At 48.6% G+C, this 142,147-nt stretch overlaps 7 protein-coding genes and 1 long non-coding RNA gene across 13 annotated transcripts in view; 3 read left to right on the forward strand and 5 right to left on the reverse strand.

Annotated features, from left to right (window-relative positions):
* Positions 1–2,849: 2,849 nt before the first annotated feature.
* On the reverse strand, positions 2,850–4,945 carry LOC120679586 (thioredoxin-like protein CITRX, chloroplastic). The gene is made up of 4 exons (XM_039961196.1): positions 4,633–4,945; positions 4,425–4,547; positions 3,327–3,407; positions 2,850–3,222 (listed from the first exon to the last, which is right to left on the reverse strand). The coding sequence occupies exons 1-4, from the start codon at positions 4,876–4,878 to the stop codon at positions 3,106–3,108; spliced, it is 567 nt and encodes a 188-aa protein (XP_039817130.1). The 5' UTR covers positions 4,879–4,945; the 3' UTR covers positions 2,850–3,105.
* Positions 4,946–5,933: 988 nt separating this feature from the next.
* Positions 5,934–8,967, reverse strand: LOC120679718 (universal stress protein A-like protein). 2 transcript variants are annotated; one of them, XM_039961376.1, is made up of 5 exons: positions 8,605–8,967; positions 8,388–8,479; positions 7,896–8,014; positions 6,230–6,391; positions 5,934–6,186 (listed from the first exon to the last, which is right to left on the reverse strand). In XM_039961376.1, exons 1-4 carry the CDS (start codon positions 8,792–8,794, stop codon positions 6,313–6,315), a joined length of 480 nt encoding a protein of 159 aa, XP_039817310.1. In that variant the 5' UTR covers positions 8,795–8,967; the 3' UTR covers positions 5,934–6,186; positions 6,230–6,312. The 2 variants fall into 2 exon arrangements, with proteins under 2 accessions (XP_039817310.1, XP_039817309.1); XM_039961375.1 differs by having other exon boundaries at positions 8,388–8,500; positions 8,605–8,964.
* A 4,232-nt stretch (positions 8,968–13,199) lies between these two features.
* LOC120679665 (pre-mRNA-processing factor 39-like) lies at positions 13,200–67,354 on the reverse strand. Of its 5 annotated transcripts, XM_039961316.1 has the most exons (14): positions 67,164–67,346; positions 66,155–66,252; positions 65,734–65,963; positions 64,465–64,632; positions 63,472–63,832; positions 63,226–63,369; positions 41,770–41,922; positions 41,560–41,676; positions 41,210–41,287; positions 40,969–41,118; positions 32,767–34,230; positions 32,410–32,721; positions 14,385–14,435; positions 13,200–14,211 (listed from the first exon to the last, which is right to left on the reverse strand). In XM_039961316.1, exons 1-14 carry the CDS (start codon positions 67,234–67,236, stop codon positions 14,128–14,130), a joined length of 3,483 nt encoding a protein of 1,160 aa, XP_039817250.1. In that variant the 5' UTR covers positions 67,237–67,346; the 3' UTR covers positions 13,200–14,127. The 5 variants fall into 5 exon arrangements, with proteins under 5 accessions (XP_039817250.1, XP_039817249.1, XP_039817252.1 ...); XM_039961315.1 differs by having other exon boundaries at positions 32,410–34,230; positions 67,164–67,354; XM_039961318.1 differs by lacking the exon at positions 67,164–67,346 and adding an exon at positions 65,528–65,618 and having other exon boundaries at positions 32,410–34,230; positions 65,734–65,974.
* LOC120679667 lies at positions 59,398–61,535 on the forward strand. Its single transcript, XR_005677282.1, has 2 exons — positions 59,398–60,523; positions 61,284–61,535. It is a non-coding gene; the product is annotated as an uncharacterized LOC120679667 (long non-coding RNA).
* Positions 67,355–81,243: 13,889 nt separating the features above from the next.
* LOC120679643 lies at positions 81,244–85,242 on the reverse strand. The gene is made up of 4 exons (XM_039961282.1): positions 84,569–85,242; positions 82,338–84,256; positions 82,088–82,206; positions 81,244–81,991 (listed from the first exon to the last, which is right to left on the reverse strand). Exons 2-4 carry the CDS (start codon positions 84,250–84,252, stop codon positions 81,494–81,496), a joined length of 2,532 nt encoding a protein of 843 aa, XP_039817216.1. The 5' UTR covers positions 84,253–84,256; positions 84,569–85,242; the 3' UTR covers positions 81,244–81,493.
* A 43,425-nt stretch (positions 85,243–128,667) lies between these two features.
* LOC120678080 lies at positions 128,668–130,919 on the reverse strand. The gene is made up of 2 exons (XM_039959238.1): positions 130,474–130,919; positions 128,668–130,024 (listed from the first exon to the last, which is right to left on the reverse strand). Exons 1-2 carry the CDS (start codon positions 130,917–130,919, stop codon positions 128,668–128,670), a joined length of 1,803 nt encoding a protein of 600 aa, XP_039815172.1.
* A 1,033-nt stretch (positions 130,920–131,952) lies between these two features.
* On the forward strand, positions 131,953–133,402 carry LOC120679886. The gene has a single exon (XM_039961547.1). It carries the CDS (start codon positions 132,077–132,079, stop codon positions 133,301–133,303), a length of 1,227 nt encoding a protein of 408 aa, XP_039817481.1. The 5' UTR covers positions 131,953–132,076; the 3' UTR covers positions 133,304–133,402.
* Positions 133,403–135,661: 2,259 nt separating this feature from the next.
* The window catches only part of LOC120677682 (probable phospholipid-transporting ATPase 8), a 7,440-nt gene continuing 954 nt past the window's right edge, over positions 135,662–142,147 (forward strand). The window contains exons 1-11 of the mRNA XM_039958854.1: positions 135,662–136,285; positions 137,258–138,585; positions 138,671–138,781; positions 138,989–139,268; positions 139,572–139,660; positions 139,748–139,853; positions 140,118–140,324; positions 140,448–140,573; positions 141,067–141,165; positions 141,747–141,938; positions 142,049–142,147. The exon at positions 142,049–142,147 is cut by the window's right edge and continues 954 nt beyond it. Coding sequence (XP_039814788.1) covers positions 135,857–136,285; positions 137,258–138,585; positions 138,671–138,781; positions 138,989–139,268; positions 139,572–139,660; positions 139,748–139,853; positions 140,118–140,324; positions 140,448–140,573; positions 141,067–141,165; positions 141,747–141,938; positions 142,049–142,147 — 3,066 coding nt within the window. The 5' untranslated portion in view covers positions 135,662–135,856. The remainder of the gene's footprint in view (positions 136,286–137,257; positions 138,586–138,670; positions 138,782–138,988; positions 139,269–139,571; positions 139,661–139,747; positions 139,854–140,117; positions 140,325–140,447; positions 140,574–141,066; positions 141,166–141,746; positions 141,939–142,048) is intronic.

The raw sequence follows: 142,147 nt of genomic DNA on the forward strand, positions 1-142,147 counted from the left end.
AATCCAAACTCATGAAAAATATTTGAACCCATTAAAAATCTCGTACCCGTCACGGTTTTAGAATTTTGCCCAAATCCAAACCCATCGGATTAGCGGGTACCCACGAGTCACCGTGCGTCTACACTTTACTATACAATTTTTTCTCATATTAATAAATTTAATATAGTAAATATCATTGTAGCGTATTATAAGTAAAAAATTATAAGTAAGAAATCTATGTTCACTAAAAATACAAAAGGAAATATAAATATAAATAACAAGCTCTATATTTAAATGATTATAACACCATACAAAGTCACAAATCTACCATATGCGTATACAAACACGGCAAGTGCAAAGCGACAACACTCATACCCACCACTTAAGGGTTCACTAAAATAAGAATTGAAGGGAAGAGATGTTAAATCTGTTATAAACTCACAAAATAAAATGACAATTTTGCTATGTTCGATCGGGTTTAAAAAACTCATGGGTTCACGGGTTCGGATACTGTACGAACAACCCGTGCCCATAAACCTAACGGGTAGGATTTTGTGTCTATTAATAAAACCACGGGTATAAAAATCGACACAAACCCGTACTTTAATAGAGCAAAAATCCATTGGGTTTCTAGTACCCATCGTCATTCGTACACACAAGGCCGATGCGGCGGCCATCGCGAGCAAGGTCGGCCGGTGGACGGTGGTGGAGCTCGTTGGGTGTTGCCAAAAGATACATAGAGCTAAAATGGTCGGGATGTCAAATAGAGGGAGAAATATTGAAAAAAGAAAATATAATTATTGATAAGATAATCAAATGTAGCATGTTTGGAGACCCATTTTTATTAAGTCGAACGGCAAAACTGTGAAAAGCGGCGTTTGAAGTTCCAGTTATATAATTTTCTCCCACTAAAAAAAAGCTAAGAGACCGGCGAAAGATCATGTAGCCTGGTGGTTACAAGAACATTCCCGTCGACAGTGATGCGTCTATGGTGACTTCGTCAATTTCGAAGATCTGCCGGCTCAATCTTCAAAGATGTTCATAGAGATAGGATTTGCGTACGTGTGTTTATAGGGGTGAGTGTGTGTATGTTGTGAGTGTCTGAGTTGTATTGTGTAATCGAAAAAAGGACTAAGAGACCGAACGGGAAAGATGGATGAGGATAGTAATCGCCCAAACCGTCGCACTGTGATTTTTTGATAGGTTATGAAGTCATTCTCAGTTCTTCATGCTTCCACTTTTTTAATACTCCTAAGCCTGGATAATCAAGTTTATTGATTCACTTTATAATTTTAAATATTTTAACAAGAAGGCCGTGGGGTATTTTGTGAAGCTTGAGCATTTGACAAGTTTAAGAACCTAAATTTCCATTATCAAAACTTAAGAATCTATGACAATAACATATCCCCATAGCGTCTAAAAAATTTAATGAGGATATTTGAAAAAAAATATAATACTTCTCCTTTGACTTTTTAGCTCCCATAGAATGAGATGGCAACCGACCAGTATATAAGAATTTTTTTTTGGGAAAAGGGAAGTTTTATTGATCTTAGACAATTACATCAAGATGATACAATTATACTAAGATCCAACCCGACCTCTGCATAACTAGGACGCACACAGCCTATATAAAAACTAACTTCTTTCTTTCTAATGAGAAAGATTCACATCAACTAGTTCAATCACTCGACCAAGGGGCTCTTTGGCGGCTCCTTTAGGAGCTTCACCACCAGCTCGTTTAGGGGCTAGGTACTTTTCCAAATGGCTTCAGCATTGAAACTTTTATGGAGCTGCAAAATGTGGCCCCTCCTGCTACAATGCGGAGCGCCAAACGGGCGAGAACCTATATGGTGAATCCAGCGCAATTTATTCTCCATGCCACATTCACTATATGTTGCACGACTACACCCACCTAAGTGACTGTTTGGATGGGCTAAAACATAGAACTAAAAATTAGCCCAATTTGTGATAAGAGGCTAAATGTGGACTAATTTTAGACTAATTAATTCTAACTACTAATTAGCCATTATCTATCCAATTAGTCCATGTTTAGTCCTGATTAGTCCATGCTAAATAAGATGCCCTATATCAACTTGGGACATCTTTATTCCCTTTTTAACTTTACAAATTAAGATAGGTATTTGTTCTTTCTCAATTTTTCATGCGGGATTAATACACCTAATATCTAGCATTAAGGATGGTCTTAGAATTTATAGATTTAACTGAAATAAAATAGTTGCAGTCATTTCATTTCTCTCATTAACAATACATTCAATCAAAAGGAAGGGCAAGAATTGCAATCCACCCTTGAAGCCCTCTATCGTGGAGTTGGGAGCACCTAACTAGCCAAACACCATATCCAAACAGCTCCAACTCCATATAGAGCTTGCTCCAACTCCACAGGTTGATCTAAATCCAAAACAAGCTTTGCTCTCTTGTAATTCGAGCTGAGCTGGAAGTGAACCAAAGACGAGTAGTAGTTCTTAAAATGAATATTACAGAAATAGTCCGTCATTTCAAATGATGAAGCAAAAGCCGCACATTCACGGGGTAACTCCAGATATTAGATAAGATTGTCCTATAGCAGGGCGAGAAATTTTGTGGTGAAGTTAAATTTAACCTTCTTTGTTCTTGTAATCACAGAAGTTATTGATCCTTGTTTGGATTGCGGAATTGAATTTGCTGGTCTGGCACATCTCATTTCTTCCAAGCACAAAATTCATTCTTCCTGAGAAAATCAAGAACTTTTCCGTCCCAAGTCCCCAACAATATTTCAGCCCAAAAATACCAGTTCCAGGACCAAATTGGTACTCTTGAAATTTGGAGGACCTATGTGAGCCAAACCCAACTAATCAGTTTGTGGATCAAAATGAACACTGGGCAAACCAAAGGATTTCGATGAACAAGATAAACATAATGGAGAAACAACAGAGTAACTTAGTCGTGAGTCTCAAGTTCCAATCCTATGCTACACCTGCATTCCCACCTGCAGAAACTCTGGCAGTGAAGCAATACAAGAACCGAATACAGCACAGCAAACTAGTACCTAAACACTCAAGTCTCAGACAAAATCTCATCCGCTACAAACAAAAAACACTGCCTACGTGTCTATTTGCCTATCAGCTGTCATAGCTCATTGTCAATGATGTTTCTGATCATATCCATTGGAATTAGCCCCTCCGTGCGTATGGCGTCTTTGCTTTGGTCTGGACTGAAGAAATACAGTGTTGGAAGTCCTCTTACCTGAATGTTTTATCAATTGTAACTCTTCAGTCATTAAAGGAAACAAAAAGTAGAACTCCCAATAAAAATGTAACGAACGCTAATGTGGACCAGGATTGGTGCACCTGCATGTCTTTTGCAAATTCATACTCGTCATCGGTGTCCACCTTCACAAATAGGGCGTTGTCCTCATACTCGACTGCAAGCTGAAAAAATATATTGCAATAAATGCTAAGGATACAGTAAGATTATTATGAAAGGCAGAACAATTTGTCCATCTTTCAAATATTCCTCCATAACAATATATGGCCCTTCTGATCACTGAGGAAAAACTGCTAAACTGATGCACTCCTCAGACACTTTTTATCCCAACGCGAAGCTCAGAGCAGAATAGAAGTGCAACTACCTCCAAGATTCAGGATATCAGCAATAATTGAACAAAGTCTCTAAGATAACTCACCATGCTTTAACTGTTTAACATAAGCCAGGCATCCTAAATTAGTTTTTGTCAAGATATTTTTTCCAGGCATGAAGACACCACTATTTCACAATATTCTTCAAAAGCACTGAAAGAGTAATAACTAATTGCCAAGTACAATAATGTTTTTTGGGAAACAATTCTTTATAATTTGTTTACTATTCATTTCTTTTTTTCCCCAAGAACTGCCTTCAGTTCATTTCAGATGGGATTTCGAACTGTCAAGAATTCTTCTTAACAAAGTTCACTACCAGACTGCAGAAGCTAAATGATGTCCAGTATGCTATTATTCTAGACTAAATCACACAATAGATGTTTCCAAATGTCATCAGAAGCTTTACACATTGCTTAAAGGAAAAACTTGCCACAGGACACTGCTGATCCATGAAATTAGCTGTAGGGCACTAACATACATTTTTTTGCTATAGGACACTAGTTTATTTGCCGCAAGACAGCCACTACTGTCTTGTAGCCAATTATTTTTCTTGGTCCTACAGCATATACAAAGAATGAAGAGTGTCCTGCTGTAAAATTTCCCCTTAAAAATTAGCAGAAAATGAAAAGGTACATTCCAATGCATTTCATCTCATTAGCATCCATGAGCAAACTCGTTTATACCACTAGCTAGTCCCATTGTTTCCAACCTTACAGTCGGGTGTTGTATTGGCCAAGGTAATCAGAAATCACAGGAAAACCAACAAAACCAAAGAATGCGAAACTGGCAAGGCAAAGGGGCGTGGCGTACCATCTCGATGTCCTGCGCCATCTGAACGCAGGGCCCGCACCATGTCGCGTAGAAGTCGACGATGAGCGGCACGTTCCTCTCCCCCCTCACCAGTTCCTCCACCTCCTTGGCCGACACCTTCTTCTGCAACCACGAACAAAGAAAAGCATCGCTCAGTCTGATGAAGCGCGGCAAGATTCCTGGCCCAGTGAACCGCGCTGCTCCGTACCACGAGGTAGTCCGGCGCGATGTACTTGCCGGATCCCGGCACGTATGGAACCACTGTCTCGGCGGCGGCGTTCCGTCGAACGGTTGGCGCGCGGCTGCCGCTGGAGCCGGCGAGGCTGCAGCCGCGGGAGCCGTCCCTGCGCGCGGGGGAGGGCTGTATAGAGAGGAGGCGCCGCGGGAGCGGGGCGGGTGCTTGGGAGAGGGGACCGGCGGCGCAGGCCGGCAGGACGGCTGCGGCCGTGGTCATGGCGGACACGACGGAGAGCGCGCGGAGGGAGGGGGATAAATCCTATCCGGTAGAGTTTCGTGCAAATGGCAGGATCCAAATGGCACGGGGTTTAAGCAGAACTGCCCGTGTGTGGCAATTTGCCAGTGACACCCTGTGTTTCTTGGTATTCTATCAAACTTGGACTCTTTCTTTTCTTTTCTTTTTTAAAAAAATATTGGATTGTTTTATTTTATATCACTCCCTCCATTCATTTTTTATTGATATATTTAAAAACTCAAATATAGATAGATATATTTGCTATTAGCATGGACTATAGCAAATAACACTAGTAACGAGAAGTTTCTAGTTAAAATATTAAAGAACCAATAAAAAGAACATGTGTCGACGTTTATTATATAATAAAGTTATTTTTTAATTATTGTGTCAAGATAAAATATATCTATCAAAAATAAATGGAGGGAATATGTGTTACCTACTTAGGATTAGACGCAACAAGTGACAATCTAGCGATGGCACTACGAAATTCTCAAATTGCACCCCTCAATTTTCTAAATTTGTCATTTTTGGAAGAAAACAAAACTACTACCCTCTATTTCTTAATATTTGTCATTGTTTTTACCTATACACGCAGACTCCGGTACTCCACTTTTGTAATGCAAATCTGCCGACACACTTTTATATATACCTATTTTTAAAATGAGTAAAATTTCCATCTAATTTTTTGGTTTGATCCACATAAATTTTTAGATTTATGTTATTGATAGGTAGACCTTAGCTTATCTATATGCGAGTTGGACAACCCTTCCGTTCATAACTCGATCATGTAGATTTCTACCAATTAATAAATGGGAAAATATACATATCCGATAATTATACTAACTCTGTCCGCAACAACTCACAAGCATAATTGCTTAATGAAATTATATAAGTATCTCTAGAACATTTATTTAATGCAAAACTGCCATAATAACGCCCTTATGAAATTATATAAATATCTCTAGAACATTTATTTGTCGAGAGGGAAAAAGAGATCTTATAGTAGGCAAAATGAAAAATGCATTTTAGGAGACGTGAAGTGCCAAGTATTTGGAGACATTTATTCGCACAAAGTTCATAGTAAGTTCCTTTTTACAGTTCTGCGGAACCGGAATATGCATATGCCAGTGTGGAAGCAAGACACTATTGATCAACGAAAACCCCCCTCTTTTGTCAGCCTCCACACTCCGATGTCCAGAAGCAAGATGCTTTATTTGCCAAATGTGTTTGACCAAAGTAATACTTGCACTATCTTGCCCGTTATTGTGTACAATATGTTGATAGCATTCATATATATATATATATATATATATATATATATATATATATATATATATATATATATATATATATATATGTTGATAAATACCCAAACAGAATTACGACAACATTGGAAGTTGATTTATGCAGGAATCCTCAGCCTTGATTCTTCACAACAAGAACTGGACACTTGCAATGATGAACGCAGTAGTTACTAACGCTCCCAAGAAACAACCTGTAGTGATGATACAAGCAATTGTTAGATCACTGATGGCTACGCAATCAGCATCAAGCTTGATGAGTTCCACATAACATTTAATTGGAAGCCGATCTATGGAACACAGAAACACAATTTATTTTTTAGGTTATAACTGTATTTAAGGACCTCTTTATTTGGGACATCGTTATTCAGGAGAACTTGCGAGAAATAAACCATGAGACAGGAAATGGTTCGCTAAATTTAACAGTCAAGATTACTGTCCAAGAACAATTGCAGAATGTGGAGAAAAGTTTGGCTACTATATCAGTGTGTAGTCAAATCAATGAGTGCTCATTAAGTAAGATACTTATCTCATGCAATGTTTAAAGAACTGTTTGCAAGAAGTAAAATGGGACACAATTAGAAGCTAAAGCTGGAATATGGCTCTTGCCTTTTTCCAGATGACAACTCAAAGTATTTGACTAATGGTTTGCTCTTTTCTAATGAGAAGCAGGTGAGCAACACATCAGATTGTCTGCACCAGTTTAACTATTTTTGGTGGTTTATTGAACCAAAAGTACCATGTAAATATCAGTTTCAGAACCTAGGTGTGAGGAGGAGGGAAGTGGGGTGGGATGGATTGCAGACTTATGTGTTATACTTGCAGCAAGCCTGACACTAAAATTCTGAAAATCGATGGCAGATAACTAAAAAGACCTGTCAGAAACAATGCAAATTCTACAGAAATTAGGTGTTCAAGGGAGAAAAGCACGTCATGTGATGTACTTGCAGGAAGCTGACTCTAAATTCTGAAAAATGACGGCAGATAACAAAATAAAACCATCTGAGACAATACCATTATTTCTGATCTGTTAAAAAAAATATAGCAACTTGCATGTAAGCTGTGTCGGTTAGAAACTGTAATATGTGGATTTACATGTCCTTACTTTAATTTAATGGAAGGACAGGAGTTCTACCAGTCAACTAGTCAAGATAGCGATTTTCGAACTCAATTGGCCAACCAAGTCAGCGCCATAGATTATGTGCCACCAGAATCGGTTTAGTTGCTGTCTAAAAAGGATGTTTTTAGTTATTAGGTTTCACATGCAACTTTTCTTATTCAACCAGAACTGAGTACAGAAAATGATGATTGCGTATAAACAGAAACTGCTCCGAACACGAAGCAATAAGATTAATCTTAGGTTAACCAATTAAAAGATTTATTCATTGTGCTCTCTTCACTGGCACTAAAGGCATTTTGCTGTTCGCACGGTTGACAAGTTGAGTGAATAATGGAACAACATCGGCAAAAAGTCATAATGCGTTAGCTGAAGAATGACTTATGAAGACTGAACTTAACATGCATGATTGACTACAACTTCTGAATTCTTATCTGAAAGTCAAATAAGAACCCATTTGTAACTATATCAATGCAACTATATAACATTTGGTTATATCATTCATATAAGGAGACATAAGCTCACACATAAATACAAGTATTGATTACTTTCTGTTAATTAATCAGAAATATCTCCCATACCTTTGTATAGGCCCACGACTGTGGCTTCCAAGGACTAGCAGATCGACATTTTTTTTCTCAGCTGCTTCACATATCATCTCCTTCGGATCTCCTACTTCAACAATTGTCTCTACTGGAACCTGCAATTGAAACAGGAGTAAAATTTGTAATGGTAACGCTAACTGCAGAATAGTAGCAATTAAGGCCTACTGCTTTGCTGATTCTTGCAGTGGATGACAACATTCGTTATGTCTAGAACACAACCTGTGCTGCTGTGGAATAAGGTAAATACAGTCCGCTAATTCCGTACTCTTTCAAGTTTATCCCCATTGTGCAGGTTAGGTATATTCTCCTAAGTACAACAGTTTGGACTGGGATGTGGTCGCGTGTACCTTTCCAGTGAGTAATTTTGGAAAAAAGTTGCAACCTGAATCCTAGGAACACCTGATTCTAGCTATCACCTGCTCTGAAGATTCTAAAACAGATAAACCATCCAGATCTAAAGCTACATACCCCATGCTCCGCACAGATGGCCTTGGCCTTGCTGAGGAGCGCCTGCGTGAGCTCCCTCTGCTGATCCTGCATCGACTTGATGAGCTCCGGGGCTACAGGAGGAACGGTGCCCACTAGCACACATCAACCGCATCATCCCAGCCACCCAAAATCGAGAGCAAGTGAGCACGGAAATGACAGGAATTGGGGCTGGTGCCGCTAAGCAATCAATACGTACGAGGGGTGCCGAAGGAGGCCGCGGAGACGTATCCAAGGGGGACGAGCGGCTGCACGGTGAGCAGCAGCAGCGGGGGCGCCAGCGTGGGCGCCAGGTTCCGCAGCGCCCACTCCAGCGCGCGGCGGCTGCACTCGCTCTCGTCCACCGCCACCATCACCGTCTGCCCCTGCTGCGGCGCCGGCGCGGCCATCGTCGTGTGTCACTCTGCTTGCGTCAACCAGAATGCTCGATCGATCTAGCTTCTCTCACTATCTCACCGGTCTCAGGCTGCCTTAAATCTTCTGCTGCAGGGCTCTCGGTAGTCGGTGCCTCGGTGGCGTGGCTTCTGGAACTTGGCGGATGCGCAGGCCAAGTTGGCGAGGTCAGCCACATGCCTGCTACGCGGCGAGCGGAGCAAACTTTCGTGGATCCACACGACAGGGACACGCCAGGAAATGGATAAACATTACACGTCATTCCTCCGTGCAAAGAATGCAAGTCCTGTTTGTGGAACAGTTAAATAGTTAAAGTTTAAATAAAAATATATAAAAAGTTACTGATATTCATATCTTCAAATAAAATTAGTATAAATTATAATATATGATTATATCTAATGATACTTATTCTGCATCGTAAATATTACTACTATTTGTATAAATTTGATCAAGTTTAAATTATTTGATTTATCGAGAAACAACGAGAGTAGAACGGAGGGAGCAGGAAGGGACAGAGCTACAAAGTCTCTCCAACCAAGGCTGTAAATATCGTATATATCTCTACTATTTATAAAGCAAATAATGATTTCTTGGTTCGTCCGTCAGAATTCTAATCAGAATCTAGAACCCACATAAATCAATTCGAATCTCAATTAGAATCCGAATGCCTCGCGAGCTCACGGCAACACCTGGGCACAGAGTGAATTAAGAGTATAAAGTTGGTCTCGAATAGTTCCACAACAACAACATAGCCTTTTTTCCCAAGCAAGTTAGGGTAGACTAGAGATGAAACCCGAAAGAAATAAGTTCAAGGTTCAAGCACATTGATAGCTAGTCTCCAAGCGCTCCTATCCAAAGCTATCTCTTTAGAGATGTTCCAATCCTTAAGGTCTCTCTTAACCGACTCATCCCACGTCAGTTTAGGTCTACCTCTACCCCTCTTTACATTATCGACTAGCTCGATGATCCCATTACGCACCGGCGCCTCAGGAGGCCTTCGTTGGACATGTCCAAACCATCTCAGCCGATGCTGAGTAAGTTTCTCCTCAATTGGTGCCACCCCGACCCTATCCCGAATAACTTCGTTCCGGACTCTATCCCTCCTTGTGTGCCCGCAAAACCACCGCAACATCCGCATCTCTGCTACACTCAGTTGCTGCACATGTCGTCTTTTTGTAGGCCAACATTCAGCATCGTATAATATCGCCGGACGAATTGCTGTCCTATAGAATTTGCCTTTTAGCTTTTGTGGCACCCTCTTGTCACAAAGGATGCCAGAAGCTTGCCGCCATTTCAACCAGCCAGCTGAAATTTTATGCCTAACATCTTCATCAATGTCGCCATCCTTTTGTAACACCGATCCTAAATACCGAAACGTATCCTTCTGGACCACCACTTGCCCATCTAGACTAACGTCTCCCCCCTCATGCCTAGTCGCGCTGAAATCGCACATCATGTACTCGGTCTTGGTCCTACTAAGTCTGAACCCTTTCGACTCTAACGTGCGTCTCCACAGCTCTAACTTCCTATTAACCCCTGCCCTACTCTCGTCAACTAGCACCACATCATCAGCAAAGAGCATACACCAAGGGATCTCACCTTGTATATCCCTTGTGATCTCATCCATCACTAAAGCAAATAAATAAGGGCTCAAAGCTGACCCCTGGTGTAGACCTATGTTAATAGGAAAGTCAGTGGTGTTGCCATCACATGTCCGGACAAACGTCGTCGCATCTTTGTACATATCCTTAATGAGGGTAATGTATTTGGTTTGGACTTTGTGCTTCTCCAAAGCCCACCACATGACATTTCTCGGTACTTTGTCATATGCCTTCTCAAGGTCAATGAAGACCATATGCAAGTCCTTCTTCTGCTCCCTATATCTCTCCATCAATTGTCGTATTAAGAAAATCGCCTCCATGGTTGACCTTCCAGGCATGAACCCAAATTGGTTTTGGTCACACTTGTCCCTCTTCTTAGGCGATGCTCGATGACCCTCTCCCAAAGCTTCATCGTATGGCTCATCAGCTTAATCCCACGGTAGTTAGTACAACTTTGAACATCGCCCTTGTTTTTGAAGATAGGTACTAATATACTTCTCCTCCATTCTTCCGGCATCTTGTTTGACCGAAAAATGAGATTAAAAAGCTTAGTTAACCAAACTATTGCTCTATCTCCTAGGCATCTCCACACCTCAATGGGAATACCATCAGGACCCAACGCTTTACCTCTCTTCATCCTCTTCAAAGCCTCCCCGATCTCTACCTCCTGAATTCTCCTCACAAAACGTCTGTTGGTATCGTCAAAAGAGTCATCTAACTCAAGGGTAGGGCTCTCACTCTCCCCATTAAACAACTTGTCGAAGTACTCTCTCCATCTATCCATGATCTCATCATCCTTCACTAGCAGTCGATCTGTCCCATCCTTAATACATTTGATTTGGTTGATGTCCCTTGTCTTCCGCTCGCGGATCCTAGCCATCCTATAAATGTCCTTTTCCCCTTCTTTCGTGCCTAGCCGCTGATACAGGTCATCATACGCCTTACCTTTTGCTACACTCACAGCTCGCTTTGCAACCCTCTTCGCTAATTTATAGCCCTCGATGTTGGCTGCACTCTTGTCAAGATGGAGACGCTTGAAACACTCCTTCTTCTCCTTAATAGCCCTTTGCACCTCGTCGTTCCACCACCAGGTGTCTTTCCCCTCCTGTTTGCCTCCCTTACTCACGCCAAACACCTCTGAGGCCACCGTCCGAACACATGTTGCCATCTTTAGCCACATGTCATCTGCGTCTTCTCCTTCTTCCCAAGGCCCCTCACCTAGCATCCTTTCCTTAAACGCTTGTGCCGCTTCCCCTCTAAGCTTCCACCACTTGTTCTCGCAATCTTGGTACATTTGTCCCGGTGGACACGTACCCGAAGACGAAAGTCCGCCACCACAAGCTTGTGTTGAGGGACAACACACTCCCCGGGTATCACCTTACAATCTAAGCAATCACGTCTATCCTCCCTCCTAGTAAGGATAAAGTCGATCTGGCTCGAGTGTTGTCCACTACGAAACGTCACAAGATGGGATTCCCTCTTCTTAAACACAGTATTCGCTATCAACAAGTCGTAGGCTAACGCGAAGTTCAACACATCCTCCCCCTCTTGACTCCTGCTACCATACCCAAAACCCCCGTGCACTCGCTCGAACCCTACATTAGTCGCACCCACATGACCGTTGAGGTCTCCTCCTATGAAGAGTTTCTCGCTGGTAGGCACGGTACTAACCATTCTATCTAGATCTTCCCAGAACTGCATCTTGGTGCTCTCACTAAGGCCTACCTGAGGGGCATATGCACTGATCACATTCAAAACCGAATCTCCAACTACCAACCGGATTAGGATAATCCGGTCGCCTTGCCTTCTAACCTCTACGACTCCATCCTTAAGGCTCCTATCAATCAATATGCCTACACCATTCCTACCCGGAGTTGCTCCCGTGTACCAAAGCTTGAAGCCAGTATCCTCAACCTCCTTCGCCTTCTGGCCCTTCCATTTAGTCTCTTGAACGCATAGAATATTTACACGCCTCCTAATTGCTACATCAATAGCTCTCGCAACTTACCCGTTAGGGACCCTACGTTCCAGCTACCTATACGAAACCTAGTTGGCTCGGCTAGCTTCCTTACCCTTCGCACCCGTCGAGGGAAGTGCGAAGACCCTTGCTCATTTTTCACTACACCCGGGCGTAGATGTAGCGCGCCATTCAGGTGACGACCCGACCCTTGCTCACTTATCATCGTACCCAGGTCATGATACGACGCGCCCTTGGGGGGATGGCGACCCGGCCCTTGCCCATTTATCACCACACCCGGGTTCCGATGTAGCGCGTCGCTAAGAGGGTTACGCCCCAACGAGTTTCTTGTAGGTTTCATATCCATTAGAGTGACATTTTTTATGCTGGTTTGTCAAAACCTAACGCAACCCTCCTCCTTTACCCGGGCTTGGGGCCGGCTATGTTGAGACGACTCAGGAGAGAGAGTCTTCCAGTCAGCATAGGCGGAGTTTGGTCTCGAATAGTTCCGAATGATAAAATTTATTACATGTAGCAAAGGATGGACACCGTGCTAGTAAAAGAATGCTAGAGCCCTACCAAACTCTAGAAATGGAGCAGCTCCATACTGTAGCAGATAAGAAGATGGAACAACGGCATCGGTTTTGCTTATGAGAAGATGGAGCCACAAAACCTAGCTCCACCTACTCCGGCTCCACCTTACCTTTTTTGCAGGGAGCCGAAAATGTCGATGGTATCACGTTGATTTTGCACGCCAAATGATGTCATCTATGTCAGCTACGCAAATGTAGCTCCCAAGGACATTGAGCATGATACGGATGACAAGCAGTCACTCTGAAGTGCTGACGCATTTTTCCCCTTCAATATTTCTATTGCAAGTTACAATAATCACAGATACATCATAAAACCTAAGAATTCTAATATTTACAGCTCCTTCAATCACTATGCTCAAGTAGCCAGACCAATTCTCTAGAAATGATTGAAATACCTAAGAATTAAATTCAATATCTCAGATCATTGGAAACATCATCACCTATAAGCTATGGTGTTCACATAATGCTAAATGCCTAGATACACTACGATTTGCTGCAGAGAATACAGGAGTATGACAGCAGTTTAACCCAGCCAAAAATGAATTGCAAATATGTAGCAGCAGGTTTATGGCATACTGCACAATTTCCAGCCTTTTTGCTTTCTTTTTGTCACTATTCAGCCGAAGGTCAATATGATAAAACATATAGGAGCTACGATAGGAAACCATCCGCTTTATCAATATATATTCTAGATATCCCTGCTTGAGTTAAGGTTTTCTAATTGAAATTTGAGTGATTCACCAAGGCATGACAAATCATCTCCGACATATCACAGTGCCCCTTTTGCAGACGTGCACATTGCCGAGTTCATACCCATGCTGTGGATCATGTTCATCATAGCTGACATTTCACATGACGCGGTTTAACAGAAGCTAGTTCTCAGTAGATAACGTCACCTGCAGTTGAGGAACCCAGTCTAGCACAAGATAAAGCCACCATAAGATTTGTTACATGGAGCAATCCAAGTGCACGAGTTCATGCTTCCTCACCACCAGGGGGAACGGGCAGCTCATCATCACCATTCTGACACAGTACAGAGTCAAGGTCATCTATTGGGAGCAAGATAGAAAATAGACATGTGGCCTTCATGTTTCTAAGTATGTCCATGTATCCATTTGCCAGATGGTACTTAAATCTTTCATTGTCTTTTGATTAGAAGACAGGTGATCCAAAACAATTCAGCGATTTGAGCGCTGTGATTGTGGAGTTGACGGGTAGGATAATTCAGATTGTTCACCACTCCGCAGTTTGGAACCATCACTCTGAAGAAGACAAGTAAATCAGGATTGAGAAAAACTTTTGAGGAAAATCAAGATTGGAAATTCTGGATGAAAAAAATAATCAACTTTACTGACAAAAAAGTCAGAGTATGCATAGAAAAAACACATGTTGAAACTGTTTTAATGCAAATGAACAAGTTGATAATTTATGTCACCTGTGATGCTTCAGAATGTTGCGCATGCTCCATTTGCATGTTCCTTCCATCCTGAAAAAGGGATAATTTCTCAGAGCAAACTCAAGACAAGATATGGATAGGTCTCTGCACGTGCAGACAGGGTTTCTCTTGAAGTCTTGAATTTAGCAGCAACAAACCAATGAACTGACACGAGTTCACTTCAGACGTAAAGTAAACAAGACAAACAACCATGATATGAGATCCTAGTATGGTGCAATGCAAATTATCCCCGAAATAAGAAACATAACAAGGACTTGCTCAACCCAAGAATCATCTTGTTTTGTCTGACCATTCTTGAGGAATATACATCTACTCTGGGGCAAAGCTCAGCGGGCAGCCCCAACCAACTCTATGGCAAGTGCCACATCAGCCAGCACCATATATGCTATTTGTCCTGGTCCTTCTCCCTGACGAATTCTTCTCTTATTCAATGCTCGGGGGTCCCCCCCACAGCCGAGTTTTTTTTTTCTCCCAGACCAATGCTGTTGCCATGTCCACCATTATTGCCTTCGCGTGGGTAAGTGTGGCATCAATCATGCAAGTGGTGGTGATCATGATTATCTTGTAGGTGGTAGTCTTCAGTGCATTTATCAATAGAGATCAGTTAGCTCGAATTCCAAATGACAGGATGAAGTTTGGAAAGCAACGAGAGAAAATGAGAGGTAGTTGACTGAGGTCCCAGACCCCTTGGATCGTGCTTGATGGCACTTCAGCCAAACAGAGTGCCCACAGCCGAGGCAGAAAGAATGAGAGAGGCACAGGGAAAGAGAAGGGAAATCAAAGATGGAGGGCATGGTGCCAGAGCCTGAACTCCCATTAGGTGATGTGCTGGACTGCTGGCCCTATGAGTGCTTTGGCTGATTGAGTCCGACAGCACAGGCCCCATATAGTATACCATACATAACACTCTTCTCAAGAATAGAGTTTAACTCATTTAACCACAATGTGGTCAAGATGAAAAGAGTAACACTACAAATAAGTTTTACAAAAACTCTGCATTCGTACTGACACGGACTATCACCACTGCCACATGAACCTTTCAATTGGTAAGTTCAAATCAGATGCATGATTGCTGTCCATGTTAGCATGCAAGAAGAGTATTTTTGTAAAAACATCTTCGCAGGTGTAGCATTACTCAGGTGAATATTCCATTCTGATTCCATTATGTTATCCGGTAGTCACAAATTACAAGGAGAAATATCTTAAACAAGAGGTTTGGTTCAGTAGTTCTCTTTGTAAAAGGTCCACGAATCTTGAAGTGGAATAGGCAACATAAGTGGAGAACATCCAAGATAATAAATGTCGTGGTGCTGCAAACCACAGCCGGGTGGCGGAAGGCACTCGCCCTAGCCCAGAGGGTGTGTAGGGGTTAGCTAGTCCTAGTTCGATCTCTCTCAAGAACACAATGAACACAGCGGGATTAGAGTGGTTCGGGCCGCCGGAGCGTAATACCCTACGTCCACTGCGTGTTGTATTGACTTCTCTCGAGAGTGAGTTCGCGAGAGCTTGTGTGTCTCTGGAGAGCCCCCAGTGCATAGCGAGCGCCTCCCTTTTATATCTCAAGAGAGGCGCGTACATGGCTGTTGGGTCCCCGACAGGTGGGCCCAACAATGTAGTATAAAATAGCGTACTGTTCATACATTATGGCGTCGCAGGCAAAGGGAATCTCTCGCTCCTCATGTCCAGTCGCTGTCTTGTCAGGGACGATGCCAGACATAGCCAGTGGCGTCGCCTGCCATGTAGCTACACGGGCTGTGTAGATTGCGGCGTAGGCGGCATGATGGAAAAGTGCCGTGCCGTCGTATCCTTTTAATGCTGCAGACGGGCTCTGCGCAGGTGCGGCACAGGCAGCTGCACTGTGCACCCTGGTAATACGCGGTGCACAATGAGGCCTGACAAAAGCTGTCCCGCGTGCCGCGGCGACAGAGCACGCCTCACCATCCACATTAAATGCGGTGGGTGGCGAGCTCCCAGCGGAAGGCTCGCGCATGAGCCCGCGCCTCCGGGGCACGTGGCGGCTCCGGACCCCCACGCGGTAAGGGGAGTCCGTTCGGACGCAGGAGGTCCCGGTCCCCTATGGGGGGTCCGAGGCCTCGGTTGTCAGCTCGGAGCTTCCCTTCCTTAGAGACACGTGGCGTCTCCGGACCCATCCCCAGGCGGGGAACGGGTCCGGGGCCGTTGGCCTGGTGAGGGAAGAGCCTGACCCGTGGGGCCTGGCTACTCCGTCCTTTCCGCGCAGTTACGGATAACTACGCGGGCCCTGCCTTGCTGCAGTAAGAGTGGGTATCCCTGCTACAGGGTACCGACAGGGGCCCCTGGGCCCACCTTGGGGGAGGTACGAACCCACAGGTGGGGCCACTACTGCGATTTGGCTTCGTATAGATTGAAGCTTCTTACTGCAGGGGTCTTGACCGGCTTTGACCATCCATCGGGTTGTTTGCTGCCTCATCACATCGCAACGGCTTACTGACTATGGGCCCCACGCACAGTGGTTCACCTAGTCACGCGCGTGACGCTCGGCATTGTTGCGGCCGGAGTAAACGGATCATTTACCACCGGCGCAGTTCCCGAAAAACTCGGCCACGCCAGCGCTTAATACGCGCACGTCAGCTCAGCTTCCGCCTCGCTCCGTGCGCGCGCGGGCGATGGTTCAGATCCCGTCTTTTCGCACCCTTGTTGGTTACCCGCTCACCCCGACAGGTGGGCCTGGGCCCCCATGTCATGGACTGGGCGGTTAACACCAGGCGCGGGCGTCGCTTGGGTTCCGGCGACGGTTCCGGGGTGCACCGGTTGAGTCAGGCTTTATAATGGGGCGAACCGCATTCCGCGGTTACTTTCCCGCATTCGTCTTCTTCCTTCCAACCTTTGCGCCCTTTTGCCTTCGAGCTTTCCTTGCCCCTTCCTCCCCTACGCAGGCTGCTCCTCACTCCACCGAGAGATGGCATCCCTTGTTCATCCCCGCTGCTTCCAGACCGAGGGAGAGTTGAACACAGTGCGCCGCCTGCTTGGGTGGAGTGCTCAGGAGACCGGCTGGGGGGTCCGAGCAGGCTCGGTTCCCCTTGGCAACCTCCGCGCCGGGGAGTTTGTGCTATTCACCTCACACATCTCCACCGGCGTGGGACTGCCGATTTCTTCGTTCCTGCTGCTGCTGCTGGAAGACTTCGGCCTCCAACTTCAGCACCTGACGCCCCACTCCCTCCTCCTGACGTCCATCTTCGTGCACTTGTGCGAGATGTTCGTGGGAGTGCGCCCCTGCGTCATCCTCTTCCGCTACTTCTTCATTCTGGTGAGGTCCGGAAGGAGCAAGGACGAAGTGGGGGGGGGGGTACTATTTCCAGATAAGGAGTGACCTGCCGACTCCTTACATTCCCGGCCTCACTGGCGGGAAGTGGGAGGAGTGGCGCAGGGATTGGTTGATCGCCACCACCGAAGCCAACGAGCGCCTTGCCCTGCCGACCGAGGGGCCCGCCTCCGACCGCGCAACCTGGAGGGCCAAGCCGTCCCTGCGGCCGAAATTCGACTCTGTGCTGTGCAAGATCAGGTCGTTGGCGGAGAGCGGCCTCACCTCGTGGCACGTGCTTAGAGATTTCCTGAAGCGCCAGATCGCTCCCCTGAAGCAGTGGCCGCGTCCTGCGTGGAACTTCACCGGCCTCAACGACTGCAGCAGGACCCACCGCGGGGAGGGGAGCGACCTGACCCAGGAAGCCCTGGAGGTCCTGGTGCGGAACGTGACGGGAGACGCCTTCATCCCAGAGAACCTGATCCTCCCCCAGGGAATTGTCCCCCTCTGCGAGGACTCCGCGAGGGTGGCGGTGCTGGCTACCCTGCCAACTATTGATGACGGGGGGTTGGCCCCACGCCAGAGCGGGGGCGGTCCGAACCGTGGGCTCTGGATCCCTGGCGCGTCAGGGGATCAAGCTACACTGAGCACCGCGGGGTCCGGTGCCATCACGAAGGGGAAGCAGGCCGCGGCCAGCAGCGCCGCCACGACCGGTTCCAGCCAGATACAGAGCAGCTCCGGTGCATCGTCGGGAGATGCAGACCGGCGCAGGCTACTCAGGGGCGACGGGACCCTGGTCTCGGAGCCCGCCGCGAAGCGCCAGAGGACCTCTGGGGGCGCGGGCCAGGGTAGCTCCCGGGCTGCCGGCCCTCGCGGGTCCTCTGGGGCGACTGCACCACCACCATCGCCGCCGAGGAATTCCTCCCGCCAGCAGCAACAGCAGCAGCAGCAGCCGCAGGAGCAGCTGCAACGGGCGCGAGAGCGGCAACAGCAGCAACAGGTGCAACCCCGGGTCGCGCCCATGCCGCAGCCACGGGGACAGCAGCAGCATCAGGAGCAAGCCTGGGTTGCGCCTGCATCGCAGCTGCAGGAGCAGCAACAGCAACAGCAGCAGCTGCAGGAGAAGAGGCCGGGCCTCCGAGGACGCTGGGTACCCAGCACTTCTGGGTTAGTGTTATCCTGCTCTTTTCCCTTGTGCCAGGTGCACCGCTTTTTGCTGAAGGCTTCTCCACTTTGTTGCCAGGGGTCGTCGCCCCAGCAATTCTTCCACCATCGCCGGCTCGTCGGCTGGTACCCAGGCGTCCGCGGCCTCGGCGTCGACAGCAACGGCGACAGCGGGTGCGGGACCCTCAGGTACAGCGACCTATGCCAGCACGGTGGTGCGCGACGTGATGCCGACAGGCGCGTCATTTCCAGACTCAGCAGCGCACAACGCTGCGGCTGCGGGGGCACCTGTGGCGGAGGCAGCAGACGCAGCGGCGGTGGGGGCGCCGGTGCTGGGTGCAGCCGCGCCCGACGCAGCGACGGCGGAGGCGCCGGCACTGGACGCAGCCGCACCCGTCGTGGCGGCGGCGGAAGCGCCGGTGCTGGGTGCTGCCGCACCCGACGCAGCGATGGCAGAAGCGCGGGCGCTGGGGGCATCCGCACCCGACGCTGCGGCGACTGAGATGCCGCCGGCGGCGGAGGCGCCGGTGCTGGGCGCAGCCGCACCCGACGCATCGGAGGCACCGGTGCTGGGCGCAGCAGCACCCGACGCATCGGCGGCGGAGGCGCCGGTGCTGGGCGCAGCCGCACCCGACGCATCGGCGGTGGAGGCGCCGGTGCTGGGCGCAGCCGCACCCGACGCATCGGCGGCGGAGGGGCCGGTGCTGGGCGCAGCCGCACCCGACGCGGCGGCAGCGGAGGTGCCGGAGACAAGTGCTGCAGCGGAAGCCCCCACCTCCAGCTCCGGTCCTGTTGCAGAGGAGGAGCTGGAGGTGGTCTTTGGCAGGCGGCTCCTGCAGCTCCAACTCCCGGAGGAGGATGCGTAAATTAACTTTGACACAAAGACAGAACTAGGAGAAAATCTTTCCTTTGCAATCTTGATGTATATGGCTTGCGCGATGGATGCCAGAGGCCGGGTTTACGAGGTCGGACCTCTACCGTTCTGAGCCGCGCGTTAGCCGACGGTGCGATGGATGCCAGAGGTCGGGTTTACGAGGGTGGCCCCCAACCGCTATGGGCCGCACTCTATCTTATTACAAAGGAAAACTTTATTTCCCTGCTCCGCCTAGGTGTAAAACTTACGCAGATGCTCTATGTTCCATGGGTTGGGCAGCGGCACTCCATCTTCTGTGGCGAGGCGAACGCATCCGGGCCGGCATACCTCTGTAACCCTGAAAGGCCCCTCCCTGCTGGGGGAACGTTTGTGGAGCCCTGCTCGGCTCAGGATCCGTCTGAGGACGAGGTCGCCAGCCCGGAGCTCCCTACTGTGCACGAACCGTTGATAGCGCCGGAGCGCCTGGTTGTAGCGTGCATTTCGGATTGCTGCTCGCCACCTTCGCTCGTCAACGAAGTCCACGTCGTCACACCGCAGCTGCTCCTGCATGGATTCGTCAAAGGCCTGGACCCGTGGTGAGCCTAGGTGAATTTCTGGGGGAAGGCATGCTTCAGCCCCATAGACCAGGAAGAACGGAGTCTCCCCGGTGGCTCGGCTGGGTGTGGTCCGGTTGCCCCATAGTACGCATGGAAGCTCGTCAACCCATTTGGCACCATGCTTCTTCAAGCAGTTGTAGGTGCGGGTCTTAAGTCCCCTGAGAATCTCTGCATTCGCTCTCTCAACCTGTCCATTGCTGCGGGGATGTGCTACGGACGCAAAGTATAGCTGGATGCCGATGTCCTCACAGTACTCTTGGAAGAGTCTGCTTTTGAATTGGGTCCCGTTGTCCGCGATGATGCGGTTTGGGACGCCAAATCTGCACACAATGGACTTGAGGAATGCGACTGCTGATTTCTTAGTGATATTCACCACAGGGGTAACCTCCGGCCACTTGGTGAACTTGTTGATGGCGACATAGAGGAACCGGTACCCGCCGACAGCCCGGGGGAATGGCCCCAGGATATCCACACCCCACACAGCGAATGGCCATGAGGGCGGAATCATCTGCATAGCTTGAGCCGGAGTGTGTATTTGCTTTGCATGGAATTGACATGCTTTGCAGGACCTTACCAGCTCAGCCGCATCCTGGAGTGCTGTTGGTCAATAGAAGCCATGCCGAAAGGCCTTGCCAACAAGCGTGCGAGAGGAGGAATGACTTCCGCACTCGCCTCCACGGATCTCCGCGAGCAACTCGCGGCCCTCTCCCTGGGAAATGCACCGCATGAGGACACCGTTGGCGCCACGGCGGTAGAGATCCCCTTCTACCACCGCGTAGCGTTTAGCCAATCGGACTATGCGCTCAGCAGACACATCGTCATCAGGGAGGATGTTATCTTTGAGGTAGTCCCGGATCTCGGAGATCCATGCATCGGGAGCTCCCTGAGTAGGTGGGGGTGGCTCTATGAGGTCACTAGGATCCTCAACAGAGCACACAGCCCAAGTCGGGCACCATAGGTGAAATGCTGCCGGGACCGCTGGTTTCGAGGTGCTAGCTTGATCCCCTTCACCCAGTTCGGCAGGCAGGGCGGTAGGTCTCAGCAGCCGTCTTTCGAAGACACCCTCGGGCACGAATGCCCAGGTAGATGCTCTCGCAGAGAGATCATCTGCTGCTGAGTTGTGCTCGCGGGGAACATGTTGCAGTTCCAAGGCGTCGAAGTCCTTCTCGAGCTTCCTCACGTGTATGAGGTATGCCGCGAGCTGGGGATTGTTGCAGTTGCAATCCCCTCGGACCTGCTTGATGATTAGCTGGGAGTCCCCCTTCACCAGAAGCTGCCGGACCCCCAATGAGAGGGCTTGCATCAGGCCAAAGATCAGAGCTTCGTACTCCGCCATGTTGTTGGTGGCCTTGAACTCAAGGTGCACCATGTACTTCAACTGATCTCCGTTTGGGTCGATGAGGACCACACCAGCTCCGGCCCACTTCTCGCGGCGGACCCGTCGAAGAAGAGTGTCCAGTGGGGCTCGGTGAAGACTGGTGTCCTGATTCCCGGCTCCGGGGGTACAGCGTTGACGACCGGACACCCAGAATTGCTTGGGGAAGGAGTCCACTCCGCTATGAAATCAGCTAGGATCTGGCTCTTGATTGCATGGCGTGGCTAGAAGTCCAGTTGGAACTCTGCCAGCTCTGCCGCCCACTTGGCGATATTGCCTGTGGCGTTGGAGTTGTGCAGGATCGCTCTTAACGGGTAAGAGGTCACTACGACAACTCGGTGTGCCTGAAAGTAGTGGCGCAGTTTCCTGGACGCAATAAGTATTGCATAGATAAGCTTATGCGTCTCAAGATACCTGGCCTTCGCCTCATGGAGGACTTCGCTGACGTAGTAAACTGGCTTTTGGACGGTCCGAACCCTAGTTACCGGGTCCGGCTCGCCCTTATCCACCACATCAGGTCCTTGGGCCCCCAGCGGTTCTGGGTTCCCACTGGGACGAGCCTCCTCCGGACCCGCTTGTGCGGGATCTGGACCTTCAAGCTGGGGTGAGGTTGACGGGCCCCCGTGTCCGGGGTCCGGCTCACCATCCTTGGCCGGGGAGACCCTGGTGTTCACCTGGCGTGCTTGCTCCGTCCTTTCGGCGACCAACACGATGCTGACTGCCTCCGCAGACGCAGCAAGATATAGAAACAACGGCTCACCGGGCTCTGGAGCCACCAATACTGGCAGCGAGGTGAGATGCTGCTTCAGTTCCTGGAAGGCCTATTCAGCCTCTTTGGTCCAAGAAAATGGACCGGACCTCCTCAATAGCTTGAAGAAGGGAAGGGCCCTCTCGGCCAGCCTCGATATGAAGCGGCTAAGAACAGCGAGAGATCCAGTAAGCTTCTGGACGTCCTTGATGCGGCCAGGAGGCCTCATCGCTTCGATCGCCTTGATCTTGGCTGGGTTTGCCTCAATGCCTCGATGTGAGACCAGAAAACCCAGCAGCTTCCCTGCTGAGACGCCGAAGATGCACTTCTCGGGGTTCAGCTTCGTGCGCGTGGCGCGGAGCCGGTCGAAGACGAGGGACAGGTCCTCCACTAGTGTTGACCCTACCTTAGTCTTGACCACAATGTCATCGACATAAACCTCAACAATATCTCTAATTAGATTACAGAAGGTTTTGTTCATAGCTCGTACAAATGTGGGTAAGGCATTCCTTAGACCATACGGCATGACAATGTAGCAATAAAGCCCATCTACTGTTACAAAGGCAGTATGCTTCCTATCCTCTCTATACATCTGAATCTGGTGGAAACCAGAGTATGCATCTAGGAAAGACAAAAGATCACACCCGGAGGTGGAGTCCACGATCTGATCGATACGTGGAAGAGGATAGGGGTCTCTAGGACATGCCTTGTTGAGGCTGGTGTAGTCAATGCACATCCGAAGCTTCCCGTTGGCCTTTGGGACGACGACCGGATTGGCCAACCACTCGGGGTGGTGGACCTCCTCGATGAAGCCGGCGTGTAGGAGCTTGCGGACTTCTTCGCGGATGAAGTTCTGCCGCACCACGGACTGCTTCCGAGGCTTTTGACGCACCGGCGTGGCGTCGGGGTAGATACTCAGATTGTGCTCGATCACTTCCCTGGGGATCCCGGGCATTTGTGACGGTTCCCAGACGAACACGTCGACATTTGCCCGGAGGAAAGCGATGAGCCCGTTTTCCTATTTCTCCTCCAGGTTCCCCGCGATGCGGGTGGTTCTGGTGGAGTCCGCTCCAATCTGCACCGTCTTCACGGGAACATGGTCCGGATCGGACGGTTGGACCTTGGGAGCCTTTGCAGGCGCCTTGGGTTGCGAGGTGGATGGATCCTCCTCGGAACGTGCAGCCTCTGCCGCCAGAGCATGCAGTCTCTCAACTGCAGCGACGGCAGCGGTGCGGTCACCCTGCACGGTGAGGACTCCGGTAGGGGAAGGCATCTTTAAGACCAAATACCCGTAATGAGCAATGGCCATGAAGCAGTAGAGTGCCGGTCGGCCAATGATGGCGTTGAACGGGAGGTTCACCTCCGCAACATCGAACAGAACGCTCTCTGTGCGGAAATTCTCCTCGGTCCCGAACGTGACCGGCAATGTGATGCTACCCAGAGGGAACACCAGGTGTGGGCCCACTCCGGAGAATGGGCGAGAGGGAGTCAGCTTGGACTCCGGGATCTGCAGCTGCTTGAACGCTGCATAGCTAATGACGTTGAGGCCAGCCCCACCGTCAATCAGCACGTGATAGAGCCTTACGTTGGATATGACAGGAGCGGTGACTAGAGGTAGTACACCAGCTCCGACCATATTCTCCGGGCAGTCGGATGGCCCGAAAGAGATGGTGGTGTTCATCCACCTCTGGTGCGGCGCCGCCTTCGGGACCCCCGACTTCACCGAAAGGACCTCCCGGCGAAGGGTCTTCACGTCCCGCCGGGAGACAAGCTCCCAGCTTCTGCCGTACATTACGTACTGCTTCTTGCGGCGGTCGCCGTTGTCGGAATCGGAGTCGTCGTCGTGGTAGACGCCCTTCAGCTCTCGAGCGGGGGATTGGTACCCCAGCTCCTTCTCCCCGGCCGCGGCCCCGCTGTCGGAGGCCTTCTCCTTGCCGGCCCGCTGGCGAGGAGGGGGTGAACCGTCTTTGGAGGACTGCTCACGCCGCCCCCTGACCCGCTTCGCGAGCTTCTGGATCTCGCGGCAGTCAGCTGCGCTGTGGCGAGCGGTGGGATGCACTGGGCATGAACCTCCGCTTCCACCTTGCGGGCGAGGGCGTTTGCCATGTGCATTCTGGCCGCCAGCCGCTGCCGCCGCAGCCGGCGCCGCCGCTGGCGCTGCTGCTGCAATGACTGGTCCGCCAGAATGCGGTTCCCCGCGACTCCGGTTCTTGTTCTTCTTCTTGCCACCGCCCTGAGCGGTAGCACCGGAGCCACCAGCCTTGGCGTCTCCGTCTTGGGGGGCTGAGTGGCATGCACGACCCTCAGCGGCCCTGGCACACTTGTCTGCCAGGGAGAAAAGCGTAGTGATGCTTTCCACCTCGTGCGTCGCCAGCTTCTCGAGCATCTTCTCGTCACGTACCCCCTGGCGGAAAGCAGTGATAATAGATGCATCTGAGATACGAGGAATGGTACCCCGTACCTTGGTGAAGCACGAGATGAAGGCCCGGAGCGTTTCTCCGGGTTTTTGCCTCACGGCGTGAAGGTGTGCCTCCACACCATGCTGCTGGTATGCACTGGCGAAGTTCGCTGGGAACCTCGCACAGAGCTCTTCTCAGGACTGGATCGTCCCAGGTGTGAGGTTCATGAGCCAGGTCCGGGCTGGCCCAGACAAGGCTACATGAAAGCAGGGTTTACAATTTCGGTGGAATTTCGCCGAAATTTCGATTTTTTTTCGTTTTCGCTAGTTACCGGGAAGTGGAATTTCGGTATATTTCGGTAAATTTCGTTTCAAAATTAAAAAATTCAAAAAAAAATTTGTAAAAAAATATGTAAAAAATATGATAAAAAACTAGTTGATTTTCTGAGCAATTAGCACTTGAAATAATTTGAAAATAAGTTGATTTGGTTGGTTGAAATCACTAAATGGGTTCGGACCCGTTAACCACTGAGAAACCCGTTAAGCGTTTTAACCTACACAACTCACCTGGGTCCGCCCCGACGCAGCTCGTCACTTGTCCAGTCCCCTCCTCGCTCTCCTCTCTGTCCCCTTCCATCCCTCCGCCCTTCCGCCGCCGCCAGCAGCTGATTTCGCCGCCAGGAACCGAAATTTCGGCGGAATCTCACCGGATTCCGACCGGTATGTAGCGGATCCCGCTGCTGGGAAGGCGCGGCGGCTTACCGCTGCATCCCGACCGGATTTCGTTGTTTTACCGGCGAAAAACCGCTACTTGGGTCAAGATTTCGGCGCTGGCTCCGGGAAAGAAAGGTATGAGAGGTTATTTTGCGATGGTGATGCTTGTTGATGTTGATCTAAGAAAAGGGAAGAAAACACGCACTGAGGAGGAGTTAGGTAGTGACGAAACCACACCTGAGCCTAGTGGTGGTGAGGAGATTGGTGATGATGATGATGATGATGATAGATGATGGCAATGATGGCAGTGACGGTGATGCCAATGATGGCGATGATGGCAACCACATTGGTGGTAGTGATGGCGACGAGGGTGGAGGAGCTAATACTTCAGGTTATCGTATAGCTCCTACTATAAGGTTCACTGGGGAGGAGGACTCTACCCATGCAACACAAGATACAGATCATGGAGCACCTACTTCACAACGACAAACAACATCGACACGTCGTCAGGCCCCACTTGCATATGATGAAGATAGCTCGAACTCTGCCTCCAGTGGTAAGTACTACAACCCGTACAGTACTTCTCCCCCTGTAGGGGGCTTTCTGTGGCCACCACCAGGGGTGGTGAACCCGCCACTTCCGCAGGCAGTTGCAGCATTGCCTTATTTGGATTATCACGGCTACCTACCATATGGAGCTCCACATTTGCAATATCACCCATCTACGGACGTGTATTTGCCACCAACAGACGAGCCGTATGAGGGACCACCGGGAGAGAGATATGAGGACTGAAGAATGCAGGTACTTATCCTATCAACAAAATTTATCTATACGTTTTGTTTCTTCTACTTATTCAATTCATTTCACATAAATATTTAAATGCAGAGAATATGCTACATGGATTATTATGGACTATGCCTTTGCCTCTGTTGTATCTTTGGATTGTAATAATTCTAATGGACTTTGGATGTATTTCATTGTATGTGTGGACTTTGGACATGAGTTATGTGTTAAATGGTGTATTTGTCATTGTTTTGTGGAGTTATATATATGTTACGTATTATAAACTGTCAATATACACATAATCAGTGGAAATTTTGCCAAAATTTTCAATTTTTCCATATATACATCATTTTCTGTTAATTTGCATCATTTTCCGGTCGACAAAAACCAAATTTCGGTCCAAATCACCGAAATTTCGGTCAATATAACCGAAATTTCGTTCGGAATGAAACGGAATTTCGGTTTTTGAATTCAAAATCCCTTTTCGCTCGGAATTAGCGAAATTTACCGGAATTTCGGCCGAAATTCCGTTTCCGGCGGATGGCGGGATTCGGTTAACAAACGAAAAGGAGAACCCTGCATGAAAGTAGCTTGCCATGACGGCGCCGTTACCACCAGCCGCTGTGATGGCGGTAACTTACACCTGCAGGAACTCCGACGGGTTAGTGGTACCGTCGTACTTTTCCGGCAGGTGGGGGCGGAACTTGGATGGCCATGCCACGGCGCGGAGGTGCTCCACCAGCGCAGCGCAGCCCACCCCAGCAACCGGTGCGCCTGGCTGTATCCGGGCGTTCACCCGGGGCTTGGGTGCCACCACGTCCAAGTCGGCGTTGAGGTTGCGGCCCTCAATGTTAAGACGGCGCTCTCGCGCCCTCTCGACGGAGATGCGGGCATCCTCTCCCGCGCGCCGGCGGTTGAGCTCCGCCCGCAGGTCTTCTGTTCGTGCACCCCTCACGGTAGGGGAGCGCACGGATGCCGACGCACCGCCCTGACGTTGGCGGTAAGGTACCACCGCGTTGCCGGGCGGAGGTCGTTGCCCAGTCCTTGCAGAACTGGGGGAGGCTTGAGCCAGGTGGAGGAGACGGTCAACGTCGTCCCGCCACTGCTTCAGGGCGTCTGGCGAGGCTACTTCAGCCGGGGGGTTGCAAAGCAACTCCCTAGCCGCTGCCAGCGCTTCGCCGCTCGCAGCTTGTGAGGGGGCCCTTGATGGGCGCCCTGACTCTTGCCGGCGAGCAGCGCACGCCGCCGCCGACGGTGGCTGCTCCACAGGCACAGTTGCCCCTGGAGCAGGGACACGAGAGGCGTGTGGCGTGGAGGACGCCACACCCTCCGTCATCTCCACGTCGTCCACACGAACCATGGGGACGAAGAAGAGATGAACTGCGACCAGCTAAATTGTTCCCCTACCTGGCGCGCCAAATGTCGTGGTGCTGCAAACCACAGCCGGGTGGCGGAAGACACCCGCCCTAGCCTAGTGGGTGTGTACTCGGGGGTTAGCTAGTCCTAGTTCGATCTCTCTCAAGAACACGATGAACACAGCGGGATTAGAGTGGTTCGGGCCGCCGGAGCGTAATACCCTACGTCCACTGCGTGTTGTATTGCCTTCCCTCGAGAGTGAGTTCGCGAGAGCTTATGTCTCTGGAGAGCCCCAGTGCATAGCGAGCGCCTCCCTTTTATATCTCAAGAGAGGCGCGTACATGGCTGTTGGGTCCCCGACAGGTGGGCCCAACGATGTAGTATAAAATAACATACTGTTCATACATTATGGCGTAGCAGGCAAAGGGGATCTCTCGCTCCTCATGTCCAGGCGCTGTCTTGTCGGGGACGATGCCAGACGTAGCCAGTGGCGTCGCCTGCCATGTAGCTACACGGGCTGTGTAGCTTGCAGCGTAGGAGGCATGATGGAAAAGTGCCGTGCCGTCGTATCCTTTTAATGCTGCAGACGGGCTCTGCGCGGGTGCGGCATAGGCAGCTGCACTGTGCACCTTGGTAATACGCGGTGCACAGTGAGGCCTGACAAAGGCTGTCCCGCTTGCCGCAGCGACAGAGCACGCCTCACCATCCACATCAAATGCGGTGGGTGGCGAGCTCACAGCGAAAGGCTCGCGCATGAGCCCGCGCCTCTGAGGCACGTGGCGGCTCCGGACCCGCACGCGGTAAGGGGAGTCCGTTCGGACGCAAGAGGTCCCGGTCCCCTATGGGGGGTCCGAGGCCTCGGTTGTCAGCTCGGAGCTTCCCTTCCTTAGAGACACGTGGCGTCTCCGGACCCATCCCCAGGCGGGGAACGGGTCCGGGGCCGTTGGCCTGGTGAGGGAAGAGCCTGACCCGTGGGGCCTGGCTACTCCGTCCTTTCCGCGCAGTTACGGATAACTACGCGGGCCCTGCCTTGCTGCAGTAAGAGTGGGTATCCTTGCTACAGGGTACCGACAATAAAAAATAAAAAAACTTAACAAGACCGAGAGTTAACATCCATTAGCTTAACTAAACAAGATTTTTTGTCCTAATTTTGTCCCAATTTCCTCTTTTTTTTTTGAAAAAGACCATTTTCCACTTACCATCCCCTCCCTCTGGACATAAGAAATATACTCCCTCTGTCCCATGAAAAGTGCAATCTAGCATTTGAAAAAAATCCCACAGAGTGCAACCCTAGAACTTGGATCTCAACTACCTGCCTAGTTAAGTGGTCAGATTTAATTTGCATGCCAAAACTAACTGCATGTGGCCAACAAATGAGGGCATGAGAGTCTTTTCACGCCACCACTAATCTATTTGAAAAAAACTAGAATTGAGGATTCGTATAGGTAGCTGGAACGTAGGGTCCCTAACAGGTAAGTTGCGAGAGCTAGTTGATGTAGCAATTAGGAGGCGTGTAAATATTCTATGCGTTCAGGAGACTAAATGGAAGGGCCAGAAGGCGAAGGAGGTTGAGGATACTGGCTTCAAGCTTTGGTACACGGGAGCAACTCCGGGTAGGAATGGTGTAGCAATCTTGATTGATAGGAGCCTTAAGGATAGAGTCGTAGAGGTTAGAAGGCAAGGCGACAGGATTATCCTAATCCGGTTGGTAGTTGGAGATTCGGTTTTGAATGTGATCAGTGCCTATGCCCCTCAGGTAGGCCTTAGTGAGAGCACCAAGATGCAGTTCTGGGAAGATCTAGATAGCATGGTTAGTACCGTGCCTACCAGCGAGAAACTCTTCATAGGAGATCTCAACGGCCATGTGGGTGCGACTAATATAGGGTTCGAGCGAGTGCATGGGGGTTTTGGGTATGGTAGCAGGAGTCAAGAGGGGGAGGATGTGTTGAACTTCGCGTTAGCCTACGACTTGTTGATAGCGAATACCGTGTTTAAGAAGAGGGAATCCCATCTTGTGACGTTTCGTAGTGGACAACACTCGAGCCAGATCGACTTTATCCTTACTAGGAGGGAGGATAGACGTGATTGCTTAGATTGTAAGGTGATACCTGGGGAGTGTGTTGTCCCTCAACACAAGCTTGTGGTGGCGGATTTTCGTCTTCGGGTACGTGTCCACCGGGACAAATGTGCCAAGATTGCGAACAAAGTGGTGGAAGCTTAGAGGGGAAGCGGCACAAGCGTTTAAGGAAAGGATGCTAGGTGAGGGGCCTTGGGAAGAAGGAGAAGACGCAGATGACATGTGGCTAAAGATGGCAACATGTGTTCGTAAGGTGGCCTCAGAGGTGTTTGGCGTGAGTAGGGGAGGCAAACAGGAGGGGAAAGACACCTGGTGGTGGAACGACGAGGTGCAAATGGCTATTAAGGAGAAGAAGGAGTGTTTCAAGCGCCTCCATCTTGACAAGAGTGCAACCAACATCGAGGGCTATAAATTAGCGAAGAGAGTTGCAAAGCGAGCTGTGAGTGTAGCAAAGGGTAAGGCGTATGATGACCTGTATCAGCGGTTAGGCACGAAAGAAGGGGAGAAGGACATTTATAGGATGGCTAGGATCCGCGAGCGGAAGACAAGGGACATCAACCAAATCAAATGCATTAAGGATGGGACAGATCGACTGCTAGTGAAGGATGAGGAGATCATGGATAGATGGAGAGAGTACTTCGACAAGTTGTTTAATGGAGAGAGTGAGAGCCCTACCCTTGAGTTAGATGACTCTTTTGACGATACCAACAGACGTTTTGTGAGGAGAATTCAGGAGGCAGAGATCGGGGAGGCTTTGAAGAGGATGAAGAGAGGTAAAGCGATGGGCCCTGATGGTATTCCCATTGAGGTGTGGAGATGCCTAGGAGATAGAGCAATAGTATGGTTAACTAAGCTTTTTAATCTCATTTTTCGGTCAAACAAGATGCCTGAAGAATGGAGGAGAAGTATATTAGTACCTATCTTCAAAAACAAGGGCGATGTTCAAAGTTGTACTAACTACCGTGGAATTAAGCTGATGAGCCATACGATGAAGTTTTGGGAGAGGGTTATCGAGCATCGCCTAAGAAGAGTGACAAGTGTGACCCAAAATCAATTTGGGTTCATGCCTGGAAGGTCAACCATGGAGGCGATTTTCTTAATACGACAATTGATGGAGAGATATAGGGAGCAGAAGAAGGACTTGCACATGGTCTTCATTGACCTTGAGAAGGCATATGACAAGGTACCGAGAAATGTCATGTGGTGGGCTTTGGAGAAGCACAAAGTCCCAACTAAGTACATTACCCTCATTAAGGATATGTACAAGGATGCGACGACGTTTGTCCGAACATGTGATGGCAACACCACTGACTTTCCTATTAACATAGGCCTACACCAGGGGTCAGCATTGAGCCCTTATTTATTTGCTTTAGTGATGGATGAGGTCACAAGGGATATACAAGGTGAGATCCCTTGGTGCATGCTCTTTGCTGATGATGTGGTGCTAGTTGACGAGAGTAGGGCAGGGGTTAATAGGAAGTTAGAGCTGTGGAGACGCACGTTAGAGTCGAAAGGATTCAGACTTAGTAGGACCAAGACCGAGTACATGATGTGCGATTTCATCGCGACTAGGTATGAGGGGGGAGACGTTAGTCTAGATGGGCAAGTGGTGGTCCAGAAGGATACTTTTCGGTATTTAGGATCGGTGCTACAAAAGGATGACGACATTGATGAAGATGTTAGGCATAGAATTTCAGCTGGCTGGTTGAAATGGCGGCAAGCTTCTGGCATCCTTTGTGACAAGAGGGTGCCACAAAAGCTAAAAGGCAAATTCTATAGGACAGCAATTCGTCCGGCGATGTTATACGGTGCTGAATGTTGGCCTACAAAAAGGCGACATGTGCAGCAACTGAGTGTAGCAGAGATGCGGATGTTGCGGTGGTTTTGCGGGCACACAAGGAGAGATAGAGTCCGGAACGAAGTTATTCGGGATAGGGTCGGGGTGGCACCAATTGAGGAGAAACTTACTCAGCATCGGCTGAGATGGTTTGGACATGTCCAACGAAGGCCTCCTGAGGCGCCGGTGCGTAATGGGGTTCTTGAGCGGGTCGATAATGTAAAGAGGGGTAGAGGTAGACCTAAACTGACGTGGGAGGAGTTGGTTAAAAGAGATCTTAAGGATTGGAATATCTCTAAAGAGATAGCTTTGGATAGGAGCGCTTGGAGACTAGCTATCAATGTGCCTGAACCTTGAACTTATTTCTTTCGGGTTTCATCTCTAGCCTACCCCAACTTGCTTGGGAAAAAAAGGCTATGTTGTTGTTGTTGTTGCAGTCCTTATAGGATGGAGGGAGTATACCAGATTTGTTCATAAAAATTATAACCTAACCAACTAATGAATACATACTGAATGACACCTATCCCATGCGCATTAACTTTTTCCATATGGCGCAGAGCCAAAGTTTATATCTACAAATTACTGATTCGCTCATGTTAGGAACTTAACTAGTTTGGTTTGACAAACTTTTTAAGGCATCTTGAAGCACATCTTGGAGAAAGGCAAGTGAGCTTGAATTTTATGGCATGAGTATACAATAATGATGAGAATTGGGAACTTAAACTAAATTATGGACTATCACTAAGCTAATGTGCACATACCCGTCATGTTTCATCAGAATTTGGTACAATAAGGTACGTACCTGAGGGTTTGACTTGTACGTCTGATCCTTGGGCCCTTGTTGGTTTTGTTGCTGTTGCAGGTACTGTTGCATATGTTGTTGCATAAACTGTTGCTGAAGAAGCATCATCTGCTGCTGTTGTTGCTGAAACAGTTGCTGCTGCTGCTGAACTGAGTCTTGCTGCAGCTGTGGCGTCGGCAGTACAAACTGTTGCTGCTGCATTAACTGCTGCTGAAAGAGTTGCTGCTGCTGGGCTTGTTGTTGTTGGTACACCTGCTGCTGCTGCTGCATAAGATACATCTGTTGTTGCTGCTGCTGCTGGAAATAAAGAAGCTGTTGCTGCTGCAACTGTTGGCTTTGCTGATCCATTTGAGGTGCTTGTTGCTGCTGTTTATTCTTATCATGTTTGGTATCCCCTGAAGAAGGATACTGACCCTGTTTCTTGTCAGGGAGTTGCTGAACTGGCAGTGCCTGTTGTAGTACTATTTGCTGCTGCTGCACTTGTTGCTGCCAGAGTACCATTCGCTGGTTCAGCTGTTGTACTTGCTGCATGAAATTTTGCTGAAGATGCTCAGTTGGAAGCTGTTGCTGTTGCAGGATCTGCATCTGTTGATTGTGCTGAGCTTGCAGGTAATACAGTTGTTGCTGATAATACTGCCACATTTGTGATACATACCCTTGCGTCATTTGGAGATACTGTTGGTTTCCCTGATTAAACTGTGCAAAGAGTTGATCTTGAGTTTGTGCGGATGTCTGAACATTCTGAGGCATTGTACAAGAAAGCTCTTGCTGCTGTATGTTTTGTACAGACAGAGAAAGGTTATTAGATTGATGTGTTTGAGAATTCGGAGCCTGGTATTGAAGTTGAGCTTGAAAACCCAGAATATCCGCTTTTGTGTTCGCTAATTCTGAGCTCGAAGGTTTTGTACAGACTGAGAGTTGCTGTGGCAGTGAAGATTGGACATGGTCTAGACTCTCGTGACCGAGAGCAGAGTTTACCTTGTCACAGTCAGTTGTGTTTGGACTATCATTAGACCTCTCTAGGTTTGCATTACTGACAGACAAACCATGCTCTGTGACTATGTCAAGCTTTACCTGAACCCCCACAGGTTGCCTTTCCTCCAGCTCTGGAGATATTCGAGCTGGATCAGAAGAACTTCCATCTTTGGGCATGCTTGATTCAGATGGCAAATCAGATTTGGAGCATAACATTTCTTGATGGCTACTTGCAGATACCTCAGCGACCTTCTCCTGAGAATTGATGCTGTCAGAGCTAGCAATTGCTTTGGAAGGGGAATCATACTCACCTGACTCAGCTACAGGGGCTTTGCCGCTTCGAACCTCATGAGATATTTTCTCATCGTTTTGTTCATGCAAACTTAGATCTTGATTAGTCATCACTTCTTTAGCATATGAATTCGTTTGGTTCTGCATTCCAAATTTGTCCAAGCTATGTTGATGGTGAACCATGTCAGTGCATTCCTGAGATGTCCTGCTGGTCTCTTCATGTGAATTGAGATTTTCTAAAGCTTTCTGCTCTCCTGCATCCTTACATCCTTTTCCTGAATCCACAATGTCTTCCACTTGTGACTCAACCTCTTTATCAAATATAAGAGAAAAATTGTCAGTTTTGGATGGCTGTTTCAGTTTCCTTATATCTTCTAAAGACTGATCATGTGAAACAATTGAAGGTTCTTTTTTCCTCCTCTTGTTACTCTCTTGAAGTCTATTTCCCATAGTAGAATAATGCTGTGACATGTTTCCAGTGCTGTGAGGAAACAATTTACTATGCCGAGCCCACGCCTTTCTGAGTTCTTTAATATCCCCATAGAGGTCAACAAACTGTGAAGGAAAACAAATGAGGCATGTAAAATATCTCATACAGAAGACATTATATCTTGAGTTCCTGCTGTAATGCTGCATGTTCTCTCAGCATGACCAGCCACACAAAGCAAACGTGAACCAAATATTACAGTTATTTCAAGTTAACCAAATACTACATCTATTTCAAGTTACCCCAGCATGACACACTTAAGATTAAACATTGAATATATCAGTTTTAATTGAGATGAACAGACATAAATGACAGGAAAAAGGGAAAATCACTTCCATTCAGAAAACAGAAAAAGGGGAACATCCATTAGCTAGGATGGATTGGTGCCCTAACAAGCATCGTGTACAATCTGTAACTACTTAGCACATAATAAACAAAATATTTATTACTCTAGACCTCCAAAATATTTTTTCCAACTTTAGTGGTCAGCAATTTGCATGCCCAAACCATGACCTAAATCCCTTAGTGCCCTTTTAGGTTTACCCTTAGGCATGGCAGACATGAACCAAACAGACCCTACTATCATTACTACTAGGCAAAATTTGCCACAGAGTTTCGCAACAAAAAAAAAAAAAAGAGGGACAGGCACTGAACTTTGTTGGCGCTTTGCTATTTCACACCAAACTTTCAATAATTGCTAGGTACCATAACAAATCTGTGGCTCTTTGCGACAACACACCATGCCAGGGAGAAGGAGCTGACAGCTTCCATCGCGGTTTGATACCCTCCCGATATTCCACACACCCACAGGAAAACCTCCTGATATTGTACAACAGACACACAACTTTAATGTTGCAAATTAAATCTGCACACGTATGGTGAGTTTGATGTTAAGAAAGGTTTGGCTGTCTTTGTACAAAAAGCAACATAGTTTTTTATGACCAGATGGAGAATAGGTGAATTTGGTACTCTGAGAATACAAGTTAAGCCTAAGGCTCTGCCTTTCACTTAGCACAATCACTAAAAAAGGATAATGACTGTTATCTTAACTAAAATGAAGATGTAATGTGCTGGAAATTATCAAACGAACGTATACACACATTTCTCATTTTAGATAATATAATCACTGACCAGTGCCAAAACAACCCAGTACCACATGTAGGAGGATAATAATTGTTGTATTCCTCCAACCCTAGATGGGTGGGTATATATAGAACATATACATGGGCCTCTAGGTGGGCTTCTATACACATGGACTCAATATACTCCAACACCCCCCGCAGTCTGAACTACCGGCGCAGCGGTGTTCAAGACTGGACAACAAGAAAGCCAACACCCCCCGCAGTCTGAACAACCGTCGCAGCGGTGTTCAAGACTGGACAAGAAGAGAGTACAAGTAGAGTACAAAGGGCTAATACCCCCCCCCCCCCGCAGCCACAACTAGCCACCGGCTACGTTGAGGCTGGATCGAAACTTCGAGAAGGTCGACGAGGGCAGCCCCTTAGTGAAGATGTCAGCAAACTGGGAGATAGTCGGGACATGGAGTACCCGAACATCGCCGATTGCGACTCTGTCGCACACGAAGTGTAGGTCGATCTCCACATGCTTCGTCCGCTGATGCTGGACGGGGTTGGTGGAGAGATACACGGCGTTGACATTGTCGCAGTAGACGAGCGTGCTCTTAGCGAGCGGGCGCCTCCGCCACGCCGTTAGCGACAGCACGGTACTCCGCCTCGGCACTGGAGCGGGAGACAACTGGCTGCCGCTTGGACGACCAAAAGACTAGGTTGCCGCCCAGGAAGACGGCGTAGCCGGAAGTGGAGCGACGAGTGTCCGGGCAGCCAGCCCAGTCAGCGTCGGTGTAGACCACCAGCTCAGCTGAGGAGGAGCAGTGAAGTACGAGGCCGAGGTCCACAGTGCCACGGACGTACCGGAGGAGACACTCCAGCGCAGCAAGGTGTGACTCCCGGGGATCATGCATATGGAGACAGACCTGCTGAACAGCGTAGGTGAGATCCGGGCTGGTGAAGGTGAGGTACTGCAAAGCGCCGGCCAGACTCCGGTAAGCAGTAGGATCATCCACCGGAGCACTCAGATCAGCAGACAGCTTCGCCTGAGTGTCGACTGGAGTGGAGCAGGGCTTGCAATCAGTCATCCCAGCTCGCTCCAGAATATCAAGGGCGTACTGCCGCTGGTGAAGGAGAAGACCAGATGGGCGAGGCTCAACAGTGACGCCCAAGAAGTGGTGGAGCTGACCGAGATCCTTCATAGCGAACTCCGGCTGCAGAGAGGAGATGACACTCTGAAGCAACTGCTGACTAGAAGCTGTGAGCACAATGTCGTCGACATATAGCAGCAGATAGGCAGTCTCATCCCCACGGGGGTAGATGAAGAGAGACGTGTCAGACTTGGCCTCGGTGAATCCCAGTGTCATCAAGAACGTGGCGAACCGAGAGTACCAAGCCCGAGGAGCCTGCTTCAGTCCATAGAGAGAGACTTGTTGAGCCGGCAGACCATATCCGGACGACTCGAGTCCACAAATCCCGCTGGCTGAGAGCAGTAGACAGTCTCTGACAAGGTGCCGTGAAGAAACGCATTCTTCACGTCCAGCTGGTGCACAGGCCAAGTGCGCGAGAGCGCAAGCGAGAGGACCGTGCGCACCGTAGCGGGCTTCACGACCGGGCTGAAGGTCTCATCATAGTCCACACCAGGCCGCTAAGTGAACCCCCGGAGAACCCAGCGAGCCTTGTAGCGCTCCAGTGTGCCGTCAGCCTGACGCTTGTGCGTCCAGATCCACTTGCCAGTCACCACATTGCAACCAGACGGACGCGGCACAAGATCCCACGTCTGGTTGGCAAGAAGAGCCGCGTACTCCTCTTCCATCTCGCAATGCCAGTGAGGATCCGTCAAGGCATCGCGGACAGAGGAGGGTACCGGAGAGACCCGCGGCTCTCCCTCGGTGGCGGAGAGAGTCGCGGCCTGGGACGCCATCCGCCGAGTCACCATGGGATGGATATGCCGAGGATCCCGATGGATGACCGGCGGGTGGTACACATCCGGCTCGGCTCGAGAGGGAGCCGAAGGTGGCGGCGGCGGCGACGGCTCCGGTGTCGGCGTCGCAGGAGCCTCCGGAGCAGGAGGCGGCGCCGGTGTCGACGCCGAACGACGCCGGTACACCTGCACCGGCTCAGCGTACCGCTGCGGTGTCGGGGTCGGCGCTGAGCGGCGCCGGTACACCTGCACCGGCTGAGCGTACCGCGCAGGTGCAGGGGAAGGCACCCGGGCCGCGCGTGGCGCAGCGAGTGACACCGGGTCCGCGCGCGGCACGACCGGAGGTCCGGGGACCGAGCGTGGCGCGACCGCGGGCACCGGGGCCGCGCTCGGCGCAGCAGGGATCACCGGAAACGGTGCCGGCGTGCCGGGAAAACCTGCAGGAAAACAACAGACAGGTAACGGTGGCTGAACCACCGGTTCAGTCGGAAACAGACTCCAGCTCGGGGTCAGGAGAAGGTGTAGAGGAGGTGGAGTAGGGGAAATCCGACTCGTCGAAAACGTGTCGGGAGATCAGGACGCGACGAGTGGTGAGGTCAAAGCGTCGGTACCCCTTGTGGTCAGGGGAGTAACCGAGGAACACACAACGAGTCGAGCGGGGCGCCAGCTTGTGAGGAGCGGTGGCGGAGGTGTTTGGGTAACCCGCACACCCGAAGACCCGAAGGTGGTCGTAGCGAGGAGGGGTACCCAAAAGAGCGTGGTGTGGAGTGGGAGCAGGAGAAGCAGTGGACGGAAGACGGTTGAGCAAGTAGGTGGCAGTGTGGAGGCTCTCAGCCCAGAAGCGCGGTGGGAGAGAAGCCTGGATCAGAAGGGTGCGCACGATGTCGTTCGTCGTGCGAATCATCCGCTCAGCCTTGCCGTTCTGAGGAGAGGTATACGGACAAGACATACGCAGCTGAACACCCCGAGACAGGAAGAAAGACCGGGAGGTGGAGTTATCGAACTCCCGCCCGTTGTCGCACTGGACGGCCTTAACGGTGAGGCCGTACTGAGTGGACACCCAGGCAAAGAAGTGGAGGAGGGTGGGGAAGGTCTCATACTTGGCACGCAAAGGAAACGTCCAAGAGTAGTGCGAGAAGTCATCGACCACCACCAGATAGTACTTGTAGCCAGAGAGGCTGAGTACAGGGGAGGTCCACAGATCACATTGAACAAGGTCGAATGCATGCGTCGCATGTGAGGAAGAAGAGGAAAAAGGAAGTCGAACATGACGACCGAGCTGGCACGCATGGCAGAGGGGCTGAGCAGGAGCCATAGTACCAGGAACATCGGTACTACGACCGAGCTGAGCCAGAACGTCGCGGGCAGGGTGACCAAGACGACGGTGCCAAGTGGTGGAAGACGGCGTCGCGGCAAAAGCGGCAGACCAAGACAGCCAGGGCGAAGAAGAAGATGAGAGTGGTGCAGCGGAAGAAGGAAGGAGAAGGGTGTAAAGGGGCCTCGTGCTGTCACACCGGAGTAGCGGACGCCGGGAGGCCGAATCCTTTACAGTGAGGCCAGAAGATTCAAACTCGATGGAACAGGAATTGTCAGCTGTGAACTGACGAATGGAAAAAAGGTTATGAACCATCTGAGGAGCAACAAGGACATTGGGAAGACGAAAAGAGCCAGGAGCAGAACCCACGGCGGTGACAGGAAGGCAAGACCCGTCACCAACCATGATGGAAGAAGGACAAGAGGGGTGTGGGGGTCGGACAGAAGAGGATACCGGCATGTGGGGTGGTGTGGAAGGAGGCACCCGAGTCGGCGATCCACTCGGTGCTGACCGGCGGCATCCGCCCCATGGCGCTGAAGGACTGCGCCAGTGCGGCCTGGTCCCACCCCCAGGCCAGGTCGGCTGCTGGCTGGGTGGAGCGGGCGGTGTCCAGAACGGCGCGATCAGGGGAGCAGCAGCGGCGAGCATGGCCGCCGGCTGGGGCCGAGGACGAGGGCCCGCGACGGCCTGGACGGGCGCGGCGTGCGCGGCGGGCGCGACAGCTTGCGCAGCGGCGAGAGAGGCAGCGGCCCGCGCATGGTCCCTGGGCGCGTCGGCCTGGGCAGCGTGCGCAGCGGGCGCGACGGCCTGCGCGGCGTGCGCGGCGGCGAGGGAGGCGGCGGCCCGCGCGGCCTGGGCGGCGAGGGAGGCAGTGGTGCCGTCGGCAGTAGGGGCTGCAGCGGCAGCAGCAGGGGCGGCGCGCATGAGGGTGGGCGCGACGGCCGCGACGCGCTCGCGCTCCCAGGCGAGGGCGAGAGCGGCGTCGGCCTGCTGCCCACGGAAGGCGGCGGCGGAGAGCGGCGCATCCACTGGAGGCATCCCGAGCTCGGGCCACGTGGGATCGGCGGCGGCGGGCTGCTTCCCGGCGGTGCGGTGGGCGGCCTGCGCTGCGGCCGTAGGCCCTGCAGCCCCCGTACCCGCGCCAGCAGAGGCTGCGTCGGGCAGGGGGCCCTGCTGGGCGTCGGTGGCGGCCGCAGCAGAGGCCTCCGGGGGCGCCGGATCGGGCCCGGGCATAGGTGGGAGCACCGGAGCGGCCCCACCCCCCGTTTCCTCCACGCCTCCTGCGCCCGCAGCAGCCGAATCGGCGCTCGTGGGCGCCAGGACGACGAGCGCGGCGACGGGTGGCGCCTGGAGCAGAGGACCGGGCCCGCGCGGCGCCTGGAGCAGAGGACCGGGCCCGCGCGGCACCTGGAGCAGAGGATCGGGCCCGCGCGCGGCCCAGGCGGCGCCCAGAGCAGCGCCGGCCGGCGGCGGCCCCGCGGCGCGCGGATCCGGGTGCGCGGGCCAGCCACCGGCCCCCAGCGCGACGCGCGGAGTCCCGGCGCCCACGGCCCCGATGGCCCCCGCAGGGGAGATCCAGGCGCGTGGAGCCCAGGCGCCTGAAGCAGAGGAGCCGGCGGCGGCGCCTGATGCAGAGGAAGAGAGGGTAGGGAAAGGGGAGAGGGAAGGGAGGGGAGGAAGGGGTGGCTCCGGCGGCCGGCGGCCTGCCATCTCGCCTGCGGCGGCGGCAGCAGTAGAGGGTGGAGAGGGAGAGGTAAACCTAGGCTAATGATACCATGTAGGAGGATAATAATTGTTGTATTCCTCCAACCTTAGATGGGTGGGTATATATAGAACATATACATGGGTCTCTAGGTGGGCCTCTATACACATGGGCTCAATATACTCCAACACCACAGGCTACCATTTCACAAGCAGGTTCCAAGTCCGCAAATCAAAATGCAAGATACTACAGGCTACAAGGCTATTGTGATTCTGCGTGATAGTTAAATGCATCATGTAACCATATTTGGAAATCCCAACACCAACCGCAAAATAAACAAGGAAAAAGCATACATGATTCATCAATGACCATGTAATGGGCCACACCCACGGTTGTAAATTCCCTATCAGTGTCAACCTGCTAATAAATATTTGATGGGACATGTTCAATGCAAAATACACAGTTTGTAAATCTCAAGTAGAGAGCAAGCAAAACAACAGACAGCATTATTTTATTATTAACCAATCCATTTAGGAATAAAATATAAATATAGTAATGCCTCATGTGTAACAAGTACATTGTACTAGCACATATTGAACAGAAGCATATCATATGCACAACTCTATTTCAACCCAAGTCATCATCTGATTGGCGCTTAAAGTGAAGGAGTTGCACAAGTGTATAGATGCCAAGTGTGCAAACTGTAAATGGGACAGATACTCCTACTGTCGTATACAGTCTACCAAAGGAAACATATGGGAAGGAAAATAATGGCATAACTATTGGAAACTCTCTAACCTCCAAAAACAACAATGAGATATCTTCACGGTCCTCAGGGCTTAAAGCTGTAGATAGATCAGATCCAGGAGTTATGGCATTAGAAATAACAGAATCAAGAAGAGGTATTTCTGTAGGTCCTCCATGTGTACTCATGAACTGTATGAGTCCCTATAGAAAAAAAACAAAATAAAAATTACCAAGGTTTCTTTACGTAAGTAAACCTAAGTAATGTAGGAACTGTGCCCAACAGATTATGCACCTTAATCAGTGGTTTACAGGGTACACGATTTATTCCCATGACAAAGACTTCTTTAGCCTCCACAATGCTATGACTTGCCTGTAGAGCATAACATGTCAGCCTAAAATAAAAAACGAAAAGGAAAATGAAATATAGTGGATACAGCAGACATTGCTACACACATTTATCACGCATATACGAGTCTAATTTTGGTCCACTGCAGATCATGTTTGCCAGATAATAAATAACCTACAATCTGCACACTTCATTTCACGTGGAACCCTGAAAGATGTCCTTGTAGAAAGCACGCATAGTGGAACTGAAATGGGCATAGAATACTTGATGTCCATGGCAAAGTACTTTGTTCTTACCGCATATATGAATTGAGCAAAATTTCTGTACAGGTTCGTAAGTAACTCTATGTTCTGTTTCTGCATTGCATCGTCAATGGCTGTCTCGTATATCTCAGAAGCTGCTTTAGTGTTTCCCTATGAAACGTTAAAGTGGGGGAGGATGATATTCAGACAAAGATAAGAAGTGCATGAATGACACAAGACTCACAAAAATGTATTGGTGCATACCATTCGTTTTTCCATGTTGGCCAGCCTATTAATATTAGCATAAAACCCTGAAGTGAAGTTGCTGCTTGCTTTAACAAAAAGAGAGCGTGCAGCTGATGCATCACCAATTTGCTCTTTAAATAACGCGTAATACATCCAGAAAGTTGGAACTCCCTGCTTGGATGGGGAGAAAAAAGAGAAAAATAAGAATGAGACTGGAGTTGCTAGGAGTAAAGTGCATGCTCTACAATAAACAAGAAATTAAGTTACAACAGTTTGACATATGACAGGTTTATATAAAGCATAATAATATCGAAGCACTCGAAAAATAACTTGCAGAGGGATAGGTCATACTCCAAAGTAAAGGCAATGAACTTCACTATAGAATAAATCACAAATCTATAATGCTTATCAGTCACCAATTCACCCTTGTCGGCAAGGAAGAGGAACAAAGACAACTTTTTAGGTGTATCTCTCTGAAACTGTACCCTCTAATGTTTTGAAATCAATAGGCTACCTTCCAGCAGTAGAGTTGATGGAAGATGTATTAGAAGTTGAGTGTGCCTTCTTTGTACGACTTTATAACCACTTCTTAGCGTGAAGAGCTTCCATAGAACTGTAATAGGCCCTTTATCTTCTCCCCCAAGAAATGTATTTACCCAAAATAATTAATTAGTTTCCTATGATCAGTATTTAGTACCTTAAATACTCCCTCTAGTTAAAAATAAGTGAGTTTAGGGTTGCCTAAAGTCAAATCATCTAAACTTTGACCAACATACATAATGAAACTAGAGGTGCTCAGCATTGTTTTTTGATATTTACTCTCACAGTTGAGGTATTAGTGGATTATTTGCATCTTTGTGACCGCTTACATGGCTTTGAGCTGCAGCATGAGGTAGAGGACACACACATCTAGTGGTTCTCCCCTAGTGGGCAATACTCGGCCAAATCAGCATATGACAGTTTTTTTCCTGGGCTCTATACAGTTTGCCTCCTTTCGATGTCCCATGTCCAAGCCCTAGCGGCTTTGTTTGGCTGGAATGTGCCCGAGGGACTCAGGAACATGAGTAATGTAATATAAGTACAGCGTTTCAGTGCTGATTGGTTATCTGGTGGTCGGTTGTTTCTTCTGTTGCTCAATGAATCCGTCCAAGATTTTAATATGGAACGTGCGTGGGTTAAATTCAACTGCACGCCAAGATTCATTGCGGTCGCTCGTGGAGTCCACTAAGGCCGATATCGTGTGTATCCAGGAGACTAAGATGGAAATCATATCCAAACAGATCCTGATCTCTGCTCTGGGTTCCTCCTTCAGCCATTTTAGTTTCGCCCCTTCGGTGGGTGCGAGTGGGGGCATCCTAGTCGCTTGGAAGCATGACCTGAGTCCAGCAATCTCCACCCGGGTGGATGCTCACAGCACTTCAGTCCAATTTCAGCCAGCTGATGAGGGAGGTGAACCTTGGTGGCTTACGTGTGTGTATGGACCTCAAGGCAATGATGAGAAAGTCCAATTCCTACAAGAGATACGTAGTATTCGGGCAGCTTGTCATGGCCCGTGGGTGCTAGCAGGTGATTTTAATCTTATTTACAGAGAGGAGGACAAGAATAATTCAAATCTCAATCGTGCAATGATGGGTCGTTTTCGGAGAACACTTAATGATCTAGCATTGAAAGAGTTGCCACTTTCTGGTCGCAAGTTCACCTGGAGTGGCGGAGGGCCATCCCCAACACTCTGTAAGCTGGACAGGGTGTTCTGTTCAATGGATTGGGATGGTATGTTCCCGAATTGTTTACTACAAAGCACAGCATCCATGGACTCGGACCACTGCCCCCTCATCTTGGGGCTTGGTGATTTACTTCATGGTAAAGGAAGGTTCCATTTTGAGTCCTTTTGGCCACGATTGGATGGTTTCCAGGATGTGGTCGCGGAAGCCTGGAACTCGGTCGAGCCACATTTCTGTCCCCTGGAAACGTTATCTTTGAAGCTTAAGGCACTTACCCGAGCTTTGCAAAGCTGGAGTCAGAAGAAAATAGGTCATATTGCAACCCAGCTTGCCTTGGCCAAGGAAATTATTCACCAGTTCGAGATTGCTCAAGACAACCGTCAGTTATCTGTCAGTGAGCTGTGGTTGCTGCATACACTGAAGAAACATTCACTTGCACTGAGTTCCTTGCAGCGAACCATGGCTAGGGTACGATCTAGGATTGGGTGGCTAAAGGATGGTGATGCCAACACCGCGCTTTTTCACTCTCAGGCGCAGTACAGGAAGAGGAAAAATTTCATCTCTAAATTAGTTTCAGAGGACCAAGTTCTTACAAGCCACAATGACAAAGCTGCAACAGTTTTTGAGTTCTACGACAAACTCCTTGGCACGGCTGAACAGAGGGATATTTCTATTGACCTTGATAACTTGGACCTCGTTCAACATGATCTTGCCGAGCTGGAGCTGCCTTTCGGGGAAGAGGAAGTGTGGAACACCATCAAACACATGCCCTCGGACAAGGCCCCGGGACCTGACGGTTACACTAGCCGCTTCTACAAGTCGTGCTGGGCCACCATTAAGCCGGATGTGATGGCGGCCCTTGCTGCAGTACACCGTGGAAATTTCAGAAATCTACACCTACTCAACACAGCACTTCTCACATTGTTGCCCAAGAAAGAAGGTGCTGTCCATGTCAAGGACTTTCGGCCTATCAGCCTCATCCACAGCTTTGCCAAACTTGTCACTAAACTGATCGCTAACCGGCTGGCAAGCAAACTAAGTGCTATGGTGGCTGCAAACCAAAGTGCATTTGTTAAAGGTCGTTGCATTCATGACAATTTTATCCTAGTCCAACAAACAGCAAAATTCCTCCACCAACAAAAACAACCTCGGATTCTCTTGAAGTTGGATATCTCTAAGGCGTTTGACTCAGTCTCTTGGGCGTTTTTACTGGAGATCTTGCAAAAAAGGGGTTTCGGCCCAAGATGCCGAAATTTGATCAGTGGTATCCTTGGCTCTTCGTCCACCCGGATACTACTTAATGGCATTCCAGGAGAAGAGCTGTTCCATCGGCGTGGGCTTAGACAAGGTGACCCCCTATCACCTATGCTATTCATCTTGGTTATGGATGTTCTAAATTGTATGGTCGAGAAAGCAAACAGCGAGGGGCTCCTGCAACCATTGGCTACAAGGAACATCCATCACTGTGTCTCCATTTATGCTGATGATGTGGTTTTATTCCTCCGCCCAGTGGCCACTGATTTGTGTATGGTTGAGAACTTGCTGCAGCTATTTGGAGCTGCTACGGGCCTTAAAACAAATATCCAGAAAAGCAGTGTCATGCCCATTCAGTGCTCGGAGGATGAGTTGACGGTTGTGCAAGCACATCTCCCTTGCGAGGTTCAGAACTTTCCCTGCAAATATCTTGGGCTGCCTCTCTCCATCAGGAAGCTAAGCCGTGCACAACTCCAACCTATCATCGACAAGATTGCAGAAAAACTCCCAGGGTGGAAGGCTGATTTGTTGAATCGTGCAGGAAGAGCCATTCTTGTGCAGCATGTTCTAACAGCCATGTTGATATATGTTGCTACTGCCCTGGAGCTTCCCCCATGGTGCCTAAGGGCCATTGACAAAATCCGAAGAAACTTTTTATGGCGAGGTAAAAAAGAGGCTAATGGAGGGCATTGTCTATTAGCCTGGCCTAAAGTTTGTATGCCTAAGGAGCTTGGTGGTCTTGGTATCCTAGACCTGCAACGTTTCAGCTGGGCGCTTAGAGTCAGATGGTTGTGGCTCGGAAAAACTGAGCCTGCAAGGCCGTGGAGCTCCCTCCCAGTTCCAGTTCACTCTTGTGCCAAGTCGCTATTTGCTATTGCCATACATACTGAAGTAGGCAATGGAGAAAATACTAAATTCTGGACCGACAGATGGCTGAATGGGTGTTCCATTGAGGTACTTGCCCCTCATCTTTTCGCTTGTGTTCCAAAAAGGAGGGCTAACAGACGAACTGTCAAGGAAGCTTTGAGTAACAATGTGTGGCTTGGGGACATCCAAGGTCACTACTCGGTCGCTGTACTTTCTGAGTACCTGAATGTTTGGGACCTGATACAAGAGGTTGTTCTACAACATGATGTTGAGGATGTCCACAAGTGGCGTTTTGAAGCTTCGGGTCAGTTCTCTACCAAATCAGCCTATGAGGCCCTTTTCATTGGATCCGTTTATTTTGCAGTGGGCAAACTGATCTGGGGCACTTGGGCACCAAAGAAATGCAAGTTTTTCATGTGGCTAGTCGCCCATAACCGCTGTTGGACAGCAGACAGACTTGCTCGTCGGGGCCTATCACATCCAGATCATTGTCCTCTTTGTGAACAAGAAGAGGAGACAATCAACCACCTTCTCTCGGCATGTGTGTTTGCCCGGCAGTTTTGGCATCGGTTTTTGGGCTGTTTTGGATTTCAGGCTGTCACGCCTCTTCCTAATGATTTGGATTTCTTTATGTGGTGGCAGCAGGCTGGTGACAGGATAAGTGCTGGTGTGTTGCAGGGGTTCAATACCCTGGTCGTTCTGGGAGCATGGTCTATTTGGAGGACTAGAAATGATACTGTGTTTGATAGGATCGCTCCCAGTGTTGATAGAGCCCTCTTGCTTGCACGGGATGAAGCTGAACTTTGGATGCTTGCAGGTGCAAAGGGGCTGAGTGCGGTGGTCGCGGTCGCATTTCCTGATTAGGAGTCCTATATAGCGACAAACTAGTGGTCACGGTGGTTGTTTTATTGTTTTTGTTTATCGGCGCGTCTGTAACTTTCAATCAGTGAACCCCAGGGGCTGGGGTGGTGGTGTGTGTCTTGGGTGCGTAGTGGTGTGTGTACTTTGGCTATTTTGGCCTTTTTCCTCTTCTTAATGCAATGATATGCAGCTCTCCTGCATATTCGATATATATGTCTTTTTCCAATAGCAATTTCTTGATGTTTGGTTGCCCTGTATACTATGACCCACTATTCCTGTTTTACTTTGCTCAGATGAATGCTATATGTTGAGTGTTTGGTTGCCCAGTATACCCCTCTCCGATTGCTACCTGTCAACTGGTAAAACAGCTAGTGTCTGTAATAAAGTTTCAAGTAGAGATCCTATTCCTTCCTGTATACCCCTCTCCGATTGCTACCTGTCAACTGGTAAAACAGCTAGTGTCTGTAATAAAGTTTCAAGTAGAGATCCTATTCCTGTAAACAATAAAATGCCATGTAACATATTCCTGCAGGAATAAGAGCATTATAATGTTCCAAAAAGGACCATATATCTTCTTTATTAATGTATCTGTGATCTTGTACTCAGATCAATTCATCTTGTCCTCCATTTGTCACATGTTGTATTTTTGTTGCTGTGTATTTTTAAACTCTTGTTCTGTTACAAAGATGAAATCCTGATCATTACGCAGAATTGCTTATTGCGATTTATGATGGCTTGTTATTTGCTTAAATTGTCAGTTCTTTATTGCACTAATAGAAAAACTTTTTGTTGGTGTATATGTGAGCCCATGTATAGAGGCCCATCTAGAGGCCTATGTATAGGATCTATATATCCCATCCTTCTAGGGTTTGGAGGAATACAAGCCATTATTCTCTACTACATGGTATCATTAGCCTAGCCCTCTCTCTCCCTCTTCCCGGCTGCCGCCGCCGCCGCCATGGCCGGCCGGCCGCCGGTGCTACCTCTCTTTCCCTTCCCGGCGCCGCCCCTCTTCCCTTCCTCTGCTCCCGTCTGGAATCAGCTGCTTCCTCTGTTTCCTCAGGGCGCCGCCACCCCCTACGCCGCCGGCGCGGCTGGCCCGTGCGCGGGGCCGGATCCCGCAGCCTGCGACGCGCCGCCGCCGGTGGAGGGCCCGCGCGCTGCCGCCCGGGACCCTGGCGCGGATCCGCAGCCTGGGACGGGCCGGCGCGCGGATCCCGCGGCCCTCCCCTCTCCTTCCCCTCTGCTCGCAGGTGCAGCGGCCGTTCGACCCTAGATGGGTGGGTATATATAATACTTATACATGGGCCTCTATACACATGGGCTCAATATACACCAACACCCCCCCCCCCCCGCAGTCTGAACTACCGGTGCAGTGGTGTTCAAGACTGGACAACAAGAAAGCCGACACCCCCCCCCCCCCCCCGCAGTCTGAACTACCGGCGCAGCGGTGTTCAAGACTGGACAAGATGAGAGTACAAATAGAGTACAAAGGGCAAATACACCCCCGCAGCCACAACTAGCCACCGGCTACGTTGAGACTGGATCGAAACTCCGAGAAGGTCGAGGAGGGCAGCCCCTTGGTGAAGATGTCAGCAAACTGGGAGGTAGTCGGGACATGGAGTACCCAAACATCGCCGATTGCGACTCTATCGCGCACGAAGTGTAGGTTGATCTCCATGTTCTTTGTCCGCTGATGCTAGACGGGGTTGGTGGAGAGATACATGGCGTTGACGTTGTCGCAGTAGACGAGCGTACTCTTGGCGAGCGGGCTGTGGAGCTCCGCCAAGAGCTGTCGTAGCCAGGATGCCTCCGCCACGCCGTTAGCGACAGCCCGGTACTCCGCCTCGGCACTGGAGCGGGAGACAACCGGCTGCCGCTTGGACGACCAGGAGACCAGGTTGCCGCCCAGAAAGACGGCGTAGCCGGAGGTGGAGCGACGAGTGTCCGGGCAGCCAGCCCAGTTAGCGTCGGTGTAGACCACCAGCTCAGCTGAGGAGGAGCGGTGAAGTACCAGGCCGAGGTCCACAGTGCCACGGACGTACCGGAGGAGACACTCCAGCGCAGCAAGGTGTGACTCCCGGGGATCATGCATATGGAGACAGACCTGCTGAACAGCGTAGGTGAGATCCGGGCTGGTGAAGGTGAGGTACTGCAAAGCGCCGGCCAGACTCCGGTAAGCAGTAGGATCATCCACCGGAGCACTCAGATCAGCAGACAGATTCGCCTGAGTGTCGACTGGAGTGGAGCAGGGCTTGCAATCAGTCATCCCAGCTCGCTCCAGAATATCAAGGGCGTACTGCCGCTGGTGAAGGAGAAGACCAGACGGGCGAGGCTCAACAGTGACGCCCAAGAAGTGGAGCTGACCGAGATCCTTCATAGCGAACTCCTGTTGCAGAGAGGAGATGACACTCTAAAGCAACTGCTGACTGGAAGCTGTGAGCACAATGTCATCGACATATAGCAGCAGATATGCCGTCTCATCCCCACGGCGGTAGATGAAGAGAGACGTGTCAGACTTGGCCTCGGCAAACCCCAGTGTCAGCAAGAACGTGGCGAACCGAGAGTACGAAGCCCGTGGAGCCTGCTTCAGTCCATAGAGAGACTTGTTGAGCCGGCAGACCATATCCGGACGACTCGAGTCCACAAATCCCGTAGGCTGAGCAGTAAACAGTCTCTGACAAGGTGCCGTGAAGAAACGCATTCTTCACGTCCAGCTGGTGCACAGGCCAAGTGCGCGAGAGCGCAAGCGAGAGGACTGTGCGCATAGTAGCGGGCTTCCCGACCGGGCTGAAGGTCTCATCATAGTCCACACCAGGCCGCTGAGTGAACCCCCGGAGAACCCAGCGAGCCTTGTAGCGCTCCAGTGTGCCGTCAGCCCGACGCTTATGCGTCCAGATCCACTTGCCAGTCACCACATTGCAACCAGACGGACGCGGCACGAGGTCCCACGTCTGGTTGGCAAGAAGAGTCGCGTACTCCTCTTCCATCGCGCGACGCCAGTGAGGATCCGCCAAGGCGTCGCGGACAGATGAGGGTACCGGAGAGACCCGCGGCTCTCCCTCGGTGGCGGAGAGAGTCGCGGCCTGGGACGCCATCCGCCGAGTCACCATGGGATGGATATGCCGAGGATCCCGATGGATGACTGGCGGGTGGTACACCTCCGGCTCGGCTCGAGAGGAAGCCGGAGGAGGCGGCGGCGGCGACGGCTCCGGTGTCGACGTCGCAGGAGCCTCCGGAGCAGGAGGCGGTGCCGGTACACCTGCACCGGCTCAGCGTATCGCCGCGGCGCCGGTGTCGTCGCCGAGCAACGCTGGTACACCCGCACCGGCTGAGCGTTCCGCTCAGGTGCAGGGGAAGGCACCGGGGCCGCGCGTGGCGCAGCGGGAGACACCGGGTCCGTGCGCGGCACGACCGGAGGTCCGTGTTAGAAGCTCAATTCTAACTCTCATTGAGCTGAGAGGATGACAATGAACTTGGGGCAATTTTCTGGGTTTTTCTTCATTCACAAACTCAAAGCCATGCCATCCCAAGGGGGGCTGGGGATACATTTATACAAGGGGCTGCAGGGCAGCCAAGCTAGATGCTAAGGACACTAGTCCAAGATACTAACTGCTAGTCCTAACTGCTGTCCTAACTGCTGTCCTAGATGTTGTCCTTGATACCAACTGAAAGGTAGTCAAGATGCTGTCCTCTAGGGGCAGCAAAGCACAACGTGCTGCAGCAAGAGCATCTCTTCTTGTACAGCCCCACAAAGACCAAGTACACAGACTTATCCATCATTCTCCCCCTAAGTCTTGTGCGTCGTCTTGTGGGAAGATTGAACCATCTCGGTCCTGGAGCAGAGCTCAAGGAACTTGATCCTCCCAAGGGGCTTGGTGAGCAAGGGGCTTGGTGAGCAGGTCCGCAAGCTGATCCTTGGTGTTGATGTAGCTCGCATTGATGCTTCCTTCCTCCAAGCAGCCTCGGATGAAGTGATACCTCACCCGGATGTGCTTGCTCCGTTCGTGGAAAACGGGGTTCTTCGCCAAGGCCAGAGCGGACTTGCTGTCCACCCTGAGCTCCACTGCTCCAGTGTCTCTGCCGAGTAATCACCAAGCAGTCGAGCGAGCCAGAGCGCCTGAGTCGACGCGGTGGAGGCCGCTATGTACTCGGCCTCGCAGCTGGACAAGGCCACCACCTGCTGCTTGACCGACTGCCAGCTAACGAGGCACTTGCCGAGGAAGAAGAGGATCCCGCTCGTGCTCTTGCTGGTGTCGATGTCGCCGGCGTGGTCGCTGTCGCTATACCCGACGAAGTGTGCCGCTCCAGGGCACCTCGGGTAGTGGAAACCGTGGTCGCGAGTCCCCGCAACATAGCGGATGATCCTCTTCACGGCCTGCTGGTGCTCCGTCGTCGGTCGCTGCATGAACCGACTAACGTAGCCGACAGAGAACACCAAGTCCGGCCATGTGTGGGCGAGGTAGCGGAGGCTCCCCACAAGGCGCTGGTACTGAGTAGCGTCCACCTCCTCTGCCGTGCTGTCACGGCTCAGCTTCAGCCTCTCCTCCATCGGAGTGAGAGCTGGGTTGCAGTCGGTGAGCCCAGCGAGTTCGACGATGCGCTTGGCGTAGGCGGTCTGTCGAAGTGTGATCCCGGAGTCGTCCTGGTGCACCTCGATCCCCAGGTAGAAGGAGACAGGCTCATCTGGAAGGTGGCCATCATCTCCTCCTTGAACGCCACCACCTCCGCATCCTTGGTGCCGGTGATCACCAAGTCGTCGACGTAGACACCCACCAGCAGGGCATTTCCGCCATTGCCCCGCCGGTAGATGGCCACCTCGTGCGGGCTTTGCTCGAAGTCCATCCCCTTGAGCGTGGAGTCCAGCTTGGCGTTCCACGCCCTCGGGGCCTGCCGCAAGCCATAGAGGGCCTTGCGCAGGCGTAGCACCTTGCCCTCCTTGCCGGGGATCGCAAACCCCGGCGGCTGGTGCACGTAGACCTCCTCCCTCAAGTCGTCATTGAGAAACGCCGACTTGACGTCCATGTGATGGACGCGCCAGGCCTCCTAGGCAGCCAGCGCAAGGAGAAGTCGCACGGACTCCATCCGTGCCACGGGAGCGCAGGCATCGTCGAAGTCGATCCCCTCCTGCTGCACGAAACCTCGTGCCACCAGGCGAGCCTTGTGCTTGACGACGGTACCGGCTTCATCCCTCTTCAGCTTGAACACCCACTTAAGGGTGATCGCGCGGTGACCACGAGGGAGGTCAGCAAGCTCCCAAGTGCGGTTCTTCTCAATCGCTTCCATCTCCGACTGCATCGCGGCACGCCATGCCGCGTGTCCCTCGGCCTCTGCGAAAGACCGAGGCTCGCCGTCATCGCACGCGAGGTGCAACTGCGCCTCCAGGTCGTGAGGCACCAATCCCGGCACCGGCTGATCACCGAAAAGGTCCTCCATCGTACGGTACCGCAACGGCTCGCCGTCGTGGTACGCGTCGACGCGCTCCTCGTCGTGAGAGAGCGGAGTAGCGAACTCCACCGGACTGTGCTCAGCACGAGCAGGTGTCGAAGTAGACGTGCCCGGAGGAGTAGCTATCGGTACTGGAGTGCGCGGCGTCGCCGGCTGTGGTGGTGCAGCCGAGGAACTCGGCGCAGCCGGAGTCGTAGCTGAAGGGCGTGGTGCCGCCGGTGTGGCGGGCGCCGGAGTCGGTGGAGGCTTGGGGACCGGGGTAGGCACGCTCGGCGAAGAAGAGCTGCCTACTCCCCCAGCTCCCTCGAAGTGGACGTACTCGATGGTGAAGTCGTACGTCGGAGCCGAGCCGTCGTCCACCGCCTTGTCCCACGCCCATCCTCGCCCTTCGTCTAACACAACGTCGCGCGCCGTGCGCACACGCTGTGTCTCCGGGTCGAGAATGCGGTAGGCCTTCGAACCCTCCGCGTAGCCGATGAACACTCCCGGAGTGCTCCTGTCGTCGAGCTTGCCGATGTGGCCAAGCTCCTTGGCGAACGCGAGGCAGCCGAAGACCAGCAGGTGGGAGACCGCCGGCTTACGCCCATGCCAAGCCTCATACGGCATCATGCCGTCGAGCGCCTTGGTGGGCGAGCGGTTGAGGATGTAGACGGCCGTCACCACCGCCTCTCCCCAGAAGACAGCCGGCATCCCCCTCTGCTTAAGGAGGGCCCGGGCCATCCCCACAACCGTCTGGTTGCGCCGCTCGACGACGCCGTTCTGCTGCGGGCTGTATGGCGCGGAGTAGTGGCGCTGGATGCCCTCATCCGCGCAGTACGCTGTGAACTCGGCCGCCGTGAACTCGCCGCCGTTGTCGGTGCGCAGCACGCGCAACTTGCGGCCGCTCTCCGCCTCCGCAGCAGCCTGAGCACGCCTGATGGCGTCCGCAGCCTCTCCCTTGCTGCCGAGGATCATCACCCACATGAAGCAGGAGAGGTCGTCGACGAGCAGCAGGAAGTAGCGCCGTCCCCCTGGTGTGACCGGTGTCACCGGGCCACACAAGTCCCCGTGTACGAGCTCGAGCCGCTCCTTGGCTCGGAAACTCGTCTGCTGGGGGAAGGAGTGCCGCTTCTGCTTCGTAAGCACGCAGACGTCGCAGAGCTGCTCCACGTGGTCGAGGCATGGGAGGCCTCGCACCATCTCCTTGGCGCCGAGCCGCTTCAGGGCCTCAAAGTGGAGGTGCCCAAAGCGCTCGTGCCACTGCCATGCCTCGTCGTCCCTGCGAGCTGCAAGACAAAGAGGCTGGGCCACCCCGACGTGGAGGATGTAGAGGCAGTTCTTCCCTCGAACCACCCTGGCGAGAAGCTGGCGACGGTAGTCCCAGATGCGGAGGACCCCGTTGTCGATCACCACGCGGGAGCCGCTCTCATCGAGCTGCCCAAGGCTGATGATGGAGTTCCGCAGCGCCGGGATGTAGTAGACTCCGGTGAGCATCCGGTGCTCTCCGGACTTGGCGGTGAAGATCACGGAGCCCACGCCCTTGATCTCCACGGCGGAGGAGTCCCCGAACCTGACGGAGCCACCTACGTCGACGTCCAGGTCGGAGAAGAACTCCCGCCGCCCGGTCATGTGGTGCGTGGCGCCGGAGTCGAGGTACCAGCCATCGACCCTGTCGTCGTCGGAGCCGTTGCCGAGGAGGACTCGGGCACGCGGCTCGTGGAGGTGGAGTAGAGCGGTGGCAGGCGGTGCCGCCAGATGCGGCTCCATGTCCCCGTGGAGTAGGAACAGAGCCGGCTCGTCATCCGGCTGGGCCTCCGCGACGTGGGCTTGGCCCCCACGCCTCCGCTGCGGGCAGTCCCTGGACCAGTGGCCGGGCCTGCCACAGTTGTGGCAGGCGTCGTCTCGTGCCACCTTGGGCCTATCGGCGGCGCCGCCCTGAGCATCTCCGCGGGCGCCACCCTCGGCGCGCCCTCGTGCCCCTGCTTGGGCACCTCCGCGTCCCTTTCACGGCTTGCCGCGCTTGCGGCCACCAGTCGAGGAAGAGGGCTCCCCCCTCCTCCTGTCGCCGCGCCGGGCCTCCCACTGCTCCTGAGTAAGCCCCTCCTCCTGTCGCCGCGCCGGGCCTCCCACTGCTCCTGAGTAAGGTGGAGCTTCCCACCGATGGAGATGCCTCCCGAGGGAGGCTGTGGCTCGTCACTGTCGACGGCCTTGAGGCGACCTATCGCCTCCTCGATCGTCATTGTGGAGAGGTCCAGCAGAAACTCGATCGAGCGAGCGGTCTGCCTGTACCTCTCGGGGACGCAGCGGAAGAGCTTCTCGACGGCTCTCTCCTCGTCGTAGGTGTCGTCGCCGAACTGCACCACCTTCTGCAGCAGAGTGTTGAGACGGAGAGCGAAGTCATCAACATCCTCACCTGGCTTGAAGGCCAGGTTCTCCCACTCCTTGCGAAGTGCCTGGAGAGTGGTCTTGCGGGCGCGGTCGCTGCCGATACGTGCCGCAGCGATGGAGTCCCAGGCCTCCTTGGCAGTTCGCTTCTTGGAAAGCGTGAACTGCATCTCCGGCGGGGCTGCTGCGATGAGAGCATCCAGCGTCCGTCGATCCTCATCGTAGTCGACGTCGTTGTACCGGACTGCCTCCCACATGCCGCACCTGGAGCTTCACCTCCATGACCGCGGCCCACTCGACGTAGTTGGTCTTGGTGAGAGTGGGCCACCCACCACCGGGACCGACGTCCCTGACCACCGCCTGGAGGCCGTGGTAGCCGGGGGCGCCGCCGCACGCACCCCAGCCAGGAGCGCCGCCACCGCCCTGCGCGCCGCCGCCAAGGGCGCGGCCGCCGCCAGGAGCGCCGCCTCCGCCCTGTGCGCCTCCGCCGCCGGGTGCGCGGCCCCCTGGACCGTCACCGGGCGCGCCGCCGTCCAGGTCCTCGTCGGCGGTGGCGTCGCCGGCGATGGAGCCGCTGAGGCTGCCACGCAAGGTCTCAACCTCGACCTCCGCCGCACGCGCTGCATCCTCCGCCGCCTCTGCTTCCACCTCCGCCCTGGCCGCCGCCAGCTCCGCTGCAGCCAGCCTGGCCGCCCTCGCCGCTGCTGCAGCGGCTTGTGCCGTCGCTCGCCTGCGCTCCTCTGCCGCGGCGAGCTCGGCATCTCGCTGACGTCGTGCGCTCGAGGCGACCGAGCGCTGAGACGGTGCGTCGGACATGGCGCGCCTCCAAGGGGCTGCTGCGTAGAGAAGACGCAGCCTCAGATGAGCTGTTGCTCGTCTGCTCGGGTGAGGAAGGTGGAGCGGAGGGTGCAGCAGGTGCTGCTGCGCTAGCTGCTGCTGCTGGTGGCTGAACTGCTGCTTAGGAGGGAGAAGAGCAGGAGATGTCTAACCTACAGGAAAGTACGGCTCGGATACCAGATGTTAGAAGCTCAATTCTAACTCTCATTGAGCTGAGAGGATGACAATGAACTTGGGGCAATTTTCTGGGTTTTTCTTCGTTCACAAACTCAAAGCCATGCCATCCCAAGGGAGGCTGGGGATACATTTATACAAGGGGCTGCAGGGCAGCCAAGGCTGCAGGGCAGCCAAGCTAGATGCTAAAGACACTAGTCCAAGATGCTAACTGCTAGTCCTAACTGCTGTCCTAGATGCCAACTGAAAGGTAGTCAAGATGCTGTCCTTGCTGTCCTCTAGGGGCAGCAAAGCACAACGTGCTGCAGCAAGAGCATCTCCTCTTGTGCAGCCCCACAAAGACCAAGTACACAGACTTATCCACCAGTCCGGGGGCCGCGCGTGGCGCGACCGCGGGCACCGGGGCCGCGCTCGGCGCAGCAGGGATCACCGGAAGCGGTGCCGGTGCGCCGGGAAAACCTGCAGGAAAAGGACAGACAGGTAACGGTGGCTGAACCACCAGGTCAGCCGGAAACATAGACGCCAGCTCGGAATCAGAAGAAGGTGTGGAGGAGGTGGAGTAGGGGAAATCCGACTCGTCGAAGACGACGTGTCGGGAGATCAGAACGCGGCGAGAGGTGAGGTCAAAGCATCGGTACCCCTTGTGGTCAGGGGAGTACCCGAGGAACACACAACGAGTCAAGCGGGGCACCAGCTTGTGAGAAGCGGTGGCGGAGGTGTTAGGGTAATAGGCACACCCGAAGACCCGAAGGTGGTCGTAGCGAGGAGGGGTACCGAAAATAGCGTGGTGTGGAGTGGGAGCAGGAGAAGCAGTGGACGGAAGGCGGTTGAACAGGTAGGTGGCGGTGTGAAGGCTCTCAGCCCAGAAGCGCGGGGGGAGAGAAGCCTGAATCAGAAGGGTGCGCACGACGTCGTTCGTCGTGCGAATCATCCGCTCAGCCTTGACGTTCTGAGGAGAGGTACACGGACAAGACATACGCAGCTGAACACCCCAAGACAGGAAGAAAGACCGGGAGGTGGAGTTATCGAACTCCCGCCCGTTGTCACACTGGACGGCCTTAACGGTGAGGCCGAACTGAGTGGACACCCATGCAAAGAAGTGGAGAAGGGTGGGGAAGGTCTCAGACTTGGCGCGCAAAGGGAAAATCCAAGAGTAATGAGAAAAATCATCAACAATGACCAGATAATATCTATAGCCAGACATGCTGAGTACAGGAGATGTCCACAAGTCACAGTGAATGAGATCAAAAGCATGCGAAGAAGAAAAAGAAAACGGAAGTCTAACATGACCTAACTGGCACGCATGACAGAGGTGCTCAGCAGGAGCCTTAGTACATGGAACATCGATACTACGGCGGAGCTGAGCCAAAACGTCGCGGCCGGGGTGACCAAACCGGCGGTGCCAGGTGGTGGAAGAAGGTGTCACGGCAAAAGCAGAAGACGAAGAAGCCGAAGGTGAGGCAGCTGAAGCAGGAAGCCGAAGAGTGTAAAGGGGCCCCAGGCTGTCACATCAGAGGAGCGGACGCCGGGAAGCCGAATCCTTCACAGTAAGACCAGAGGAGTCAAATTCGATAGAACAGGAGTTGTCAGCAGTAAACTGGAGAATAGAAAGAATGTTGTGAACCATTTGAGGAGCAACAAGAACATTAGGAAGACGAGGAGCAGAACCCACGGCGGTGACAGGAAGGTAAGACCCATCACCAACCATGATAGAAGAAGGACAAGAGGGGTGTGGGGGTCGGACAGAAGAGAGGATACCAGCATCGGGAGTGGTGTGGAACGAGGCACTCGAGTCCGCGATCCACTCGGTGCTGGCCGGCGACGTCAGTCCCATGGTGCTGAAGGACTGCGCTAGAGCGGCCTGGTCCCACCCCCCAGGCCACGTCGGCTGCTGGCTGGGCTGAGCGGGCGGGGACCAGGACGGCGCGAAGAGTGGAGCAACGCCAGTGAACATGGCCGCCGGCTGGAGCTGAGGACGAGGCCCCCCTCCCGGACCCTGGAACGGCCACATCGAGATGCGCCCTGACCATGGGTTGCTGAAGGATGGCCAGGGCGTATCTCCAGCGGCAGGAGCAGGAGCGGGAGCCGGAGCCGGTGTCGGCGCGCCCCGACGGCCCCCACACGTACCGGTGCTCCCAGAAGCAGGGCCACCAGTGCCACCACCACCACCCCGTCGCCGGCGACGTCCACGGACCCCCCTCCTCCGGTCTGCCCGGCGGTAGCAACACGAGGAGCAAGGTTCTAAAAAACGCTAGACGCTAGGCGAACGCTTGCCTATGGTTTAGAGTTTTTTGTGATTAAACGTAGATTGAACATAATTAAACGTGTTGTGATTAAACGACACTGTGATTAAACGCAACGCTTGGCCACCGTTCAGCGTTTAATCAAGATTAAACGACGTTTAAAAACGTTTTTTAGAACACTGCCGAGGAGGGAGGTGGCAGGAGCAGCTGAGGCGGCCGGTGGAGCAGCAACGAGCGCGGCTGGGGTGGGCGAGGACGATCCGGGCGTGAGACCCCTTGTGATCTCCTCGAGGGCGACGTCGTCCCGGACCTGCAGGAAGGTGGGGAAGGGCTTTTCGCGGGCGATCCAGCCCTTCAGGTGGTCGTAGGTGCTGCTCAGTCCCCGTAGGACATTGAGCACCAAGACCCGATCGGACACCGGATCCCCGAGGTCGTGAAGAGCATCGGCCATGCTCTTCATCCGCCGGCAGTACTCACCGACGGAGAGGTCGCCCTGCACGAAGGTGCGGAAGGTGGCGTCGAGCTGGAGGGCGCGGTACTCGGCGTTGCCAAGGAACTGGCCCTCGAGCGCCACCCAGGCCTGCCGCGCGGTGCCGCCGTGGGTCCTGACGAGGTCCTGAAGATCTAGGGAGATGGTCCCGAAGATCCATGACAGGGCGACGCTGTCAAGGCGCAGCCACGTCACGTCCCGCGCCTCGATCGGCAAGTCGATGAGGACGTGGTTGTCGAGGGCGTAGCGGCGAAGGGTGAGGAGGACCTGGTCCCGCCAGCGGCTGTAGGAGGACGCGGGGTCGAGGAGGACGGAGACCAGGGCCCAGATGTTCTGGACGCCGGCGGCCTGGAGGTGGAGCTGGGCGACTATGGGGTCGGTCGGGTCGTACCGGGCTCCAGATCCAGTGGACGGAGCCTGGTGGGAGGACGAGGCGCCGTGCTCGGGGTTGACGGGCTGGCCGGAGGAGACGCGGAAGAAGCGCTCCGCCTCGGCGACCCGGAGAGCGAGAGCGTCGGCCGTGGCGCGCTCGCGCTCCCAGGCGAGGGCAGCCACGCGGACCCGCTCCTGGGCCGCCGAAGCCTCCAACTTGGCGGCGAGGAGGGCCGCGGCTAGAGCGGCGTCGGCCTGCTGCCCGCGTAGGGCGGCGGCGGCGAGCGACGCATCCGCGGGAGACATCCCGAGGGCCGACCACGCGGGATCGGGCGCGGCGTCAGCGGGCTGCTTCCCGGCGGCGACGGCGGCGCGGTGGGCCGCAGCGACGGCTGCTGGATCGGCGCCCGCGGCCTGCAGCAGCTGCGCTGCGGCCTGCAGGGCGGCCGGATCGGCGCCCGCGGCCTGCCTGCGGCCCGCAGGGCGGCCGGATAAACGGCTGCGCGCTGCTGGGGACCCACAACCCCGGCGCCCGCGCCAGCTGCGGCGGCGGCAGCGGCTTCGGGCTGCAGGGGGCCCAGGGCGGTATGTGGCTGCTGCCGCGGCCCCTGCGCCGGCGGCGGCCCCTGCAGCGGTTCCGGGGGCGGCAGCGGCCCCTGTGGCGGCGGTCCCTGCGGCGCCTGGAGCGGAGGGACGCCTGGAGCGGAGGATCCCGCGGCGCCCTGGAGCAGAGGAACACCCGGAGCAGAGGATCCCGCGCCTGCGGCGCCAGCGGCAGCGTCCGCGACCAGCGCGCCCTCAAGGACTAGCGCAACGGCCGAGGAGGTCCAGGGCCGAGCGGCGGCAGCAGGAAAGCCGGGCGACGGCGGCCGGGCGCCGGCGGTCCAGGCGCCCAGATCTGCGCGAGCGGGAGCAGAGGAGGGAGAGGAAGAGGAGATGAAGGGAAGGAGGAGAGGGGCAGCGGCGGCACCGGTGGTCGGCCGGCCATGGCGCCGACGGCGGCGCCGGCGGTGGCTGGTGGGGCTGCTAGACATGGGAGGGGAGAAAGGAATCCTAACCCTAGGCTAATGATACCATGATGGAGAGAATAGTGGCTTGTATTCCTCCAACCCTAGATGAGTGGGTATATATAATACCTATACATGAGCCTCTAGATGGGCCTCTATACACATGGGCTCAATATACACCAACAATTTGGAACCAAAGCCAAGCAAAGATTTGATAGAGTGGCAAATCTAGTTCGTGAGTTGTTTCAAACATATTCTTCTAAAGGAAAAGAGCCAGATGTTCCATCTATGGGCCACTTGGGATCCAACAATCATGAAATGCCTTCCATGAAGACGGATCCATGGGCAGCTTGGGATAGGCAGCTTAGTCATGATCTTCAGTCACAAAAGACAACAGAACTGGATAGATATTTGGAGGAGAACCCAGTTCCGCGTTCTGCAGAATTTGACATCTTGAAGTGGTGGATGGGTAATGCAGTCAAGTATCCCACTCTTGCATGTATAGCAAGGGATCTGTTGGCCATTCCAGCATCTTCTGTGGCTTCTGAATCAGCTTTCAGCACTAGTAAAAAAATAATCAATGATTTTCGTAGCAGCTTACTACCTGAGACAGTAGAAGCACTCATTTGCACTCAGGATTGGTTCAGGGCGGAAGGTAAAAATACAAAGTTCAGTATGTCATCTATCAATGACTTGATAATGCCCAAAGATAATACATGAAACTGCAATTAGGTAATCTATCAATGTTCAGCCTTGTCACTTTATTCTTTTACATCTGCATGCTGCTTTCTCTTCTGATGCTTTAGCTGCAAATCAGATTGATATAGCTACAATTTTCTTGCTGCTGCAGGCAAACCTAGGTACATCCCTGGTTGGAGTACTGTTCATGATTTTAGCATAGTTAACCAGTCTCAATAGTCAATTGTGTTAGCAGTTATTCTACTTATTTTGTTTCAGACATTGAAAGCTGTGTGTGCATGATGTCTTAGTAACATAAATCTGACATGTTTGTTCTTTTCTTGTTTCAAACAGTTACTACAGATGGTAGCTACTTCTATGAATTGCTTGGGGCACTATGGAATGTTCTTTCTTGCTGCTGCAGTTTCTGACTTCTATGTTTCATGGGAAAGTATGGTAGGTTCTATCTTCAGAAAATGTTCTTTCAGTTAGATATTCAAATATAGAAGTAGCATATTAAGGCCAGCTTTCTTTAGCATGGACATACAAAGAACCTGCTTTGCAGTTAATCTGAGCTTTGGATCAGGCTCCAACTTTCATGAAGTACTTTTGTTCAAAAAAAAAACTATAAGAGGCATGTCAGTTCTTTAGCATTCTTGATCAGTAAAATATTCTTGGTTTCACTGAACTGAACATCAGTGTGTCTTGAACAATTTGCGACAAAAGACAGGCAATGCTGCTTCACTATAAGTGTACTAGTGCAGTGTTGATGTCAGCCATGCTACATAGAGCAGCACATATACTTAATACTTGTAGGAACCAGATACTAGTGCAGAGTTTGTGCACCAAATATTGCACATTACTTGTTGCTGCGACAACAACAACAACAACAACATAGCCTTTTACTTGTTGCTGCGAAAGAAGTTAAATGTATTGTTACTGTAATAGGTTCTTTTAAATATCTTTCTGAATCTGCTTCCTTGTTTTAAATAAGTGTACTTGTTTTTCTGATATATGTAATTCAGACAAGTCAGCTCCGTAAAAAAATATAACCTTCGCTCTTTTTTGAATGTTTTGTTTGCCTCAAGTACCCGGCTTCTTGTTTGTGTGAAACAGAATTGTCGGCCATAGTGCTGCAGCTGCTTATTTATGTCTAGTATATCGAATGATCAACTATGGATTGCTGCCTAATTGTGATTGTTTCCCTGTTTCGAAGGCCTGACCACAACCTTCAAGATATCAGGATTAAGTTGTTTCCAATTAAGAAGAGAAAAGTTGATTCTGTAAAGGCTCCAACAACATTGCCACCAAAGAGAAAACAGAGGAAGGCTTTCCTTGAGGCAGTCGCTTAAGTTGCCCAGACTCATGCCATTCAGTCTATCTTAATCTGCTTTGTGGTACTTGAATTCCAAGTGTTTGTGTGGCATTACAGTGCCTTATCTGAACTTACCTATCTTGCTAAACATCATTATGCATGGAGTTATCTGTCACTGGAAAAACATGATGCAAAGCTCGTTTTATCTGTTGGCTGCTTTGTTATGCTCGTTATGCATGGAGTTATCTGCTAGCATGCAACGTGCAAGCGATGGGCATCATTATTTAGCTGAACCCTTAATTAATTAATTTACTAGCCGATGCATGTTGGTAGCACGTGGGTTGATGCATGTTACTAGCCGATGCATGTTACTAGCTTGTGCATGTTGGTAGCGACGGGTCGGCCCCCGGCTACCCGTGGGTCTGACGGGGCAGCAATTTCAAGGGAGCAGTTCGACCCACGAACCTGCTCCAGCACAGGAGGAGCGGCGGGTTACATTTAGGGGCACTCCGATCCGCTCCCCCTGCAGATTGAGTTGTGATTAAACGACACTGTGATTAAACGCAACGCTTGGCCACCGTTCAGCATTTAATCAAGATTAAACGACGTTTAAAAATGTTTTTTAAAACACTGTGAGCATATTTGTTAAACTTGGGCGCCAGCAAAGTGTAGTTTCTTCCTATGGCTGGTTACACATAATAGATGCTGGACCGCCGATCGTCTTGCGCGTCGAGGATTGCCTCATCCAGAGCAATGTCCCCTCTGTGATCAGCATGATGAGACCATCAACCTATCCTTGTCACTTGTGTCTTCGCAAGGCAGTTCTGGTTCCTCCTCCTCCAGGTCAGACTTCATACCCTAGCTCCACAACCTTGAGAAGTCTCCTTTGATACATGGTGGGAGAAGACAAATATTGCTGTCAAGGGCAAGGCAAAGAAAGGCTTAAATTCATTAATAATCGTCGGGGCCTGGACAATTTGGAACCACAGCAATCGTTGCGTGTTTGATGGCATCACGCCCAGCATTGCTGGTGCCTTGGTCGCTGCAGGAGAGGAGCGTTGGCTCTGGTCTTTGGCGGGAGTCCGGGGGCTGTCTTTGCTGACCGCCCCACTCCCTGTAGATTAATTGTGTGGACTGTGTTTTGGGTCGTTTTTGTTCTAATTATGCAGGCGTGAATGTAGTGTTATAACAGTGGGGTGTGAGGCATGAGTTGTAAGGGTATTTCACTTTCACCCTTCCATCTTCTTAATATAATGAGGTGCAGCTCTCCTGCGTTTTTCGAGAAAAAATATTGTTTTATGATTCAAATGGCAATCGTATCATCATCATACTAGCAATATTTAGTTGAGAAGCTGTTATTAGTAGTACCAAGATTGAGCGGATGCATGTGTGCAAGAAAACGGTGAACTTGAAAATGTAATTAGTAGATTGGTCTTGAAAAGTAGTTTCATGATTTCATAAATATGTTACATTAACAATTCGTGATCAAAGGTTACAGGACAGTGCCTGTACAAAAATTATTCATTTTTTGTGACCAAAACTGTATGAGTTAGATCAGTCATTATTTCAATTAATCTACCCATTGTTAAGACAGTCTCATAACTATCGTTGAGAATAAACAAGAAGTTATCTAGTCTCTCCCTCCTTAACCATGCCTCAAAGACTCTCTACCACACAGAGAAGAGCCCTGCACCCTTGCCAGTGATAAGATGAGAGCAGGTACCATATACTTTGTCCTTGGACCCATACCAGACTATGCAGATAAAACAGAAAGCACAGTGTCCTTACACAAGCTTAAAACAATGAAAAGGTGTAGAAAACCAAGTACGCGGCCAAGCAATACCTTTACAAAACATGATGATGCTCGAACAAGAGCATGGTTTGCAATTTCTCGGCCACCTTTAGCATCGACATACTCCGAGTAGCGAATCCAAAACTCCGAATAATTAGCACAAGGGATCAAACACCTCTCGTAAAGTTTTACAGCCTGCAAGTGGAAGGCAAGGACCCTGAGATGTAATCAGATGCTAGAATAGAAGATATGTAGCTAGCCTTCTGCATAAAGAAACAATTACAAGATGAAAATTACCCAGTCAAAATCCCCATTCTTCTCAACAAAGTCAAGATACTGGTGCCAGTTTTCAAGCTGATCTTCATCAAGTGGTTTGACATGAAAAAAGGGCCTTTTTATGGATGCCTCAAAGCAACAGATTTCTTTGTAAATTTTACTGGACCTTTTGTAGAGCCTCTCCCCAGCAGATGAGTAACGCTTCAATGCTTCAGGACTAAGATGCACACCTTTTTGGTCAAATAAGTCTGCAATAATATTTGATATATCCAATTCAGAATCTTCGCCATCTATCATTTCAGAAGTATGCATCTTTCCTGATAATCTTTCAGCAGCACAGCTTGTCACCTCTTGTTCCGATAATGTTACCAACTTTCTAAAACTGGCACATTTACAATCCCAAGAAAGAAAGAAAAAAAGAAGGCCCATTAGTGACACGTCGCACAATTTATACATTAAGAAACACTGTAGTGTGAAGGCATGGACAGTCCCACTATCAACGTCTCCCAGTTATCTATAGCAATTCTTTGTATGCAACTAAGGGCCTGCATAATCTCTTGACCATCCTAGCAGATCTAACATAACCTTGCTTGGGAAGGATTGTTTTGCTATGGCCTGCAAAATATTCTTTTGAAATTGAAGTAGAGGATATTATTCTTGTAAGTAATAACTGGCAAGGTTAGCTATTCGCTATTGTCTCCACATATCAAGAGGAGGTGGGAGTTTAATGTCATCTCTACATTAACTAACTCAATAAACAATTTACTATAACACCAGGTCGTTGATCATATCGGTAATATGATTACTCAGGTAGTCAGGGTCAAAACTTAATGAAAACGGAATAATGATTATCAATTGCCAGCAGTAAGAAGAGTAAAAGAGCAAGTCTAACAGCAGCAGAACTCTTATATTGATAGGTGATAAAATAATAGTGAGAATAGCCTAACTGGAGTACCATAATTCCTAAAATGCAAATGTTAAATCAAGGTGACATCATAAGAGGCCAATACATACCTTTCATAATACATGTGCAGCTTCTTTGTGGGAAATCTCAGAGTGTTAATATAAATGGAGGCAAGCTGAATCAGCTGTTTCTGAGAAGTTTCAAATTCTATGTACTTGTCCCATAGGCGATAGCACAAATAATCCTTTTCAACAAGAGATAAAGCTCTTTCAAATAAACTGCCATGTAGAAAAAAGATAAGTACAAGATGTACAGAACTACAGAAGTAGTATACAATAAAACTTGACAACAGGCTAGACCTCATCAGAAAGGTTCAACATGATATCAAATGATCAAAGGATGTTTATTAAACATTCTGTGCAATTATAACTTGCTGCAAGCAATATCCATTTTGCATTTTGAGATAACATACATATTCCATCAATCAGTGAGTGGGTGGGTGGGCGGCAGAAAGGCACAAAGATATTTAAAAAAGGGCACATCCAGAGCAAAAGCTCCCACACAAGGTGGGGTCTGGGGAAGGGAATTCCTAGACAGCCTTACCCTTGGAAAATTACTTTGAAATTCTGCAAAGAGGCTGCTTCGAACCCAGAACTTCCAGGTCACAGAGAGATTTGAATGATTCAATTTTTTTTAAGGGTCGAGACTACCAGAACTACATTGTTTTTTCTTCCCGAGATCTAGACTTCTTTTTATCTCCATGCTCAAGAACTATCTAGTTTGATTTGATTTGTATTAGAAGTTTACAAGAGAATGCTCATATTTTTGTATTAACAGTTGGCCAATCAATGATCTTTCTGCTCCAAATATTTGAAACTCATCCACTGGGTAATAGTTAGGAATTAATAAAAAAATACATTGTAGCTGGCTCAGGGAAATATCAGTTTGTAGCATTCAAAACATAAGACTAAGGGCGTCTCTGCAATGCCAAACCAGCATTCATATTAGCATTTTGATTTTGTGGTAGGGAAGGTTAATAAGGAGAGATAAAGGCTTAATACTACTATACTAGTTAGTAGGCAGTCTATTCATGTCTACCAATAGGCATGCAATTAATAAACCTATATGAATATGCTATGGTTAATCCACTGAACATGTTGTTTGGTATGTTACCTTTAGGAGACTTGTATGCTTCTTATTGATTATGGCTGACTCCACTATCGAGGATGCTCTAATACGCTATGTTAAGAATTATTATGAAGATCTAAAGGAGGGCAAAAGAAGAAAATGATAAAGACTAAGGAGAATCATTTTTTTCTTCAGTGTAAATAAGCAGCAAAATTGACTCCAAACAAATATTACGCTAATGTTTCATTCACCTTCTAATATCAGCAGGTTCTTCATATGCACATGTACCAAAGCCACAGTAACTGACCCAAAGATCAACAGAATGAGGCACAGCTTGGACAGCTTGTTCGTAAATATCCACTACATCTCTGTTTGTGCATAAACGTGCCTTGTGAGCTGCATACTTGATCCAGTAGCCATAGCACAAAGGAAATTCCAATAGGAAGCTATTGTATACCAAGCTTATAACATCTATGTCATCCTGAAACAAGGCTAACATCAGAAACCAGATGAATGCTTAATATATAGTGACCCAGAATTCAAAAGCATTGAAAGAAACATAAAGTTCCACTAGTTTCTCTACGCGATCATGTAACATCACATGAGAAAAGGAGAGGCAGTATCAAAAACTGTGAAAATATTGAATGAAACAATGAGAAAGATTCCACTTACTGCTGACATTCCCTCTGCAGCACTGATTAATGATACCCAAGCATCGAAACCGTGCGTGTTCCTATCATGTAATAGTCGAATTCTGTTCTTGAAAACATCTGGTACAGAGTCAAACAGTCATGTCCCATGCATTGTTCAGATGCACATGCAGTACTCCAAGCAAAGACAGAAGATTTCTGGCAGCCTGATCCCATGAAATTGATAACTAGCTATGCATTGTTCAGATGCACATGCAGTACTCCAAGCAAAGACAGAAGATTTCTGGCAGCCTGATCCCATGAAATTGATAACTAGCTATGCATTGTTCAGATGCACATGCAGTACTCCAAGCAAAGACAGAAGATTTCTGGCAGCCTGATCCCATGAAATTGATAACTAGCTACCTTTCTACCTACTTATCACCATCACAGATCCCCTGTTGCCAACAATAACCCAAATCCTATACTCATTTGACTTTCATTCCACTGCAAACTGCATGAGGGGAAAAAAAAAAGCACAACAGGAGGTTCTGGCAGGTTGAGCCTTCCCCCTTCAGCACCTTGAGTTACACTTGTCTTCCGATATGTACCTAACTGTAACTATCATGTCTTGATAAAAATAACATGCTGTTCCTGCTCAAGAAAATCATGAACAAAGAACATAATGGACAGAGAACTAGACCAACTACCAAAACCCTAAAACCTACTTAAAGAGCTCACAGAGCCCAAGGAAATCAGTCGATATCCCCATCTTCAACACATAGGCATCAGCAGTTCTTGTAGGTGATAAAGGACTGACATTCCTCTCAGATCGGTCCAGTGTAATAACCCCAGCAGTTCCAAGGTTTCGTGTGCGCATCAGTGTTAACATCGCTCATTCCGCGCACAAATACCTGGGGCACTTTGCCTAAAACCCTAAACAATTCGGAGCTGGTGCCTTCAAGACCCTTCGATTTAGTTGTAATCCACAACGATTCTGAAACGCAATTCCCTCGGAAGGAAAGGAAAAAAGAAAAACGGGATCTGCTCACCGAGTTGCGATGGGTGGTGCTCGGGCGCCGCGGCGTCCGACACGAGGGCTGCGGCAGCGGCCTCCGGCTCCATCTCCGGTGGCCAAGGGTGTCGCCGCTGGCGTGGCTGGCGGTTTGGGGTCGGAAGGCGGCGTGCGCTGGGTTCGGGACTTCGGGTCGGACCCAGGACTGTAACTGTTGCTCACGGTGGGGGAATGCTTTGCTCCTTTCGTACTGTTCAAAGGAAATAAGGAATACCGTACAGTGGAGAAAATGAGAAAAAGTGCATACGGCTGGAATTTAGGAGAAAATGAAAAAAGCGCATTTTTTTGGACCAATCAAAATACACCTCTTCTATCTATTGTTGGCTTGTTTGAGATATGGGATGGAAAAAGGCAAAAATCAACTATTTTTCACTCAATAAGTAAGCTTTGACTTTATTGCGTCATTATTCTACACATCCCATGTCCCAGCGATTTAAATTGCATGGATTTCAATTGAAATGTGTGGCTGCGCTTGCGTCATGAGGGTAGCTAATGAGCTTATCACTAACGGTTTGTGGCTTAACGGTGTTGATCTAGATCTCATCCCGATGAACAAAACCTCTCAATCAGACATGAAAAGGGTCAATCCCATCCTTAAAAATGGGGTTAGGTACTTAGGTTCATCCTAACCCATTCATCCCCAAACCAAATATATGTTTAGAAGGTTCACCATCGTGTCTGTCATACCCGATTTATAAAGAGGTAAATGGAGCAGTAAACCGTAGACAAAATAGTCGTTTTCATCCCTCAACAATTACTCATATTTGTCTCCCAACTTTGAATTGTACCAATTTAGTTTTTAAATTTTTGTTTCAGTTCAATCTTATTCCTCATCCTAGATGGTTGTCCATGTTGGCGTGCCATGTCATCCTAGAACTGTTTTCTGTGAAGTCATACCAGAATACCTTATATACCTCTTGTTTGCACCCCCTCTCTTCTTGATCTATTGTTTAGGTCACCACCAACCTTTTATTTTGTTTGAATATATGGTTTGGTCTCCAATTTACTCAATGTAAAGTTGAGTGCGGGGTGAGAGATAATAAGGTGGATGGAGTTTGAGTGACATTGTAAAAGATGAGAAGACATGATATTTGGTAGTGATGAGTTAGGGAAAAAAATAGTATAAGGTGACGTTGGCACGCTAACATAGATGACCAACTAAGATGAGAGACGCGATTGACCTGAAATGGAAGTTGGAGCACTAATTGATCTCATTGAAAGTTTAAGGATGAAATTAACCCTCGGACGATCATTGAGGAATGAAAACGGCTATTTTGCCTAAATAATAGGTGCACCAGAATTGAGTTACATGCATACAACGACAAAAAGTGAATAGTACTAATAGTATCATAAATGGTAACAAATTTAATTATTTCATGAGTAGCATAAGTTCTAATTAAAAAATAAAGTATTTAAATGTTGTAATTATTCTAGCAGTGGCATGACCAAACTTAACTCGATTTGGGGAATATAAGCCTAGAATTCCTAATAATCCTCTGTAAACTTCTCAAATATGTTTGATTTTGAGCAGCGTTGATTTGCAAAATTGAGTATGCTTGTAAATAGTATTCAATAAATGTGTATGTAGAAAAATGACATGCAAAACTTTAACAAGGATTAAGGTTAGCTGACTGACTGCAGTGAGCATTTAGTTGGCATTACATGATTAGCAACATATTTACTATGATATAATTCAATCCCACAATTACGATAAAAGAGGGATAAACAGCAATAAAGTAAAAGCTAGATAGATTAGTTGTCATGCGAAGTTTCATGTCGCTTATGACTGTGATCCGACTAATATATTTTTAACACTATGCACATGTTGTACATATTTATCCAAAGACATGTTCATGCCTAGGTTTGCAAAGGCCGTAAACACTTCTAACGTGAGTTGCAGGGATCCACCACAAAATCTTTCCGTAGACTCCAAATAAGTCAATGGCCAGGTAAGGTTTCAGTAGTTGCGTGAGTTAGCCTCCTCAAGGTATGAAAAAAACCAAACACATGTGTTATGTGTACACCCTTTGGCAGACAGAAAATCCCGCACCACGTGCCCCTTTTTATGTTGTGTGTTTCGCCGTTAAGCCTACCGAGGGATACCCAAGGTAATAGATTTATATGCAGGGTGTCGCCGAGATTAGGAACTCGAAGGTGCAATCAACACAAGGTTTAGACGGGTGGTGCACCCAGGGCGCAGCCGGACTCCGGGGCGTCGGCGAGCTCCAGGCGGTGGCGACCTCGGACGGGGCCGGCGGCGGCGAGCCCCTACGGCGGCTGCGACGGCGAGCCCCAGGGGCGATGTCAGTGAGCCCGGGCAGGGCGGCGGCAGCGAGCCCAGTGGGGACGGCGGGGGCGGGGGCAAGCTCCAGATGGTGACGGCGAGCAGACTGGTTGAGATGTTGACTTTTTCTATTTGAAAGGGCATGAGAAGTGTGTAATCAGTGGCAGGTGGGTAATATTTTTCAACTCCACCAGCTCCACAATTTGGTGGAGCACCTCTTGAGGAGCGATGTGTTTGGACAAAAAAAGGTGGAGTGGAGCCAAATTTGGTGCAGTGGAGCTCTTCCAAACACCCTTTAATATCTCATTTCCTTTCTATTGCCTGTTCAGGTCTTGTATTTAATGGCGTGTGATTCTGTGTTGTTTGGAAATCAAAGTTTCTTCTTACTTCAATTCACGGTTGCCTACATACTCCGGTTTCAAATCTGAGATTTTATTGTTCATCTGCATCGCTCGCGAGCCAAAACAAGCTGACTCAAGCTGGTAACGATCCGAGCCGAGCTGCTATTTTTGGTCGTTGGAGAAACGAGTACGGCTCGTTATCGACCCCTAGTTACATGTATTATGGATCTGGTATGAGCTTAGGAGTTCTACTCGGGTTATACCGAATAGTTTCGTTCTATACCTAGAACTGGTCCTCTTCGTATCCAAGTACATTACAACATGTTAAGGTATAGGACATCTAGAACAGGTCCTCTTCGTATCCAAGTACATTACAACATGTTAAGGTATAGGACATGTCCTATCCTTATTCCAGAAAGATTCATGCCACGCAAGTAGTTCCGTGGCTTCGTGTCTGACACATTGGAGGTATCTAATTAGTTAGCAAGTAATTCCGTGGCTCCGTGTCTTAGGGTTTACACGGTTATCCAGAATGGTCACTCCACGTTTTAGTTAATCATTATCATTTACGAGCCATCTGATCAATAAAGTGTTGAAATTTGGGTTTGGCCCAATGGGGACTTCAACAATTCCAATAACATCTCAAAGGCCCATATGGGCATGAGGAAGTAAATGAGTGGTGTGAATCCTTTAGTCCCATCTTGTCAGTTGAAGTGGAGTATGACCAACATAAATATGAAAATTGTCTCCGCCTCCCCAAGCTATGTGTGTGGGGAGAGATGGGAAGCTCCACACGCACTCACTTAGAAGGTGCGGGCGCACGACGTCCGCATGAATGGTTTGTCAAAATCTGTCTCCTCGCCTTGCGAGAGCGTGGCTTTCTTTTGTTGTTTTAATTTTAGGTTACTTGGCCATTAAGTTTATGAGATATGAAAGTCTAACCAGTTTCTTAATCAGATGCAATCACAACGCGAGGTTGTGGGCTCTCCTATATATATGATCTATCAGCCTTCACCAAAATAATCTAATTTGAGTTAGGGTTCTGCCTCCTTCTCGCTGCTATGCCGCCTTCATAGTCTGTCCCATCCCAAGCATCGGCGTGCACTGACGAACGGGTGAGCAGAGATCTGTCCCATCCTTACGATCTTGCACCGGGAGAGGGCGAATAAAGTTTTTGGGAAACGCCTAACGTGACTGCGACACTCCGTCTGCAAGACCGTGTTAATCCAGTCAATATGTACACTTTTGCTTAAGCCAGATCTTAATCATGTTTTCTGAGATCATGACCCTGTTGTGTCTTGTTGCTAGTATGATAAAATTGTTCATACTAGATTTTATCATGTTCATAATTTATTTATTTCGGAATTTAGTCATGCAATTGCCTAATTATTCAACAATCCAAAAACCTTATTATAGGCAAGCTATGGCTGGTTTCACTGAGGCACTGAGGCTAGAAAAATTTACTGTTGTGCACTTCAAGAGATGTCTTATCAAAGTCGATCTCTGGCTTAAAGCTATGCATGTGTGGGATGAGATACTTGGCAAGCCTAAAAGTGAACTTACTGGTGATGAGCAGAAGAAGTTCACGGAGGTCAATGATCTCTTCATCAGGTGCATATTCAATTTTCTTAAGAACAAGGTGTATGATGCACACATGCACCGTACCAATGCAAAGGAACTGTGGGATGTGCTTACTGCAGAGTATGATGCATTAGATGCAGGCGGTGAACTCTACCTTATGGAGAGTTTCCATGACTATAAGATGGTGAACAATCATAATGTCGTGGAATAGGCACATGAGGTAGTGAGCATCATGAGGGAACTTGAGCTCCTTAAGTGGCCTATTATGGCCGCCAACCGTTGCATATATTGAAGGAACTTGAAGTATTTGGGATATAAAGTTAATTTAAACTAATGAGTTCCACGAGTTTTGGTGCTTTGAGATATTTTGCAGGACTATGATGAAAATAAGCAAGAAACAACACTAAATGGAGCATATGAAACGATGGTGAAAAATGGATATAATATGACCCCTATTGTAAATATTCATAAATGCCAAATTTGACAGCACCATGTTGAAGAGCTCGTCGAGATGATCGAAATGGACACTTGGATCTCCCAGTTTGAAGTCCGGATGGAAAAGTTATGCCTTGGAGAAAATTACAGACGTGGTCCTGCCTGGCCGGTCGGCCTGACATTGGCCGGCCGGCTTGGCACCTCCCCAAATCACTTACCACTCATCATCGTAGCCTTTGGGACTCACCAATGGACCCCTAAACACTTGGGAGATAAGCCAAAAGTGAAACTAAGGCCGGAAGACCTTATTTGTCCCTCCAATGGGCTCCAGAAGTGGCCACTCGAAGTTGGGTTGATCATCCAAGGATTGGACCTGCACTTACATGCAAAGAAACATAAAGAGGATCAATGCCAACAATTGGATGGAAGTTAACACAAGTGGAGGGATGGATGAGCTTGTCACATGTATCAAAGGGCCCACCTTCCACATGAATAACGTTCAAGCAACGTGGAACCGCCTTGGAAGAGTCACAACACGTCGTCCATCACACAATGGCGATTGATCCGACACCTAAGGAAAGAATCCCAGGCCGGCTGACCACTTTTAGGCCGCCTGGCATTTACGGTGCATGGTTCGGTTGTGTATACGATGCTTGCTGCAAATAACCATTATTTGGCGCTGCACCGTATGAAAAAACTGAACTTTGGGGAGGCATAGTATATGAATTATATGTCATAGTAGCATTTGGAGGAACACAATAACCAGTAAATCCATTTATTTGGTTAAAATCAGACTGAACAGGAGGTATACTAGCAATTGGTTCAGGAGACGACTGATACGCCACCAGAGCACCAGGACCGGTCTGACCGGTTGGGATTCCGGTCTGACCGGTTGGAACCGGTCCACCATGACTGGTCGGACCGGTTTGTGAAACCGGTCTGACCGCTCCTTGTGCATTGTATTGCTCTGGAGTTTTCTAACCATCATAAAATTTCATCGGCATACCATACTGTGGTGCCGGTGTTGCCGATGACTCAGGAGGCATCGTAAGGTTTTGAAAAGTACCAGCAACACTAGATACAAGAGCACGGCTATCATTGGCCAAGGGTTGCTTTCCTAACGACTTATCAATCATGTTTTGGATAGTAGCAAGCATCTTCTCCTGACCATTAACTAGTAATTGACTAATTTTCTCCAAAGTAACAGATGATGCTGAAGTACTTACATTACTGTTTGCTTTGCCTTGCTCTCCTTCATCCGAAAGAATGACCACCTCCTTGTCTTTGGAGACGTCGCCCTTTCGATTCTTGGAGAAGTGAGATAAGAACCACTGACGCTTCTCTTTGATTTCTTTCTCTTTGCACTGTATGCTCTCCTCTTCGCACTCCTTGATGAGGGCTTCATAAGCATGACGATCTTCAGCCGATAGTTCATCGACAGTCGGCCTAATAATGTTGTTGGCATCAATGTCACTAGGACGTGACTGCTTCACCATGGTAGTAGATGGAGTAGATTAGATCGATTTTGAAATAACCAAGATCTTTTTTCCCCAGCGGAGTTGCCAAAATATGTTTGCACCCAATTCGGGCCAACACACGAATGCGCTAGGTCGCGCTGTGCGAGGAGGAGCTCCATGCATTGCCTCATGCGAGGAAAGGTCAAGCCGGTTACACCGGTCGCCAGTGAGAATCGGCGAAGTCCAACGAACGCTTGCCCGGGAGGGACCCCATCAATGCAGGCTCACACAGGGTTGCTCTAGGATCGGCAGGCCACCTAGAACACCTTCAGACATCGTGGAGATGAAGGAAGAACAACAGATGGAGGTTGGAAGTGTTGGAATTTGGTCCATTTATGGCATATTCAAGAGAATTCCAAAGCAACATGTGGCTGGATAGTTTGTGAATAGATCTAAACGAGAAAACAGTGATGCGCCAGAGATCAAAGCTTAGATAAATTCGGTAAATTTTGAATAGATCTAAACGAAGCCACAGCGATGCGCCTGGAAGCTAAAGCTCAGTTTTACTCGGTAAAACGAAGACTTACCAAGAAACCAAGTCGCTCGAATGTGAGGCATCCTTGATCAGCTCGAAAGAATTCGCGGAAAAGAAAAAAGGATGGCGAAGTCGCCGATGAGAAAGTAAATTGCTAGTAGTAAAGTTGTGTTTGTTGGATGTGTATCAATCTTTACAATAGCCGGGGGGGCTCATATTTATACCCCACGCTAACACAATCCTAGCCGATTACGACAAAGTACGATTCTATCTTAAGAAATCTATTTTAATAAACAAAAAAACACCACCTTCCAAACCGAGTCTGTCTCGTACCAAAACTTTCCCATAAATGCTAAGACGCCTGATCGGTACTAAATCGCGACCGATCCTTTCCTCCATGCACCATCGCCATTTTCAACTTGGCACTCCCTTCATTCATCATCCTTTTGACGCGTGCTGAAAAACGGTGTCAATAGGCTCATGTCTATGGGACTGTGGTGGGTGATCCATCCAGTTATGCCATTCACGATTGAGCAGACCGCGGCGTTTGCAGGTGATAGTGATAAGGCGCTTGGATGTGTCTTATCCCTGTTGTCAGACCAGTTGTATGATCTGTACATGGATTACACTAACCCCATAGATTTGTGGGATGCACTTGAGCGCAAATTTGCAGTCTCAGAAGGTGGTCGCTTACTCTATACCTGTGAGCAGTTCTATGACTACAGCATTGATGCTGCAAAGTCGATAGTTGCGCAGGCACATGAGATGCTGCTACTGGTTAGGGAGATTGCAAGTTTAGGCTGTCCTTTGCCGGACAGATTTGTGGCAGCGGGCATTATTGCCAAACTCCCTGCATCTTGGAGGGCTTTTGCCACAACCCTGAAACACAAACGAGAGGATATCTCCACCGAGAATCTAATTATAGCTCTCGATGTGGAAGAGAAGGCAAGGTCAAAGGATGCTCCAGGAACATCCGCTTAAGGTGCAAGTGCAAACATCATAGTGAACAAGCCCACCTACAAGGGTAAGGGAAAGGGTAAGATGAACTATGGAGGGAAAGCCTAAGAAAACCACTAACTTCAAGAAGAAACCTGAGAAGGATAAAAAGGTCAGAGCATATTTTGTGTGTGGCAAAGAAGGGCATCTTGCGAAGAACTGCAGCTACTGCAAGGACCGAGATGATGGCAAGCCTAACAAGAAGGTGAACGTCACCATAGGCAACGGCGATGAGGTTGGTAAAGTCCTACTGGCCACAGACTCCTCTTGATGCACTTGGGAAGGGTGCAAAGTCTGATTGTACTTATGAACATTTCAATCCGTATTTGCAAGAGACCTCCGTGGTGGATGACTAGATAGTGGAGACTCTAAATCAGCCCGACTCCCCTTGATCTTGTTTGTAGTTTGATTTGGCGTGTGGGCCTCAAGTACTTTGGAACAAATGTCGAATATTTGTGTAATGTCAAGTACTTGCTTTATGGTAAGATTATTCTATCCTTTGATATGTCGAGTAATTATACTCGAAAAGTATGAGTTTTGGCAGCATCGCGCCCACTCAATCATGATAGTGGATACAAAGAGTTGTATTCATAGGTGCCTTAGAAGGCAAAGTATTCTCGATTGGGGTCGAGTTGTATAGTTCTTAATCAGAACTCTAGTGCTGACCGGTTAGGATTGAATCCCGCAGGATTAAAAGACGAAAATGTCGAAAGAATATCCAAAACCTACTCGAGCCAGCGAGTAGGGTGTCCTAACCGAGGACTGGAGTAACTCTTTAGGACAAGTCTGTTAGGATGAACCTCGTCGGGTTATCCAAGACGAAAATGTCGGAAGAGCCAGTGAGTAGGGTGTCCTTAAACCAAGGACTGGAGTAATCCTTAAGACAAGTTTGTTAGGTATGAACCCCGTCGGGTTATTGTTGACGCTCCTTAACGCCCCCGATTTATATACCGCAAGCGCACGGTTTCGTGTAGCTTTTCCCTTAGAGTACTCCCCCAAGGTTTACCAATCCACGGAACCAAAGAGACAAGAAACAATCTACTAGCATAGAGATTCCTTTGTGTTGAGATGGTGAAAACGAATCTAATCTAATAAAAACGACAAACACCGAAGGTAGCAAGAGAAAGTTAGAGATAACCAATCTAGATCACCTAGATCATGCATATGTTGTAATTCCATCTAGATGAAGTGAAGTAAGGTAGATGTGAATCTCAATGAAAAGCCTCTTTAAACCCAAAATCTCCAATCCGATCCCTCGATACTCCGCCTACTCTGTGGAGACGGCCTGTCACGACGCCCCCCTTTTGAACGAAATACCCTGAAGCAAGTCGAACCCCCTTTGGTAGTTCCGCCATGAACCTCTAGCCACCATGACTACAAGATCATGCTAAGCGATCTATCTCGATAATAGATCTAGGATGAAGCAAACCCAAAGAAAAGAACGAAATCGAAAGAGAGAACATGGTCGCTAAACATTCGGAATCACAAATAACTTCACCATGAATGATTGTACATCACAAGATCACAACCGGGGCCCTACCTTGATCTTGATGATTCTAGCTCCAGAACTCCGACGTGGTCTTCCTTGCAAGGTTCCCACGTCGGCTAGGGAATCCCCTAGACAACTAGCACGACCCACGGCTCTCCGAGAGGTGTCCCTCTATCTTCTCTGCTCCTTGGCGTCGTCTCCCGAATTGATCTCTGCGTGAACCTTGGGGAGGGGTCTTTAAATAGCCTCAGGGAACCCTAGGTCAAAGGGGAGGTCGAACCGACCTAAAAAAGGGCTGGGCCAGCCGGCCCAATGGGCCTAGGCCGGCCGGCCTGGCACTTTCCTTCGCCGTCTCATGTTCATCTTTCTCCCCAAGTCTCCTGGAATCTTCTAGAGTTTATGTCTTTCACGATTGCAACCCATTAGACGTCGTTATCTTCGAGATTTCTTCGAGGAAAAGGATAGGATGGAAAATCCTTCCTTAAATATCTCTTTGCTTTACTTAGCCCCAAAGTATCTTGATCTTATCTTGTGGGCTTTGTCCTTTGGGCTTCATTGGAGGGTGAATGTGGATGAACGTGCCTCTAATCATCATGGCCTTCGATCCTTTGTTCGGGCTTTGGCCTTCGTCTTTCTTCGTGTCATCGCGTGATCGTGGGCCTCGCCATTTCATGCTAAAAAATTGGTCAAAAACCTGCAAAAACGAAGTACCTCCAAAATATATGTGCAAACACGAAAACGACCAATAATTGGGCTGAGGTTAGGATGGTTAGTGATTCTGATATTAAATTTATGCCATTATCAAAGTTAAACAAGGGATAAAATGGATACTCAAGGAGCGCCAACAGTTATCCAAAACGAAAATGTCGAAAGGATACCAAAACCTACTCGAGCAAGCGAGTAGGGTGTCCTAACCGAGGACTGGAGTAACTCTTAGGACAAGTCTGTTAGGATGAACCCCGTCGTGTTACCCAAGATGAAAATGTCGGAAGAGTATCCAAAACATACTCGAGACAGCGAGTAGGGTGTCCTAACAAAAGGACTGGAGTAACTCTTTGGACAAGTCTGTTAGGATGAACCCCGTCGGATTACCCAAGATGAAAATGTCGTAAGAGTACTCGAAGTAAACCATAAAAAACTACTTGATAGATGCTCTAGTGCTGAGCATGGTGTTCAGAGTGGTATTTATGATGGGGTAAGTGTCAGATGAGCGAGAGCCAAGTAGTTGATTAATGACGGAATCAACTTTTATTGAAAATTTGTCGAGACTACAGGAATTGTAAAATGACAGACTCTGACCCTTAACACCTACCCCTTGCTTGTAAACGCGAGCAATGGTTTACATAACTGAATAAAATTATTTGGGTGATAAACTAGTCGATATAGCTGTCGACTAGATTATTGGTAAGGTCTCCTTTAGGAGTGGTGCCCCAAGGGCCTTGCGGAGTGAGTTACACTCGAAGATCGTATGGGAGCTCTTTGGGTGCAAAAAGCACTTGCGTAGGAGCGTTTTGTTGACCTTATCTCCGCCGAAAGATGTTTCTCCATGATGTGGGGTGCGCGGTTTACCCTGGGGACGGGTACCTGCCGGATTGTGCTTCTTGAAGGCTGCGGAAGCCTTTAATGGGATACGTAGTTGGAAGAAGGGTTGTACGCCTCTATTTCCTCACGCTCATTTCTCCTTGAGATGATGACATTGCATGCATCGCGACCAATGTTAGACCCGGGGCAGCGGGACTGATTATAGGCATAGAATGTTCTAGAGTAAGGGATAGCTCATGGATATACCTTACCTCTCTTGTAACTACCCGAATAGGTGTAGAACTAGCTGCAGTACAAAGGAAACTACCCAATTGTGTGTAGTAGGGTTCCAACTGTACTCGGCTAGGATTTTCCATGTAACCCTGTCCCCCCCGAATATATAAGGGCGGGCAGGGACCCCCTCGAAAGACATCAACACCTAAGGCAATACAAACAACCACACAGGACGTTGGGTATTACGCAACTCGCGGCCCGAACCTGTCTAAATCTTTGTGTTCCTTGCACCATCGAGTTTCAGAGCAGTCGATCCCTACCTACAAACCTTACTGCTAAGGGTATCCCTGAGCAGGCTTGGCGGTAAACACTGACAGCTGGCGCGCCAGGTAGGGGATTCGGCGAGTTCATCGGAAAATTCGATAGCCAGATCAAACGACACCAACAACGTGCCCGAGGGCACAACCCTTGTTTTTGGTTCTTAGGCATGCATGGCTGACGGATCGGGCGGCTTCTCCAGCCACCTTGCCACGCCCAACTCGCCTAAACTGAAAATCACACTCCAACCCGCCGACATCTGCAAAACTGCAGATCTCGACGAGAAAAGAGCTCTACTCGAGCTCGATTCGGACAACACAGCAAACGTGTCAACTCCAACTCGAACCATCAGGTTTGTCGAGTTCGACACAAACTCTGACTCTGAAAAATGTCACTTTTCCAAAACCCTCGGAAAATACGTGACTAGTCTCAAGACGATCAACACCTAAGGCAATACAAACAACCACACAGGACGTAGGGTATTACGCAACTCGCGGCCCGAACCTGTCTAAATCTTTGTGTTCCATGCACCATCGAGTCCCAGAGCAGTCGATCCCTACCTACAAACCTTACTGCTATGGGTATCCCTGAGCAGGCTTGGCGGTAAACACCGACAGCTGGCGCGCCAGGTAGGGCTTCATACCTAACAGACTTGTCCTAAGGATTACTCCAGTCCTTGGTTTAAGGACACCCTACTCGCTGGCTCGAGTATGTTTTGGATAGCCTTTCAACATTTTTGTCTTAGATAACCCGACGGGGTTCATACCTAACAGACTTGTCCTAAAAATTACTCCAGTCCTTGGTTTAAGGACACCCTACTCGCTGGCTCGAGTAGGTTGTGGGATATTTTTTTCGGCATTTTCATCTTGGGTAACCCGACGAGGTTCATCCTAACAGACCTGTCATTAAAACTACTCTAGTCCTTGGGTAGGACACCTTACTCGCCTCACTCGAGTAAGCTTTGGATATTTCTAAAATATTTATGTCTTGGTTAACTCGACGGACCTCATCCTAACAGTTATATTTCAAAAATCAATCCAGTCCTGGTATAGAACATGCTACTCACTGGATCGAGTAGTTTGGGGATACTTTCATAAAAAGTTGTATACTACCTGGGTGACCAATCGAGGTCTATCCTAACTGGTCAACTATGAAAACCCTCCAAGGAGCAAAAATAAGTTCTTGGTACTCCAAAAGGTGGACACGAGTCTCCTGCTTGCTTAGACTACTAAGGGAGTTCCAACTACGGAGCTTTTTTGCCTCGAGTACTTGACGGGTGCTACTCGCTTGCTCGATATGCAAAAACAGTTTTGTTTTCCCTTAGTAATCTGAGTAGTTGTCGAGAGCCTCCTGTTCACCTATCTATCAAAGAACATCTTAAGCTCCTAACTTTCCAAATACTCAATAAAGAGTTTTTCTCTTACAGTCCATAAGAGCACCGCTCTAACAAAACATTTCTTTCCACAAAGAAATTCGGACTAAGCTACGGCTTATGACACTAGTACTTTTCCCACTTGGTTAATCCTGCGGGATTCAATCCTAACCGGTCAGCACTAGAGTTCTGATTCAGAACCATCCAACTCGATCCTATTCGAGAATTCTTTGCCTTCTATGGCACTTACGGATACAATTCTTCGTATCCACTATCACGATTGAGTAGGCGCGATGCTGCCAAAACTCATGACTTTCGAGTACAATTGCTTGACACACTAAAGGATTATATAATCCTAACATAAAACAAGTACATGATATTACACAAATATTCAACATTTGTTCAAAGTACTTGCGGCCCCACGCCAAAACAAATTACAAGCAAAGTTCAAGGGGAGTCGGGCTTGTTCAGGGACTCAACTATTTGGTCGGCCACTACGGAGGTCTCTTGGAGATACTGATTGAATTTTTCATCAGTACAATCTGCCTTCGCGCCTTTTCCAAGTGCGTCAAGAGGAGTCTGTGGCCAGTAGGACTTCACCAACCCGAGTACATGTCCCACGTACTGTCGGGTGGTTGTGGAGACGTAGCTTTCAAAACTTTCGGGTACTTTACGAAGCCTCCCCACCAAAGTGAGTGGTTCATCCTCATTCCCTTCCGGGATCTCCACAATCTCTGCCACTTCTTGAGCGGCATCCCTCACTTGCCTCAGCTCTATGAGCTCTTGTTGCATCGACTCCCGAGATTCTGACAAGGTCTTGAGCTGTTGAAGAACGGTCACCGCCTCCCGGTCAGAGTCTTCCTTGATCCTCTTAAGCTTTTCAATTTCATCTGTGTTTCAGTACATAAGAATCTTTAGATCCAGTACCAAGCTTTCCTCAATCTTTAACGATTTAGAGCAAGCTGTGTACTCGATTCAAAGAAAACCTTATAAATACCAGGCAGAACAACTAGTCGATCGCATCTTGTATGCTAAAGACTAACCTTTTTTGGCCTTGGAAAGCTTCTTAAGCTACTCCTGAAGGGCAGCCTTCTCAGACGAGAGCATCTTCACACGCCCTTTCAGAGCATTCCGCTCTGAATTGTCCTGGGGCTGGCTACCCTCTTCCCCCAACACCTCCTGCCAAGAAGGCAAATAACAATGGAACAGTATATACTACTCGATCTATACATAAGTACTCGATATATTCGACTACTTACCCCCAGCAACTTGAATGCAAGCTTCATCTTCTCTTGCGGCACGACACTTCCCGATGAGACCTGGGAAGCACTCGCCTGCACCTCAGAGATGGCCCTTTTTAGCACATCTTCAATCCATGGTTTTTAAGGCGGTAAGGCGAGGCACGGCGAGCTACCCCCGCCTGGACGCCTAGGCGAATTAGGCGGACGCCTAGGCGACGCCATACGACAATCAAAATAAATAATGGCACCAAAATTCAGAAGCAAATAGTACCTTAACATTGCCAATACTTAGCATGCAATTCCACAATAATTAGTGTCTTAGAGCTACTAAATTACTAGGGCACAGCATAAAATAGAAATACAGCAAACATGAAATGTTTCATAGTGACAAATTAACCTCTAATGGCATAATATGGCAGCACTAGTAGTGCTAAACTGCTAACTGCTAATAGTGCTAGTGCACATCATATATAGATAGCAAAATAGAAAATGTGAGATCTCTCTCAATAGTCATCATCAAACTCTCCCGGAATGTTGTCTGCCTCCATGTCTTGAGCACCATTTTCCTCATTTGGATCATCCTCACAGTCCGTCACATCTGCATCATCATAAGGATCTGAACATTCTTCTTGTTCTCCTTCTCCTTCATTGTCCGAACCCAAGTCATCCTCAGCTACATTAGGTGCAGAATTTCTTGCATGTCTATTGTGGGCTCTTCTTGGAAAATTTCTGCCCCGAAGTGCTTCACTTGCTCCAAGAGCCTCATCAACATGGTTCCATGTAAGGTCACACTCGCATCCGCGACCACCTTGAGGGTGTACATGCAATGAATCAGTCCACTCATTGTTCCAATCAAAGTCCTCAATGACTAAAGGATCAAAGGCCTTTCCCTTCTTCTGTTTTAATTTTTGGAACCTAGACTTCATCTTTCGGTTGTAGGAAACAAACACAATAGAGTTCAACCTTTTGTGCAACAAACGGTTCCTTTTCTTTGTGTGGATCTACAAAATATAAAACAGGATGCAGCAAAAGTATGAATATCAATAAAGTGCTTGCTGAAATACAAATGAACAACAAGGAATGATAGGAAAACTCACAAATTCAAAGGTACTCCTGTTTCTTTCATAGCCCGAAGATGAAGCACAAAGACTAACCACACGCCTTGCAAATCTTTGCAGCTCTATAGCACGGCCGCTATAGGAACGCCACCAATCAACTAGAGGAAGTGAACAAGAAATATAATCATATATTAGGAGACAGCTAGCTAAGATTATTAATAATTGCTTGCTGGAATGAAATATTTGTGATCCAAACTTGCTGAAATTTTAAAGGGGAAGTATAACTTACGAGGGCTCATTGACTCAAGGTTTTGTTTGGCCATTTTATTTGAAAAAGCCACTCCTCTAAGACATTCATAGTCCATGGCTTGGGCATTAATCTTGTCTCGAGTTTCCTCATCCTCCACCATTCTTGCAAGCACATCAAGAAAGCAGCCCCTTAGCTGTCCAATAGTTGCATCATCATCTTTTTTTATGAGGGGATGGAATTTTCCTGGGTTCAAATACAATGCAGCCCCATACAGAGGATGATCCATTTGTTTTACCCAACGTCTCTCGATAATAGCCATGATCTTCTTAAGCAAAGGTTTTTTGGATTGGATAGCAAAACTTTGACTAATCCTCTCTTTTGCTTGGTCCATTAATGCTTGAACCTCCGGCATTGCAGGCTTCTCATCTCCATCAACCACCCTAAGCACAATAAGGAGTGGGGCTGAAGCTCTAAGACAATCTTCCACCGAATTCCAAAATTGGGTGGAAAGCACAATGTCATGAACATCTAGGCCTGCTTTGGTCTTTGCTAATTTGTTTCCAGTCCATGTTTCACTAACAAATAATGCCTTCAAAGCATCCTTATGCTTATGCAAACTCTTCAAAGTAAGAAAGGAAGTTGCAAACCGAGTGGCTGCAGGTCTCACAAGATCAGCCCCACCTGTCTTTTCCCTCATGGCAGCAAGGATCCTCCCATGCCTATAGATAAAAGTTGTCATACGCCTTGCACGTGTAATAGGTTTCTTGAATGCCTTTAAGTTCCCTATCTCTTCCAACATGAGGTCCAAGCAGTGTGCAGCGCATGGACTCCAAAATATGCTAGGGATCCTCTCCATTAGAATCTTGCCGGCTGCCTTATAGTTTGCACCATTGTCAGTTACAATCTGCACAACCTTGTCTTTTCCAATGGCTTCAATTTGTTTCTCTAGCAAATCAGCAAGCATGGGTGCATCATGCACTTCACTTGATGCATCAACTGAACCTAGAAAGTAAGTCCCTTCCGGGCTGTTCACTAGGAAGTTGATGAGGTGGCGTCCTCTTCTATCGGACCATCCATCTGACATAAGTGTGCAGCCATAATGTTTCCATGCCCTCTCATGATCTTCCCTCATAGTGCTTGTATCCTTCACAACTTGTTGGAGCAAAGGCTCTCCAAGTTGATAAGGTGTAGGAGGTATGTATCCTGAGCCATACTGTGTTGTGGCCTCAATTGCAATTTGGTACTGTCTTGCAGCTGCTGCATTGAATGGAACGCCACACTCATAAAAGAACAAGGCCCACTGCTTATCAACATAACTTTTTTCCTCCTTAGTTCTATGGCTGGCCACAATTGTTGGCTGATAAGTCCCTGAAAGTCTTTCATCTACTATCTCTTCTGGTGACTTTCGAAGCATCTCAACAACACTTTTGGTTGCCTTTGTCTGTGCTTGAGTCTTTTTACCACTAGCCTGGAATGACAACAATGCTTGCTTCCTTTTGGCTGCTGTCCCTGAACTTGGTTTAGTCTTGGGAGGCTTGGGCTGCACCTTTGAAGCTTGGGAAGCCGGACCTGTAACAGAACCCTGTCCCTCATTTGCTGCCACCTCCACCACTTCCGTTTCCTCTTCTCCATCATCATCACCGTCATCGTCATCATCATGAACATATTTTGCTCTTTTTCTCTTATTTCCCTTCAAATAAGCTGCAAACTCTCGCCTCATTTCTGAAGTGGAATGTTCACATAACTTTGCATCTCCATATCCACCTGCCAAATGCTGCTTGAATCTTTTTATTCCTCCACTGAAATCCTTCCCACATAAGATGCATTGCACCTTATCTTTGTTCTGAAGGTCTGGCCAGTAACCATACTTCCACCCAGGATCATTTGATTTTGCCTTCCTAGCCGGATCGGTCTTTGGATCATAGTCACCAGCAGCAGACGCCGGGTCTACCATTGTTCTGTTAGGAAAACAACAGAAAATAGTTCATGAGCTGTTACAGCGGTAGGGTATGCTAACCAACAGACAAGCAGGCCAATTAGCATCGAAAGCAGAGCAATTAGCATCAAAAGCAGGGCAATTAGCATAGAAAGCAGAGCATATAAAAATATTCACATAATATTCAAATCAAGCTACTTGACCAGAACCATGTGCGCCCTCTGTTTTCTATGCAAATAAACAAGCATAAAGGCTAAACACAAGGGCCTGGTTACTCTTTAAGAAACAGAGGAAGAGGGGAGAGTCAGAGAGAGGATGCGACATGCGTGCATACCTGGATAGGTGAGCTTCAGTCTTCGGCTCACAGTCGCAGCTGGCTCAGAGGAAGCTGGTCGGAGGAAGCAGATGGAGCAGGCAACAGGCGTCGGACGGAGGTGCCGCGTGGCAAGCGGATGCGGTCGCCGGGCGGGTACGAGATGCAGCCGAGGTGCTGCGCAGCGACTTGTGTCCGGCGGGCGGATGCGGTCGCCGGGCGGGTACGAGACGCACAGGGACGCGCCTGCCGGCGTGGACGCGCAACGGAGAAGAAGGCAAGCCACCGGCTCTCTCTCTCTCCGCTCTCTCTCGCCGCTGTTCTTCGCCGGGTCTCTCTCCGCGCGCTCGCTCTCTTTCTCTCTCTGCTGCTGTTTCTATCTGTGCCTACTGCGGAAGGGCGCGAATCCCTCTCGCGCGCTGCTTTCCTTCCTGCGCAGAATCCTTCTCGCGCGCGGCTTTCCTTCCCGCGCAGGCATCTCTGTTCCCGCGCAGACCCCGCGTCCGCTCCCGCGCGCAGCCGATTGACGACTAAAGCGTCCGCCAGGACCTAAAAGGCGACGCCTGGACGCCAAATCGGCCAAGGCGGACGCCTCGGACGCCATAGTGGACGCCATACATGTTCCAGTCGTGGCGACCCCGACGCCCAGAAAAAATTAGCGCCAGGACGCCTTGGCGTCGCCTAGGCGACGCCTAGGTGACGCCTTAAAAACTTTGCTTCAATCATCCCTGCAGTATTCCCTGGATTTTGGGAATCTAAAGGGAAAAAGCGCTACTTAATCAAATTAAGAGCAAAGAATATGTACTTTTTCAGTACAAGGCTTTATAAGTTTACCTGCAGGGGTGTCCTCAGGCAGCTTCGTGTCGCCTCCCTCAGGATGCTTCCCGCCACCCTTCTCCTCCGGCAGCTTGCCACTTCCATCACCCTCCGGGAGCTTTTCCTAGCTCCTCTCAGCATCAGGAAGTGGAGAGTCCAGAAGCATGGCATCGGCCATGTCTTCTGCATCACGAGCACTCATTTCAGGAGTACTCGGGTTCTTCCCCACTACTGACTTGGGGGCTGAGATGTCCTCAGTATCCCTTTTTTCCTCCAAGAGCGCGTCTCTGTCAAGACAAAGTAGTTGAAAAATACTCGATACACAAACAAAATCCTACAAATACAAGTTTCAAGGAACTTATGTGGGAGCCCTTTTGAAGGCAAGCGCCTTGATGCCAAATTTTCGGGTAGGTCTCGTAATGACGGTCTGTTTGCCCGCATCTCCGGCAATATCTACATTGGAACTACTCGCCGGTAGAGTAGTCCTAGTCCCCTTTGATGGGTCCACTATGGTGGAAGGGATGGTTTGTCCCACCACAGCATCATCTCCAGATGCTGAAGTCCGTGGCACCTTTGCCGCCGGACTTGAAAAAGCAAAAACTCAAATTAAAACAAGCAAATCGAAGATGAAAGTACTCGATTGCAACTAACTAGCTAATTACATGTCGCTAGTAATTTGCCAGCTGTAGCGCTTCCGCACCACTGACCACGCACCTTTTGGATGCCCGGTCTGGGCATCTGCGCTTGGAGTGGGGCTTAGCTCCCTATCACTCCTTCCTCCAGCCGTTTCCTCATCTGCACAACCAAGGTTCGACATCAGAATTATTTATATAAAAATGAACATGCTATGACTTGGTTGACAACATAGGAGTGCATGGAAAAGTAAAAAGGTCGAATAAGTGCCTGGCGGTGGAGGACTACTTTCAAAACGCTCCATGTCCTCCTACAGAAAGCAAATTCTATCAGAATGACACTAAGGTAAAGTACTCGATTACTACATATCGACTACTCTTATCATGTACATGCTTCGAAGGATTTGCAGCAGAAAAAGTATCAGGAACAACATGAATTTTCTTTACATCCCTTAGTAGTCACTGTACTCGACTAAATACTTCCTCATCCAAGGTCTCTTCCTCCGTGTACCTTGATGAGTCAGTTGTTCCCTGATACTGGAAACCAAGCGTTTCCCGAGCCTGCAATGGCTGGATCCTTCTTTTCATCCAGTCAAACATGACTGCTTCTTCAGTCACATTCTTTTGCCTAAGATTGGCAATTCGTGCGACTAGCTCAGGAAGTTAACTCTCGTCGACTGGTTTCTTGTTCCACTCAGGTCACTGAATCGAAGGGTCGGGAGTAATCACTGGGACACTCTCCCACTGGTTCTCGATATAGAACCACTTGGGTTTCCATTCGATTACTTTATTACTAAGACTATAAGGGATATAAACTCTATCCTTTTTCTGTCTAAGTTGAAGACCCGCACAGCCTACTACATCTAAAATGTAGGAATCTGGCTGCGGTTTAAGGTGGAAAAGGAATCGAAAGAGCTCAAAATTGGGCTCGATGCCCAGAAAAGCTTCGCACAAATGCACGAAGATGGAAATATGAACATAGGAATTGGGGGTCAAGTGATAAAGCTGGATCCTGTAGTAGCGTAGGAGCCCAGAGAAGAAAAACAAACAAGAAAACCCCAATCCCCGTTCCAAATAAGGAACAAAAGAAACGATTTAGCTCGTATTCTCATACGGACGATCTTCACCCAAGGCAGGACGCCATTGGATGACGGATTTCTCCGGCAAAAGACCAGCAAAAACTAAGGTTTCTAGATCAGATTCAGAGCACTTACTTCCAATCCATCCCTCTTCGCGAGTTGGTTCCGCAGCCGCACCCTTTTGCTTGCTCGACTTCTTGGGGGCTATCCGGAAATCAACGGAGCGCTTCACGCGCATACACTGGCTAAACCCTAGGCGGATTGGGGGGGGAGAGAGCAGGATGATTTAGATCTGGGGGCTCGAAGGCAAGAACAGATCTCAACAGTAACAGCAAATGGCGGCCAGTGGGGTGAAAATCTAAGTTACCATATCATTTTATAATAGCGGTGGCAACATGGTGAAACCCTCAAAAGGCCAACAGTCCGTTGCCAATCGCGCAAAACACGGGATTTTCTGAGACATTTTTTTTTCTAAGATTACATTCTGGAAAAAGAAAACACTCACATCCCTTGACAACTACTCGACTCTACTTCTTTAACTGGGATTACATTCCAGAACAAGGAAAAGTACTCGACACATTACAACTACTCGATATTACAACTCGAGTACTTTATTCTAATTAAGCTTTACAAAGACTCGGACCTGCATGCACAACACCTGGATCTCTTGGAGCTTCTAGTCGACGCCTGCTGTAGCTAGATCGCCCCGAGGCCATAACAAAGTATAAACATGTTATTCCCATCAAGCGAATAAAGATACTCGTGTTCTGGGAGAAAAGTTTCAAGAGTTTAGAGGCAGATTACAGTAATCGCCTCGCAAGATCTCTTGTAGCATCTTGAAGAGAAATTTCTCCTTCTCTCTGAATACGTTGTGACAAGATTAAATCTCCTTACCAGAGATGTCAATTCTTGGGTACCTAGAAATAGGCAACCCCAAGGATGTGACACAAGAAGACTCAACCCACCAACCCCAAACCTGCCTCATTGGAATATGCAAGGACATGATGTCCAAAATGGATCCGATGAGAGTATTGGGGTTGCAGGATGAGGTAGCAGGGACTTCTCTTGTCAGTCGCAAGTTCTCTTCTAGCATCTTTTGTTGGAAAGAACTACACAAATCTCAGGAGGGCGAGAGCAAGAACACCAAAAGCAAGCCATAGCTTCTGAACCACGGTGCTTCTGGCAACAACCTCTCACCCACCATTTATAGCCACAAAGGGACCGTGCTGAAGGAGAACACATGAAGCTACAGTGGCAGCATTCATGGATGCAATAATACAGATTCTCCACATAGTACAGACCCACATGAGCAAATAGTAAAGAGATATACATCCCGAGTTTTATTTCTGAGGATATTTCGGGTGCAATCAGTGTGGCGTATCCAATCGAATCATTTTTCTGGGATTCTTTACCCGAAAAATAGGTCTTTTCGGATACCGGATCTGATGAATCCTATAGATATTCTGAAGAATAAAATCTGATGCCACGTCTTAAATCCTTAATTCCAAATCTTTGCTCGGGGGCTACCCGCAGTTTAAGGGATTTTGATTTAAGGCTCGGGGGCTGCGGGATATGTGCATCAAAGATTTATTTTTCAATTTTTTTGGAAAATAATGAAGGAAAAAGGCTGAAGTGACCCTCAGCCTGATTCTGTGATTCAACCTAAGGCTCGGGGGCTACTCCATATGTAGCGCGAGTACTTCACGCACCATATATGATCAAGATTTTGGGACTTGACCACCTCACGGCCTCAGACCAACCGGAAGTACTTGGAGGACTACTCGACGTATCTAAAGGAAGGCCCAGAAGCAACCAGAAGGATGTTCTGACTACTTGCAGTACTCGAAGACACCCAGTAAAGTACTCGACGCCTGCAAGACTCGGCTACGAAGAGCTCGGGGGCTTGTCAGACCCAGGGCAGCGGGAATGCTTATAGGCATAGAATGTTCTAGAGTAAGAGATAACTCATGGATATACCTTACCTCACTTGTAACTACCCGAATAGGTGTAGAACTAGCTGCAGTACAAAGGAAACTACCCGATTGTGTTGTAGTAGGGTTCCAACTGTACTCGGCTAGGACTTTCCATGTAACCTGTCCCCCTCGGATATATAAGGGTGGGTAGGGACCCTCTCGAAAGACATCAACACCTAAGGCAATACAAACAACCACACAGGACGTAGGTTATTACGCAACTCGCGGCCCGAACCTGTCTAAATCATTGTATTCCTTGCACCATCGAGTTTCAGAGCAGTCGATCCCTACCTACAAACCTTACTGCTAAGGGTATCCCTAAGCAGGCTTGGTGGTAAACACCGACAACCAACATTGATCACGTTGCGGAGGTCGCAGTTGGAGTAGTTGTAGTTGACGCCTTGCTGTTCCTGCTGGCTATTGGCGAGGCGCTGGCGCCTGAACGCCCTCTTCTGGTTAAGCAGGTGATGACGTTCGTAAAGATCTTCTGCTGGGTGCTGCTCTTCCAATTGCACAGTAACTGTTACTTCTGGAGGAGGTGCAGGCGGATCTTGCTTGGTAGTAGCTTGGGCTTCTGTGACTGTGGGGGGAGCAGTTTCCATGATGTCAGAAAGATACTCGTCAAAGTCATCGGAATTGTAGTCGCCGAGATTGAGACACTCCGTGGAGTCATCCTCAGGTTCCTAGACCTCGGAGATTTGAACCATGAGGATTTCATGGTAGAGGTCTTGAATTTCTTGGTTTTGCTTGCTTGAGGACGGGTCTAGTGGAGTGCTCTGCTGGAAGGGTTGATCTGTTGGCTGAGAGCCGGAGGCGTTAGGATCTTGTGTCTCCTTTTGGCGCACTGTCCGTCTTTGCGGTGTTGCATATATGACCAAGTTTGGGAAGGAGTCCTGATCGGACTTAGAAATCTTAGTTGAGTTGGACTCGACTTGTTTGCTGTACTAAATTAGGTCATCCAGCTCATGTTCCGATTTGGAAGAGTACTCGGAGTCGGAAATGGTTAGACCACCAATTTTAAAATATGTATGCTTTAGGTGAGCAAGAATTGGGATGCCCATCTCTACGCGGAGGGCGTTCTTGTTCATCTAATATAGCCAGGATTGAGTGGGAGTCAGCCCTTCAGGCTCCTTGATCCAAGGTTTGTCGAAAATCGACTTGCTGGATTGTTCTGGGGCTTTAGTTTTTCCCTTTTTGAGTTTGGCCAGTTCCCAAAGGGCATCAGCATGCTGGGGTGGATTGGCCATAGCATCCATGAACAAGTCAACGTTATCTGACCAGTCTTCAAGATCGTCGAATGGTTCAAAGTTGTCGAGGCCGTTTATGAACTGATCAAAGTCCTGATTGAAAGAGGACTCAACTGGTTCGGGAATCCGAATGTGAGCAGGTTTCGGTAAAGGGTTTTGAGGTTTCATGGAGAAAGATGGTCCCATCCGAACAAGCCGGGGGTTTGTCTTTCCAGATCCCCCGCAGATTCCTCCTCCTGATTTCTGCTTCGTGTTTTGCAGAGGGCCTTCGGCCATCTTAATGCAGTCGGCGAGCTTTGAGTCTACTCGATCGATCCCTGAGAGTATATCACCCGACCGTTCCTGTGGTGGGTTCGATGCTTCTGGGTACTGCTGTACTTTAGATGGGCCAAGGGTGGATTCTGCAAGTTTGATGCATCCCTCTATTGATCACGAAACTCGATCTACTTCATCGAGTAGTTCTGAGTTGTTGATCATTGGGCGTTTGATCGATTTGAAATAAGTCATGTATTTTCCGAGGGTTTCGGAAAAGTGAGGTTTTTCGGAATCAGAGTTTGCACCGAACTCCACTGACCCGAGAGTTCGAGTCGGAGTCAATACGTTTTCTGCGTTGTTCGAACTGAGCTCTAGTACAACTCTATTTTCGTCGAGATCCACAGTCTCGCGGATGCTGGCGAGTTGGGTAGCTTTTGGTTTAGGCGATTTGGGCGTGACAAGGTGGCTAGAGAAGCCTCCCGATCCGTCAGCCGTGCATACCCAGGAACCGAAAACAAGGGTTGTACCCTCAGGCACATTGTTGGCGTCACTTGATCCGGCCATCGAATTCGCCGATGAACTCGCCGAATCCCCTACCTGGCGCACCAGCTGTCGGTGTTTACCGTCAAGCCTGCTCAGGGATACCCTTAGCAGTAAGGTTTGTAGGTAGGGATCGACTGCTCTGGAACTCGATGGTGCAAGGAACACAAAGATTTAGACAGGTTCGGGCCGCGAGTTGCGTAATACCCTACGTTCTGTGTGGTTGTTTGTATTACCTTAGGTGTTGATATATTTTGAGGGGGTTCCTACCCGCCTTTATATATTCGGGGGGCAGGGTTACATGGAAAGACCTAGCCGAGTACAGTTGGAGTCCTACTACAACACAATCAGGTAGTTTCCTTTGTACTGCAGCTAGTTCTATGCCTATTCGAGTAATTACAAAAGAGTTAAGGTACATCTATGAGCTATCCCTTACTCTAGAACATTCTATGCCTATAAGCAGTCTCGCTGCCCCGGGTCTGACAGCCGGTGGATCTCGGTATGGTAATTTTCCAGTTGTATTTTCAGCAATTCAATCTACAAATTGGTGGGTTGATACTAGTGCGAATATACATGTATGCTCTGACATATCCTTGTTTACTTCTTACCAGGGAGAGCGGACTTCCTCCATCTTGATGGGAAATAGATCTATTGCGCCTGTTCTTGGTGTTGGTACGGTCGAACTGAAACTGAGTTCAGGGAAGATTGTCCACTTTAAGAATGTGCAGCATGCTCTGTCAATAAACAGGAACCTAATTAGAGGATCCTTGTTATGTCGAGATGGTTTAAATTTAGTGTTGGCACTCCTTAGCCTAATGAATTACTCCGCAAATGCACAGAGGCCGATTGTAGCTTTCACCAGGTGAGTAAGCCTAGGATATCGAATCTAACGAACGGTATGCGTCAACTAGTGGTCTGGAGTGTTTCAGCCGGACCCGCTAAGGAGCAGAGGTACGAGGGTAGATGGCTTGTCTCCAGATAGAATCCTAATTACTAAGATATCTTGAAAAGCTACTAATTTGATCTGCTTCGGCGGCCTAAGCGAAGGGCTCGACATACTTTTGGCAATCCTACTCCTATGAAAGCACCCGAACGTGGTGGACTACTAGAGACGGACAATGCTGTCACCACTTGCCGCCTACCACTGCGGTATCGTGGGGTGGAACACAACCCAAGGTAACAACCAAGCCTGAGCACCACGCCTAAACTATCGAGTCACTGACTTCTGCCTCGCGCTAAGGCAAGAAGAAACCCCAACTGGATAGAACTTGCTATCCACGCAGACAAGGGATCCCACAGATCAAAGAGATTAACTAAGCAAGTAACTTAAGTAAAAAGTAAACTAGCGAGGAACTGAAGATAAGCGAGGAAAACTTACTTGATTATAAGATTCCCCCGAGGTAGGTACAAGATGGGGTAAGGTCGAGAGAACTCGACTCCGCCCCTTTAGCCCGGCTTCTGCCAAAGCTCTCACCTCATGCTCTCCCTATTCTACTAAGGATGAACTGAAATTATGAGGCACTCAAGCTCCCAAGGTGTGTGTTACAAGTGAGGTGAGGGGGTCCCATTTATAGCTGCCAAGGTGGTGAAATGGTTAACCGCTACAAGCCTACGCTACCTCTTCCTTGGCTTCAACACCATGAGAAAGGACATCATCAAAGGCTGACAAGGGGGGCCGAGCGGCCTCAACTAGGCAGGCCGGCCTGGGGGTAGTGCCACCTGTTTACCGACTTCGCGTGGACGGCTCTGATCACTACAGGAGGTTGGTGCTTCTGGCGGTTTACTCAACCGTCATCTTCTTGGGCCGGGCGGACTCCTTGGGGCCGGGCGGCCTGCCTCAGGCGGCCTCTCGGTCCTCCGTGGCACCGTCACACTCCTTTCTGACCATGGATCAATCTTGGATAGGGTGTATGTTGAATACTTGACCATGGCCCAGGTTGGCTTGTCTTTTGGATATGGGTCCAAGCCTTCCGGGTCCAAGCTGTATATTTCTGGATTTAGCCCATTGAAATGGCTTAGATTCTCCCTCTATGTGACTTTGGTAAAGTCTCATGCCAAGGTTCCGCCGAAAGTATGCCGGTCGACCGGATTCAGGCCTTCCGGTCCAAACAGTGTCCGTTTTGGGTCAAATTTGGATATGTTATCCCTGAAGTCAAATAAACACCAAAACTTGTGGAACTCATTAGTAATAATGGTTATAGAATGGTTAGGGCCTACATTTCATGAAATTAGACGGTGCGTTGGCGGCGAGAACCATTGTTATCGACAGCCAACACACCCCCACAACCAGACTTTGCTCGCCCCGAGCAATAAGGTCGAGAAAAGAGCGAAGACTAGTTTCATGAACTCAAACTATGCATAAGAGTTATTTCTTAGCTTTCTTTGCATATCTTGGATTCCAGGTGGCTAACATCTTCACTTCAGTCTATTGACCCTCTGAACTCATCATAAAAATCAATGCAAGTCTTTCTTCTTGGAGTTTGGAGGGTTTTCAGATTTTCGAAATAAGGCAAACTCTGGATGCTCATGGTGTACGATTATCTCAGGGCTAAACCTCTCCCTTTCGTATGATAACAAAGGTATATGCTTATCTTTTTCCATTTATCTTGTAAGTTCAAACAAAATGTCTCTAAGTAGCCATGCCATTCAAATACTTTGACCATGTGCATGTGTACACAGCGATACTTGTCCGTCATCTATACTTTTGCTCTTACCATCTTCCCCTCTTCTCTTCTTCTCTCTCTTTTTTTTGAACAAGGATTTATGAGTATGATGACTCACTTCACTTGTTTTTCATTTTGTTTCAGGGAGATGATGAGCCTTCATATGATTGATCATGACGAACAGTTATTGATGTCGTGTACATGTATGGTCAGAGTAAGAAATGTGCATAGCACACTTGAGAGGCAATAAGTTTGAACGAGCTCAAAATATACAAGATAGCTATGTGGAATCATAGAAACTACTCTCATGTATGTATGTGGCATTGGTGGCGGTTGAGCAAAGGAGAGTTGCCATGATTTTTTTTGTTTTCAAAATAAATTCCTCCAACTCCTTGAATTAGAACAAGCATGACCTTGGTTCAAAGTATCATAGGAGTCAATAAGCAAAAGATCCGATGATTCTAACATAGTTAAGTGTAACACCCGGTTTATAAAAGGACATAAACCGAGCAATCATATACGTGCCACGATCAAGTCACACGTATATACAACAGAATGAACAGTATATCACAGCACATATCACGTAAAAAGATATAATAAAGCGAGTACGAATGTTATTTATTACATTAATGACAAATGTTTGATACAGAGTATGCGGAAGCGTAATACATAAACGATAACTCTCGTCGGAAGCTGAGCAGGGCGCCACAGGGACGTCGACTGGGAGACGAACGCCTAGAAATCCTTGTAGTCCTGGTAGCGCTGAGTGAACTCCCTCGCGTCGACAGGAACTGAGCAGCAGTAGAGTGTCCCCAAGAGGAAAAAGAGTAGAGTAGGCAAGAGTGAGTACACAGCTTGTACTCAACAAGTATAACACAAACTATGAGGCTCTAAGGTTGGCTGACTCAACTGCATTAGCTTTTAATCTTGGCAAAATTTTATTAAAGCTATTTACTACAAGTTGATGATTTACCATACCCCAGTTACATAGTAATTAATCAAAATTAATCATGATACTACTGAGAACCATACCAAACCAAGCCACCCGGGGAAACCTGCCTCGTCAAAGGAAGATAACCCAACTAATCAAAAGGAGGATCTGGGCCGCTCATGACCGTGAGCACGGCTAGTATACCAGTTTTACACTCTGCAGAGGTTGCACATCTTTACCCACAAGTCGTGAGCTACACTAGTTGTTCATCACACTTCCTTAGGTGAGATGACTAGGAAGCACACTACGAGGCCTTTACAAAGAATCTCGTTGGTAAGGAGTAACCGCGAGGGTGGATCGGCGACTATGGAGCAGGTCTAGTGGGCGTCAAGACACGAAGCACAGACGAGGCCACTCAGCACGAGGGCCATAGAAGCTTACCGCCCCTGCCCCGCAGGTAAGTTACTCCAAACCAAAAAGACCTAATTATTACGCCAAGACCGTCCCATTCCAGTCTTGTGGTAGCGCTATTATCCCAGATTGTCGCTCTATAAACCGGTCCTTATGGAGAGTGGCCAACCAAGCACTAAGCACCGTGCTGGCCCCCTAAACCATGTTTCTAACAAAACATATTTTAACGAGACGTGAGCCACCCAAGCACGAAGCACAGAGGGCCACTCCCAGAATTAAGTTGCATAAACCATTAATCAAATTAATTAAAAAGGACCAAGTGTGTTATAGCACGGCACCTAGCACAACTAACCAAAATGCATCCCAAGGTAATTATATAAAGGATAACTGTGGCCAGGAAATCCTTATAGGCATACAGTATTAAAATGCAGTATGAAAATATATTTAAAAGTGATAGGTGTTGTTCATGTTATACTTGCCTTCCTCGTACTGCTCCTGCTACTGCTCAAACTGGTCGGAAGACGGCTGCTCCGAGTACTGGTACTGGGGCTCCTCAGATGGATCACCGTCTACTCACGAACACATGGCCAAAAGCAAGGCACACAATAAGCATACAAGCAAACACTAACAAAAGCTAAGAAACAGTACATCAATACATAAAAACAGCACACTAAACTAGTCTAAAACTATTCTACGTATTACAACGATCGCGTGGACATAAAGAACGCCTAAAACGGAGCTAGAACGTGAAATCTAGAGCTAAAACAAGGTCCAGGGGCTAAACTGTGAGAAAACTGAAAGTTCTAGGGGTTCTGTGCAAAAACCGAGGACCTAAATGTAATTAAACAACAACTCTGGGGTCTAACTTGCAAAAACAGAAGCCAAGGATGGCGGGTTCAAATTATAAAGAGTTCAGGGGGCTGGGCGCTAATTTCTGGACTAAACTGCAATTTCTTTTGAATAGAGGTGGACTGCGGGTTGATATCGGGAAAGTCAGGGGTCTCTTTAGAAAAACTTCCAGTCGAAGGGGTATCTTTGAATCTGGGCGCTTGGATCTGGATCGGATGGCTCGGATTTGGTGGGCTTTGGATCTAATCGTGGCCGCACACTCCTGATCGGACGGATCTAGTGGTTTGGGCGCGCGGGGCGGTGGCGCGGCCCGCCGGAGCTCTGCTCCGCGGTGGCGAGCTCGCCGGTGAAGGCCAAAACGGCGCTACCGGGCTCAAAAACGAACGGATCTTGGTCAGGGAGGATCTAAGCGCCACGCGTAAATCACCTGTGCACCTAGAACAGGGCTCCCAGGCTTGAACAGGGCTTGCCATGGCGAGGGGCGGACTGCGCGGCGGTGCATCGCCGGCGTGCGGCATGCTGGCAACTAGAGGGTGCTACGGCCTACGGGGTCTAGCGAAAAAGGAGTAGGAGGGGGCGCTAAATCTCACCGGTGGCACGGGGCGAACGGGTTCGTAGCGTAGAGGGGTCGACGGCGAGTTCGGCGGCGGCGCAGAGGCGGCGCTTCACCGGAGCTCGTGGGGGAGGCGCTGCAGGGCTTGCTCCGGGCCTCGGATCTCCTCAAGAAGGCGCGGGGTCGTGCTGCGAATGAGAACCGGGGGTCAGTGATGCTCGGGACTCGCCGGCGGTGTGCAATTGTGGCGGCGGGTAGACTTACCTGCGGCGGCGTTCCGGGGAAATCCCGGCGCGTGTAGGGCTTCGGGTCGTGGCAGTGGCTTCGGTGATGCCCCTGGAGTCGAGGCGAGGCTTCTGCGCGGCTCCGGTGGGGCTGGGGTGCGGCGGAGTGGCTTGGCCGCGGCGGCGCAGAGCGGTGGCACGACGGAGCAACGTGGAGGCGGTGGCTAGGGTTTGTTGCGGCGCTGCGGGGCGAGATGGTGGGCGCAGAGGGCCGCAAGGGTCACTTTAAGGAGGCCCGGGCATCTTGGGCGGGCGTGCCCCGGAAGGAAACTCGCCGGGAATCTAGATGGGACGGGCGCGGCCGTTACGCGAGGAAGAAGGAGAGTCTAGCGCGTGGGGTCGCTCGGTCAGCCACAGAGCGGGGGCGAGAGCGCGGGCACAGGGAGCTGCTGACACGCGGGACCGAGCTGTCAGGGAGAGGGGGCGCGCGCAAGCAGGCTGGAGTCTGCCTGCTGGCGTCCTGGGCCGGACTGAGCGGGGAGACGGGCTGGCGCACGGGAGAAAAGAAAGAGAGAGTGGGCTGCCTGTGGGGAAGGGAGAGAGTGGGCCGCCGGGAAGGGCTGGGTTGCTGGTTTGGGCTGGGGAAAAGGAAAGTGGGCCATGGGCCGCTTCGGGTTTTGGTGGGCTAACTGGGTTGGGTTTCTGGGTTTTGGTTTTGGGTTTCTTTCTCTTTTCTAATTCCTTTCCTCTATTCTTTTTCCTATTTCAAACTAAACTAATACTATTTGAATTCAAATTTGAATTTGAATTCAAACCACACTCAATCAAATAAAACTATGCACCAGCATGAATGAACAAACATATTTATCCTAGAGAAATTTTAATTCCTTGTGAAACAAAATTAGATTAAATGCAGGCTAAACAAAATAAACCTTAGTAAACTAAATAAAGCCAATTAAATTTATTACTAAATGCTAGAATTTAAATTAGGGTGTTACATTAAGTTCCAAAGGCATGTAAATACTTGCATTAGAAATAAAACTGAGGCATGTGTTGACTGTCATGAAATGATTTTATCTTTCTCTAAGTTCTTGTTCAAATTTTAATTTGTATTAAACCATGCACAATTTGAACTGATCTTTTAGAGAAGTAAGCTATAGGAGTTGCAAACCTGCAGCACGAGAAAGATCTCGGCGTTTCGCTGTCAGCGGGGCCGGGCGGCCTAAACTTAGGCCGGGCGGCCTAATGCTCTACTGTTTTACAAACGGCCTGTTGCAATGTGTCCGTTGTGCTGCGTGTGTCATAATTCTATTGGGTGTTGTAGCAGATCGCAGATTTGATATGCCAGTCGGCATAATTTTGGCCTCCCGTTCTTTTCTGAAGCGAAATGCCCTCAACTTTTTCTGGTGCTCTCCATTCATTATGTATGCTGTAGATTCATGGGTACTTCGCGGAATGTGAGAACAGGGGTGTGGTTGGCACACAAGTGTGTCCCAACCACAAACATGACATGGGGGAAATTTAATCTTATTCAATTCAAAAATTTTCTAAAACAACCTAAGGTGCTAGAGAAGGGAGGGAAACAAAATGAAGAAAACAAAACAGCACCTACACCTAATCTATTTATTCTATCCTCCCTATCTAGATATAGTCCCTTGGGTCGAGGGCTCGGTAGAGCTCCTCGTTCCCGGTAGCCTTTGCAAGGCGTTTGATCTTTGAACAAACAGCCTTGCGCAGCGTGTCCACCTTGTCATCTAGATCCATCCGGTCGATCTAGGACTCCGCCACCCGCTCATCCATATTGTTGAGCCGGAGTTTAAGAGCAGTGAGCTGCTCACGGAGTGCGGTGATGTCGCTCTTCTCCTCCTCCTCGTCGTCACTATCCATGTATGCGTAGACCTCCGGAGGACCCCGGATCGGTGTTGGCGATCTGAACCGTCGCACCGATCCTGGGTTGTAGTCAATTGACTCCCTCTCCTCCTGATCCAGCGGCGGGCGCAGCTCCTTCCCGCGGCCGGCCTTCCGTCCAACCACACGAATGCGTGGCGGACTCAGGCTGGCCGGAGAGTACTCCGGGGACTTGGGCATCACCGCCTGGAGGGCAGCGATTTGCATTACTTGGCTGCCGGAAGATGACGGCACGAGACGCTTCCCGATGGCCTTCCGTGGGGAAAGAACCCCGATGGTTGGCCTTCCAGGAGTGCTGGCACCAATCCTCCCATTGCCCCTTGATGCAGGGCTTCTGGAGGGTGACGATGTGCGAGCTGCAGATGATCGGTACGAGGGGGCAACCTCCCCTAGGCCGACCGGCCTGGGCATTGGCCCGCTGGCCTGGCGGCGACGCGAGGGTGTCGGCCATAGGGATTGGCTCGATGATCCGAAGGCTGTAGTCTGAACTTTGGCTCTGGATCAATTTGGATGGAGAAAAAGGGGTTGAGCTGTTCATGGCTGCAGATTGTGGAGTTCTGGGCGAGGATTGTGGACGTGATCTAGGCTCAAGAATCGGTGGCCGAGGTCTGGGACTGCAGGAAAGGAGTGGACTAGCAAGGAGGAAGAAGCCTCCCGGCTTAAATCAACTCGAATCGGTGCAGCTCCTCCAGAAGTGGAATGTTCACTTGGTTAGGAGCGTTGCCGTGCAACGGCTCTCCGAAACGAGTCCGGGAGAGGCCGGGTGTGACAGACCCGCCGAGTTAAAACACTTAATTAAGCGTAACCGTCATCATTTGAACACATCAGGCGCATTAGCTTAATTAAGTATAACTTGACAGGCTGTTTCCAACCCACAGGCCGATCGAAACACACCAGAAGTCTCACGCGAAGGCAAGCACAGAAGGTACCAGCATGATAAAATATTATGAAAATAGTAAACAAAAATATTAAGACTTTACAACACAGATTTAAATTTTAAAAATTTACAAAAGAAATGATAGCAGCGGGAGAGAATCTAACTTACAGAGCATTTTTACTAGAGAATAAATAAAACAAACTAAATAAGTCGAGAACTACCGAGATGTGAAGACAAGGCGCCACATCGAGCCACCGACATGAAACCTAGTTAGTTCCTATACCTAAAATAGGATAAACAACAAACCCTGAGCAACTAATACTCAGCAAGACTTACCCGACCAGTGGGTATAACTTAGCCCACATATCTAGACATGCAAGGCTTTTGGCTAGTGGTTATTTTGCAGAAAAGCGACTAAAGTAATTTCTTACTTTCAGTATTTTAGCCCCAGATTCTATACAAATTAACTCTATTCTAATATTTGCATGAATCAACTATAGCAAACATGGAGGTGCAATCAACAATAATTCAAGGTGTCATCATCATATGTATATAAATATACTCATCCTCTCGTCATAACACTACGATGCGACGCAGTGATCAAGGTGCTCATATCCGAGAGCGACTGACGGCGAATCAATCCGATTTAACCTTGCAAGGTGGACCAAACCAACACGGCACGCAAAAACCCCATCGGACCCCATGCACCAACCTTTCCCCTCCCCGCCTCGAACTACAGGAACCAGCCCAACGACATATGGTCAGCCGAGCTCAACATGAGACCACCAAAAGTAAACATATGCATCCCAATTCTCCGCGACTACTCGACTCGCCCCAGGAGTTGGGTGCGGGTTCTTGTACTTTCGAAGCAAAGCAGTACTCGGCTTACCGGTTTCGACTACCTCCTACTCCCGGTATGCGGTTAGTACAAATTCAAACATGATCAGCAGGGCCAATAATGGTACGGTCCTTAAACGACTCAGACGGGACTAAGACACCCAGGAACCATGTCCTGCTGCCATACCGACATATCCTCATCATTCCTGTCCGGTCTCAATTCTCCATTCCTTACATATCCAATTCAACAACTCATATCCTAAAATATTAATATATCTTGTATCTCGCGAGTAACCGGAAATTACTCGACTTCTAATCATCCTATTTCTCGCGAGTGCAAGAGATCACTCATCTTCTACCGGAAAACCATTAAGCATAGCACTTCTATCGCCCTATACATACTAGTATAACTCAGGGAATCCTAGGGATCATACAACTAGGGTTCCAATCAACTCCTGAAACATAATGCACAAGTAATAGAAACATATATAGATGTCATAATTTAAAATAATAGGACATGCACCGGGGCTTGCCTGAGGGTAACACTAAGTTAGCGTTAATATTAACAAGGCCTTGGGCCCTTCTGACCATTAGACCGGGTCTTCATGAATTCCTTCTCGATCTTTCTGCTCCGATCCTGGGCTTCACGATCCATTCGCAGACAACGTTCTCGCTACAAGTTCTACATGTATGCACATAACATAAGAGAATGCAAATATGATTTTACAATTACAAGTAACCAACAAATGGGAAACAAATGCTAAGGATTTACACTTACTTACTCCTACCGATCACTACTTTGTTCTGCTAATACCGGTCAGACCGGTCTACAAAACCGGTCAGACCGGTCGTGACTGGATGAGACTCTAAACCCTAAATCCGGATTATCCGGACGTATTCTCGGAGTATCCGGACCCCCAAGCCTGGAGAATCCGAACTTAAACCCAGAGTGTTTAAACTACTACAAACCCGGAGTATCCGGACAAATGGCCGGACTGTCCGGACCCCTACCGGTCAGACCGGTGCCCCATACCGATCAGACCGGTCCTAGATACTCAACCACGCCACCGGTCAGACCGGTCACTCCGACAGGTCAGACCGGTCCCACCCAGACCAAAACCTAGAATTCCTTGGCGCTGTGAAAATCGCCCACCAACTCCAAACCCTTTCTAGGAACTAGTTCAGGGGCACATGGGAATGCTTTTGACCAGAGGAAAACACCTAGAACCCCCTAGGAAAAGAGATCGACCGACAAAAGTGTATATACCTTGAACGAGCTTTTCCCCGCTTGAAGAACTTGAAACCCAAGGCTTCCCGGGGAGGAACATGTGGAGAAGAAGGTGCTCCTCACCATCTTGAAGCCTTCTTGGCCTTGAGCTCAAGTTGGGGTGGAGGATTTGGGGTTTAGGGCTCTAGGGAGAGGAAGAGCACTTGAGGCAGAGAGTGAGGGAGGTAGTGGACGTGAGAGAGGGAGAGAGTGACATGAGAGTGAGGGTGAGCTAGTGAGGGAGAGAGAAATAGAGTGGTTATAATGTTTGTGGGTCACACATGTCATACAGGTTCGACCGGTCAGACCGGTCCAGCCCAAGCTGACAAGAACAAATTTTGGTTTAGTGATTTTGTCGCGTGGGTTTGAAACTAATGGCCGTGATTAATATTTAATTATAGGTGATTAACACCCGTGGTGTTACACCGGGCGGCCCAGGCAGGTATGGGTGGCTCCACACTCTGAAGTGTGGGCCCCGGTCTTCTGGCAGATGCTCTCTCATCAAGCGTAGGACTCAATTCTTGGGGTGGTTTTCCCAGGGGTAGAAAGGGAAGAAAAGAATAGAATAGAACAGGGTTCTACCCTATGATAAGGCCGGTTTCGGGTCTGGTGAGGACCATAGACGAGATTTTTCATATCTCGGAAAGTTCGAAGACGTCTACTTCCTCGAGTTCCGACATTTCTTGTTCTAGGAACACTTTTAATCTTTGTCCATTAACCATGAAAGTGTTCCCGTCATCGTCTTGGAGGATAACCGCACCGTGATCGGTGGCGTCAAGCACTAAGTAAGGGCCTTCCCACTTACTTCTGAGCTTACCATGACCAAACAATCAAATGCAGGAGTTAAAGAGGTGTACCTTATCCCCCGCCTTAAACTGATTGATCTTGATTCGCTTATCGTGCCAACGTTTCATACGCTACTTGTATAACTTGGAGCTATGGTATGCTTTCTCCCTCCACTCATCCAATTAAGCTAATTGAATGTCTCTTAATTCCAGCTGATAGGAGGTCCATATTCCACCTCTTGATTGCCCAATGGGACTTGAATTATAGCTCCACTGGAAGATGGCAGGTCTTGCCGTAAACCAGTTGGTAGGGGGTCATCCCTATTGGAGTCTTATAAGCTGTCCAATATGCCCAAAGTGCCTCGGGTAATTTGCTCTTCCATCCCTTCCCCATGGCATTTACGGTCTTTTGCAGAATGTTCTTGATTTGCTTGTTAGACGTTTCTGCCTGACCACTGGTTTGAGGATGGTATGGAGTAGCAACCTGGTGGTCTACTCCAAGTTCGCTGAGGCACTTCTTGAAGGTTTTGTCGATGAAGTGCGAGCCTCCATCGCTAATCACGACTCTTGGAACTCCAAAGTGCGGGAATATTATTTCCTGGAACATTCTTTTGGAGCTCCTTGAGTTAGTCGCAACACAAGGAAGTGTGTCTACCCATTTGGACACGTAGTCCACAGCCACCAAGATGTACTCGCACTGCTCTGACATAGGAAAGGGACCCATGAAGTCAACTCCCCAAACGTCCAAAATTTCTACTTGAAGGTTGCTCTTCAAGGGCATAGCATCTCGGGAATTGATATTCCCGTGCTTTAGACATCTTGGGCAACGTCGGACAAATTCTTTGGCGTCTCCATACATGTTTGGCCAGAAGAAACCACTCTGCCAAATTTTTGCATGGGTACGGAATGCTCCGTAATGTCCTCCATAAGGCGAGGAGTGACAACGCTCAAGAATTCTCCAGGTCTCACAAAGCGGGACACAGCGATGAAGTAGACCATCAGCACGGACCTTAAACAGATAGGGGTCGTCCCAAAGGTGGAATCTGCTGAGGTGAATCAGCCTCTTCTTGTCTTCTCCTGGAGGTATGTATCCGGTCACCATAAAGTTCACTAGGTTAGCGTACCATTGACTGGATGCAGTGACCTTTAGGAGAGTATCGTCTCTCAGATAATTGTTGATCGGAAGATCCGATCCTTGGATTTGCATCCGGGAGAGATGATCAGCCACACAATTATCTACTCCTTTCTTGTCCATGATTTCAAGATCGAACTCTTGAAGGAGCAGAATCCAACGGATGAGTCGTGACTTAGCGTCCTTCTTGGTGAGTAGGTACTTAAGTGCAGTGTGATCCGTATACACTATCACTTTAGCACCAACCAAGTAGGATTTGAACTTGTCCATGGCAAAGACCACGGCCAAAAGTTCCTTCTCCGTTGTGGCATAGTTGAGCTGGGGGCCGGTCAGTGTCTTACTGGCATAAGATATGGCGTAGTGTTGCATATCCTTGCATTGACCGAGCACTGCTCCGATGGCATAGTAACTAGCGTCGCACATGATCTCGAAAGGAAGGCTCCAATTGGGGGGTTGTATGATGAGTGCGGTAACGAGTGCCTTCTTGAGGGTATAGAAGGCTAGGAGGCAATCGTCATCGAAGTTGAAAGGGGCATCCTTGGCAAGGAGACTTGTCAAGGGTCGTGCTATACGGGAGAAATCCTAGATGAATCTCCAGTAAAAGCCAGCGTGGCCTAGAAAACTTCTCACCCCTTTGACATTTGTCGGGGGTGGCAATTGCTCGATTACCTCTATCTTCGCCCGATCCACTTCTATTCCTCTTTCGGACACTCTATGTCCGAGGACAATCCCTTCTCTGACCATGAAATGGCACTTTTCCCAATTAGAACAAAGTGCGTGTCTTGGCATCTCCTGAGAACTTTATCCAAATTCTCAAGGCATTCGTCAAAACTCTTTCCATAGACCGAGAAATCATCTATGAAAACTTCCATGATGTTCTCGATCAAGTCAGAGAAGATCGCCATCATACACCACTGAAAAGAAGCGGGTGTGTTGCAGAGACCATAGGACATCCGCCGATAGGCGAACGTGTCTTACGGGCAGGTGAAGGTAGTCTTATTCTGGTCATCAGGATAGATGGGGATATGATGATAACCAGAATAGCCATCGAGGTAACAGAAATAGGAATGCTTGGCCAACCGTTCAAGCATTTCATCAATGAAAGGCAGTGGGGAGTGATCTTTCCGGGTGGCTTTGTTAAGCATCCGGTAGTCGATACACATTCGCCACCAGTAACGGTCCTCTGAGGTATGAGCTCATTTCTCTCATTCTGGACCACTGTCATGCCTCCCTTCTTTGGGACTACTTGAACTGGGCTAACCCATTCACTATCTTGCACGGGGTATTTGATACCTGCGTGCAGTAACTTTAGAACGTCCTTCTTGACTACCTCCCTCATCGCATCATTAAGCCGTCGCTGGTGCTCTCTCGACGGCTTATGGTCCAGCTCCATAGGGATGCGATGGGTACACAGATTGGGACTAATCCCCTTCAAGTCCTGCAGAGAGTACCCGATGACGGATCGGTACTTCTCCAGTACTGCAACGAGCCGCCGAGTCTCACTCTCATTCAGCTTGTCGCTGATGACGACTGGTGTGGCTCCGTTGTTGTGAAGATAGGCGTACTTCAATCCAGGAGACAGCGGCTTTAGCTCTGGGAGAGTAGGTTGCGGTGGCTCCTCTCCGTCCAGCTTACTCTGGTCGTCTGGTTCTAGCTCCTGGGTGAAATGAGTGGCAACATCATCGAGGGAGGGTTGAGTTAGCCCTTCCTGGATGGTGCATACAACCTCTTCAAGTGGGTTTTGCTCCGGCCTAGCTTCCGCAATGGTGTTGCAGAAACGCACTAAGCTGATCGGGATAATTTCTCTACCAACCTTAACCTCGAGCGTGGCTCAGTCTCTGTTGGCGTTGACGAGAGGCTCTATTGGCCTTCCGACTAAGAGGAACTCTACACCTTCAGGGATATCAAAGATGTGGAAGTCTAGGTAGACCTTGTTGGTTTCCATCATGAACGGAACAACTCGGAGAATACCTTGACACTCCATGATCTGGTCGTCGATCCATTTCAGGTGCTTACGAGACAGGGTCAAGGGCTGCTCGGGTGAGATGTGATCTGCAAGAGCTCTAGACATTACGTTCACCCCGACAGGCATCCCCAATAGTGCAGAAGAGAAGGCTGGGATTACGGTAGCTCTGGATGATGCTACCACAAGATTCCACTTCTTCTGTCCATTCCCAGCTCATAATCGCAGAAAGACCCTCAATCTGCGAGGTGGCTTCGGGAATGAATGCCTCAGATCGTGAGCAAATGCACTTCTGTTCCTTCGGCATGTTTGAAACATGGCCGAGTTCAATGTACTCTTCCTCTGAGAAGAGGTCAGGTATGAACATAGGCAATTCTTCAAGGAGTGGCTCATGATCTGAGGACTTGGGTGGTTCGGTGATTTCCTCTATGTGTGGTGGAGGTGGAGAGGAAACAACAGAAAGGATGTGGAGTGGCTGCCTTTCAGTGGGCAGAACTTCTGGCTCGGGAGGATAGTCAAAGACAACGGTGTATGGGGTAGAGTTAAGGACCTTCTCTAGGATGGTCCTAACTTCAGCCGCTGTCTTATACATGACCGATCCCTCGGAGGCGAGGTTTAAGAAACGCTCGCTTTCCGGATTGAGGTCGTAGATGAAGTGTTGCATCAACATCTCCTCAGCAAACTTGTGAGGGGGACCTGAGGTCGCGAGATGCGTAAATCACACCCACTCTACCCCAAGTGATTCATTGTCGCCTTGCTCAAAAGTGAGCAGTTGGATGCGACGCGGGATCACTTTGGGGACAGGGATAAAGAACAGACAAAACTCGTCCTTCAGCTAAATCCAATCTCCTCCAACTCTCACTACAGTCCGTTAGTACTAGGTTTTTGCTCTTTTTGTTAGAGAGAACGGAAATAGCTTCCACTGCAAGGTGTTCTGGTTCATCCCGGGTATGATAAGGAGAGAACAATTCTCCTCGAATCCTTGCAACTGAGTGTAGGGGCATTCATCTCTTCTACCAGAGAACGTTGATGCACGAACCATGGCTACGAGACTGGGACGGATCTCGTAACCATCAGATAGGATGGGATGGCAAGATGGAGGTGGTACCATATACTCACGGAATGGAACTGCCGGATAACTAGGAGAAAACTCCATGTGAAAAGGTGGGTGGATGGATGGATAAGTGTACAGTTGAAAAGCTCTAGTACTAGTGTTGCTACGGTTCCCCGGCAACGGCACCAGAAAGCTTGTTGGCACTCCTTAGCCTAACGAATTACTCCGCAAGCGCACAGAGACCGATTGTAGCTTTCACCAGTTGAGTAAGCCTGGGATATCGAATCCAACGAACGGTAAGCGTCGACTAGTGGTCTGGAGCATTTCAGCCGGACCTGCTAAGGAGCAGAGGTACGAGGGTAGAGGGCTTATCTCTAGATAGAATCCTAATTACTAAGATAACATGAAAAGCTATTGACTTGATCTGCTTCGGCGGCCTAAGTGAAGGGCTCAGAAAGGGATGAGAAGGGGCCCAACATACTTTTGGCAATCCTACTGCTATGAAAGCACCCGAACGTGGTGGACTACTAGGGACAGACAAGGCTGTCACCACTTACTGCCTACCACTACGGTACTGTGGGGTGGAACACAACCCAAGGTAACTACCAAGCCTAAGCACCACGCCTAAACTATCGAGTCACTGACTTCCGCCTCGCGCTAAGGCAAGAACAAACCCCAAATGGATAGAACTTTCTATCCACGCAGACAAGGGATCTGTTGGCGCTCCTTAAGCACCCATTTTATCCCTTGTTTATCCTTGATAATGGCAAGAATTCAATATCAAAATCACTAACCGTCCTAACCCCGGCCTAATTATTGGTCATTTTCACACTTGCACATATATTTTGGAGGAACTTCGTTTTTGCAGGTTTTTGGCCTATTTTGAAGCATGAAATGACGAGGCCCGTGATCGAGCGCTAACACGGAGAAAGACGAAGGCCAAAGCCCAAAGGAAGGACCAAAGCCCATGTTGATTCAAAGCATATTCATGCACATCCATCCTCCAAGAGAGCCCAAAGGACTGAGCAAGATACTTCGGGATTAAGCAAAGCAAATGAAGATTTAAGGAAGGGTTCCCTATCCTATCCTTTCCTCGAAGATATCTCCAAGATAACAACGTCTAAAGGGGTGCAATCGTGAAGGACAGAAACTCTAGAAGATGCGAGGAGTCTACATGCCAAAGATGAGACCGAGGCGAGCCCGAAAAGGTGTAGGCTGGCCGGCCTAGGCCCATGGGGCCGGCCGGCCCAGCCCTTTTCTGAGGCGGTTTGCCTTCCCCTTCGACCGGTGGCTTCCTCGGCTTATAAATAGCTCGCACCTTATTCAACTCGAGGGATCCATCCAACCAGAACTCGACGAAAACCTAGGGCCAAGACCGGAGGGAGACGATGGCCGCCGCAAGTCTTCGAAGTTGTTTAGGAGATGGCTTAGGCCATCCCTAGCCGCCATGGCCTCCCTGCGTGGTTGTATCATGGTGGAGTTCATGACCAAGTTGGAGTCGTCAATGGTGTATACGCGGTGGTGGTGATCCAAACGAATCTATTATGTGAGTAATGTCTTCATGTCATCCGATCTATTTAGCGATCATGTCTCTCCTCTTTCGATTTCATTCTTGCTTTGGGTGCGCTTATTCCTAGATCTATTCTCGATATAGATTGCATGGGGTGTTCTTGTAGCTATGGTGGCTAGGAGTTCATACCGGATCTACCCAAAGAGGGTTCGACTTGCTTCAGGGTATCCCGTTGAAAGGGGTGGCGTCGTGACAGGCCGTTGCCACTAAGTAGGTTGGGTATCGAGGGATCGGATTGGAGGTTTTGATTTAAAGAGGCTTTGGATGAGATGCATGTTGATCTTACTCGTTTAGCTAGAACTACAACTAGAATGCGTGTGATAGGTTTAGTCATGCCTTCGGTCATGCTTTATCCTTACCGATGTTCATGGATGAGATCAACCTTCGTACATCACTCATATATATCAAAGGTTCACCTTTTATATGCAATTAATGCTTCATGTTAGGATAGATCTGTTAGATTAGATGCAAAACCCTAGTAAGTTCATTGTCGATCCACGGATTGATAAACCTTGGGGGAATACTCTAAGGGAAAAGCTACCACGAACCGTGCGCTTGCAGTATACAAATCGGGGGCATTAGTGAACGTCAACAGGATCCCACAGATCAAAGAGAGTAACTAAGCAAGTAACTTAAGTAAAAAAGAAACTAGCGAGAAACTGAAGATAAGCGAGGAAAACTTACTTGATTATAAGATTCCCCCGAGGTGGGTACAAGATGGGGGAGCGGGGTCCGGGCCTGGGTTTGGTTTGGGCCGGGATCTGGGGTTTAGCTGGGTTTTGGGTTTTGCCTTTTCTATTTCTCTCTCACTTCTATTTCTAATCCTAATTCAAACAAGGTTTGAGTTCAAATACAAATTTGAATTCAACCACACTCAAATCATTGAAAGTATGCACCAGCATGAATGCATCATCAAAATTTAAAACCTATGATAAATTTTAATTATTTATAGAACAAAAATGTAGATTATGCAAGTCTAACACAATAAACCTTAGAAATTTAAATAAAGCCATTCAAATTTATTAATAAATGCTGAAATTTAAACTAGGGTGTTACAGATCCTACCCCCTTAAAGAAATCTCGTCCCCGAGATTTAGCTGGGCTGGCTAGCAAAGAGATCTGGGTATGTCTTCTTCAACTCATCTTCTCGCTCCCATGTTGCCTCAGCTTCACTGTGATGACTCCACTGAACCCTGCACATCTTGATGCGCTTGTTCCGAGTAACCCTTTCTGATGTCTCCAGAATCTTCACCGGATGCTCAGTATAAGTCAGATCCTCCTGCACATCTACTCCATCCAGTGGTGCCTGCTCCTCGGGTACTCGCAGACACCTCTTCAGCTGAGATATATGGAAGACATCATGAACTCCTGAGAGGCTGAGAGGTAACTCCAGGCGATAAGCAACTTCGCCTTTCCGCTCTAGCACCTTGAATGGACCAACATACCGAGGTGCTAACTTCCCCTTGACATTAAATCTGCGGATTCCTCTCATCGGAGACACCTTCAGGTACACATAATCACCGACACTGAAAGTCAGGTCTCTCCGTTTGCCATCAGCATAGCTCTTCTGTCTGCTCTGTGCAATCCTCAGATTTTCTCGCACAGCCTGAACCATCTGCTTTGCATCATCTATGATCTCAGGGCCAAAGAGCTGCTTCTCACCAATCTGATCCCAATAGAGAGGAGTCCTGCACTTTCTGCCATACAATGCCTCGAAGGGGGACTTCTTCAGACTGGCCTGATAGCTGTTGTTATATGAGAACTCAGCATAAGACAGGCACTTATCCCAACTAGTACCGTACTGAATGGCACAAGCTCTCAGCATATCCTCCAACACTTGGTTGGTTCTCTCTGTCTGCCCATCTGTCTGAGGGTGATAAGCCGTACTGAAACGCAGCTTCGTATCCAGCGAATCATGGAGCTGCTCCCAGAACCGAGAAGTGAACTGAGACCCTCTTCAGATATAATCTTTTTGGGCACACCATGCAAACAGACAATCCGAGAGATGTACAACTCTGCAAGTCTAGCACCAGAGTAAGTAGTGTTCACTGGAATGAAGTGAGCAACCTTCGTCAGACGATCCACTACTACCCATATGGAGTTGTACCCTTTCTGAGTACGAGGCAATCCAATAATGAAGTCCATAGTGATCTCCTCCCATTTCCACTCTGGAATCTTCAAAGGCTGTAACAAACCTGCTGGCCTCTGATGCTCAGCCTTGACACGCAGACAGGTGTCACAAATAGCCACGTACTCTGCCACTGAACGCTTCATCCCATACCACCAGAAGCGTTCCTTCAGATCATAATACATCTTCGTGCTGCCCAGATGAATAGAGTATGCTGTATCATGGGCCTCACTCAGAATCAACTTCCGGAGATCATGCACATCAGGCACGCAGATCCGGTTCTTGTACCACAAAGTACCCTGATCATCCTCTCTGAAATGAGGAGCCTTGCCCTTCTTGAGCAACTCACGAATCTCCTGCAGCTTCTCATCATCTTTCTGATGCTGCCTGATCTCTGACTCTAGAGTCGGTACTGCCTCAAATGCTGCACTGGAAGTATGATGCAAGAAGCCCAGACTCAACTGCTCGAACTCCTCACATAACTCTGGAGGCACCTGGAAAGCCACGGCCATGTTGACATAACTTCTCCTGCTCAAAGCATCTGCTACAACATTGGCCTTGCCCGGATGATAATGAATCTCCAGGTCATAGTCCTTGACTAACTCTAGCCATCTTCTCTGCCGCATGTTCAGCTCATTCTGCGTGAAAATATACTTGAGGCTCTTGTGATCAGTGTAGATATCACACCGCTGCCCATACAAGTAATGCCTCCAAATCTTCAGAGCATGCACAACTGCGGCTAACTCAAGATCATGGGTGGGATAATTCAGCTCATGCCGACGTAACTGTCGTGAAGCATAAGCAATCACTCTGCCCTCCTGCATCAGGACACACCCAAGACCATCCTTCGAAGCGTCACAATATACCGTGAACCTCTTCGTCTGGTCTGGCAGAGTCAGGACTGGCGCCGTAGTCAACCTTTTCTTCAGCTCATCGAAGGCCCTCTGACGCTCATCAGTCCAAACGAAAGCCACATTTTTCTGTAGCAAAGAAGTCAAAGGCTTCGCGATCTTGGAGAAATTCTCAATGAACCTCCGATAATATCCAGCTAAGCCCAAGAATGACCTGACTTCCTTTACTGTCTGCGGTGTCTCCCACTCTAGCACATCCTTCACCTTGCTCGGATCAACAGCAATGCCTCCCTGAGAGATAACATGACCGAGGAATGGAACCTCGTCAATCCAAAACTCGCACTTGCTGAACTTGGCATACAACTGATGCTCTCTCAATCTCTGCAATACGAGTTTCAGATGCTCCTCATGCTCTTCTTCTGTCTTGGAGAAGATCAGAATATCATCAATGAAAATCACCACAAAGACATCCAGATAATCCATGAAGACCATATTCATCAGATGCATGAAGAAAGCCGGGGCATTAGTCAAACCGAAGGACATGACCGTATACTCATATAGCCCGTACTTGCAGGTGAATGCCGTCTTCGGAATATCCCCAGGACGGATCCTCAGCTGAAAATATCCCGAACGAAGATCAATCTTCGAGAATATACGGGCACCTCGAAGCAAATCAAAGAGATCCTCAATACGGGGCAGTGGATGCTTGTTCTTGATAGTAACTGCATTCAGCTCCCGATAATCGACACACATTCTCTTCGAGCCATCCTTCTTATCTACCAGCAACAACGGAAAAGCCCAAGGAGAGAAGCTGCGACGGATATAGCCCTTGGCTAGCAACTCATCAATAGTCTTCTTAACTTCTTCATGCTCTATAGGTGCCATACGGTAGGGCCGCTTTGCAATAGGAGCTGTGCCAGGCAAGAGATCAATACAAAACTCAATGGCGCGTTCAGGCGGCATACCTGGCAGATCATCCGGAAAGACATCCGGGAATTCAGACACCACGCGAATACCGTCCGTGGGTCTAGCCTCCATCTGATGAAGAAATCCCGAAGGCTCTACTACGCTGATAACAACCTCTTGGCCACTGGAAGCTGATAGCAAGACTGTCCTCTGAGCACAATCTATCCGGACTCCCCACTTGGCCAGAGTCTCCATTCCCAGAATGACATCAATGCCCTTGGTGTCTAGCACCATCAGATCAGTACAGAACTCTACTCCCCTCAAGGAAACACTGACTCTCGGGCAGTAAGTGTGAGACCTCAACTGTCCTCCCGGTGAAGATACTAACAGGCACCTCTTTAATGTGCTAGTATGAATACCATGATGCTCGACAAAAGACTGAGTAATGAAGGAATGCGTAGCACCAGTATCAAAAAGCACTATAGCTGGATATGAATTAACCATGAACGTACCAATAACCACGTTGGGAGCCTCGGCCGCTGACTCGGCCGTCACGTGGTTCACCCGACCCCGTGCTGGCGCCCTGGGCTGAGCTGGGCGCCCCTGCTGTCCCGCCTGCGCCTTTCGGGGGCAAGCGTTGGTGTAGTGCCCCAGCTAGCCGCAGTGAAAGCAGGTGCGAGGAGGTCCCTGAGCCTGCTGTCCGGTAGGAGCTGCCGGACGTGGAGCCTGCGGTGCCGGTGGAGCAGCAGGAGCCGGAGGTGCTGGTAACCTCGGGCCCTGACCTGCCTGCGGCTGTCGAGGCGGGTACTGCTGCGGGGGCCTCTGCTGGTACTGCTGAGGAGGCCGGTACTGCTGCTGGTACTGCTGAGGCTGCTGGAGGCGTGGACGAGTGTTGCTGCCGGAAGCAACGGGGACAATCTTCCTCTTCTTGTCCTCCATCTCCAAGTGCTTGCGCTCAGTGTTGAGCGCGCTGTCAACCAGATGGTTGAAGTCGTCGAAGCGGAGGTTGAGCAGCGCGTACTGGAGGTAGACCTCAAGACCCTCCATGAAGTGCTCCTGCTTCTTGCGGTCATAAGCAACATCGGCAGGGGCGTAGCGAGCAAGCTGCAGAAAGCGATCACGATACTCCGTGACCGACATAGTCCCCTGAAGTGACAAGGACAGATAGATATCGAAAGATTAACACAAGATTCATAAGGATAGAACAAGGGACATTAGCTCAAAAGAAACCGCTGAATAATTATATTTAAGATTACATGCTTCAGTGCAAGGAACTCCTTCTGCTTCATCTTCATAACGCCGCGGGGACGTTGTGGTTGCGGAAACGCTCCCTGAACTGGAGCCAAGTGAGAGACTCGCGGTCATGAACTGGGTGGGACTCCCACCAGTCCAAAGCTGCCCCTCGCAGCTGTCCTGCTGCGTACAAGACGCGCTCACGATCATCGCACTGGGCGATGTCCAGCTGACACTCCACTGCACGGAGCCAGTCGTCAGCCTGAAGAGGGTCGGACGTGTGAGAGAACGTCGGCGGGTGACCCCTCAGGAACTCGGCACGCCTGTCGCGAGGCTGCGGCGGTGGAGGAGGTGGAGGCTGAGTGTGAGCCTGCTGAAGAGCCTGAACAGTGTTGTTCAGGGTGGCCATCATCTGCATCTGGAGCTGGAAGTACTGCTCCGGAGTCAAAGGCGGCGGCATCGGGATCTCGGTCCCCTGAGTGTTCTGACCCTGGTTGTTCTGCCCCTGCTGGTCAGAACCATGCCTGGTGTTCACCATCTGATTTTGGACAAAAGATTTCACGAGTAAGGATATTGCAGAAATAATTCAGATGGATATGATAACTCTTTGCGGAAAAAGACTCAGCCATGATAAAGTAGACAGGATAGAGTGGATTGTTTTACCCCCAATGATCTAACTCTTTTTATTAATTAGTTAACTTTAACATTGGAGTGATTTCCTTTAAACAAATTTAAACTGCTAAGCTATGCAATCATTCAAAAATCCAAATCAAACATGTAGCATAATAACAAGCAGACAATTTTCACAACTTAGCCGAGTTTAACATACGACTCGACTAACACATCGCGTCGCAGAACGGGCTATCGCATTATTATAAAAAGGTCACCTAGCTAATACCCATGGTGGTCAGATGACTGATTCAGGCCAAAATCTACGAAAACTATTCTTCAGAGAGAGAAATCAAGGCAAGACGGGTAAAAGTCATAGAACTCAAGGGGTATAATAGTAAAATAGTTTCAGCAGACAAGGATTGGAGAGAAGAAGTCCTAAGACTCGACCAGTTCTATCTAGGCTTCGTCCTACAGTCGATACGGCTCTGATACCACTCTGTAACACCCGGTTTATAAAAGGACATAAACCGAGCAATCATATACGTGCCAGGATCAAGTCACACGTATATACAACAGAATGAATAGTATATCATAGCACATATCACGAATAAGACATAATAAATCGAAATACGAATGTTATTTATTACAATAATGACAAAATGTTTGATACAGCGGAAGCGAAGTACAAAAATACGAAAAAGACTCTCCGAAGCTGAAGCAGGGCGCCACAGGGACGTCGTCTGGGAGACGAACACCTAGAAGTCCTCGTAGTCCTGGTAGCGCTGGACGAACTCCCTCGTGTCGGCAGGAACTGAGCAGCAGTAGCGTAGCCAAGAGGAAAAAGTAGAGAAGAGGCAAGAGTGAGTACACAACTTGTACTCAACAAGTATAACACAAACTATGAGGCTCTAAGGTTGGCTGACTCAACTGCATTAGCTTTTAAGTGTTGGCAAGATTTTATTAAAGCTAATTACTACAAGTTGATGAATTACCATTAACCCAGTTACATAGTAATTAGTCAAATTTAATCATGATACTACTGAGAACCAAACCGAAACCAAGCCACCAAGGTAAACCTCGAGAGGCACCCCCTCGTCGGAAGGGGCTAACCCCACTAATCAAAAGGAGGATCTGGGCCGCTCATAACCGTGAGCACGACTAGTATACTAGTTTTACACTCTGCAGAGGTTGCACATCTTTACCCACAAGTCGTGAGCTACGCTAGAGGTTCATCACACTTCCTTAGGTGAGATGACTAGCGACTCACTACGAGGCCGTTACAAAGAATCTTGTTGGTAAGGCGTAACCGCGAGAGTTAGGTCAGCGACGATGGGGCCCACCTCCGGGGGTACAAGCACAGGAGCGCAGTCCAAGCACAGACCAAGCCGGAGGAGCAGGGACCATTGAAGCTTACTACTCTTGCCCCGCAGGTAAGTTACTCCAAACCAAAAAGACCTAATTAGTAAGCCAAGTCTATCCCATTCTAGCCTTGTGGTAGCGCTGTTGTCCCAGGTTGTCGCTCTATGAACCGGTCCTTATGGAGAGTGGCCAACCAAGCACTAAGCACCGTGCTGGCCCCCTAAACCATATTTCTACAAAAACCATCTTTTAACGAGACGTGAGCCACTCAAGCCACACAGAGTGCCACTCTTAGAATTAAGTTCAAGTAAACCATTAATCAAATTAATTAAAAAGGACCAGAGTGTGTTATAGCGCGGCACCTAGCACAACTAACCAAAATGCAACCCAAGGTAATATATAAAGGATATAAAGTGGCTAGGAAAGTCCTTATAGGCATACAGTATTAAAATGCAGTATGAAAATGTAATTAAAAGTGATAGGTTGTTCATGTTACACTTGCCTTCCTCGTACTGCTCCTGCTGCTGCTCAAAGTGCTCGGAAGACGGCTGCTCCGGGTACTGGTACTGGGGCTCCTCAGATGGATCAACGTCTACTCACGAACACATGGCCAAAACAATGCATAACAATAAGCATACAAGCAAATACTAACAAAAACTAAGAAACAGTACACCAATACATAAAAACAGCACACTAAACTAGTATAAAACTATTCTACGCGTTACAACGATCGGGTGGATATAAAGAATGCTAAAAACGGAGCTAAAACGCGTATTCTAGGCTAAAAACAAGTTCTAGGGGCTTATTTGTAAGAAAAATAGGGTTCCAGGGACTTTTCTGCTAAAACCGAGGGCCTAAATGTAATTAAAGATTAGATATGAGGGCCAACGTGCAAAAGACCAGGTGCTGGACCGCGGGTTTGAAATCTGGAAAGGTTAGGGGGTCCCGTGTAAAAATTTGGGCTGATCTGTAAATATGTTTACACAGGAAAGGACTGCGGGTTGATAGTCAGAAAGGCGGGGGTCTCTTTAACAAAATTACCAGACCGAACCGGTAAGTTTGGATCTCGGCCGTAGGATTAGGATATGGCGGCTCAGATCTAAAGGATCCTAGATCTAATCTTGGACACACCTTTCAGATCGGACGGCTCTAGGTGATTGGGGCGCGGGGCGGCGGTGAAGCTCGCCGGAGCGGAGCTCCCGCGGCGGCAGGGTCGCCGGAGTGAGCGAATCCGGCATTTCCGGGCTCTAATTGGCACGCAGTCTGGCCTAGGATGGACTACGCGCCATGCGTAGTCCACCTGGGGTCTTCTTGGATCTCGGGAAGCCCCGGAGTGGGGAAGGCAAGGGCGACGGCGGCCCTGCGCACGGCGGCGCTGCGCCGTTCGGCGTTCTGGGCTCGGAAAGGACCGAAGGGTCTCGACAACTAGCGCAAAAGGAGGAGAAGAGGGCACTGATGCTCACCTAGGGGGTCTGGGCGAGCAGGGAGGCCGTGAAGGGCGTCGGCGTTGCGGACCGGCGGCGAGGTCCGGGCGGCGCTCGGGGGTGGTCGTTGCAGTGGAGTTCCGGGCGTCAGGTCCCCGCGGATCGATTCGTGGTAGTCCTGCGAAGAAGTTACGGGGCTCAGGGCGGCCGGAGAACCACTGGAGGCGGGGAAATCGTTGCGGCGCAGAGACTCACCGGAGGCGACGTCAGGTGAAATTCCGGCGCGATGGTGGCGGAGATCGAGGGAAAACGAGCTCGGGAAGGTTCCTGGGCCTGACGTGGTGCTGTTGCGCGGCTAGAGGTGGTCCGAGGTGCGGCGGGGCGGCGCGGCCGCAGCGGCGCCGGAGCTTTGCGCGGCGAGGCTGACCGAACGCGGCGGAGCTAGGGTTGCGGCGGCCGTGGAGTAGGTGGGAGGAGGAGGGAAGGCACGGGCTCCTATTTGTAGGGCGGCGGGGCGCCTGGGCGTGCGCGCTTGGGACGATAGTCTCGCCGGGATCGTGGCCGGAGATCTCGGCGGGGTTGTTGCGCCCCGGAGGGGATGAAGCTGCCATGCGGGCCCAGCTGGTCAGTGGCGGGGCGCGCTGCGAGCGGGCTGAGTGGGAGGGGAGGGCAGGCTGGGAGCGCTGCCGCTGGTAGGTGGACCCGGGACGCGTCGCGGTGCGGGGTCTCACTGGGCCGAGCGGAGCGAGGGAGGAACGGGTGACGCGGGGAGAGCGGGGAAGCGGGGGAACGGGCCGCTGGCTCGCTGGGCTGGCCGGCGGGCTGAGGGAGTGGGCCGCGCGGGGAAAAGTTGTTGGCATGGGAGGGGGGAGCGGGGTCCGGGCCTGGGTTTGGTTTGGGCCGGGATCTGGGGTTTAGCTGGGTTTTGGGTTTTGCCTTTTCTATTTCTCTCTCACTTCTATTTCTAATCCTAATTCAAACAAGGTTTGAGTTCAAATACAAATTTGAATTCAACCACACTCAAATCATTGAAAGTATGCACCAGCATGAATGCATCATCAAAATTTAAAACCTATGATAAATTTTAATTATTTATAGAACAAAAATGTAGATTATGCAAGTCTAACACAATAAACCTTAGAAATTTAAATAAAGCCATTTAAATTTATTAATAAATGCTGAAATTTAAACTAGGGTGTTACAATAGATTCGTTAGATTAGATGGAAAACCCTAGTAAGTTCATTATCGATCCACGGATTGATAAACCTTGGGGGAATACTCTAAGGGAAAAGCTACCACGAACCGTGCGCTTGCAGTATACAAATCGGGGGCATTAGTGAACGTCAACAGGATCCCACAGATCAAAGAGAGTAACTAAGCAAGTAACTTAAGTAAAAAAGAAACTAGCGAGAAACTGAAGATAAGCGAGGAAAACTTACTTGATTATAAGATTCCCCCGAGGTGGGTACAAGATGGGGTAAGGTCGAGAGAACTCGACTCCGCCTCTTTACCCCGACTTCCGCCAAAGCTCTCACCTCACACTCTCCCTATTCTACTAAGGATGAACTGAAATTATGAGGCACTCAAGCTCCCAAAGTGTGTGTCACAAGTGAGGTGAGGGGTCCTATTTATAGCTGCCAAGGTCGGTGAAACGGTTAATCGCTGCAAGCCTACGCTACCTCTTCCTTGGCTTCAACTCCACGCGAAAGGGCGTCGTCAGAGGCTGACAAGGGGGGTCGGGCGGCCTCCCCTAGGCCGGCCGGCCTGGGGGTGGTGCCACCTTTCCACCGACTTTGCGTGGACGGCTCTAATCACTCTAGGAGGTCGGTGCTTCTGGCGGTTTGCTCAACTGTCATCTTCTTGGGCCGGGCGGCCTGCCTCTAGCGGCCTCTCTGTCCTCCGTTGCACTGTCACACTCCTCCCTGACCATGGATCAATCTTGGATAGGGTGTATGTTGAATACTTGACCATGGCCCAAGTTGGCTTCTCTTTTGGATATGGGTCCAAGCCTTCCGGGTCCAAGCTATATATTTCTGGATTTAGCCCATTGAAATGGCTTGGATTCTCCCTCTATGTGACTTTGGTAAATTCTCATGCCAAGGTTCCACCGAAAGTATGCCGGTCGGCCGGATTCGGGCCTTCCGGTTCAAACTGTGTCCGTTTTGGGTCAAATTTGGATATGTTGTCCCTGAAGTCAAATAAACACCAAAACTTGTGGAACTCATTAGTAATAATGGTTATAGAATGGTTAGGGCCTACATTTCATGAAATTAGACGGTGCGTTGGCGGCAAGAACCATTGTTATCGACAGCCAACACACCCCCACAACCAGACTTTGCTCGCCCCGAGCAATAAGGTCGAGAAAAGAGCGAAGACTAGTTTCATGAACTCAAACTATGCATAAGAGTTATTTCTTAGCTTTCTTTGCATATCTTGGATTCCAGGTGGCTAACATCTTCACTTCAGTCTATTGACCCTCTGAACTCGTCATAAAAATCAATGCAAGTCTTTCTTCTTGGAGTTTGGAGGGTTTTCAGATTTTCGAAATAAGGCAAACTCTGGATGCTCATGGTGTACGATTATCTCAGGGCTAAACCTCTCCCTTTCGTATGATAACAAAGGTATATGCTTATCTTTTTCCATTTATCTTGTAAGTTCAAACAAAATGTCTCTAAGTAGCCATGCCATTCAAATACTTTGACCATGTGCATGTGTACACAGCGATACTTGTCCGTCATCTATACTTTTGCTCTTACCATCTTCCCCTCTTCTCTTCTTCTCTCTCTTTTTTTGAACAAGGATTTATGAGTATGATGACTCACTTCACTTGTTTTTCATTTTGTTTCAGGGAGATGATGAGCCTTCATATGATTGATCATGACGAACAGTTATTGATGTCGTGTACATGTATGGTCAGAGTAAGAAATGTGCATAGCACACTTGAGAGGCAATAAGTTTGAACGAGCTCAAAATATACAAGATAGCTATGTGGAATCATAGAAACTACTCTCATGTATGTATGTGGCATTGGTGGCGGTTGAGCAAAGGAGAGTTGCCATGATTTTTTTTTGTTTTCAAAATAAATTCCTCCAACTCCTTGAATTAGAATAAGCATGACCTTGGTTCAAAGTATCATAGGAGTCAATAAGCAAAAGATCCGATGATCCTAACATAGTTAAGTTCCAAAGACATGTAAATACTTGCATTAGAAATAATACTCAGGCATGTGTTGATTGTCATGAAATGATTTCATCTTTCTCTAAGTTCTTGTTCAAATTTTAGTTTGTATTAAACCATGCACAATTTGAACTGATCTTTTAGAGAAGTAAGCTATAGGAGTTGCAAACCTGCTGCACGAGAAAGATCTCGGTGTTTCGCTGACAGCGGGGCAGGGCGGCCTAAACTTAGGACGGGCAGCCTAGTCCTCCACCGTTTTGCAAACGGCCTGTTGCAATGTGTCCGTTGTGCTGCGTGTGTCACAATTCCGTTGGGTGTTGCAGCAGATCGCAGATTTGATATGCCGGTCGGCACAATTTTGGCCTCCCGGTCTTTTCTGAAGCGAAATGCCCTCAACTTTTTCTGGTGCTCTCCATTCATTGTGTATGTTGTAGATTCATGGATACTTCACAGAATGTGAGAACATGGGTGTGGTTGGCACACAAGTGTATCCCAACCACAAACATGACATGGGGCAAATTTAATTTTATTCAATTCAAAAAATTTCTAAAACAACCTAAGGTGCTGGAGAAGGGAGGGAAACAAAATGAAGGAAACAAAACAGCACCTACACCTAATCTATTTATTCTATCCTCCCTATCTAGATCTAGTCCCTTGGGTCGGTGGCTCGATAGAGCTCCTCGTTCCCGGTAGCCTTTGCAAGGCGTTTGATCTTTGAACAAATGGCCTTGCGCAGCGTGTCCACCTTGTCATCTGGATCCATCTGGTCGATCTCGGACTCTGCCACCTGCTCATCCATATTGTTGAGCCGGAGTTTAAGAGCAGGGAGCTGCTCACGGAGTGCGGCGATGTCGCTCTTCTCCTCCTCATCGTCATCGCTGTCCGTGTACGCGTAGACCTCCGGAGGACCCCGGATCGGTTGAGAACCAAATTGAGAAAAAGATCAAGCATTTACGTGATGATCGTGGAGGAGAATACATCTCGAATGAGTTCTCTCAATTATGTGCTGAACATGGTATAATCCATGAGGTCACACCACCATACTCACCTCAATCAAATGGGGTGGCTAAGAGGAAAAATCGGACACTTACAGACTTTTTAAATGCCATGTTAGAGAGTTCCGGTATGTCCTATGAATGGTGGGGGGAAGTTATTTTGATAGCAAACTTTGTCCTTAATCGAGTTGTGATAAAGAACAAAGATATCACTCCTTATGAGGGATGGAAAGGGTGAAAGCCTAATGTCAACTTTTTGCGCACGTGGGGTTGTTTGGCGAAAGTCAATATACCAGCGCCGAAAAAGGGAAAGCTTGGACCCAAGACGGTTGACTGTGTGTTTTTTGGGTTATGCACAAAACAGCATAGCTTATTGATTTTTAGTTGTGAAATCAGATTCTCCTGATGTGAGCGCTTACACAATCATGGTGTCACATGATGCTTCATTCTTTGAGGATATTTATCCCATGAGAACAGCGAGTAATAGTGAAACTCAGATTTACAATCAATCTGAAACAAATGCTTCACCTGAACCAAATAGTGAACCAATTACATCCGACGAAGATAATGATAAAGTCGATGATGCTCCACGCAGAAGTAAGAGACAAAGGGTTGAGAAATCCTTAGGTGATGTCTTTATTGTTTATCTTATGGATGACGTGCCAAAAACACTTCCAGAGGCTTATGCATCTCCTGATGTAGAGTATTGGAAAGAGGCAGTCCATAGTGAGATGGACTCCATCATGTCCAATGGGACTTGCGAGATCACTGACTATCCAAGCGGGTGCAAACCAGTTGGATGCAAGTGGATCTTTAAAAAGAAAATGAGGCCTGATGGTACTATTGAAAAGTACAAGGCAAGACTTGTGGCCAAGGGTTATACACAAAAGGAAGGAGAGGATTTCTTTGATACTTACTCTCCAGTAGCCTGATTGCAACAATTAGAGTACTGTTTGCGTTAGCATCTTCCTATGGTTTACATGTCCATCAAATAGATGTAAAACAACTTTTCTTTATGGAGAGTTGGAGGAAGAAATATATATGGAGCAACCGGATGGCTTTGTTGTCCCTGGAGAGGAGAACAAAGTGTGCAAATTAATAAAATTCTTATATGGCCTAAAGCAAGCACCTAAACAGTGGCACGAAAAATTCGACACCACTTTAACATCTGTAGGATTCAGCTTGAACGAGGTAGATAGGTGTGTGTACTACCGTTATGGTGGGGGTGAAGGTGTTATATTGTGCTTGTATGTCGATGACATACTTATATTTGGGACCAGCACTGCTGTGATTGATGAGATCAAATCTTTCCTATCTCGGTGTTTTGATATGAAAGACTTAGGTCCAGCAGATGTAATTCCGAATATTAAGTTGATTAAAAATGAGAATGGGATTACACTGAGTCAATCCCATTATACAGAGAAGGTCCTTAGCCAGTTTGGCTTTGCAGACTGTAAGATCGCTCCAACTCCCTACAATGCAAGTGTGAAACTTCGAAAATTCGAAGGACAGGGAAGAGATCAATTGAGATATTCTCAAATAATTGGATCCCTTATGTATTTAGCTGGTGCGACCAGACCTGACATCTCCTATGCTGTGAGTAAACTGAGTCGGTTCACATCAAATCCAGGAGATGATCATTGGAAAGCACTCGAGCGAGTGTGTCGTTATCTGAGAGGTACTTCAGATTATGAAATTCACTACTCGGGATACCCATCTATGTTAGAGGGGTATAGTGATTCCAATTGGATCTCTGATGCAGATGAGATCAAAGCTACTAGTGGCTATGTATTCCCTCTAGCGGGTGCTGCAATTGCGTGGAGGTCCTGCAAAGAAACAGTCTTGACAAAATCAATGGCTGAAGCAGAACTTGTAGCACTGGAGACTGCCACTAGTGAGGCTGAATGGCTTAGAGAGCTGCTTATGGACTTGCCTTTGCTTGAGAAGCCGGTACCACCCATCCTAATGTATTGCGATAACAAATCAATGCTAGCTCAGGTTATGAATACAAAGGTATTTCCAAGTCCTACAAGCATATTAAGCGAAGGCTTAAAACTGTCAGAAAAATGAGAAACTCTGGAGAAATAGCTGTGAGCTATGTGAAAACTGAAAATAATCTGGCAGACCCTTTCACAAAGGGATTATCACGGAATGTGATTTCTGTTATGTCTAAGGACATGGGTATGAGGCCCATTTGAGTATGTTACACCACAATGGTAACCTATCCTATGTGATCGGAGATCTCGTGAAGCAGGAAATAGGAAGAACAAGTTGATGCTGTAACTCAAAGAGTACATTAAAATAATAAAAATGTACCCATATCCAAATGACAACTACAGTACTCTTTACTGCTTGGAAGGATGGCTTAAAGCCTTAATGTTCCCCATTGAAAAGATATCAGTCAGCAGGATATTCTTGAAGGGGAACACCTACATGAGTCTAACTGTAGGTCGTAGTTCTTGAGACAGGGCGCTCTCATTGAAAACAAACTAAAAGATGTGGGAGCAGACCATTAACGCTCCGGTTAGGCGAGGTTGCTTTGGCAGCCTAGTATCAGTTGTGATTTCAGGATAAAGTCTGACCACGTATGACTGAGAATTCAAGGCCTAGTCTATTCTTCAGTTGTGGGAAGATGAATCTTGTTATTCTAGGTATTAGTTCAACCCATACGGGACTCGTACCGAAAGACTGGCATATTAACGATGATACAACACAGTGATCCTTTTGTCCTTCATTTCTTACTTTGGAATTGGTAGGGGATTGTTGGAATTTGGTCCATTTATGGCCCATTCAAGAGAATTCCAAAACAACATGTGGTTGGTTGGTATTGTCACATACTGCTAGTACAAACAAGTGGACACCCATTTAAATATTGGAGCACTTTTCATGCATTGAATGGAGCAGCCAAGAGATGGGGTGTGTAAGGCTCTGCTAAATACACACCAACGCACGCGCGCGCGTATCCATGTCTTTTTGCGTGTATATCCGCGTGACTTGTGACTTGCGACGTGCGGTTGTGTGGCTGTGATTCAGCCAATATTTTGCCACCTGTGTCTCTCACATTTGAACCGTTGTGCACTGATTAGGTGCTAATCAATGTCCGATTAATTCCATAATACCCAGTAAATTGTCATGATCATCCTGAATGAGTTTTAATGTCTTTTATGGGCATCATCAAAGTGATAACGGCTCCTTGAGGGCAGCCGCGCCCATATAAGTGGACTGGAAATATTCAGGTGACTCTCTCTTAATTCCCAGCCATTCTTCCACCTCTTGCTGTGCTGTGACATCGAGTTGCTGGATCTCGCCGGCCCTTTCCTTGGCATGCACTGAGGAGAAGGGTGAGCGGTATCTCCGAACCCTTACCGTCATGAAGCCTGCACGAGGGACGACAATAAGGTTTCTGGGCAGCACAACTACGCGACTGCTCGAGCCTGTTCGACTACGTTCTGCACTGCTACAATCTGCACTGCATCGTCTCTTCACGAGGACGGAGCGCTGATCGGTAAGAGTAATCGAATTTAACATGAGTATGTTTCGGTTCGTTTTGCTCTGTCAGTTTTCAATTATGCTTGAGATAGCAGTTTCGTTGTTATTTTTATTTTGCCTCAAATTGAAATCTGGTATCTTTAAACACATTTTCCAATAGGAAGAGCTAGGGTTTGGGGAAGACAAAAGTAATGCAAAGTAATGAAAGGTAATGCATTGATATGTTTTTGATCGATTGGATGATGACTCAATCGGCCGTAACCCTTTTTTTATATGGTGGGATGGACTTATCCCGCAAGGAATCTTTTTTATAGATCTAGATCTACAAAAACCGCAATTGTACTCGAACTCCTCTTTGACCGGTTGGCTCCTGCCAGACTGGCTACAGTACCCCGACCGGTCAGACCGCTCAGTCAGACCGGTTATGGCCAATTTTGGTCCTTAACATCGTGGACGCATACATGCTCCACTCCTGATTGACATGTTCAAGAAATTGGACATGTTCCTCTTTTACTCAAAGGATTTAGCCCCAACTTGTGAAATAATGAGTACATACTCAAAGGACTTGAATTTGGACGCGTTCCTCTTTTACTGCACTCACTGATCGGACCCGTGGACTCATGGGCCATTTTCCAAGGAACTCGGCAGATTAGCTGACGAAACTATTCTTTCCGTGCACCATTTGGACCGTTTTCACCATTCTTGTCCACGGGTGATTATATTTTACGAAATTGCGAGCCTACCGATTCAAGATTGCCCGTCTAACTCTTCGTGGGCTGTGACTGCTTCCCGCCCCCATCCGGTCCGTCCACCTCGCCGGTTGCTTGGGTTGCTTCACGTGTTCCGGCCCATCTGCCTTGCAGCCTGCTTGGGTTGCTTCACATTTTCCTTTATTGTTGCACTCACGAGTCAGGCTGTTGCTATCACCGAACATTTTTTTCTGTACTCGTCAGATTTCCTGATGGTTTCCAATGACCATTTGGGCCAGTGATCATGGTACCATATTTTGGTGGTCATTAGGATGAGCCCCATTAGCATATTCTTGATCCTTTGCGTGGCACCACCAGACGGATCAGTGCTGCTCCAATCACCTGGCATTCAGTCATGTAACTGCCATTCGGTCATGAAGTTGTAGTGTCACTAAGTAACAGCACATGACGGATGGTAGTTCCATTCAGTCATTAGGACTGACTTACATTTGACTCTTGCCAAATCATTGTCACTAACATTACAAACTGAACACCTACGGTAACAGCAACTAGCACGGGAGATCTAGTCTTTGCGTTCACTGGACGCTAGGGACCATCCCGTGACTTCATCCTGTTGGTGTCACCGGTCTTTCGAGAGGTATGGAACTTCAAGACACGGGTCGAAAGAACAACTTCTCCTCCCGAGATGCATACACTTTGTCCACACCTGGAACAGAAATTGCACGCCATTTTCGTGAGCTCTAACATAAATTGTGGGCAACATCAATGTGTATTAATCTATGACCATGACACTATGGTACTTTTTTTTCCATGCACCAATGCGACCGGTGTTCATCTGACATGGCCACCTGACAATCTATCGTCGGACGAACCTGAGGGTCTATCCAGTGGTTCCAACAGTCTCTCCGGTGTAGTTTGCAACAGTTGGTGAAGGATCAAGTGTACGAAATAGAATGTCTGCTTCCTTTTTCTTCGGTTACATCATTTCAATATCTCACAGACATATCTTGATCATGTACACAAGAGCACAGAAAAGCACTAGGAGCTCCAGCTCCAGCTACTCAAGAAGAAGGACCACGTCCTTCTCTACAATCATTGGCAGCTCCTGCTCAAGCAACAAGGATGCATTACCTTTTCAAGCCCCAAGACCAGAAGTTGCAACATCTTCTCAAGGACCATTTCAGCAAACCATTCGAAGAGCATCCCAAGGAGCAATGGCCGCCTTTCTTACTTGTTGTTTGGTGTCAAATACTGAAAATTTCTAGCTAGAAAATGATACATTTTCTGAACTTATGTTACTTATATTGTTTGAGGACATCAACATGAAGATACCGTTTGCTGTAAATATTTGCTGCTATGAGCTAATGTTAGTTCTATGAACTCAGGTTCATGTTAGTGTTGTGACCTGTGAACTGATATTGTTAATTGCCATCCATGTGCATTTATCACTTTATTTTGCAAACCGGTTCATTTTGCATTGAAATATGCTGCAAGCTCAGTCAACATTTACATCAAAAGATCATGCACTAACAAATATTGCCACAAAAGCTCAGGCTCTAACAGAGCAAGTCACAATGTTGAGTTCTTCAGTACAAACAACAGCCCTAACAAAGCAAAAACTACAATGCACCTACTGAAACAACTGAAGTTGCTCTTCTCCTTCAAGTCAAGTTGCTCCTTTTCCTCCATCTTCTTATTGAATTCATCCAGCTCCTTTTCTAGTTGCACTATCATCTGCCTGAGCTCTCCATTTTCCTTCTGAATCCTCTGAACATGCTGCTGCTCCTCTTCTTTCTCTCTCAGCTGCCAAATAGCATCACGAAGGTCACAATCAAAATCCGCTCATACTGGGTGGCCTCACGATCAATCCACACATAATAGCCGCAATCCCCGGGTTTCTACACTCAAATGAATTGCACAGCAAATCAGAAAATCATCGCAGAGCATACCAATCCAAGGGGAAAACCTAAAGAAAGGCTTACCAATCTGGAATGTAGTATCTCCGGCTCAGGTTGTTGTCGCTCCAAGATGTCCAGCAAGGCGCCTTCCTATTGCAGCGACACTTCACTGCCGGGGAGTAGTCATACTGACCTACTCGGTACGGCACTAGCGCCCTATACCTCTCCATCTCCCCGCCTCCTCTTCCTCTCGACGACCAATTCGGACCACCCTGGCGAGCGTGAGTTTGACGACGCCATGGCCGTAGCCCCCTCCCTCCATCGCCGGACCGCGCCCCCCTCGCTGGGAGAAACCCTAGGTCCGCCAGGAACCCTAGGACCGACGTAGAGTTCAACCTTAGTGGACTAAAACTATATTAAATCAACTATTCAATCAAACTTTACTAGAACAACCATTCAATTATAAACTATACTACTCAAAATGTTATTCACACAATTATTGATTTACCATTGTACCCTTGATCAAATAAAAAAATCAGAAATCCAATTATCCCACCTCATCTCCACCGGTGGAGGGCCCACCACTTTGGTATGCACCGGGTGCTTATGGCCCACCATTTAGTAAGCACCGGGTGCCTCTCGTTTTGGTGCCTCTACCTTTCAAGCCGTTGGATTGAGCGACGTGAGGCGTCCATTTTCTCCAACCATTCTAAAAAAAAGTGTTAAAGTATACCACATTTTCCCAACATCACAACATCTTTTTAAAAGAAAATATGAAATGATGAACATCCGTAGTGCATACTTTATATCCAAAGTTGAGGTGCAAACCTATGTAGAAAAAAAATGAAAATGCCTATATATGTTTGGAAAACAAGTTTACATCTCAACTATTACCATAAAAGTACATATTTTGAATCTTGGACTACATATATAGCGTTGTAGAGTGCAGCAAGAGAGCAAAAAAATTATTCTATTGATCCAACCTTTTTTTTAATAAATACTGATCCAACCTCTCCATTTCACAACTTACAGTGAATTGTGAATTGACTTGAGCCCGTAGAAGTCCCCCGTTCAGATATGATGGCGTTTCTAAAGATTTATAAACGATTCCGTTAGTTTCCTAGACTCAATAATCGATTGCTTTGCTTGAGTCCGAAGTTATTCTAGATTCGAAACCCATCACCGTGACATCCCACGACGAGGTTCAAAAAACGGAGGCGCCCATGGAACCTGGCCCCACACGCCTCCTCTTTTCCGAGGAAGAAAAAAAAAAGCAAACTCCACGAGAAAGCAGTACCATTAGGCTATTCCCAGTGCAACGTTTCACTTTGCAGTTTCCAAAGATGCCATGTCATCCCATGAGGTGTGTTCTGATGAATGAAACAGGGAGCCCCAGTGCATGGTTTGAATTCGCGGTTTCATAGACTGTCCATAGCATTTATTAGTCACATGCTATTGTGATAAGGTGTTCCATGCAATTATGTGGTCACTTGTATTTCTTCTAACTCGATCAAGCAGTAGAATACTCGAATTATGATATGCATGAAAGATCTAGCAATATAGTGAAATTTAAATATCAACCAAAAAATATTAAACAAAGAGTAACTTAATAATGATACGAGATAAATCGTATCACATATATAAAATATATTACATATATAGTAACCCAAACTCAAGATACATAACCCAAACAAAGAGTAACTTATATCAATAATGATACGAGATAAATTGTATCGTTTATATAAAATATATTACATATAGTAACCCAAACTCAAGATGTGTTTCGGCGGGCCCTTGACCTTCTCCAAATATGCTCAATCAAATCCTTCTTAAGTTGTTTATGGGTTGAGCTATCTCGAATATCAGCATCCTTCTCTAGTACTCTTTCAAATGTGACATAATCTTCAGGGGAGAACGCTGGTGCATGAACAGTCGTTGTACTTGGAGCCTCGTTCAAATCAAGATCCTCTTCAATATTGTCATTTGTTTTTTCATCTTCGACTATCATATTGTGAAGTATGAGGCACGCTAGCACAACTTTCTCAAGTTGTCCTCGATCATGTAGACGAGCTGGTCTCTTCAAAATGCAAAAGCGACGTCGCAAGACACCAAATGCTCGTTCAATATCCTTTCTCTTCGATTCTTGTTCCTGTGCAAATAATTTGTCCTTCTCCGTGATCGGCAAGGATATGCTCTTCACAAATACAGCCCATTCAGGGTATATTCCATCAGCAAGATAATAACCAGTACTGTACTGATTTCCATTGACCGCGTAGTGCACTTGAGGAGCTTGCCCCTTTAGCTCTTCAATAAATAGAGTTGATTGGTTAAGAACATTGATATCATTATTAGAACCAGCAACTCCAAAGAATGCATGCCAAATCCAAAGATCATGAGAAGCCACGGCCTCAAGTATTATGGTTGGGACTTTTTGATCACCCCGAGTGAATTGGCCCTTCCATGCATTGGGACATCTTTCCCACTGCCAATGCATACAGTCAATACTACCGAACATGCCAGGAAAACCTTGACTCTCGCCAATTTTAAGCAAACGCTCAGCATCTTCCACAGTAGGGTGCCTCAAATAGTGTCCACCAAAAACTGCGATAACACCTTCAGCAAACATCTTCATCGCCTCTAATCCAGTACTGTCACCAATTTTTAAATATTCATCTAGATGATCTGCAGCACTACCATTAGCCAATTGACGAATAGCCGTCGTGCATTTCTGCAGTGGTGTTAGGCCTTGACGATTAAGAGCATCCAACTTTGTAATGAAATAATCAGACCATTTTCCTAACTCATCAACGATGCGTAGAAAGAGTGGCCTGGACATACGGAATCTCCGTCGAAAAACATTTGGCGGGTACAGAGGATTATCTGAGAAATAATCATCAACCAGATGCTGATGGTACTGCTCCCTTGGCCTTCTGATGTACTTCCTTGGAGCACTTCGAGGATCATACGCAGCTTCATGCAGATCTTCTAAGCTTGACATCAGAACTTGAGTTGCCTCATCGATGACATCATCAAAAATTCCCTCCTCGGCGAGGAAGTCATCCCAGTCATCAGAGATGTTGCTTGTTGGGTCAGGAGAGTGGTCAGAAGAGAAATTAACATAACCTCCCCTAAAATATACATAAATGATATGGTCAGAACAGAAACTTTGCAGGTCGCACAAGACATTTTCGAGTCTGAAAACTGATTAAAGTCATACTGTTTTCATATGCAAGAAAATGTCTGATTGCAGAAGCATATGAACACTGAGTAAAATTATGAAATGCTTGTGCTTGTACTAGATCATGCAAACTGTATGGGTGTCCACATCCAGTAAATTCCATGTATTCAGCATCATTATGTAACCTATGTGCCAGTTCATTAGGTTAGTTCCTTCCAAATTGTTTAATCAGAAACTCTCGACAGTACCAAGGATTTGGCATTCGTACTCATCAATTATTAACCTGAATACAAGCATTCGTGCTGCTAAAATCAAACATTGGAGGGAGCGTACCAGGGATTTGAGCATTGGTTTGCTTGGGGGGAATGAATCGCACCACTCCCACCAGGTACGGCTTGCCATCCTGCAGCAAGAGGTGCCGGCGGCAGTTGCCCAGCAGGACCCGAAGTGAACGGCGGCGGCGCTCCCGCAGGAACCGAAGGGAACGGCGGCGGCGGCGCTCCCGCTGGAACTGGCTGTGGTGGTGGTGCTGGTGATGGCGGCGGCGGCACCTTCCGCTCGCTCGCTCCACTTCTCTTCTCCCTGGTCAGCATCTGGTTCCGTCGGAGAAGCACCGGCGAGAGGAGCCACGATTGGAGCAGGGGTGGTGCGGATTGGGCCTGGATGGAAAAGCAAGGGTGGGAGATATACGGGAGAATGGCGGGAGCGAGGGTCGGGGCGCGGGTGGGAAGAGCTCGCTCGCAGAAAATTTTCCCGTCGCCGCACCGGATCTGCGGAAGAAACACGATGAGCCCCAGTGCAGTTTCTTCCGCGTGCCAAGGCCTGGGTAACGGTGCCGGCCTCATCGCGTTAGGCTATTCCCAGTGCAGGATGTCATCAGGGTTTCATGCACATTTATTAGATGACACATCAGCTTTTGTGGTGATGTGGCAAGAAATTGAAGAGGAGAGAGAGGATACAAGTTTCGTCCAGACGAAACGAGGCCGGCACCGTTACCCAGGCCTTGGCACGCGGAAGAAACTGCACTGGGGCTCATCGTGTTTCTTCCGCAGATCCGGTGCGGCGACGGGAAAATTTTCTGCGAGCGAGCTCTTCCCACCCGCGCCCCGACCCTCGCTCCCGCCATTCTCCCGTATATCTCCCACCCTTGCTTTTCCATCCAGGCCCAATCCGCACCACCCCTGCTCCAATCGTGGCTCCTCTCGCCGGTGCTTCTCCGACGGAACCAGATGCTGACCAGGGAGAAGAGAAGTGGAGCGAGCGAGCGGAAGGTGCCGCCGCCGCCATCACCAGCACCACCACCACAGCCAGTTCCAGCGGGAGCGCCGCCGCCGCCGTTCCCTTCGGTTCCTGCGGGAGCGCCGCCGCCGTTCACTTCGGGTCCTGCTGGGCAACTGCCGCCGGCACCTCTTGCTGCAGGATGGCAAGCCGTACCTGGTGGGAGTGGTGCGATTCATTCCCCCCAAGCAAACCAATGCTCAAATCCCTGGTACGCTCCCTCCAATGTTTGATTTTAGCAGCACGAATGCTTGTATTCAGGTTAATAATTGATGAGTACGAATGCCAAATCCTTGGTACTGTCGAGAGTTTCTGATTAAACAATTTGGAAGGAACTAACCTAATGAACTGGCACATAGGTTACATAATGATGCTGAATACATGGAATTTACTGGATGTGGACACCCATACAGTTTGCATGATCTAGTACAAGCACAAGCATTTCATAATTTTACTCAGTGTTCATATGCTTCTGCAATCAGACATTTTCTTGCATATGAAAACAGTATGACTTTAATCAGTTTTCAGACTCGAAAATGTCTTGTGCGACCTGCAAAGTTTCTGTTCTGACCATATCATTTATGTATATTTTAGGGGAGGTTATGTTAATTTCTCTTCTGACCACTCTCCTGACCCAACAAGCAACATCTCTGGTGACTGGGATGACTTCCTCGCCGAGGAGGAAATTTTTGATGATGTCATCGATGAGGCAACTCAAGTTCTGATGTCAAGCTTAGAAGATCTGCATGAAGCTGCGTATGATCCTCGAAGTGCTCCAAGGAAGTACATCAGAAGGCCAAGGGAGCAGTACCATCAGCATCTGGTTGATGATTATTTCTCAGATAATCCTCTGTACCCGCCAAATGTTTTTCGACGGAGATTCCGTATGTCCAGGCCACTCTTTCTACGCATCGTTGATGAGTTAGGAAAATGGTCTGATTATTTCATTACAAAGTTGGATGCTCTTAATCGTCAAGGCCTAACACCACTGCAAAAATGCACGACGGCTATTCGTCAATTGGCTAATGGTAGTGCTGCAGATCATCTAGATGAATATTTAAAAATTGGTGACAGTACTGGATTAGAGGCGATGAAGATGTTTGCTGAAGGTGTTATCGCAGTTTTTGGTGGACACTATTTGAGGCACCCTACTGTGGAAGATGCTGAGCGTTTGCTTAAAATTGGCGAGAGTCAAGGTTTTCCTGGCATGTTCGGTAGTATTGACTGTATGCATTGGCAGTGGGAAAGATGTCCCAATGCATGGAAGGGCCAATTCACTCGGGGTGATCAAAAAGTCCCAACCATAATACTTGAGGCCGTGGCTTCTCATGATCTTTGGATTTGGCATGCATTCTTTGGAGTTGCTGGTTCTAATAATGATATCAATGTTCTTAACCAATCAACTCTATTTATTGAAGAGCTAAAGGGGCAAGCTCCTCAAGTGCACTACGCGGTCAATGGAAATCAGTACAGTACTGGTTATTATCTTGCTGATGGAATATACCCTGAATGGGCTGTATTTGTGAAGAGCATATCCTTGCCGATCACGGAGAAGGACAAATTATTTGCACAGGAACAAGAATCGAAGAGAAAGGATATTGAACGAGCATTTGGTGTCTTGCGACGTCGCTTTTGCATTTTGAAGAGACCAGCTCGTCTACATGATCGAGGACAACTTGAGAAAGTTGTGCTAGCGTGCCTCATACTTCACAATATGATAGTCGAAGATGAAAAAACAAATGACAATATTGAAGAGGATCTTGATTTGAACGAGGCTCCAAGTACAACGACTGTTCATGCACCAGCGTTCTCCCCTGAAGATTATGTCACATTTGAAAGAGTACTAGAGAAGGATGCTGATATTCGAGATAGCTCAACCCATAAACAACTTAAGAAGGATTTGATTGAGCATATTTGGAGAAGGTCAAGGGCCCGCCGAAACACATCTTGAGTTTGGGTTACTATATGTAATATATTTTATATAAACGATACAATTTATCTCGTATCATTATTGATATAAGTTACTCTTTGTTTGGGTTATGTATCTTGAGTTTGGGTTACTATATATGTAATATATTTTATATATGTGATGCGATTTATCTCGTATCATTATTAAGTTACTCTTTGTTTAATATTTTTTGGTTGATATTTAAATTTCACTATATTGCTAGATCTTTCATGCATATCATAATTCGAGTATTCTACTGCTTGATCGAGTTAGAAGAAATACAAGTGACCACATAATTGCATGGAACACCTTATCACAATAGCATGTGACTAATAAATGCTATGGACAGTCTATGAAACCGCGAATTCAAACCATGCACTGGGGCTCCCTGTTTCATTCATCAGAACACACCTCATGGGATGACATGGCATCCTTGGAAACTGCAAAGTGAAACGTTGCACTGGGAATAGCCTTATAGAGTAAAAACTGCGGCACCGACGCCCTCTATCAGGCACGCTACCTAAGCGGGAGGAACAGGATCAGCTATTTCTAGCGGACGTCTCGGATGTCCGCTACGCGTAGACATGGCGCGGGCCCTGCCAAGCCCAACCTCCGGAAGCTGCTAGCGCGGTGTTCTCCGCCGCTAGAGGGCACCCTGCCCCATTGCGCCATCGGAACGTCAGAGAGAGGAAGGTGTACGGACGCCCTCAAGGCTGTCGCCGCCATGGGCACCGTCGCCACGCGGAGGAGAGGGAGAGGGCCACCGCGCTCAGCGGAGGATGCAAAATGAGAGGGGAGGGGGGGCTGAAACAATAAAAATATTGATTTGTGTAAAAATTTAATGGTGATTTGAAGCTTTGCTACAGTAATTTACATGTACTTATGGGCTCTTAGGGGGGGCTGGAGCCCCCCCCCCCCCGCATCCGCCCCTGACCGCGCTTGCCCAGGAAGGTGTCACCCGCCGAAGAGTTCCATCCCGCAACGCGCCGGAGGAGGAGGAGGCTGCACTGCCTCGACCGCGCACCCGGATCCGCCCGCCAGCATGACCTCGCCCACCGAGCCCTCTGGCGGAGGGAGCAAAGGAGGGGTGGTGCGGCCTTGCGGCTCCAGGGAACGGTGGCCATAGAGGCTGCGAGGAGGTTGGGGTGCCCTGCAGGGGAGGCGGAGGAAGAGAGAGAGGGAGAAGGAGGGGAGAGAAGGACGTCCGCCGCCGCTGCCAGGGTCCTCCGCCTGCTGCGCCACCATCCCCTGCTCTTTCGCCGCCACCGTGAACCCCTGCACCGCCGGCCACGAGCGCCACCGGCCTACACGGGTGTCGCCGGCGTGGAGGCGGGCGCAGGGAGGCGCGGAGGTAAGGTGGTGGTGGCAGCGGCGGCGCAGGGAGGGTGTGAGGGGGGATAGAGGGAGGTGGAGAGGATGTTGGGAGTAGATAGAGGTTGGGAAGGTGGGTTTCACTCGTCAGCGACTATAGAAAGGGTGAGTAAAATAGGGGGTGAGTAAAATAGGGGCATGGCTAGTTTACAGTCGAGTGTAAGAAGGTTCCGTACGGTCGATTTTTCGATAGCGACTTTTTTCGTTTTTAGAAAAAAAATTGTCGTTTTCCGAGAAAAAAAATTCAAATAATTTTTTATGAGATAGATAATTTTTCAAGTTAAAATTGTTGGGTAGAAAAAATTCAAGAAACAAATTGATGAGACAAAAAAAATTTACGAGAAAAAATTTGAAATAGAGAAATTTATCAAAGAGAAGAAACAAAAAATGTACGTCCAAATTAAAAACTCGGGTAACATTTTTTCTAAAAATTTTTGTATGAAAAAGAAAAAAAAAGAAAAAAATGGATTGGGGCGGGGGGCGGTGCTGGTGGCGAGCGCCGCCGCCCCTGCCGGAGCACCGCGCCTCCCGCCGCCGCTAGCGCCGCCGGACCCGCCGCGGGTCGGGCCGCCGCTCGTGCCGCCGGCCCCGCCGCGGCTCGCGCCGCCGCTCGCGCTGCCGCTCGCATCGCGCCGCTTGCCGGGGAGCGCCGCCGCCGCTCGTGGGGGAGCCGCGCCTGGATCTAGAAGGAGAAATCCAGAAAAAGGAGATAGAGGGAGGAAGAGAGCGGGTGAGGAAGAGGGGGAATCACAGGAGTGGGATATGCGGTGGGGGAGGAGATATGTGAGCACAGTGGGCCTACCATGTGTTTTGGTGAAAAAAATTGATCGGGAGAAAGGAAAGTTACGGTCAACTTGAAAATCAGCATCAGGGTAAAATAAATTTGAGTAGAAAATATAGAAGATTAGAATATAGAGTATGATGAGTGTGGGAGATAGAGTTGAGGAGTGTGAGAAAAATAGAGATCAGTGGCCCACCACCACGCCGGGCGCGCCTGGCTCCTGCGACGCAAGCATCACTCCCGCCACCACCACACCACTTCCTCACCCCGATCTGCCCGCGCCCGTGCACGCCACAACCCACGCGCTCGACGCGCAGCCCGCGACGTGCGAGCACACACTCACCAACCGTCCCCAAACCCAGATCCTGCTCCCCTCCCCGCCCCGCCTCGCGCCGCCGGCCGCCATGCCCGCCACGGACACCGACGAGCGCCCCCTCGTGGAGCTCGCCTCCGCCGCCACTCCGGCGGCCGCTACTCCCACCGCGGCCGCCGCCGCTCCCGCCCCCTTCCCGGCGTCCCCCGCCGCCGCCGCGCCGGGGTTCTCCCGCGCGGTCCGCTGCAACGCGCCCTCCTCGTTCCCGGCCGACGGCGGCGGCGCGGCGTACCCGGGGAACGCGATCTCGACCACCAAGTACACCCCGGCGAGCTTCGTGCCCAAGTCGCTCTTCGAGCAGTTCCGCCGCGCCGCCAACTGCTTCTTCCTCGTCGTTGCCTGCGTCTCCTTCAGCCCGCTCGCGCCCTACCGCGCCGTCTCCGTCCTGCTCCCGCTCGTCGTCGTCGTCAGCGCCGCCATGGCGAAGGAGGCCGTCGAGGACTGGCGCCGGAAGCAGCAGGTCAGCCGCCGCTCTGCTGTCTGTTCTGCTCTGCTCCGCGGGTTGCGGAAGGCATAGGGGCTGGTTGTTGCTGATCCCCCGCCCCCACCGTGTGGGACTGTGGGTGGATTGGCTAGTTCACGAAATCGGGATCGGCAGATGGGGGTCGATTTGATTTGACACGCTAAATGCTCGGGGCGACTGGTTTCTGGTTGCGGAAGGCATCGGGGCTGCCGTCCCCTAACTAAACAATTTTGTGCGCTTGCAATGCAGCTTAACAGTTCTAGTTGATCTCTGAGGCATCTTCTGTTACTCACATGTACTGACGTACAGTGTCTAGATCTTTAGGTAGTCACAGTGTTCAATTGCTATTTAAGTCCTGCGAACGCTCTATCATTGCCATCATGGCATGCTTATGTGCACGGAACTGTGGAGGGCCATACTTAGTTTGTGCCTGTGATCCAAGGGCTTGGTATTAATAGCTGCTGTCTCGCGTTGGGAATGGTTGGTTTGTGGTCACAATGTAGGTAGCATTGCACTTGGGCCAGGACATATTTGTTCACATATCCATGCTGATTCTCTATTACCAAGCTGCTGGTGACAAGGGCTTCATCAAACATTATGTTTTTTTCCATTTATCTTCCATACCATAAATTTCGGTGTAGTGATCTGGTGGCATTTTCTTCAGTAGTTCCTCCAAAACTGCCATAGTGAAATGTTCTGCCATATGCGCTGCGGAACCTTCTGTTACCCACACAAGGCTTATTTGGGGGTACCTTTTTCTCCGTAACCAAACTGTAAAATCGCCCACATAAACGTTTCTTTAAACCTTCATGATTCTACTGCAAATTAACTAGTTAAGCTATTTCCACTGTGTTAGTGAAATTTAGGTGGAAACATATTGTGCTGGAGTATTTTTTTTCCAGCAACGTATACATATTCTTTTCTTAAATGTTTACTATACTAAGCTTATTTTCTCCTTCTTTTACATAGGACATAGAAGTGAACAATAGGAAGGTTGAGGTGTATGATGGGACCCAATCATTTCATGAGACAGAATGGAAGAAGCTTCGAGTTGGTGATATAGTGAAAGTTAAAAAGGATGAGTTCTTCCCTGCTGATCTTCTTTTTCTCTCGTCTAGCAATGGCGATGGAATATGCTATGTTGAGACGATGAACCTTGATGGAGAGACAAACTTGAAGAGGAAACAAGCATTAGAGGCGACTATGAGCTTGAATGAGGAGCACTGTTTCCATAGCTTCAAGGCTTTCATTCAGTGCGAGGATCCGAATGAGAAACTGTATTCTTTCTTAGGGACATTGTACTACAATGAGCAACAATATCCTTTGTCTCCACAGCAGATCCTGCTAAGGGACTCGAAACTTCGCAATACAAGCTATATATATGGCACAGTAATATTCACAGGGCACGATACCAAGGTGATGCAAAATGCAATGGAGCCACCGTCAAAGAGGAGTTCAGTTGAACGAAGAATGGATAAAATAATATATCTCCTTTTTGTGATACTCTTTGTCATTGCAACGTTCGGGTCAATTGTGTTTGGGATGAAAACAAAGCATGAGATAAGTCCTGGAAACTATGCATGGTACCTCAGACCAGATCAAGCAAATATATTCTTTGATCCAAATAGAGCATCCTTTGCAGCTTTTTGCCATTTTCTCACAAGCCTTATGCTGTATCTGTGCTTGGTGCCCATTTCACTGTATATATCAATAGAAATTGTCAAGGTGTTACAGAGCACATTCATAAATCAGGACCAAAATATGTATTGCGCAGAGTCTGATAAACCTGCAAGAGCTCGCACTTCCAATTTGAATGAAGAACTTGGTCAAGTTCATACTATACTGTCTGACAAAACAGGGACATTAACATGCAACTCGATGGAGTTCTTGAAATGTTCCATCGCTGGTGTTGCTTATGGGAGTAGTCCTACAGAAGTTGAGACGTCTTATGGAGAAATAGCTGAAACTACTGGCAAGTATGACCACAAGGATGCTACTGAATTCAAGAGATTAGTTAAGGGATTCAACTTCACTGATGATCGTTTGATGAATGGAAGATGGGCCAAAGAATGTTCTAGGGATGCTATAGAGATGTTTTTCCGAGTGCTAGCTGTTTGTCATACTGCAATTCCTGTGGCAGATAAAAATTCTTCCGGTATGCCTTATGAAGCTGAGTCTCCTGATGAAGGAGCTCTTGTTACAGCTGCAAGAGAGTTTGGTTTTGAATTTTATCATAGGGCACAGACGACGATATCAGTCCATGAATATGATCCTGTTTCTGGTGGAAAGGTGGATAGGTGCTTATCATTTCCATTGTTCTTAGTGATTGTTCTTCAAAACGGTCAACATGGCCTTGTTCATGATGCCTTATTTTCATTTCAGAACCTATAAACTACTCAACATCTTAGAGTTCAGCAGTGCTCGTAAGCGTATGTCTGTTATTGTGAGGACAGAAGAGTGTCGGCTATTCCTGTTCTGCAAAGGAGCTGACAGGTTTGATAATCTTTTTTACATGTGATGGAAATATTTTATATTCGACACTGTATTTGCTTTTATAATCTTATTTAATGTACATATCATGATAGTATTAGGCTATTAGCCTTAAAGTTTGAAGCTGTGAATTTCACATTCTAATATTTTGAAGATTTCTCCAAGTTGTGTTGAAATGTGTATCATTGTCTTTTCATCTTTGTGCTTCAGTGTAATATTTGAACGGCTCTCCAAAGATACTGGAAAAACTTGTCTGACCAAAACGAAGTGTCATATCAATGAGTATTCTGAGGCAGGTCTCCGGACCCTGGTACTTGCATATCGTGAACTTACAGAGGAACAATATGTTCTGTGGAATCAGGAGTACTCAGCTGCCAAGAATTCTGTACATACTGATCATGATGAAGCTGTGGAGAAGGCATCTGATTATATCGAGAAGGATTTGGTTCTCTTAGGTGCTACTGCAGTGGAGGACAGATTGCAAAACGGGGTGTGTTGACTGCTACATTGTGCTATATTTATCTGAATAGACAAACCTTTTTCTATTTTCGATTATTAGCATGCATCCATGCCTGTTGAGGAATAGGTTCTCTTGTCCCCTCTCCTATGCAAAATAAAAAACATTTGTTGGGCTTTTATTTTGTTACTGTCACATAGTTTGTTTGTTTTCTAGATAGTCTTATCATATAGTTTCACTTGTCTCTTCTTTTGATATTCGATGAGGAAAATTTATAAATATTCAAATCTTATACAGTACATGATCAATGCTCGTATCAACTCTAATTTCCTTCAGGTTCCTGAGTGTATTCACAAACTTGCACAAGCTGGAATTAAGGTCTGGATTCTAACTGGAGACAAGTTGGAGACAGCTGTCAACATAGGGTTAGTTCGATATGCTGTTACATATCTCAAAACTGATATTTCATCACTACCATAAAGTTAAATGTATATTTGGTGCTTGGTATCTAGTTACTCATGTAACCTACTGAGGAAAGAGATGGAGGAAATTTTTATCACGCTGGATAACTCAAGTGCAAGTGCTTCAGGGGGGTGCAGTGGAGAAGGAAACAGCATGGTATGAAATCAAGAAAAAGAGACACTTTTTGTTTGCTTTTTTGTATAAAATAGAAATAATATTAAAAATTTTAAACCATTTTTGAAATGCTATCAAATTCGCAAGATGCTTTTTCATGAAATGCACATACATGATGCCAATAAGTAAAAATATTATTAGATCATCTGAGTAGCATATGCCGTAGGGGCAAACAGATGTGCTGTATAAAATCAGCTTATGTCATGTATACTCCACTGTTCTAACATTTTCTATCTTTTCATACAGGCTCCGTATGAAGAAATTCATAGAAAATTACAAGATGCTAGAGCAATAATTTCCCGGAAAGGAACTTCAACTTCATTTGCTCTTATCATTGATGGCAATGCTCTGACACATGCTCTCACGAGCAGCCTTAAGAACTCATTTCTGGATCTAGCAGTCAACTGTGCATCTGTTTTATGTTGTCGGATTTCTCCAAAACAGAAAGCACTGGTCAGTAACAACCACAAGATATTGCATTTGTTTGACTACTCCTTAAGTTCACACATGTGTTTAAATTTGTCCGGAACAGAAAGCACTGGTTTGTAAGTTTAGTAGCTACTTGGTATGTTTCAGGTCACCAGGCTGGTTAAAATTAGGACTGGTAAAACTACTCTGGCTATTGGCGATGGAGCAAATGATGTTGGTATGCTACAAGAGGCTGACATTGGGGTTGGAATAAGTGGCGCTGAAGGAATGCAGGTCTGCAATTTTGTGCACTACATTCCTTTCTGGATTGGTCACTTATTCTACTGTTACGGATTTTGCCTTTGCTTTGATTCTTGAAATGGACTGAAAAGAACTACAATCATAAGTTATCATGTTTTTTACTTACAACAATCAACAAATTACTTGCTCGATAGTCAACTTAGAAGGAACTTCCCTGTTGCCTCAAGTTGTTCTGTATTGTATTTAAATTTAAGGACAGTGCTCCAGATCATATTAAATATCTTGATGACCAGTTGATCTCCTACCTTTCAGATATTTGTGTTGTGGAAAGGGCACTTTTTTATTATTTTTGAGAAATCACCTGTTCATATTTTTCATGTTGAGCTAGTGGTATGCATTGAAACTGCAAAGCAATATCCGATAGAATCTTATATTCAACAGTCCTTTCATTTCAACAGTTTTAAATGCAACTGAATTTTGTATCTGCTTTATGTTTATCTGACAGCTCATGGTGCTTTTATTATAGGCTGTGATGGCGAGTGACTTTGCAATAGCTCAGTTTCGTTTCTTAGAGCGGTTACTTCTTGTGCATGGACATTGGTGTTATCGTCGTATTGCAGCTATGGTAAAGCACTGCCTCTTCTGGTTCTTTTAATTCTGCAGTGAACTAGTCCCTCCAGTCTCATTTTTTTCACCTTTCGGGCATTGACATGGTCTCCATGACACAGCTTTTGTCATTATGTAATAGTTCGTTTAATTCTATTGTTGTAGAAGAACTCTTGATAATTCATATACTAATATAATTTTAATTTTAAAAATCAAATATTTGTATGTGTAGCAGTTGCATTTAAAAAGTCTGATTGTACATGTCCTAAGATGACACTAGTTTTGTACTGGAGGTTGTAATCTAACATGCTGTAACATATTCGCCTAAAAATGAAAAGAGACCCTTGATTTCCTTGCAACATGATCATGTCTCTCTTCATACTTCCTTTTATCTCCCAAAAGAATATTATTTGTGTATCTGGCTAAGCTTATGTGCCGTGAAAAAAAGATATCAACCCTTCCTAGGTGTGCAATATCTCTAACTTTCTCATGTTGTTTTGGTATTATTCTAACACTATGTAGCAAAGTATGGTGTTATTATGGCGCTCTCAGTTTAGCTCTCTTTTTTTTTTGACAATCTGCATTTTGTGATATGAATAGATATGCTATTTTTTCTTCAAGAACATCACATTCGGCTTTACACTCTTCTGGTTCGAGGCCCATGCTATGTTCTCAGCCCAGCCTGCATACAATGACTGGTTCATCTCTTTTTATAATGTCGCCTTCACATCTCTCCCTGTCATCGCTCTTGGTGTTTTTGACAAGGATGTCTCTTCCCGTGTTTGTCTTGAGGTTTGTAATCTCCTATACATAATTTGGTCTTGGAATCAAATATTTGTAGCCTTGCATCGGTTCATTTCTTTTCTTCCTAATCATTTTCTTAATCCCCTTGCATATCACAGGTCCCTTCACTACATCTAGATGGTGTGAATAATGTATTCTTCAGTTGGTCCCGAATACTCAGCTGGATGTTAAATGGGATGTGCTGCTCAATAATCATA

The sequence above is a fragment of the Panicum virgatum genome, chromosome 6N, assembly GCF_016808335.1.
Source record: "Panicum virgatum strain AP13 chromosome 6N, P.virgatum_v5, whole genome shotgun sequence".
NCBI classification, from domain to species: Eukaryota; Viridiplantae; Streptophyta; class Magnoliopsida; order Poales; family Poaceae; genus Panicum; species Panicum virgatum.

Coding starts and splice junctions, on each gene's coding strand:
- LOC120679586 (XM_039961196.1), bottom strand. CDS start 4,878: ATGACCACGGCCGCAGCCGTCCTGCCGGCCTGCGCCGCCGGTCCCCTC. Junction 4,548..4,632: donor TCGCGCCGGACTACCTCGTG/GTACGGAGCAGC, acceptor TCGTGGTTGCAG/AAGAAGGTGTCGGCCAAGGA. Junction 3,223..3,326: donor AATTTGCAAAAGACATGCAG/GTGCACCAATCC, acceptor TAAAACATTCAG/GTAAGAGGACTTCCAACACT.
- LOC120679718 (XM_039961375.1), bottom strand. CDS start 8,794: ATGGCCGCGCCGGCGCCGCAGCAGGGGCAGACGGTGATGGTGGCGGTG. Junction 8,501..8,604: donor GGCCTCCTTCGGCACCCCTC/GTACGTATTGAT, acceptor GATGTGTGCTAG/TGGGCACCGTTCCTCCTGTA. Junction 8,015..8,387: donor CCATCTGTGCGGAGCATGGG/GTATGTAGCTTT, acceptor TTTCAATTGCAG/GTTCCAGTAGAGACAATTGT.
- LOC120679665 (XM_039961315.1), bottom strand. CDS start 67,236: ATGGAGCCGGAGGCCGCTGCCGCAGCCCTCGTGTCGGACGCCGCGGCG. Junction 66,253..67,163: donor GCACCACCCATCGCAACTCG/GTGAGCAGATCC, acceptor ACTCTGTACCAG/ATGTTTTCAAGAACAGAATT. Junction 41,119..41,209: donor CCTGTAAACCACTGATTAAG/GTGCATAATCTG, acceptor TTTTTTCTATAG/GGACTCATACAGTTCATGAG.
- LOC120679643 (XM_039961282.1), bottom strand. CDS start 84,252: ATGGTAGACCCGGCGTCTGCTGCTGGTGACTATGATCCAAAGACCGAT. Junction 82,207..82,337: donor CCTTGAGTCAATGAGCCCTC/GTAAGTTATACT, acceptor CACTTCCTCTAG/TTGATTGGTGGCGTTCCTAT. Junction 81,992..82,087: donor ACAGGAGTACCTTTGAATTT/GTGAGTTTTCCT, acceptor TATATTTTGTAG/ATCCACACAAAGAAAAGGAA.
- LOC120678080 (XM_039959238.1), bottom strand. CDS start 130,919: ATGAGGCCGGCACCGTTACCCAGGCCTTGGCACGCGGAAGAAACTGCA. Junction 130,025..130,473: donor GCACCTCTTGCTGCAGGATG/GCAAGCCGTACC, acceptor TGTATATTTTAG/GGGAGGTTATGTTAATTTCT.
- LOC120679886 (XM_039961547.1), top strand. CDS start 132,077: ATGTCAAGCTTAGAAGATCTGCATGAAGCTGCGTATGATCCTCGAAGT.